The following is a 111,525-nucleotide window of genomic DNA, read 5'->3' as shown; positions in this document are numbered from 1 at the left end:
GCCAGAGGCTCATGGCGGCTATAGCGGTACGGGCTTGGGCTTGGGTTAGTTGGGGTATGCCGGATCGGTCCAGGTCCACCGGGGTCGCTCGCGCCTTGCCGGCCGTGGTATGAGTGGGTGGGCGCTGGCACCAGGAAAAAAAAGTAGTCAGTTGATGACAACTGACATAACACAGCTCTGGTTTCAGCTCCAAAGCTACTCCATCTGCTAGTTCAGGGCTGGCTGGCACACAGCTCAGTGCCCATTTTGGCACAGCTGAAGCCTCTAGCTTGCAATTTTCACAAGCTGCTCCTCAGCTTTGTCCCAGGCAAAGCTGCTGCTCAGCCTTGGCCCAGGCCCAGCTGCCCCTCAGTCTTGGCACAGGACAAGCCACTGCTCAGCCTTTGCCTGAGCAAGAACGGGTGTTGATAGACACACACCCGTCCCCCGGAGGCAAGCCCTCGCCCACGCCCTTTGAAAAGGGCGTGTGGGACCGCACACCCTTGATAAAGGGCGAAAGGGCATGCACACCCCTGTATGGGCGTGCGAGGGCGTGCACGCCCCCACATGGGCGTTCACGGGCGTGCACCATGGCTCGTCGGGAGCTCCTCGGCGGGCAGATGCAAGTATACCTGCTCGCCGAGAGCCCCTCGGCGGGCAGTTACAGATACCACCTCGCCGAGAGCCTCTCGGAGAGCAGGTATACATGCACCTGCTCGCCGAGAGCCTTGCCTGCTCGCCGAGAAGGATAAATCTCGGCGAGCAGGTATACAAACACCTACCCGCCGAGCCTGCTCACCGAGAGCCCCTCGGCGGGCAGGTGCATGTATACCTGCTCGCGCAGAGAAATCCTCGGCGAGCAGGCATACAGATCCCACCTCGCCGAGAGCCTCTCGGCGAGCAGGTATACATACACCTGCCCACCGAGCCTGCTCACCGAGAGCCCCTCGGCGGGCAGGTGCATTTATACCTGCTCGCCGAGAGAAATCCTCGGCGAGCAGGCATACATATCCCACCTCGCCAAGAGCCTCTCGGCGAGCAGGTATACTTGCACCTGCCCGCGGAGAGGCTCTTGGTGAGCAGGCTCGGCGGGCAGGTGCATGTATACCTGCTCGCCGAGAGAAATCCTCGGCGAGCAGGCATACACCTCTCGGCGAGCAGGCATACATATCCCCGCTCGCCGGGAGCCTTGCCTGCTCGCCGAGAAGGATAACTCTCGGCGAGCAGGTATACAAACACCTGCCCGCCGAGCCTGCTCGCCAAGAGCCCCTCGGCGGGCAGGTTCAAGTATACCTTCTCGCCAAGAGCCCCTCGGCGGGCAGGTTCAACTATACCTGCTCGCCGAGAGGCTCTTGGCGAGGTGGGATATGTATGCCTGCTCGCCGAGGATTTCTCTTGGCGAGCAGGTATAAATGCACCTGCCCGCCGAGGGGCTCTTGGTGAGCAGGCTTGGTGGGCAGGTATATGTATACCTGCTCGCCGAGAGGCTCTCGGCGAGGTGGGATCTGTATGCCTGCTCGCCGAGGATTTCTCTCGGCGAGCAGGTATAGATGCACCTGCCCGCCGAGGGGCTCTCCGTGAGCAGGCTCGGCGGGCAGGTGTTTGTATACCTGCTCGCCGAGAGTTATTGTGAGCTCACGCCCCGCGACCTCACCAAAGGAGTCACGAGGATGTCACCAAATCACCTCGAACCGAGTTCTTAGACCCCGTCGACCCGCGCCCTCCTAGTCCAGCAGGGAAGTACTGACACTTCCCCTGGACTAGGTGAGCATTTCCTCTTCTTCATCTTTAAAATTGTAAATAGCAGGGAAGTACTGACACTTCCCCTGGACTAGTTGAAATGCATCCCTAGTTAGGTTCCAGAAGTGTTTCCCTCCAAAGGTTTGACCTTGTACCGTGCCCCGTTGAGACCTCCCAAGACGCTCAGATCAGTGAAGCTCGGTCACGAGCTTACACTTTTTTTTTCTTGAACCTGACTTCGACGGCATCGCAAGATGACCGCACCCTCGCCCCTCGCCAACGCACCCTCGCCCCTCGCCCACGCACCCTCGCCCCTCGTCCTCGCACCATCACACACTGGTATCTCATCGCAATCCAATCAATCCCGACCCCCGGCCCGCGTGATCTTAACGATGAAGTTAAGGGAATCCCTCGTCCGGATTCTAATTGACACGGGATCAGAAATCAATTTAATTTCTCGGGAGGCCGCAGACGCCTCGAATCTACCCTCATTACCGCTCGCAACGCCAACACGGGTCCACCTAGCAATGAAAACACCCCTTTCCACACCTCTATTATTGAAAGAATACGTCGTTGGCGATCTAACGACCCAGGACGCCCTGGTCGAATTCCGCTCAGTCTCATTTCGGATCGGCCCGGTGTTAGGATCCTACGACGCTATCCTGGGAACACCGTTCCTATTTCACTTCGACCTCATAGTTTCTATTCGCGGATCATCACTGATACACGAACCATTGGGTATCAAGATTCATGGAAACGCGCCCCGAACGTCAGAGAATAGCTACGTGACCGCGGCAGTGGAGGAACCCGACCGCGAGTCTTCAGAACGCCGGGTTCTCCTCGAGTTCAAAGACCTTTTTCCCCTAGACATTCCGGCGGTCTCGGACGAAACGGAAGAGGCGGGACAATTCCCGGAAAATTTCTTCCCAACACAGATCCAGTCTGAAGCGTCAAGAACCCGACACAAAATCATTCTGACTGACCCAAACGCAGTAGTGAACGAAAAACAGTACCCGTATCCCAAGAAACACCTCGCGGCGTGGCAGACATTGCTCAAACAGCACCTCGAAGCCGGACGAATACAACGCTCAACCAGCCAGTACGCCTCGCCAAGCATGATCATTCCAAAAAAGGACCCTACAGCTCTGCCTAGGTGGGTGTGCGATTATAGACGGCTTAACAGTTTCACGGTTTGTGATCGCTCACCGTTACCCAATGTAGACGAGCTGGTCCGCATGGTCGCCGGGGGAACAATCTTTTCCATTCTCGACCAAACCAATGCCTTCTTTCAAACGCGAATGCGAGAGGAGGACATCCCTCTGACAGCGGTGAAGACACCTTGGGGGTTAATGGAGTGGGTCGTGATGCCAATGGGACTGACGAACGCACCAGCGACACACCAAGCCCGGTTAGAAGAGGCACTGGGCGATCTTATAAACAACGTCTGCGTTGTCTATCTGGACGACATCGTAGTCTTCTCGAACTCGCATCAAGAGCACGAACAACATGTGCGATCGGTCCTCGAACGCCTCAGGCAGGCGCACCTGTATTGTAGCCCCAAGAAGACCCAGCTCTTCCGAGGAAGGATCAAATTCTTGGGACACTGGATCTCGAAAGAAGGCATCCGTCCGGACAATGACAAGGTCGAAGCTATCCAGAAATGGCCGTCTCCACATTCCGCAAAGGGTGTGAAACGTTTCTTGGGGACAGTCCAATGGATGAAGAAGTTCATTTGGGGCCTCGAAAAGTACGTCGGCACGCTCACCCCTCTAACAAGCTCAAAAATCGACAAAGAGTCCTTCAATTGGGGGGAGGCTGAAGAGAAAGCCTTTCAAAACATCAAACGCATCATGACAAACCTACCCGCCCTGAAGAACGTCGATTTCGACTCAGAACATCCACTCTGGTTATTCACGGACGCAAGTGGTTCCGGCCTCGGAGCAGCGCTATTCCAAGGCGCCGAATGGAAACTGGCCTCGCCTATAGCTTACGAATCCCGACAAATGACATCGGCCGAGCAAAACTACCCGGTCCATGAGCAAGAATTGCTTGCGGTCGTACACGCACTGCAAAAGTGGAAAATGCTACTTCTGGGAATGAAAGTCAACGTCATGACCGACCATCACTCGCTAACACACCTTCCCCGACAACGTAATCTCAGCCGCCGACAAGCTCGATGGACCGAATTTCTGGCGGACTTTGACCTAAACTTCAATTACATAAAAGGCGAAGATAACACTGTAGCGGACGCCCTATCAAGGAAAGATCAGGCCGACGTCAAGGAAGGACCTTCGTCAGCGGAAGTGGCGCGCGTAGCAGCATTGACAGAGGGAGGAACCGCCCTCTCGGCAGACCTGCGCGCCAAAATCATCGAAGGCTATGACACCGACAAGTTCTGCGTGGATGCACGCAATGCCCTGCCGCTTCGAGACGACTGCGTGGACGTGGATGGACTGCTCTTCCTGGAAGGTCGTTTGATAATTCCCTCGATAGGGAATGTACGACAAATGTTGATCAAAGAAGCCCACGACCGCCTTGGTCACTTGGGTCACCAGAAAACGCTGGATGAATTACGCTCCGATTTTTTCTGGCCCCGACTATCAAAAGACGTACTAGAGTTCACCTCCTCGTGCGAAGTATGCCAACGCACGAAAGCACCAACTACAGCACCGACAGGAAAAATGCTGACCCCACCGATTCCCAGAAAACCACTATCCGACCTCGCCATCGACTTCGTAGGCCCGCTGAAACAATCCAGCCATTACGATATGATCCTGACGGTCACCTGCCGCCTGTCAGGATTCACGAAAATCATCCCCTGTCTACAAACGGACTCAGCGGAGAAAGTAGCCTCCCGGTTCTTCAGTGGTTGGACTGCCACCTTCGGTGCCCCGCGTTCGATCATTAGTGACCGCGACAAGTCTTGGACATCCAAGTTCTGGAAGGCTCTGATGGCAAGGATGAACATTAACTTCCACATGACCTCATCTTTCCACCCGCAGGCGGACGGTCGAAGCGAACGCACAAACAAAACGGTCGGACAAATCCTACGCTCGACAACAATCAAAAAACACAGCAAGTGGTTAGAAGCCATACCTGCGGTTGAGTTCGCAATAAACAGCGCGACGAATGGGGCAACGGGTATGAGCCCATTCGCACTCGTCTTCGGACGACGACCACGTCTTTTTCCGTCCTTACCGCCAGACGACAACCCAATCCCCGCTCTAGACAACTGGCTGAAATTGCGCGAGAGCAGCTGGGCCGACGCCCAAGACGCCCTGTGGGTTAGCCGTATCAGACAGGCAACACACCACAATAAAAGACGCAAAGACCGCGAGCCACTCGTACAAGGATGTAAGGCGTGGCTCAACTCGGCCGACTGGCGCGACAGACACCAACCGGGAACGGACAAGCTGAAGCCGCGGTTCGAGGGACCATACCGTATAATTAATGTTTCCAACCATGGCCAAAACATCGAATTACAGCTGCCACCGGGCGATCGACGACACCCGGTCTTCCACATCTCAAAAGTCAAAGAATTTGTCGAACGCCAACCTTCACCTCCGTCACCGCTTGAAACCCCGCCAAAGAATCCCACGACCACCTCAGCCAGTCCCGACAACGAACCACCTCTCCCGCCTACCAGTCCACTACCCACCCTGTTGAGCCCCTCCACCAGTCTTATAGGAGGGGAGGATGTGAGCTCACGCCCCGCGACCTCACCAAAGGAGTCACGAGGATGTCACCAAATCACCTCGAACCGAGTTCTTAGACCCCGTCGACCCGCGCCCTCCTAGTCCAGCAGGGAAGTACTGACACTTCCCCTGGACTAGGTGAGCATTTCCTCTTCTTCATCTTTAAAATTGTAAATAGCAGGGAAGTACTGACACTTCCCCTGGACTAGTTGAAATGCATCCCTAGTTAGGTTCCAGAAGTGTTTCCCTCCAAAGGTTTGACCTTGTACCGTGCCCCGTTGAGACCTCCCAAGACGCTCAGATCAGTGAAGCTCGGTCACGAGCTTACAGTTATCCTTGTCGGCGAGCAGGGATACATACACCATACCCGCCGAGGGGCTCTCGGCGAGCAGGTATATGTACTTGCGCCTGCCCACCGAGGGGCTCTCGGCGAGCAGGCACGGTGCACGCTTGTGCACGCCTATGTGGGGGCGTGCACGCCCTTGATAAAGGGTGCGCGGTCCCACACGCCCTGTTCGAAGGGCGTGGTCGTGGGCGTGCCCCCGGAGGACAGGTGTGCATTTATCAATGCCCGTTCTTGCTCAGGCAAAGGCTGAGCAGTGGCTTGTCCTGTGCCAAGACTGGAGGCAGCTGTGCCTGGGACAAAGCTGAGGATCAGCTCGTGAAAATTGCACTAGAGGCTGGATAGCCAGCTGGAGCAGGTGTCATGTCAGTTGTCATCTAGTGACTACTGATTTTTCCTGGTGTGGGGGAGTACCATTCAGTGTTATACCCCGAGCAAAGAGGAAAATGTAGCTGTAGCTTACTGGTGGGATTCATTGGGGGCCCGGCCGCCAAGGAGTGTTGGTATGATGCGCCTGAGGCCGCCCCGGGGCCTGCGGTCTGACCGGTAGTGTGATTGTTAGCTGGGTGGCCTTGGATTCCCCCTTGGCTTGCCATCATAGGCAATGGCAATCCACCTGGGGCCCCGTGGTGTGTGCTAGACTGAAGCGGTGCACAAGCGGCGAGAGCCGGTTGGTGTTCATCATGTAACAAGTCCCACCCATCTCCACCTGGCATTGGCCAGTTACCGCTAGCGTCGGGGCGAGGATATTTACCGGGAGCATTAGCGTCGGGGCGAGGATAGTTACCGGCGGCATTAGCGTTGGTGCGAGGATAGTTACCGGCGGCATTAGCGTTGGGGCGAGGATAGTTACCGGCAGCGTTGGGCCGAGGATTGTCTACTTGCGGGTGTTCCATAGGTCTCGGCTGGGGTCTGGGGATGGATCACGACGGAGGGGAGTGTCTGGGGGAGTCAAGGATCAGGGGCGAGGTATACATCTCCAATGCGGTCGGGGGAAGGAAACTTGGGGGACTTACTCGGAGACACCGTTATCGACCAGGACGGTCAACGTGGCAGGAGGTTCTAGCGGGGTCGAGCCAGTTTGTATTGGCGGTGGAGGTGCAGGTATCGGCTGGGGTCTGGGGATGGATCACGACGGAGGGGAGTGTCTGGGGGAGTCGAGGGGACTTGGTGGATCAGGAGCGAGGGATACATCTCCGATGCGGTCGGGGGAACTCGGATACTGCGGTATGCGCAGCGCTAAGGCTCCCCTCCACTCCGGTGTGGGCAGTTTTCCCCCCTTTATTTAAGGACTGTGTTTGAGTGCCAATAGACACATATCCCACCACTTTGTTATTCTTTCTTTTATCATCCTTACACTTTATTATCTTGAAATAACCAGAGGGATACTTATAAAAAATCACATCTAAAAATTACCATCCCTCACAACACAACACATAAAAAGTTTTTTCTTCCTCAACCGGGTTAATTTTAGGGGCCATGTCTGCAGAAATACCTGGTAAGGATCTGTGCTCTGCTCTTTGGATTTGGCTGATGCTGATTTGGATGCTGCCATTTAGGGTTTGAAAAACTGGCTCCAAGGAATGGACAAGTGAGATATAGGTGTCTTGTATGTGGGGTTAGGCCTTGTCTTCCCAAAAGTATTGCTGCCCACGTAAAATCTAGGACCCATGTGAACAAATTGGCACAAATGCAAGCACTACTGAATCAGCCACCACCTGCGCCTGGTCCTCAACCTCAAGGACGAGATGATGTTGAAATGGAAGATGGCACCTATGTTGGCCCATTACCTTTGGAGGAACCCAGGCCACTCCCAATGAACATTGATGATATGCGACCTGACGAATTTGGTCACGACTCTGATGATTCTTCATCCGATGATGACTCTGAACACAGTCTGGACCTTCATGATTTCTTTCAAGATCAGGAAGATATCATTCAATCCCACTTACAAAATTTGGGGCTGACCCCAACAACATATTCTGCTCCCAATACTTACAAGGTGGATATTAATTGTCCCTGGTACCCATTCCCCAACAAGGAGGTATGTTCTATCTTTTCCATGCTGAAGATGCCTTCATCTGCTGATCAACAATTTATTTTATCACAATTCACCACAGTACCTGGTTGGAACCCTGATGCTTGGACACTTGCACACAATAATGTCCAGCCAGATCTATGATAAGATCCGGTGTAAGACTCAAAAGTGTTCCTGAGAACCTTTTGCTGAATGGAGAAGGGGATGATGGAGGTGCAAACTCTGCCCTTCTATACTATCAGATAACAAGACCCACCAAGGTAAGCTTGGCAAGTTTTAATGAAGTGATAGGGTTGGTTGGTTCAAGATGAGCTTGTTGATGACACTGAATAAATTGTTGTTATTGTTAATGTAAGGGTTGTTATGTAGGTTGTTTAAGTATATATATAAGGCTGAACTGTAAATGTTGGGGTGACTGTGATTGGTGAGTAATGAACTGAGGAGCTGACAACTGGGGAGGAGGGAGCTCCTTATATAGACAAAAGTGGAGCCCCAGAGGGCTTGTGGGTTAGGGTTTTGACTAATCTAGACAACAGTGTGAGGGATTTTAGCTGGTGGGAGTAGATACAAATGATGTCATAATGTGTCAGGGGTACATAAATGATGTCATAAGAATGCAGTAGGGCCACATGAAGGCTGCGTAAAGTGACAGTAGACTGCATGAGTTGACAGGTGGATGCAGGGGGTGCATAAATGAAGTCTGAGGCTGCAGAGTCAGTGTGTGATGACATCATAATATGGAAATAGAAGAGTACTTGATAATATGTAATGACTGCAGTCTGATGGGGAGATGTATGTTTGTATCCTGTGATTTGTATAAGCATAATGCTGTGATCCTTGAATTGAGGCTGGTGACAGGCTGGTGACTGGGTATGTTGAACGTGTGATGGGTGTCCAGTGTCCAAAGAAGTGTAGGTTCCAATCCAGCGGGGTTCAGGTGATGCTTTCAGTGGTGACTAGGGGTAAAATTGGCCGTAGAATCCATTTCTGAGGTCTGTTTGATGGTATCTTGAGGCGTATTGTGAGTAAATATATGTATGCGAAAAAACTTTTGATTTTTCACTTTTCCGTCTACCACATCCTCCCCCAACTTATTGTCTGTCCCCAGACAATTCCACCGGAAAAGTGCCGTATCTTGAATTCTGGAAGCTTGAGGCTTGAGTTTTTTACTGGGTGACATGAAGAATCCTTGGGAATTTGGCCGTTGGATGTCTTCTGGGTACTGTGTCAGAGAGGCTGGGTGGGGTGAATTTTGGTCAAAAATTCAACTTTTGTCGTTTTTCTGACTTTTCTTGAAGAGAAATTTTTGAGGTGTCTGGGAGTTGAAGTGCCGCGCGCAGTCCGCAGTCCGCAGTTGCGCAGTTGCGCAATGGTGCTGCTTGTGCTATGGTGGCGGCCGCAGCTGCTGCTCCAGCGCCTCAGGGTGCGCGCTGTCGAGGCCGCGGGCCTCAAGTGTCGAGTAGTGATCGGGGACTCGTCCCCGTTCTTGATGGTTGACTGATCGGGCTTTGGGCCCGGGTACTTAGTGTTGGTCATACCCGTCCAATAGCTATCCCGACCCCGCATTCGGGTCTCGAGTGTGTATGTGTGTCGGTCGTACCCCCTTCGGGGGTATGGCTTATTCAGGAGTTCAAGGCGTATGGGTTTGGGGTTCAAGACCCATACACAACTTCGCCGACCTTCCGATTCCCTCGGATACATCACCGCCGCCGTCGAGTTCTCGCACCATCCAAGCCTGCAGCTAGACTGAACCCTTCTAGTGAGCAGGGTTCATTTTCGAAGTAAGTGCGTTCGTGTTCTTCCTCGACAGCTGAGTGGCCGTTACGTTGGCTGATGCAGCCGTCAGATTTATTACCAGCCCCACTCGCACCACCAAATCTGACAGGTCTTCGGGGTTTCTGATTGGGCTGCCTTCGCCGGCAAGGTTGGTTTCCAGCCGGCGATCTCATAGCGGCCGGCCCTAAGACGGTAAGACTAATTGCCGCATTCTTTCCGCTTCCTACAACAGCCGGCTTCTCAAGACCTGGCCGTGGGTTCGAGTACGTATCGTTCCGGAGGGAGAGATGGCCCCGCACGCCGTCCGGCTCGACTCTATCTGGGGTTCCTATTCGGTCGAGTCGAACGATCCAACCTCTAGTTACCAATGGTCTGTGGCCTCCGTTCAGAGCCCGCGCATGGGGCAAAAGGACTACGGGTCCTTAAGTCCCTATGAGTCCTCACAGAATCCGAGGTGAGTATAAAAAAGGTTCCCCTCGCCTCCTCCCACCTCACTCCTCCCCAGTACTACTTTTCTAGGCTTATTACTTTCGTCTGCTACCATGTCCAACAGACCCTACTATCGTACCTACTTTTCCCCGTCCCCTTACCCGTTACGAGCCCGCGGGGCCTCTGCTAGCGCTTCAACTCGAGTGCGTCCATTTTGTTCCTCATACCAGTAGCTTGCCGTCCTGTCGCACTGCTGACCCGTGTTGGTTGTTCTGCTACTAGCCAGGTTCCTCTGTACACAACCCTATCCTTATCATGGACGGGCCTATGTACAGAGGCGGGGTGATTCGTCCTTCATGGTTCCAATGGTCCCGCCAGCGTTTGGAAGCGTTCAACCGCCCCAATCGACCTCGAACCCGAGTCAATCGCTCAGCTGATGGCCCGGCTTCTCCGGATCATCGGCCTTTTGTCGTTGCCGGATCGGCGATGGCCCAAGTGGCTTCGGTGAGTTGTATATCTGGACCGCTGTAAGCTATCCGATCCGATACTGACTCCATTCTTTGGTTACTTCAGATTATCGCATCCAGTGATCGTCCGGATTCCCCGTCCGAACTCCGGACCCCGTCGCCCTCCCCGTCGCGGGTTCCCCCCGGGTTGGTGGGCCTCCACCCCCGCTTTCAGGGTGCGGATGCAGCCAGTCCCGGCCAGGCGTCTCCAGTATACCAACCTCGCCTCCCGGGTGAGAGATCACATCCCAACTCGCCCGTTTATCGACCCGCTTCCGACGAAGCCGACAATCCAGTGAGTCAATCTTTCTCTTCCCTTTTTTCCATGCGAGTTCCTGACCACCGATCTTCGCCACACAGTTCTTAGTATCCAACCGAGTTGTCATAGGCGACGAGTGGCTGGTACCGGCTGCTCCTCGTCCCAGCAACCTCACTTCGCCGGCTATCAGCTGTCGAAACTCGATCGCAGATTCGTCCGAGTACGGGTCTCATTCCTCGGCCGAGTATGGGGATCGTTCCCAGGGTTCGGGTGCGTCAGGCTCATCTCAATCCGGGGAAGCTACTGCCGAGACCGATCGCGCCGATGATGGGATGGACCTCCTTATTGAGTGGTCGGGTGGTGTACGTCCTTCTCCTTACTCTATCACCTGCTTCTTACCCGGCCGCTCATTACTTTCTGCACCTCCTGAACAGGTCCCTCCACCCCCTGAGTGGGATGATACGTGGACCACCTTACCCGACTGGCTTAACCAGCCCGCGCCTACTGGTAACGAGCCCAACGGTCATCAACCCATCGAGGTTGATGCCGTTGATCCTGAAGGTGGTGCCGATGCCGATGGTGATGCCGATGGTGTCACCGAGACTGATCTGGCGGACGACGTCAGCATGAGTAGCATTTCTTGTGCTTCCACCCCCTCCATCATTGGTCAACCCCCGATCGAGGATTACCCCTTCTTAAGCGACCTCCAAGTCCAAGCTCTCCTGGAGCCCCATCGTCCCTTAGCTATCGAGCATCGTGCTCGTTTCGCAATCGACTCCGAGGCCTATACTAGGCTCTATCACACTTTTGCTCGAGCCTTTGTACCCTACTGCCAGCAGATTCCCAACGAGGTCGTCAACGGTCGAATCCAGCGAGTTCACATCTTCCAGGTCGTATCCGAAGAATTTCGATCTACCATGCGTCAAGCTGGCTACGATGACTAGTTCCTTCGTGAGTTTCCTCCTCTTTTTACACCTGCTTACACCCACAATACTGATCCTCTGGCTTGTTTCTTTCCTAGTTTTTTGTTGTTACTAATCTTTTGTCCAGAGTACCCGGGGTAAAACGTATCCTTCTCAAAAAAAATCGATAGATAATCCTAAAAAACTCAAAAAAAAAAAAAATTGTAAAACCCCCAGAACCCTAAGGATAAAGATGATTAGTTATTTTTATTTTATTGTTGTCTTTTGTTCTTTTCATTTTTGAAATTAATCCATCCCAGACCCCCCTCCCCCAACTTAAACAGGTTGTCCCCAACCTTCCCTGTAAGCATACCACTGAGAGAGAAAGAGAGAGAAAAAAGATAAGAGAAATGGAGAAGAAGGAACAGTATAGAAGCTGTGTGAGGTTTTTTTTTTTTTTTTTTTTTTTGTTGTTGTTATATGTTGAGTTTTTGCTTTGGTTTGAAAAGATGGTCCTGATATCCACTGAACTGACAATTGAAATTATTTAAAGAGTGACTTTGTCAGGAGCAGGTCTTTTTTCCTCCCCCAACTTAAACAACAACCCTGGTAGGTGTGATCCAGCTCAGTCAGAGCCATCTGATGATCCACCATCCGAACTGTTGCCAGATACTTCCTCCATTTCGTCGTCTGCAGGCTCCGGCTGAGATGGATCCTCATCCTCCTGAATGTCTGCTAGTTCACGTCCTCAAGGGTAAAACCGTTTGATATGTGAAGCTGCATAAGCCCTCTTGAGTTCAGTCCCATCCAATTCTTCCAAGATATAGGAACCCTTGGGTAGTTGTTGCTTGATCCGAAAAGGTCCGTTCCATCGATTTGCAAACAACTTTCCCCACTGATCCTCCAGGCTTTTGTTGTAGACCAAAACTAGTTCTCCTGGATCTAACGGCTTCCGAAGTCTTGCTGCCATTCGTCGATCCCAGTATCGAACAGATGAATTTCTGACCTTCATCAACTTTTCGTGAGCTATCCCTAGAATTTCTTCTCGACGTTCCAGTTGCATAGTCCTTGCCTCCAAGAGTTGTTCCGTGGTGCTGACTTCAGTCCAATCAATCCCCAGATAAGTGTCCATTTCCAAGTCAACCGGGAGAACCGCTTTCTGGCCGAACACCAGCTCGTAAGGTGAATATCCCGTTGTGCGTTTTGTCGAAATTCTGTCAGCAAAGAGTACTAAAGGCAGATATTCCCTCCATTTTCCACCAGATTCGCCACACATCTTGATTAGGGTGTCTTTAATGGGTCGGTGTCCTCTTTCAATCATACCATTGGCTTCAGGATAATAAGGTGTAGGAGGCCTAAATACTGCTCCAATCTTTTCGACTGCTTTGATGAATTCATTCTTGAATTCCGGTCCATTGTCTGCCGTCACCGCTTTGATTACGCCATATCGATAGACCCATTCTTCAAGGAGAAATTTTCCAATAGTTGCGGCTGTCAGTTTCACCAGAGGAGCTGCTTCAACCCATCCAGACAAATCATCCCGTGCTACTAGCAAGTACTTGTACCGTCCAGCTTTGATATGACAGACGTCCAAAGCTACTCGTCCGAATAAGCTACTCTCTCCTGTGGGGTGCCGTATTTCTCGTGGAACTAATGGGTCCCTCTTTTGACAAGGTTCGCAGCTATGTACCCATAATTTGACTTTTTTCTTCAAACTTGGCCACCAAAATCGGCAGACTAATTGCTGGTATGTTTCCTCAAGTCCCCGGTGTCCTAGATCTTCGTGAACCATTCGTAATAACTTGCTCTGGTAGGATATCTTGGAGATCACTAGTTGTGGCATGGGTGAATGTCTTCTCATGAGTCGTCCATTCTGGATAAAATAGTTAACCGATTTTCGTTTAAGTTTCTGAAAGTCCTCCAGATCCATAGAACAAGGTCTCTGCAGTGTTTGTAGATAATATTTGAGGTCTGTCCAGAAACCAGAAGTCTCCCACTCCAATAGTTCCGTTGAGGCTGAAATTATGTTATACCATGAGCAGGCTTTGATTAGGGGTTCTTCCTCGTCAAAGTCTTCCGTATCATTGTAGAATTCTTCCTCTTCGTCGCTTATTGGACGTCTGGACAAGGCGTCTGGCATCGTGAACGTTTTCCCTGGCTTATGCACCATTTCGAACGAAAAAAGTTGGATGAATGCTACCCATCTTGTCATGGGGGCATTTGGAAGTGAAGGTGAGTTGATCATTTGAATTAGGGACTGCGCGTCCACTTGGAGTTCGAAATGTTGACCCCATAAGAGCGTTTGTAGTTTTTTCAGGATTCGTGCCACCCCACAGAGTTCCAGTTTAGGCTGTGAATATTTCGATTTGACTGGCGAAAACACAATTGATTCGTACAATACTGGTCGATTTAATCCGGTTTCAAGCTCCTGTTGTGAGAGTACTGCACCGGCCGCAATGAAACTGGAGTCCACTGCTAAAACAATAAGCCCTGCGTCTTTTGAATAATCAAGGTTCTTCAGGGTGATATCTTCTCCAATTATCTCTTTTAGCTGATTGAAGGCATCGTCACAGCTTTTGTCCCAGAGCCATTCTACGTCCTTTCGTGTCAGCCTTCGGAGTGGAGCAGCTATTTCAGACAGATTCCTGACGAAAATCCTGACATAAGTTACGATTCCCATGAAGCCTCGAAGTTCCGTGACGTTATTGGGAGTTGGCCATGTCGTTATCTTATTCTTCTTCTGATCTGAAACCCTTCGTCCTTCTTTGCAGACCACATGACCCACAATATCCAAAGCAGGTACGCAGCATGCAAATTTCTTTCCTGAGATAGTGAGTCCCGCCTCTTCAATTCGGAATAAGATTCTTTCCAGCGTTTGAGCGTATTCCCAGATAAAACGTTGAATTCCGGGATTCTCTTCTAAAACTTCATCATTGTATGTGGAACTTGGCCCTTTGATACCGCCATCGTCAATAAATACGCCTACGTGGTCGGGTATCTCATCCTGGAGAATCCACATCATTTGTGCTTGATAGACTGCTACTGAATTGGTTGCGCCCTGCGGAAGTCTGGTGAGTTGAAATCTTCCTAACGGAGTATCAAAGGTGGTGAGAGGTCTTGATTCCGGGGCCAATTCCCTTTTGTCATATCCACCCATAATATCACCTAATCCATAACAGGCTCGTCCGGCAAAGGATTCCACAAACTCTTCTGTTGCTGGTGGTAGCCCTGCGTCTTTGATGGTGACTTTATTCATTTCTTGTAAGTCGTGAACTATCCTTAACTTCCCGTCATGTTTGAGTACACAAAAAACCGGACTAGAGTAACTTGACGTTGATTGCTCGTAGAGTTTATTCCGTACCCGTTCCCGTACTTGCTCCACGTATTCGTCTTTGATTGCTGCTGGGATTGGAATCGGTTTCTTCTGCCATGGTACATGATCAATTACCGGTATGACATATGGTAAACCATATGAATGTTTCAAGAGTCCTCTTTCCTCCGGCGTGAAGGCCACAGCTTTTTCTCAAATCACGATTAAATGCTTGAACAATTTTAATTCCTCCTCCCACAGCCATCCGTCGGGTCCAAAGTTTACTACCTTCAAGCGTTCTTCCGTAATCCTAGCGGTAGGCTTAAAGTCTGGTGGATGAGGCGTAAGAGGTGTTTGGTAGGGATCTCGTGATAGCGGTGGTCTTTGAAGAGGTGGATTCAGCGCTTTTGGAATTGGTTGATTGATTGGTCTGATTTTCTTTGCTACAGGTTTATACTTTGTCATGCACCACAAGCTTCCGTCCCTCCAACTCTGGCACAATCCATCTTGAAACCTTGATCCCAAACCTTTAGTAAGTAAGGATCCAAGAAGCTGTTGTGAGTTGCTGTCCGGTTTCGGTATTCTAGTGGTGTTGACTGAAGGAGTTAATCCAAAAATGCCGGGTTTTTCCGAAGGCACTGTTTCTGGAACTGGTAGTGAGTCTTTTCTAATGTTACAGATTTTCAATAGCGTAAAGAAAATGATAAGAATATTCTCTATGAGTGATAGGATTTTAGAAAAAAATATTTTTGTCTGTTTTGATGTTTGTTGAAAGTTTTTTAGGAGAAATGATTTAGGCCAGTCGAGAGAACCCGGCGTCCGAGATATAACCTGCTTGACTAGCTGAAGCAAATTACTCCCTAGCTGGATGCCGGTAGTTATAAAAAATGCTGATTCGGCTTCTTCTTAAACATTCGATGTTCTTTGTTATCGCTAGGTTCTGATGCTGGGACTGATTTCATACTATTGGTACTGAGATCCTTTCGATTATCCCATCCTCGTCCTTGTCCGGTTCGAGCCAATGGTACCGAAATTCGCCGACCCTTGTTTCCTTGAAACGTGAGAGTCTCCCCTGTTTCGTGGTATTCTAAAGTGCAATCGTAATCAAATAGAAAAGGTCGCCCTAAAATACAATCTTGAGCCTTTGGTGATATAAAGAGGTGAGCGGGTCCGGAAAATCGGCCGATCTGTATTGGGCAGTTCTCGACTACGCCGGTAATGTTGCATCTGGCTCCACCAACACCTTGCATGGGTATGTTCACTATCACAGATTCTAGCTCCAAGTCCTCCGCTACTGATCGGGGTATGACGTTGACCATAGAACCGGAATCCACCATAAAGTCGACTTTTTCTCCCCCAACTTGCGCGGTTACGTATCCCAGGGCACAACTGTAGTAGCATGGATCTGAAGGTCCTTCTTCCTCTGGTAAGGTGGTCATTGGTGCAGCTACTTTGGCCGCTTCAGTTGCGATGTAGGTGGTGGAGGTATTCTTGCCTGACAGACGTCCCTGTAATTTTGCTATGATCTGTTCTGTGTATGAAGGCAATATCGTAGTGAGTTGTGCAAACGTTGTGGGAATCTTGACATTGTCCAAGTCCTGTAGTAGGGCTTCCTCTGGTGAGTCTCTTTTCAGGATTGTCGGTACTTGTTCCCGGCTCCAGACTTTCTCAGGCGCCTTTTTTGGAGTTTCTTTTGGTGATCTGTCCACTTCTTCTTCACAATCAATATCCATGGCATCTTTTTCTGGTTCCTGGATCCTAACTTCGCGTCGGCCTTTTTGAGCTTCTGACCTAGTGACAGGATGAGATCTCATGAAGTTTTCCGCGCCTAAGGTAGGAGGGCTCCAATGGATGGTTTGTACTGAGGCTTTCATGAAGGCCGTGTTCCCATTTTCAGTTTGCTGTGAGTCCGCCAATTTCTTGATGGCTTCTTGCATTCGAGGTTCGACTGATGCTCCTGCAACCACTGATCGTATTGGTCTCGAAGGTACCCACGGTATTTGCTGGCCGTCAGGTAAATACCATTCTTTACCAATTCGCTTCACCAAGCCTTGTTTCATGTCTTTTGCTGCTTCTGGGCATTGATAGGTAGGGTGTCCTTCTCTCTTGCAATAAAAGCAGTTCTGGGCTTCATATAGCGGGGTTGACGGCCGAGCATTTCCGCGGTTGAATTCTTGTTTTTCGGATGGTCCTTGCCGATTATAGCCGGTGGGTGCTCCATTCTTGATCTGTTGTTTAAGCGTGGCAAGCTCCTGCTGTACTTCTTGTAGTTTCTGTTCTACCTCCTTATTGCTTGGGCTTTCCTTTAGCATCTGCTCTCGTCGCTTTCCGTCGCCTTTCTTAAGATCCAAATCCTTCTGCATGATGCGCGTGGATTCGGAGAAACTGGAGAAATTTGTGTAACCTTCGTCAACTTGTACCTCTGTTTCCGCGGCCTCTGTTAAGTCTTCCCATTTTGGTGCCTTGTTACTTCCATCCTTGGCCTTTGGAAGCTGATTTTTATTGATGAGTGTGCGTTTAATGCTTCGTTGGCTTTCTGTCGAGAAGGCACTTAAGAATAGTAAACCGGCGTCATTGTCTTTGTTGATATGTTCGTTCTTTACTAGATACTTGAGGATCGGGGTGAATTTTGCAAGGTACGCTTTATAATCCCGATAGCTTGAAATTCCTTCTTTAGCTTGCTGCTTAGCTACTTTGATAAGGTCGTCCACAGTATACATGATCGTATTATCGAGGTCACCCCAGGCTTTGACCATTGCCGCTCGAAGCTTCTTCCAATCATAATCATCGTACCCATCCATTTCCTCAAGCTGGCACTTTAACTCTTCTGTTCGTATGAATTGTGGTATCTGGATTGCTTTCTCGCGATCCGACGCTCCGTGACCATATGCCGCTCGCTCGAATCGTTGCAGGAACTTCATAAACTGGCTACCCTCGTAGAAAAGCCCAGGTTCTTTGATGATGACTGGCTTTGATTGGGGTATTGGTTGGGGGTAATAATACATAGGTTGCGGATTTTGCATTGGTATTTGTTGTTGTTGAAATTGAGGCTGAAACATATATTCTTGCTGATTTTCTGTATTGTGGATTCCGTACCCAGAAGGTCGTTGTCGTGGAGTTGTTTGTCTTGGGGGTATATTTTTGGGTTGTGGAGTTTCATCAGTGTCTGATAAGTCCTCTTCAGTCTGCTCTCTGAATTGATTCTCTGGTCCCTTTCCCTTGTCTTTCCTAGGTGGTGGAGGTGGATTTGTAGATTCCGAATTCCAATTCAGTCCCGAAGTTCCTGTCAATGTTCTGTTTCTAAACGGGGTGGAGGGAGCAAATCCGCTCTCCATATCTGGTAGACTGAACGGTAAACTCATGCCGGTTCGTGTTGATTCCTGGTTTTGTAATATGAATATCCGCTGCTACCTGTTACTGTGCTCTGAAAAAGAAACAATAATATCTGGTCTCTGGTCTCTTTACCAGGGCAAATTGGGGGTTTTCTTTTAATAATTGATATAAATAACTTTACCGTTCTGAGATTGTTCTTCAAACAGTCTCTGCCTATCCAAATTCTTCAGGTCTTACACTTGCCCTTCTTAAGGTTTTATAAACAGCTGTTTTCTTCAAACGATTCCGGAGTTCTCTTCTAACAGGATCCTAGTTATCCAAATTCTTCAGGTCTTACTCTTGCCCTTCTTGAGGTTTTATAACTGGCTGCTTCCTTCGAGATACTCTTTTCAGTTCGGATGGTTAAGTTTTCTTTTCAGAGGTTCGTAATCGGTCCTTTGGATGTTCCTAAAAGTCGACTAGTCGTTCAACAGAATAACTGAATATGCCGTTGAGTTTGATAGATTTGTTGATGAATTTGATTCCTTTTTCCGCTCGAAGTTGAGATCCGTAGACGATGTATTTCTGGTTATATGGTTGAAATTGATTATCCGTTGTCGATCAAACAAGATTATCCTATCACATTGGGGACTCCCTTGTAAGACTCAAAAGTGTTCCTGAGAACCTTTTGCTGAATGGAGAAGGGGATGATGGAGGTGCAAACTCTGCCCTTCTATACTATCAGATAACAAGACCCACCAAGGTAAGCTTGGCAAGTTTTAATGAAGTGATAGGGTTGGTTGGTTCAAGATGAGCTTGTTGATGACACTGAATAAATTGTTGTTATTGTTAATGTAAGGGTTGTTATGTAGGTTGTTTAAGTATATATATAAGGCTGAACTGTAAATGTTGGGGTGACTGTGATTGGTGAGTAATGAACTGAGGAGCTGACAACTGGGGAGGAGGGAGCTCCTTATATAGACAAAAGTGGAGCCCCAGAGGGCTTGTGGGTTAGGGTTTTGACTAATCTAGACAACAGTGTGAGGGATTTTAGCTGGTGGGAGTAGATACAAATGATGTCATAATGTGTCAGGGGTACATAAATGATGTCATAAGAATGCAGTAGGGCCACATGAAGGCTGCGTAAAGTGACAGTAGACTGCATGAGTTGACAGGTGGATGCAGGGGGTGCATAAATGAAGTCTGAGGCTGCAGAGTCAGTGTGTGATGACATCATAATATGGAAATAGAAGAGTACTTGATAATATGTAATGACTGCAGTCTGATGGGGAGATGTATGTTTGTATCCTGTGATTTGTATAAGCATAATGCTGTGATCCTTGAATTGAGGCTGGTGACAGGCTGGTGACTGGGTATGTTGAACGTGTGATGGGTGTCCAGTGTCCAAAGAAGTGTAGGTTCCAATCCAGCGGGGTTCAGGTGATGCTTTCAGTGGTGACTAGGGGTAAAATTGGCCGTAGAATCCATTTCTGAGGTCTGTTTGATGGTATCTTGAGGCGTATTGTGAGTAAATATATGTATGCGAAAAAACTTTTGATTTTTCACTTTTCCGTCTACCACACCGGTCCATATTATTATTGTGCAACATGGACCTTCCCCACTGGGACACCATCAGAAGGGCCCGGACCCGCATAAGTGACAACATCTTGAAATATGAAATCAAGCAAAACATCTCTGTATTCCAAAACAAGACTTACATGATCAGCTTGAAAGATCTCATAGCAGGGGTAATACAGATATTTCACTTGGGGTGTAACATGTTAATGAGGAAGCTGATTAATTCCATATGTTTAATCCACCAGGAACTGGCCAATCCTCTTGTTTCCAAACACATGGAGTTTTACCCCCATGACCCAAAGGGTAAAAACATCTACGCACTGTGTCAAAGTATCAAATGGAGAGAGGAGCTTCCCCGGGAGTGCCGAGTGCAAATGGTTGAAGTTCATGACAAGCATTATTATATATATGAGCCAGTCACAGTGTCCCAATCACTTGGACCTGATATAATAATGATTCCAGTATATTTTTACAAATACAAGGATATACTATACTCCAAATGCATCAGGCCTAAATATCGCAATGTTGTGGAAATCCACAACAATATAAGGATCAATGTCACACAGATGTTGGTTCCAGGGCACCTGCCGTATACCCACCACCTTCTTGAGGAAATCCCAGTATCACACTTCCGCCTGAAATATGATCAAATATTCACATCTGTAGGCGGACTGTTGATAGCAAAATGCAATCACTGCATATATGGCAAGGAGTTTTCATTAACACTCACTAAATAATGGTGATCACTAAATAATGGTGATTTCAAACTGACTTTCCTACCTATTCATTCAGAATGTATTCCTGGTGGTGGCACAAGGAAGATTCCAGTTCCAAATCCTTGGCGGGAAGAAGCAAATGGGAAGATAATACGTCATGTACCTATCACCTTGTATGCAGATGACACGTCAGGTAACAAGTCCAAGCGATGGAATAAGCACAACTCATTTTGCTTTACCCTCAGTGGCCTGCCCCCAAGCCTCTCAAACATGGAGTACAATTGCCATTTTATATGCACATCTAATCGGGCAGGCCCTCTGGAGCTTGCTGAACCCATAGTTCAAGAGTTGAAGTAAGTTAACCTATCACCTTTATGACAAAATTCTGTAATGATTGACCAGATAAAATTGCAGTGAATTGGCCACAGCAGGTAGTATTGCTTATGATTCAAGTGTTAAGAAAGAAGTCATGGTCATGACTGTTATGCTTGAATTTGTTGGAGATTCACCCATGGCTGCTGAAGTTACCAATACACCAAACCCAGGAACCTCCAACAACCCCTGTCGCATGTGCGGACTGCAATGCCCTCAAGGGGAGGAAAGATGCACAATGGAATACCTCAGACAATTTTTTGGCCACCCTCATATGCCACCCCCACGCACATGGCATGAAACAATAGACAATACATATGACTTATGGGAAACCTCCCAATCGGGCACCCAAAAGGAATTTGAAAGAAAGCATCAAGCATATGGAATCAGGGACCGCATCAATTTTGCATTAATTGACCTGAAACGCTCTGATTATGAAGAAAGGTTGAGAATAGTCAAAATGCAGGCAGATACCCCCAAAAGGATGATTAACCCCTTTGCTCATTTGATAGCATTTGATGGTTGCAAGGATACTCCAATAGAAATACTACATGTTATACTTCTTGGGGTTGTCAAATACCTTTGGAAAGATTTCATGGGTCAACTGAAAGAATCTGATCACCCAGAACTGGAAGCACGCTGGCGCGCATTCAATACAGAAGGAATGAATGGTCCTCCAATACAGCCGCAATATATGATTCAGCATTACAAAAGCCTCATAGGGAAAGAATTCAGACTGATCCTTCAGGCCACCCCATTTGTGTTATTCCCCATGATGAATGAGCAACAGCAGGAAATCTGGACTTCACTGTGCCAAATTGCAAGTATGGCATTTCAGACTCACATAAACGATATGGACGAATTCATTTGGGAAATGGAAAATTGAATACATCTATTCTTATATCACGTGTGTATCATGAATGGCAGGTGGGCAAACAAACCAAAATTTCATCATATCTTGCATCTTCCCAAATCAATACGCAGATATGGCCCAGCAAGCTTGTTTGCTACTGAAAAATTTGAGAGTTTCAATGGGGTGATAAGGAACGCCTCCATTCATTCCAACCGCCAAAGCCCAAGCAGGGATATAGCCACCTGCTTCAACAACTTCAACATCATAAGGTTGTTGTTATCAGGAGCCATACTATATGATCATGAACACCTTAGATATTTTCAAGCATCCAGGGAAGTACAAGCACTTTTTGATAATAATGTGTTTATCCAAAAAGCCATGGGATACAATTCAAATTGGTTTGGATCCGGCCAACTCAAACCAACCATTCATGGTCACAGGGGGGCACGCAAAGCAGGGGAACTTGTCCCAGTGCCTCTGTTGAGGAATTTCCCCACACTTCTCATCACAAAGGTTCAAGCTGTCAAATTGGATGATAAGGAAGTCATCCGCGATGGTACTTTTGTCTTGGTGAATCCCATTTGTCTCAATTCTGCAAGTTTTTGTGCTAACCAAACATTTCGTGGATGGAGATAACAGACCCAAGACCGTATGTTTCCCAATGGTATGATTGGATGTGTGGATTCCATATGGGAAGTGGGAAATAATCAGTTCTATGCAAAAATACAGAGATGCACCAAATCAGGTACTCAGCCAGAGAATCAGATGGCAATTCTGGTTAAGGAGTTAAGTTTTTATTATGAGCCTGCACAGGTGAGCCATCAATGGAAATTAAGACTTGGAAAATGCTAATCATATTAATCATGAACTCTGATTATATTATTCATTGACTGATTCAATCCATGTTATTTAATCTAGCGCATCATATGCACCATCAATGTTCAGCATAACTGCTTTGCAGCGGATTGCCCAGTCAGGACCAAATTCATGCCTCTAACTGGACGCCAAGAAGGAGGAACCCACGTGAACTATATAGAGCACAATCCCATGAACAGCTACCTGCTCAATGCAGTGTCACATCATGCACCATATTTACACCGTCTGCATTCAAACCTGTTTGTTTGTCCCATACCTGAAGATGCGATGACATTAGCTCTGGAGGAAGGGTTGCATATGTGGCAAAGGGAGGGCAACTGAAAGTATTTCCTCCCCATATAACATGTTTCATTCATTGTGTAGTGAAGATTCATAAACACCATTACTATTTGGGCTCTTATGTGATAAGTTGATGAGCATTATATGCCAGTCAGATTATCAATATTATTAATTGGTGTTTGTTTACTTGTGTCTTGTTGTGCATTCTGTGTCTTGTTGTGCATTCTATGCAATCAGTTTTCATTCATCAAATCATTTTTTCATTCATCAAATCATTTAGATAGTATAGGTGTTTAACAGAAATCTGAGTAGAAACTTGTTTGATATTGTCTGATGAAAATATTTTGGGAGAGTTATAATCAGACCAATTGTGGGTGAAATTGCTTCTTATAGCTTATAAAACAGACCCATTGTGAGAAGTTTTGGTTATATGTATCATGTATTTGCATGGCAGGAATTGAGACAGATAGACTGATAGACTGATAGACAAGGGCAGCACATTCACTTGAGAGAGATAGAGAGAGCAGCATTCAAGCAAGAAATAGGAATAGACTGATCACATTACAGTAGACTGAAGACAAGACATATCACGAGATTGGGAGTCAATTGGCATAGCATCGGGGAGGAGGACTGGACCCGCAAGGCAAGGACTTGGAGCTTTGGCCTGTTTGGTGCCGCCGCGCAATCGCTACAGCTGTTGTCGGTCGTCATCTGGGATCTCCTCTAAGATAAATCCGGCCATTCTGTGGCGACACTAAGAATAGCGGATATTGTCAGCAGGGATGAAGGGAGGCAGCAGGAGAGGGACTTACTAGTAAGGACATTACTGCGTTGGGTTGGAGAGTAATCGACGCTGGGTCCATCTCTAGCAAAAGGTATGTCCTACGCCCTGCGTAAACGTCCATGGACTTGTACTTGAAGACGGAAAAGCACGAGATCGGTTGCATCGCAATATTGACAGGCTGAGGGACCGGACCTTGCGTAAACCCGTAGTTCCAAGTGAGGAGTCCCCTGAAATCGGTGTAAACCGCCAGTATGTCGAGCGAGTATCTGTTGGTGGCCTGGCAGCGAATGGCTTTCATGACGCGCGCCTTGAACTCTGGGAATTCCATGGCCTGCATGTCCTGGCCGCTTATGTGGACGGGGGTGAGATGGCGCTCCATCTCGATGCTTCTGTAGGAGTGATGATCCTCATCATTGTATCGGACCTTGGCAAAGAGCTTGTAGTTGATGAATAACGTGATGCCGGAGGTGGTGGTTGGAGCCACGTAATGAAGTTCGCGGAGGTTGCAAGCAGTGGCCACGTCAAACGGCGCCTCATCGTTGCGGTGCATCGGGCCTTGTCGCGGTTCCTGGGAAACTCCGTAGTCTGAAGGGGATGGGGCGGGGGAGGACATCGCGATGGGCGGAATGGGGAACAAGGGGATGCGATGGTTGGAGGAGACTTGAGAGCTTGATATCCGAAAAAACCTTTGCACTTGGTTGTGCAAACGTTTTATTAACTTATTGTTTTGTCAAAACCGGTCCTAAACGTTTACATAGCTCAAAATTGTTTCAAGAAATGTTAAATTCGACCGTAAACGTTTACATTGCTCAAAAACGTTACATTAAACGTTGCATGCGCGGTAAACGTTTTCGCCAACCAACTGAGGGCCATGCAAACGTTTTCTCGAACGGAATTGGTCTGGCGAACCATTTTCAAACGTTTGTGATCAGTAGGCATGCACAAACGTTCATGTCAACCAGTTTGGTTGTGTGAAACGTTGCAGAGTGGTTGAAAACGCCTGAAACGTTTTGTCGAACCGTTTCAAAACCTCAAACGTTTCTGGGAACCATTGGGCAACCAGAAACGTTATGAGTGACCATGTTTCAACTGGAAACGTTTCCGGGAACCACTTTACAACCGGAAACGTTCCCAGGGACCGTTTCAAAACCTGAAACGTTTGGGAACGGTAGCAAGATACTTTTCTTGCAGCCGTGGTGTATACTGCTTGTTTTTCCTTGACTCTTGGGATCTGCCTGATCGGCGTTCCGACTCACCGCCAGCAAGCCTTGAAGAAAACGCCAAATTTATCTTTGTTCACATGAAAACGCATCAACGCACTGTTACCAAAGACTCAATACATCTTTCTGACCGAAGGCGAGGCTTCATTTTCTATTTTTCTCAATTCTTTCCGTCTTTCAACACACAATAGCCGCCGTCGGCCAGCAGTGATCACAAGCCACTTGATCCTTGTATGGGCCTACGTCCTTTCTCACACCAAGATTCTGTCAGAAGTATCTGCCCAGTTTCCTGCTGATGACCTCAACACTGGCACTTAGGTGCAGCCTGCCCCATTGTAAACTAACTGGGACGATTAAGCAAATGCTGATTGCTAGACGCAATTATTGATTCATTCAGGGATGAATTTACCAGGCCCCCAAATCTTTCGCGAAATACCACTTTTCCGTATCGCTCATGGGTAGTGTATGGGCATTTAACACAAGTGTTACTCCTTGGTCACCCAATCAACTTGACTGCTACTTGATATTCATTGAAACTGTTGCGTCACTACCAGTACCGATGTCGGTGATAATGAACATGCTTCGATTAAACTTTACGTGAAGTCAAGCCAAGTAAACACCATTTCTCCATAAAGCACGCCAAGGCTACCGAGATGCCATGCAAAGCTCATCGCAAACTTACAGAAAGCGGTGCTCATATAGCTCATTTCGTGCCCTCGCTGAAATCCATCATACGGAGGTGAGATTTATGGTAATGGTGCGACTGGTTCACTGCCTGACAGCCGGGAAGCAGGTTGTTAATTCCGGCCGAACAGGCCGTTCCGCGAAGCCTATCCTCACAGAGGTAATGCTAATAGCAGCCAAAACTTACCCTGTTTTCTCCATCAGCTAAAAATTGCACATTTTTTTTCTGAACAGACCCTCTTGAAGTTAAGTCTTGGCATTGGCACATCCTTGATCGATCTTCGGCATTAGTTTTCTACTTGACATCCTGTTGCACCAGCCGGCAAAACATTTCCTCGCCTCGTGGTTGATTTCCCCACATTAGTATCCTTGTGCGACCCGCTTGCCAGCAATCTCGTCCCCGATCCGATTCCCCTTTTTTCAGTCCGCCTGCTTGTTCCTCCGTTGAGTACAGGAGTATTTGCGCAGTCGTAGTGAGTCAGTGTCTGGTTTCCGAGCAGTGTTATTATCAGACCTTTTGTGTTCTTGCCTTCACAAATGTTTCAATATGGCTGCGAGTGCCAAGCACTCTAGTGGTCAATGTCTGCTGACACGGTGGGCAATCTTCTTTGAACAGTCCAAGCGTCTCTTCTTCGAATAAGCTCTTGAGTCGTCTGCATGGCTGCGGCTCCAACTTCCAGCTTCGCAACTTCTATGTCTCCCAAACCATCTCGCACTGTCCAAGCCCTGGTCAATGAGGAGGTGATCAGGGCTTCTCCTCCGGTGCGATTATACCCATCACAGCATAGAGTCAGCATGACTCGGTACGCCACCTCCACCGACCCGCGTGGCTACATTCCTGTGTTCGAATATCCTTTAAAGTAATACCTTCCTTATTTATCTTTGATGTGACAAATTTCATGCCAAGCTGAAATGTTTCTGTTGACAGCGGCCAGTACATCATGATTGACTGTGAGACCGGTATGTTTGACCAACCTCCCTGGTGGTTTTGTTATAGACGTAGGCTGATTTTAAATGATCTCAGGCATGGTGCACTTCACTGGGATATGGAAAGCACTTGGTCACAACAAAGCGGATGTTGTGAAGTTGGTTGAGTCCGACCCCACCATTGCGCCTTATCTACGCAAGGTTAGAGGGGGCTATCTAAAAATACAAGGAACATGGTATGTACTTCACCCTTTTGCCTGGAGGACCTGGCGCAAATGCTGAAATTTTTCGCTTCGTTGCCGCAGGCTTCCCTTTGACACTGCTAAAACCTTGGCGCAGAGAGTAGCTTGGCAGGTTCGCTATGATCTGGTCCCGCTATTCGGTCCCGAGTTTCCTGATGTGCGTGCTCAGAGCTGCTTCTGAATCTTGGTAGGTTTATACCAATCTCCTATTGTGGAATAGACCTGCCTTGGACCTGAAGAGCCTGGATTCGGACAACTGCTGTTATCAGCTCCAAAGCCAAGAGGGCGCCGGGGTGCAAAGAAAACTCCAACTGCCTCATTAGTTGCCCGCGAGAGAACTACATCACCTCAAGATAATGGTAGTCAAAGCAGGTCGGATGGATACCCCTCGCAGGATTCTCTAGGGAAGCGCTTCCCTGATCGACTTGAAGCCACCGGGCCGATGAATGGCTATGTTCCAATGCTATCCGAAGCGAGGTATTCGCCGTACACTCGAGCACCAGTTCATCGAATCACCCAGCTGGACCCTTTGCCTAATTTGATCCAACCAAATCAAAGCTGTTCTCATCCAACGACAGATCCGACGTACTATAGCCCGGCTCACTATCATCACTGGAGCCTAAGAGCATCAATGATTCCTGCTTATGGTACCGGACCTTACGGCCAACAACAACCCACCGGGTCAACAGGATCGGGGATGGAAAATGTGGCTACGCTTCCCCCGATGCGTCACTATTTATCGCATCCGGCTGAGAACAATTTCTTCGAGACGTATCGGGGACCTGACTCTTTTGAAGCCTTGAGCAATAAATGGTTGGCTCCTGAGCTTGTGCCGGTCGCTCAGCACGAATGATCCAGCATATTGCCAATCAACTAAACAATTGTAAACTAATCAGATAATGAATCAAATGAAAAAAAGTAAAAAGCTATGTGAAAGAAAACACAAACATAAGGGAGAGAAAAGACTGAGGTTAAAGATGAAGCGACTTAGTACATAGTAAGAAAAATTGTGCAACTGTTTGAATCTCAGGCCCTACCGGGAATAAGAACTAAGGAAGAGAAAATAGACAGAAAACTCTTCTGACATAAATATATAGTGGCATAATTCACCGAGAGAAAAAGGCAATTGAAGTTGAGGCAGTAGAGCATCACACTCTGACCAACATATTCATTGAAAACTAAGAGATTGTCATAGAAGAATACCAGGAGAAAATTGAGATTCAAAGAAACCTCTCACCATTTGTTAGTTCTAACGATAAGTCTTCACCGTCGGCGCACTTACCGATACCATGAGCCCGTCAGCCAAGACTAGGCGACGTCACAAATAGGATGTAAATGGGCCGGGCTGACCCAAGAGACCTTTGGGCTTCTGTTGCACCAATTAGGCTTTCAGAACAGAGCAAAGTACCAGAAAAGCCTTAGGTGACCAAATTATTGCTCTTTCTAAGAAGCCCGCTTGATAGAAGTGCCAAAACCTTCACCAGGATCATGTTGGGTTGACCCACTTACATCCTGATGTCACAACCCCTAGCCAAAAGCAGCTAGGACAGTCTCCTTCTTGGCATCACACAGCGCAAAAGGAATCGGGATATGTAACCTCCTACATAGATTCAAATGTTTTGAAAAAATGTCATTATTTCCCCTGGCCTGAAAAGGCATCTCCATGAGTCTGGTACTCAGGCACCTACTCCTTTTGCTTTTTCTGAGGCCTTCCTCCAACAGTGGGAAGTTGCATTATGGTATTTTCCTTAAGCAAATATGATGGTGACATTAGATCTCAGTGCCATGTTTCTGTGGATTTCATGAACTTGGATAATATTTTTATAAGCTGGTTGGTATGGTTTGAGCATCCACAAATCACAAAATCATGAAATCTTGTTTTCAAGGAATCTAAATGTGTACTCAATCTGATTATGTATGCAAAGGTGAACGCTGCCGCTGCAAAAAGCGCAGCGCAGCGAGGTTTGGGTGCGCTGCGCAAGGCTTTAACCCCAAAGCCGCTGCACTTCAGCAGTTCAGCTAATGGATTGGTGGGGAGTTTTCTCAAAAATATAGCGCACCAATTCAGTTCTAAATTAAAGTGAAATTCCTACAAAATAGCAGTAGCGCAGCGTGTGAGCGCTACAAAAGCGGCTGCATGGTGTGATATTGGTGCTATATTATCGAAGGCTACGACTGGTTTTGCATTGGGAGGAGGGGATACTAATTACAAAATAGACAACATGTGATAATCAAAATTCTTGCTGTCTGAGTTGACTGCAACGTGATTTTTGCGCTATTGTATAGCACAGTAGCGTGTTTTCCGCCATTAAGAGCATCCACATTGGTTGTGGATTAAGGGGGGGATGAGCTTAACTATGTAATCCTCCTTGGCAACTGCATTGGGGGGGATTTAATCGGACTAAACTCCTCCCGGGAGCACCATTTGGAGTAAGCGGGAGTAAATTTACTCCTTGCTAATCCTGAGATGTCTTCTATTATTTCACTGCGGAAAAGCTGTTAGCGGGAAATCCCGCTACATGTGCTAATTGACAGCAGAAATTACTGTGCTAGTTAGAGCATCCGCATTGGTGCGGGTGTAACTTGAGGAGTAACAGATCCGCTTACTCCCGGATTAGCGCTAATCCCGGCCGGCAACCACATTGGTGTGGGATACAGTCAAACCCTTGAAACCGCATACCCCTTGGTGGACTGCATTTGCCATGTGGTTTGGCAGGTTATGTGGTTACAAGGGTTAGCTACAGGCCAAAATGAGAATTTGATGGACCCAAATGAGTATGTGGTTTGGGAGGTTATGCCCTTATACAAGTATGCGGTTTCACAGGTTTGACTGTAATCCTCCTTGGCAACTGCATTGGGGGGGATTTAATCGGACTAAACTCCTCCCAGGAGCACCATTTGGAGTAAGCTGGAGTAAATTTACTCCTTGCTAATCCTGGGAGTAAGCGGGAGTAAATTTACTCCTTGCTAATCCTGGGAGTAAGCGCTGCATGCATATTCACATGCATGCAGACACTCCTCCCCACCCAAAAGTATGCACCAAACACAGCTTACATAAGCTGTAGGTGCATACAACATACTCACACAGCTTTTTACAGTCAAACCTGTGAAACCGCATACTTGTATAAGGGCATAACCTCCCAAACCACATACTCATTTGGGTCCACCAAAATCTCATTTTGGCCTGTAGCTAACCCTTGTAACCACATAACCTGCCAAACCACATGGCAAATGCAGTCCACCAAGGGGTATGCGGTTTCAAGGGTTTGACTGTATCCCACACCAATGCGGTTGCCGGCCGGGATTAGCGCTAATCCGGGAGTAAGCGGATCTGTTACTCCTCAAGTTACACCCGCACCAATGCGGATGCTCTAACTAGCACAGTAATTTCTGTCAATTAGCACATGTAGCGGGATTTCCCGCTAACAGCTTTTCCGCTGTGAAATAATAGAAGACAGCACTTTTTTTGCTAAAATGTAGTAGCTTGAGCGCAAACCCGCTGCGCTGGCGCTTATGGGGCCGTAGGAAAAACAGGGGTGTGCTACTTTGAGGTTTGTCTGCTGGATTATTTGGTTCCAAACACATGAAAATTCCGGCATTATCATTGGTTTGAAACCAAAGGACATTCAGAGCTGGCTGAGCCAGATGCGTTGCTGGTTGAGCTGGTTGAGCTGGCTGTGAGAGCATCTCCAACGGTCCGGGGGGCAGTTGGCCTGCGTTCCCCGGCCCGCGAGCACATGTCACAGCAGTCGCGGCTCAGCTCCAATTATGGACTGGCAGTTCAAGCTGCAATCCAACAGACGGATCTCACTCCTCCAGCACCACCCACCACCCTTGTTCCGGTCATCAATGGGAGTATAGCATACTCCCCTCGATGACCAGAACGTTCTGGTCATCGGGAGGCATGTACATCAATGACCAGAACGTTCTGGTCATTGGGACGCATGTATCTCAATGAGCGGAGCAAACAACAGAAAAACTCCTCTTGATGACCCAAGCGGACCAGTCATCGAGAGAGGTCATGATATTTTATACTCCTCTCGATGACCGGAGAGAACCGTCCATTCATCGAGCGGAGTTGTTTACTCCTCTCGATGACCGGAGAGAACTGTCCAGTCATCAAGCGGAGTTGTTTACTCCTCTCAATGACTGAAGAAGACCACGCATGTATCTCGATGAACGGAGCAAAACCGGTCATCAAGAGGAGGAAACAATCCTCTTGATGACCCAAGCGGACCAGTCATCGAGGGGAGTCATCTTACATTGTAATCTTCTCGATGACAGGAACGGGCCCGGTCATCAAGGATGTACAAGTGGTTACTCCTCTCGATGAACGGAGAGAGCTGGTCATCAAGGTAATTGTTTACTCCTCTCCATGACTGGCCGAGAGAACCAGTAATCGAGAGGAGTACATATTCAATCCTCTCAGTGACCGGCACAGACCCAGTTATCGAGGGGACTCTTGACTTAATCCAATGCAGACATGTTTTTTTCTGTCTTGGCGATGTGGTGAGCCTAATCAAAACCTTATTACATCACTCAGACACTCACCAGGAAGGAATCACCGCCAAACGCCCTCTAGAAATCACTCTGGTACCTGTAATCCACGCCCACAGACACTTCATAATAGCCTAGAATCATCTCTACAAGGCGCCTCAACTTCTCAGTATTCACTTTCATGGATGGCCCTCCACAATGGGTAATAAAATATGTACAAAATCAGGTCAAAGTGGGAGAAAGTCCACCATCAAACAGAGCCAGACTATTAGGAAGGACCCTGAGTGTTCACTAGAATTAACTCCTCTATATTCCAGCAAGGCGTAACTCTTTCTCAGATGCATGGCGGCTGATGCGCCATGGTTATTGTTTTCCTCTTATGTCATCCCAAGCCATGTAGTAGATGCCTTGTTGGTTTGTTGCCTTGTCACCTTGTTGGAGGCTTTTTGTACCCTGTTCCCATCTTTCTCTTCGTCTCAGAACCACCTGTTGTCCCCTCACTATAAATGTAGAGCCTTTTGGCCCATTCTGTTTGTCCCCCATCAGATTGTCACTTTGCATCCCTGGTCACAGAATAAGAATTACATAGCCTATTTTACCACATATTTTACAGTATATTTTCCCCCTTGATTTCGTCTAGAAAGCACTATTCTCAATACTTCATCAGCCACACTTTTCTTTAAGAGTCCATACTCTTATTCTTGTCCCATATTACTCTCCCAACCTGAGAGGCAGCTTTTCACGCACTCATCCCTCTCTAAGCTCTATTCCCCCAAAGAGTAGTTCCACAAGTGGTGTCCCAACAGTGGCCTGAAGATCTTTAGATTTATAGTCTCGTCATTTCTAGGCTAAATAAATACATTAGTTAAAAATTACTCTAAAAATTCTATTGATCTTAGTAGAAAAATTACTCTTACTCTTAGTTTAAAATCTTTTCAAACAAAATTCCGACCTAGAATTCTTCTGAAATACCTTTAAACTCGACGCACCCAAGTCTTTCTACCTTAAATAACTATATCATCAACTTAGTAGACTCTAGAAACTTAACCGTAGAAATACCGCAAGAAATGCCTAACGCCGGCAGACGAAGCTCTTTCTCCGGACCGTACCCTAGGTTCCATTTATCTAATATGGAAATTCCGCCGTTTGGAGGAAATACTAGACAAGCAAATGTTGGATTAGCGCCTGCGCCGATGGACGTTGGATCGTCGGTTCCGCCGGGGAACGCTGGATCGTCAGTTACGCCGAGGAACGTCGGAGCTATGCCAATAGTGAATAGCGGGCTTACATTTTCATCAAATCAAGCGCCCTCAGTGCCATTTAATCCTGGACCAATGAGAAATACTAGCCCTTCGACCACAGGAAGCGCAGCGTTGGATCCACTCCTAGGAAATAACTTTTTAAACAGTCAATACCGCCCTGCGCCGCAATACGTAAACCAGACTCGCCAATCAGGCGCAGCAGCTCAAATTACGCCACATTTCTTACAAACTAGCATTCAGCTCCCCGCCTATAACCCAGAACCATTTGGAAGGAAACCAGTTAAAATCAAAGCTGGCGCCAAAGGACTTATCTTTGATGGTACAAACATGGACATTGGAGATTTTATTAAGCGCCTGGAATATGCGGCTAGATTGGATGGCGCCCAAGGATCTGATATTGCTCTACAAATTATATTCTTCTTGGAAGGGGAATCTTTAATCAAAGAAGTACAGGAAATGGCAGAGCGGGAAAGACACGACTGGGAAAAACTCAAGCTTAAATTAGTTCAACGTTGGGGAAAAATGCTTCCGCTTCTGCAGTACACAAGGAATGATTTGGACAAACTTATTTCAACCACGATGGCGAAGGGAATCAAAACCCAGAAGGAGTTCCAGGATTTCAGTATCCAGCTAGAAAACTTAGTAGCCTACTTAGTACGCTGTCGACACATGGTTAGCGCGGAAGAAATCAGGCACTCGGTTCTAAATTGCTTATCTTTTCCTATCCGGATCGCCGTAAACCGGGAACTCATAAGAGATAACCACATGGAAATGGCCTTGGATGGATCTCACATTCTTCCGCCGTATAACACTATCTTGGACTATATTAATAGAGAACTTAGGACTATGGCTATTTTAAACGACGAAAACATTCAGAAAGAAATTCAAACAATTCAGCCACCGGCGCAGAAAGCTCAACCAAAAGATAATGCTATGGATCAACTTACTAAAAGCCTCTCTAGCTGGAATGTACAAAAGCAGCCGTCTCCATTTGTGTCGTCAAGTCACGTTCCTTATAAACCCGCCCAACTAGACCGGTCCCCATCTAGCTATAAATGTAATTACTGTCACATGATTGGACATACCATCCACAGGTGCAATCAAGTTAACTTGGACGAAATCAACGGATTAGTAAAGAAGGAAGGAACCAATGTTATTTTACCAGACGGAACTCAAATACCTTATGATAGAACCAGGCCTTTTAAAACCGTAGTTGACACTTATCACCAAAGCAGAGCACAAACAGCGGGAGTTATCAATCTACCGCCAGGAACGCATACGGGAAAAAAGGAAGATAGCGCACCAGAATTCCAGACCTCTTTTGGAAAGCTTGAGGAGGTTGAATATGCGGAGGAAGACACTTTTGACTGCGACATTGGAAAGAGAACCAGAAGTGGTGCAGAATATCCTGAAGGGTCAGACAATTCGAAAGCAAAAAAAGTCAGAAACACAAAAGAAGAGCTCATGGACGTCGACGACGAGAGGATCTTGGAGATTGCTCGACAGGATGATTATGACCCAGTTCCTCTTCCTGCATCTTCAAGAAAAGAAAACCCCGCACCGAAGAAGGTTAAAATCCTCACGCCTCAGGACTCTACCAGCGCGCCAACAAAGGAGAAACCTGCCCGCAAAACCTATGTGGAAAGACCATTAGCTACACAGTTCCCCGACACGGAAGAGAAGTTGGTCTCACAAATGTTAAATGAGAAAATTCAACTCACCATTGGAGAAGTTTTTGCCATATCTAACGGCGCCGTGGATGCATTCAAAAAGAAGATTAGTCCTAAAAGAGTTCCTATAGATCAACCTAAGACAACCAACGCTGTCGACGTCAACTCTGAAGACGAAGAGGAGGAAGCGCAAGATAGCGGTCCAGCGCATTACGCTTGCCCCTTAGGATATGTTGCTGTCACCATTAATGGGAAGCAAATTCAGGCGCTCTTAGACAACGGTTCTCAAGTTAATCTTTTACCTAGGGATCTAGCGGGGAAAATGGGGCTTATAATTACTCAAAAACCTATGAAACTGCGCGGTATTGGCGGACACAAGAGTGACATTCTGGGAATTGCGGAAAATGTACCGGTTAAAGTAGGAAATATTACGAAAGAAGTGCATTTCTGGGTCTCTTCTGCGGCGGTACAGCCTATACTAGGAAAACCATGGTTGATAGACGTCTCAGCTACTATTCAATTCAAGGACAGCGGTGTGGAATCCCTCTCAATAAATAAAAATGGTCAGACTTACCTGGTTCCAATTTTAAACCCATCAAACCAAAAATACGAGACCACTTTTCCTGTCAATTCTGCCACAACTTCGAGTCATTTTTTAGCTTCTGGCACCTTCCAGAAGTAGGTGATTGGAAGGTGCCCAAATATAGTGTAGAAGAAAAGTTAGTGTTTGCGGCAAAATATAAATCAACGTCAAAAAAAATCAAGCCAGTAAATCAGTTCATGCCGCAGAACATAAACTCACCCTTATGTAGTCCTCCTTTATCTAGAGATCCTTATGTAACACCTTTAACTCCTCACCCGCCTAATTTTACCCCTACTTGGAAAATCACAGAAGACCGCCTTAAAGTCATTAATTTCGGTCCACCCGGGTGGCTCAAACCTGAAGAACTTAAATTATTCAAACATATCATCGTAATGCGGCAGGGAGGACTTGCTTTTCGGGAGGAAGAGAGAGGACTTCTCAAACACACTTACGGGAAACCTTACATCATTCCCGTCATCGCCCACGAACCTTGGCAGCAGCGACCTATTCCAATTCCTGCCGCAATTAAAGATCAATTCATAGAGTTAGTACGGGAGCGCATCCGAACAGGTCTTTATGAGCAGTCTTATTCCTCTTACTCTAGCCCGGTCTTTTGCGTCAAAAAACAAGATGGAAGGCTCAGGATTGTCCACGACTTACAAAAACTCAATAAAGTAACAATTAAGGACTCTGGAATACCGCCTTCACCGGAAGAATTAATTGAATCTTTTACCGGGAGAGCTTGCTACGGTCTGGGAGATATAATGGGAGGCTACGATGAAAGAGAGTTATCATTAGAATCTAGGCCATTAACCACCTTTGAAACTCCTCTGGGACGATTTCAGCTTACCAGATTACCACAAGGAGCAACCAATTCTGTCGCCGTATACCAGGCGCAAATGATGTGGATTCTACAAGACAAAATTCCTCAAAATGTTGGTATATTCATTGATGATGGTGGTATAAAAGGTCCTGTTTCAGATTACAATCAAAAAACTTTGGCAGAAAACCCTGGCATCAGGAAATTTATCTGGGAGTACGCCGTCACTCTGGAGCGGATCTTGTTTAGAATAGAGGAAGCTGGACTCACAATTTCGGGAAAGAAATTTGCATGCTGCGTCCCCGCGTTGGATCTTGTAGGTCATGTTGTGTGCAAGGAGGGCAGAAGAATTTCGAAAAAACAGCTAAATAAAATTGAAACATGGCCGGTACCGAAAAATGCAACGGAAGTTCGAGGTTTTCTAGGAGTCTGCGTCTATGACAGGATGTTTATTAAGGGACTTTCAGAGCTTGCCGCACCGCTTAGAAAATTAACCAGAAAAGACGCGGAATGGAACTGGAAAAAGGAGTGCCAGGATGCGTTTGATCTTTTGAAACAGATAGTAGGTCATGATATAACTCTAAAGAAATTGGACTACTCTGAAGGAGCGGGAAAAATAAAATTAGCGGTGGATTCTAGCTACATCGCGGCAGGAGCAGTACTCACTCAAGAAGATAACCAGAAAGACAGGCCAGTCTTATACGAATCCGTGGTTTTTTCGCCGGTGGAATCCAGATATTCTCAATCAAAACTGGAGCTCTGTGGCGTCGCAAAAATCCTAAAAAAATTACAAACTCAGCTTTGGGGCCAGCAATTCGACCTCTTAGTGGACGCTAAAAGCCTTATAGAAATGATTAACTCACCTGATCTTCCAAATGCTCCCATGACTCGTTGGGTGGCTTTTATTCAATTATTCTCTTATAATTTGGTTCACGTCCCTGGGAAAACTTTCACTATGCCCGACGGATTATCTAGAAGACCGCCAGACGATGATGAAGGAGAGCAGCCCAGTTTTGACGAAGATGAGAAATGGATTAAGCCTCATCCCGGTTTTGGCGTCAAAGAAGTTAACACTTTAAATTTGGGGGTGGAGCGCGGTCAATTTCAGCAAGAAGGAATTTGGGGCAAGCTTCAAGAATATTTGCTCACTCTAAATAGGCCAACAGATACCTCTGACGCGGATTGGAAAGTAATAAAGCATAAATCTGCCGGCTTCATGGTCTCTGACGGCAAACTTAAAAAGAGAAATAAACCTTTCCCGCAACTAGTTATCAGCAATCCAAAATACCAGGAACACATTCTGGAGGCGCTTCACGAACAACTTGGCCATAGAGGAGTGGAAGAAACTTACAAACGGACTAAGCTTAGGTTTTGGTGGCCGCACATGAAAAGAAAAGTCAAGAGTTGGGTCCAGTCCTGCAACGCCTGTCAGAAGAGGAGCCCCTTGAAACCTTTGGAACATAAGCACGCAACAGGGAAATCTACCATTTTTGGGCGCGTCAGTATGGATACAGTACATATTAAAGCGGGAAAGTGGAAATATCTAGTGATTGCAAGAGATGATCTCTCCGGATGGGTTGAAGCTGTGGGATTGGAAACTCTTAAAGCTAAAAAGATTGCGCAGTGGTTTACGGACGAATGGATTTTCAGATATGGTGCACCTCACACAGTTGTAGTCGACGGCGGGGCGGAATTTGGGAAGGAACTTCAGGATTGCTTAAAGCAGAAAGGATCCATTGTAAAAGTCACTACGCCATATTATCCGGAAGCAAACGGGATGGTAGAAAGAGGTCATCAGCCCATTAAAGATACCTTGGTTAAACTGGCTGGGACGGACGGAAAGAAATGGCGCAGCTACTTACCTCTTGTCCTTTTTGCGGATAGAGTTTCTACGAAGAGAACCACTGGTTATACGCCTTATGAACTCATGTTTGGCCAACCGGCGGTTTTACCAATTGACCTCGAACTGGAAACTTTCTTAGGGACTGATTGGGAGTCAGTAAAATCAACCACAGACCTTCTCCTTGCCAGAGTTCGCCAACTGGAGAGGAGAGAATCAATTTTGCAAGAAGCCTACAAGAACATGAAGGACTCCAGGGAAAATTCTGTCAAATATTGGAATCAAAAGAAACCAGACAGAGGACCGCTTACGCCGGGATCCCTAGTTCTTGTGTACAATAAATCCCTAGAAAGTCAGTGGGGAAAGCTCTTTGAAAACCGCTGGAATGGGCCGTACCGCATAAAATCACAAGAAAAAAGTGGCTCATATACTTTAGAAGAACTTGACGGTCAAGAACTCAAGCGCAGGTATGCGGCGCCGCATGTGAAGCTGTTCCATTCAAGAAAACTCTGATTTTATTCTGGCTTCGTTGCTTTTTTGGGAAAGATTAAATTTTCTATGGCTATTCACATTTCAGACAGTTAGATCTATAAGGGCTTTCAAGACTTAAAAAAAAAAAAAAAAAAGAAAAAAAAAAAAAGAAAAAGAAGTGGGGGACTGGTGTTGCCGATAGGAAGCATAAATTAGTAAAATAAAGGAGTAAATTTCAGTGAAAAATAAAAAATTAGGGGCTTACTTAGTAGGCCATTTGAATCTCAAAGCTACCATTTATCAGCGCCTCAAGTTCGCGCTCAACATGGCGGAATTCCAGGACCACCGGACGACTGCCGCGGGCACGGCCATTTCGACGAGCTCTTCTAGTCGGTTGATTGTGTTGGAATTGTGTTCTGGCGACAAGGAGGCGGAGGCGTTGCCGAAAAACATGAAGTTGCGGGAGTTCAACAACCCGAGTGACATAGGAAGCTGCTACATGTACTCCAGCGATGAAATCTTCGTCGTCGGAGTGGATTAAGATAGGATAATTTTGTGAACCAAGGGGATAATTATTTACTAAAGATAAGGGAGTATTGGTTTCGCCGTAACCGCTGCGCGCGTTTGTTCGGGAGTTTGGATCCCAGGCACCATCAATAGGCGATTCAGGAATAAAAGACATGGTCAACAGGAGAAAGAGGCGAAGTGGTTGTGTTGGCTTAGCAAGGAATGATAGTAATGAGGAGTTAGTGGATTGGATTTTGCCATCATTTCAATCCCCTTTATATAGCTTTGGGTGCTCTCCTTTGGCTCGGAAGAATCCGAGGACTACAAACTTTCGTCTAGTTGGGAACAAGATCATCGGCTTAGATCTCTGCGACCACGCCGGACTACAAGCTTTCGTCTAGCCAGTAACATGACCTTCGGCCCATCTCTGCGACTAAGAGGACTTCGAGCTTTCGGCTAGCCCGTTACAAAATCTTTGGCCTACACCTCTGCGACCACGACACGCGGCGATACAAATAAAAAAAGAAAGCAAGTTTTTTTTGGCCTAGGCAGGTTCGAAACCAAATCAACAAACACAACTTGAATAATGTAAACTAAAAAAAAAGAGAACTCATGCGACAACAGGTCGCGCCATGCCCAGTCCGGCCAGTTACTTATCTAACAACATGGCACGATAATTTGTGTTGTGCTTGCTGTTTGAGGGGTTTGACCGACCGACGCACAAACCAGTTTCTTTCCCCCCATCTCGCAAGAGCTTTCTTATCACGACAAACTCACGTCTAGCCAACCTGTTCGGATAAACATTTTCGTGATCAACTCAATACAACCCCTTCAAAATGAGTGACCATTTTAAAGTCCCTGCAAATCAGTCAGCAGAATACTCCTTAGCACATTTTTGGCCCATCTACCTCTTTAATATCGCGCCAGGAACATCCGCCGCAGACATCACGGAAGCTTTGAAAGAGCACGGACCTATCAGAGAATCTTTTACGCCACACGTCGGATCTGGGATGGAGTTATTTGCGCTGGTTGTGTTCACAAGTCGGGAGGGGGCTAATAAAGCTATTGGAGCTCTTGATGGCGCGAAAGCCGACGGATTGCTATTGGAAGCGCAAGCAACGACGAAGGAGGAGCGCCGAGATCTGGAACTTCTAGCGCGGATGACATAAACAGCCCTGGAGACGAAACTAAGGATAGCTACGCCGCAAGGATCACACCAATTTGGGGGTGGTTTCTCCACCCATTTCCACTAAAAATTCTTGTTACATTTTTCCTTTAGTTCTTCATCTAGCTATACCTTTTCATCGTCACATTATTTCCTGGAAGATTACTATAAAATCAAACAAGAAAAACAGCATAAAATTCACTAAAGAAATATAAATCAACCAAATCCTATTTCTGTCTCACTTGTTCATATCTTTTCTATTCTTCAAACTCAACTCAATTCTTTTTACGCTAGAAGGAAAATCAAACATACAAAAAAATCTGCCCAAAAAACAACTTGCCACGTCACAGTCTTCTTTTGCCTTGCCCTATTTTCTTTCTCCTCTCTTTGTCACACCTCACTCAAGGTTGGATGATGGGGACATCATCTAATTTGGGGGTGGATGTGGTGAGCCTAATCAAAACCTTATTACATCACTCAGACACTCACCAGGAAGGAATCACCGCCAAACGCCCTCTAGAAATCACTCTGGTACCTGTAATCCACGCCCACAGACACTTCATAATAGCCTAGAATCATCTCTACAAGGCGCCTCAACTTCTCAGTATTCACTTTCATGGATGGCCCTCCACAATGGGTAATAAAATATGTACAAAATCAGGTCAAAGTGGGAGAAAGTCCACCATCAAACAGAGCCAGACTATTAGGAAGGACCCTGAGTGTTCACTAGAATTAACTCCTCTATATTCCAGCAAGGCGTAACTCTTTCTCAGATGCATGGCGGCTGATGCGCCATGGTTATTGTTTTCCTCTTATGTCATCCCAAGCCATGTAGTAGATGCCTTGTTGGTTTGTTGCCTTGTCACCTTGTTGGAGGCTTTTTGTACCCTGTTCCCATCTTTCTCTTCGTCTCAGAACCACCTGTTGTCCCCTCACTATAAATGTAGAGCCTTTTGGCCCATTCTGTTTGTCCCCCATCAGATTGTCACTTTGCATCCCTGGTCACAGAATAAGAATTACATAGCCTATTTTACCACATATTTTACAGTATATTTTCCCCCTTGATTTCGTCTAGAAAGCACTATTCTCAATACTTCATCAGCCACACTTTTCTTTAAGAGTCCATACTCTTATTCTTGTCCCATATTACTCTCCCAACCTGAGAGGCAGCTTTTCACGCACTCATCCCTCTCTAAGCTCTATTCCCCCAAAGAGTAGTTCCACAGCGAGCTTCGAGTAGGAGTTGGGGTGTGTTGTGGACCATCTTTGCTGATGAAGTCGAGCGGATGGAGGTGTGTCTTGACCCGCAGAAGTCAGCAGGTGATCGCGGGTTTGACTGCCCCCGGCAGTGTTCCCAGGGTCGTTCTGCGGGTCCGTTAGCACGCAAGAAAGGAACCCGGGCGGCCAAAGTTCGCCCCCAAATGCCCAGTTGCGGCTCCGTTAGAGATGCTCTGAGCTGGGTGAGTGGGGTATGCAATAATGGAAAAACCAGTTTCTGACTTTTTTTTTGTATCTGATGTAAGATGGATCTCCAAATCAACCACCTGCCTGCCAAGTCCAAACATAAATAATTATAATTTTCTCCTCTTACATCATGACTCGATCCTTTATCAACCAGTTGTTTTTTGCCCTTCTTGCGTGGCTCGAGACGCCACCTTCGTATAAAAGCTTTCATTTCTTGTGAAGGCAATGTGCCAGGTAGTGATCCCCAGTTCTGCTCTGTTGACCATCATAAATATTTCTCATCTCTCTCTCAATCCCAACCGCCTCTCTCCTACACAATCAAACTAATAAATAAACAATTAGACAGAATGCCTACTAACCTTTAATGAGCAATTCCTTGGCTTGCTGAATCTCACTCCAGTCAGGTCCAATGCCCATTGGCACATCTCCCTCAACCTCCCCCCAGCTTTGCCCATCGCTATTGCCTAATTTGGACACACTGTCTACCCCAAGCAGACTGGCTCCCAAATGTGCCCACCCAAAAATCATATTCTTTAGCATCTCATGAAAAAAAGAAGAAAAAAAAACAAAAAACAAAAAAACAAAAAACAAAAAACAAAAAACAAAAAACAAAAAACAAAAAACAAAAAACAAAAAACAAAAAACAAAAAACAAAAAACAAAAAACAAAAAACAAAAAACAAAAAACAAAAAATAGAAAACATTCACCTCGAGTCAACTGCCTGCTTTTCACCCTCCACTTGTTCAGAGTGGCCTCGAGCCAAAGCTGATTCCTCATTGTGGCTCGAAAAATTGGATGATTCACTCATGCAGATCTTCAAGCCCATCATTGTCATCCCATTCTTTTTCTTCTGAGAGCTCATTCCATGGGTGCCTGTCAAAGTCAGAGGTTCATCCACCACACTGAATTCGCCGCTGCCTCGAGCATCTGGAGTATCCTTGCTGTGACTTGGTGGTGGTCGTTGCATTGATTTTTCTGGTGCCCCTAGTCTCATTGGTGGATTATCCTCGTGTTGGCTCGAGAAGCAAGATGATTCTGTCATGCAGACTTTCAATCTGTTTCTGCCGCCAAGATTCATACCAGAAGGCAGCAAATCTGCTGTTGCCAGAGTTGGTGGTTGCTGATTGATTAGAGAGTGTGAAGAATCTTCAGGCTTGCTGGTGCTGCTGCTACAATTTCTCTCTTCACCCACCATTGCAGCAGGTCCATCCTTGTCATGGCTGCTCGAAAAAGTTGATGATTCTGTCATGCAGACCTTCAATCTGTTCCTCCCAAGATTCATTTGAGTACAAGCCACATCTCCTCCAGTCAGAGTTGGTGGTGGTGGTTGCTGCATTGGAGTCTTTGAAGGTTCAGACTTGCTGCCACCACCGTTTCCTTCTTGCTGCCTTGTCGCATCCTCGTGATGGCTCGAAAACGTCGTCGATTCACTCATGCAGACCTTCAATCCTTTTACTACTGTTCCGCTCTTCTTCTGAAAGCTCGAGCCAGGTAATGTTGGACTGGGTGGCCTCGAGGCTGTCGTTTGCTGACTCGAGAGGAATGATGATTGCTCAGAGTTGATCTTAATAAATCCATTGAGTGGCCTTGATGTTGTTGTCCATTTGGCACTTGCCTCCTGCAACTTAATCCAATCACGCCTTGATTGCTCCATCATCCTTTCATGCTCGCTTTCATCCAGAGAAGACTTTTTTTTTGCTGTCGCTACCTTCTTGCTTCGTTTTCCCACTCGAGCTTGCATCCGCAATTTGGATTTCGCATCCATCCGACCAGAAGAGTTAACCCTGACTTCCATTCGATCCAAAGAAGAATTAATAATCACATCTTTGGCCAACCATTCCCTTGACTGCCGTTTCTCAATTGACCCCAAGTCCTCCACCTCTGTACATATGTATGTATATGTAATGATTTTAGTTTCACCCTAGTGTTTTTTGTGTACAAGAAAAAGAGCGACAAACTCACCTTCCACGTAAGCTTTCTGCATTGGTGGAGTAGGCACAATCCCTCGAGCCACGCTACCTATGCCAGCCGCGCTGTCCAATCCCAACCCTGATGCTAAGTCACAATACAATCAGTTTCAAATCTCCCCCCATGTTGTACATACCATCTTCTTGTTCCTCTTCATCTTCATTCTCTTCTAACAGGATATCACCTTTGGGCCCCCAAGTGTTTTTCCTGACTTGGCGGCCTCCAGCCATGCCTGGCAGCCGTGGTCCTGGTGGATGCTGGCCCCAACCCAAGGATGAACTATCTTTGGTTGATGCTTGACCCCATTGCTTCTTCGAACCCTCCTCCACCCCAGTCGCAGATCCACCACTCCTCGAGCTTGTCACCCAGGCGGGAAGTTGACTTTCGGTCATAAAGTTGACTCCTCCTCCTCCTCCTCCTCCTCCTTGCCCATCGTCATCCTCATTGGTTGCTTCTGCAGTACACCTTCCATCAACATCCCCATATTGCCCACACTCCTCCTCCATATTTGCAAGCCGCTGTCGTCCCTCTTCTGATTGTTTCATCACATCAATCATGAGCTTTACCGATGCCGACGTTGATAATCCTGACTTTGCCAGAGGACATGCCCCAGCCCGGTTATTGCATCGCAAGCGCATTCGGTTCACCCCACCTGATCCTATCATACATCCCAAAGGCCATCGCGAGTTTTTGGCTTTCGTCACTCCATCCCAGCCTTCCTTCACTGAGCACTGTGGACAGGGAAACTGGATATCCTTATTTGCAACCCAAAACGCATGCTCATTCCCAACAAACTCTTCCAATTCACCCTCTTCAACTGGTTCTCCACGCACTACAAAAAATAAAATAAAAAACACCACAATAATTATCAGTTCCCTCCCTCCCACCATAAACAACCAGCACACTAACTTATTCTCTCCCACCAAGGGTTTGACACATTCCATGCAGTCGGTCGACATTTCGCCCCACTGTTCCATCCAAATGCATTTCCCACATCCACAATCACCCGCTTGGCAAAAGCAGTCGCCTTTCGTCGTCCATGTTGCTTTGGCACTTGCACCTTAAGTTATGGTATTCAAAATTGCATAAGCAATTTTTTACATAAAATCATAATGGCATACCCGAAATTTTTCTTATGAATCCCACGAATTCCCCTGTGCTCCATTTCATAAAATCATAACACAACAGCCAGCCGGGAAGAGCCAGGCCGCATCACACTCAACATGTTGGGGCAACCACCACCATCAAGCCAAGCATCTCCTTCGCCAGGCTTGCAGTCTCAAGTTCAGTTTCTGGGCACACCTTCGAATGGTGCCTTACAGTTCTCCCCTGGCTTTAACCTACCTGTGCTCTTGTAAGTGGCACTGATCCATTCCCCATGTGTCTGCCGGTGCAGAAAACTGACCTTTGGAACAGTCCAATGCAGCCCGGAACGGCCACTCCGTCCTCTTTTGTATCGGTTCTTCCCAGCCAAAATACGAACCAACCATCACCCCAACCAAACCAACCACCTGCCGCGAATCAAAACGACACCGAAGATGGCGAGTCTTCCATATCACTCCGCCAAAGAGGTCGGAAGCGCGGAGGCACATCTAAAGCTCCTCGAGGTTCAACTGCTGCGCCCAGGGGGACATCAAACCCACGTGCTCGAGGCTCAACTGCTGCGCCGAGTGGGACACCAAACCCACGCGCTAGAAAACCTCCGAGGTCATGGACAAGGACGCGGAATGCTGACGGGAAGTCCGAGATGGACTTGATTGTTGATTGGCTTACGGTTGAAGCTAACTACAGCTCCTGGCGTAACAATAGCATCAGCAAGAGACAAGTCTGCGAGCTCATCTGTGATTACTTACAGGCCCATGGGTTCCCAGAGAGGCGTCCATGGAAAGGTGTCAATCAGCAGGTTGGTCAACCTTTATTTTTCCTCCCATTCAACAAACATCACTGACTCTTCTGTTCTTTCCGTGTTGTCCCTAGATCACTCAAGTTGAAACTAAGTTTCGCGAGGCGCAGCGATGGAAAGAACAGACAGGCCAGGGGATCATGGATTGAGCCAGAGAAAAAGCGAGTGCGTGTGCTGATGATCCTGACGCACCAAACTATCTTGATGATGCTAGAAACGAAACAGAACGTGTGTTATTCTTAAATTGTTCTGTTTTTCAACTGGCCAAGGCTAATTGAGTGATCCAGTTGAGATCATGAACACATGCACTTATTTTTTTCAACTCAAACCGGTCATGGCCGGTTGCCCTTCTGCGGGCTATGTGGTGACTGAAGAAACGAGAGAAGGCGAACCTGTGGACAACAGGTCTGTTCGATCGGAAGACATTGCGGAGAGGCCCGAGGAGCATCCAACAACACCGTCACACTGGTCCGAATCTGAGCGCGGCAATCCAGAATCCGATGACAACCATCCAGAATCCAGTGATGACTTGCTCCCGCCCGTTCTGAACCTAGAGTCATCTCAAAGCCATGTTGAGCAGTCATCTCGGCCTAGTCGGCCATCATCTCAGTCCTTGCCAAGTCAATCTACTCAGCCATTGACTCAACAGCCTACTCGGGAAACAGCCAGTTCGGCGGCTCAGAATCAATGCTCTCGTGCTTCCTCACATGCGTACAGTCTCGGAAACAAATCAGATAAATCCTCGTCGGCACGAAAACGCAAAACATACGCTGAGCAAATCGCTGGTGAATTCCTTCCGTCCAAGCAAGATTTGGCTGCTGATCGAGCGGCAAACAATGAAGTGAATCAGCGGATGGCTCGGTCAGACCAACAAATGTCCGAGGCCGCTGCGGCAATCGTTTCGACCCTTGTCAACAGGAACGCCCCACCATCGGTTTCTGATCCAGAACTCTTGCAGCTTGAACGTCGTGAGAAAAAGCTGAACATTGAGATGCGCGAAATTGAGGTAGCAAACGCAAAGGCTGAGGCCGATCAAAAAAAAACAACTGTGGCTGCCTTTCAGCGGGCTCGGATGGTGCAGGACTTCTTGAAGTCCGGGCTATCTTATGAACAAGCAAAGGAAGCAACTAACAAACTTCTCGGACCTCAAACTTAAAATGAGGATTAGATGCCTCAACACACAACTCTCAAATCTACTACAGTAGCTTTTGTTCACACCAAAAAAGCGTTTCATTGTCTTATCGATCATTTTTTTTCTCAATGAATCTCCGCACAGTGGCTTGTTGGGTTATTTTATTTAAACAAAGGTTTGAGATAACTCGACAAAAATTTCATGTATTTCTTTGTTTGCAGAACAAATCAAAAAGCTGATCTCTGCGAGATGTGTCTTCGAAGTCAAAGCAATCCTCCTCGGGCTCAGGTGCCTCCACTTCCGGCTCCGAATCGGAAGCTGGTGCACCGTGATGGGCAGACAACACCTGCCAATCACAGTTGTGTGAGAGTAAAAAGTTGTGCAAGATCACACAAACCTTGAGCCATCGGTTTAATTGCCTTGCCGATCGGACATCGCATAACCTTTGCCGGAGTAATTTGAGAGACTGGAATCTGTTCTTCAGCATCCCGATGCAGTGTTCAACTTCGACACGTTGGTGACTCAATTCATAGTTGAAGGCTTGTTTGTTTGCCGGTAATAGTTGCCCAGGTGACCGTTTGAACGCAGGAATAAGAGTTTGTGAAGCTGTGTAACCTGAATCGGCCAACAAGTACTGCCCCGGAGAAAAGTACTTGTTTGGTTGGATGAAGAGCTACAAGGTGCCTCAGTGATTCAGGTAATGGAGAACACACTGCCTTCACGCGGGTAACATACCTGGGAATTTTTGTAGACCCGCTGGTCATGTGCACTACCACACCAGCCATGCAGCGCATATATTATCCTTCGTTCCCGGGTACAGACAATCATCGAGTTCATCCCGTAGATGCTCTTTCGCATCCAAAAGTCTTCCTTGTGGACGGTTGGCGCAAATGCCAAGGGAAAGATTGTCCCATCGATCAAGCCAACAGCATCGTCAAAGAAATCGTGGATCGTTTCTGTACAATATGCTGCTCGATCTGCGGCAGATGGCCATCTGACGTATTTTTCCTCGAGGTCGGCAATCGCACGCAGACATCTGTTTGTATAATTTTCTATACTACCTTCTAGAAACATGAACAAATTTCATGTTAGTTTGCATGCAATCATCAGTGGAGTAAAATCAAACACACCAGATATGTTGAATACCTCTCTCAGAATATGTGGTGATCCACCATTACCGTTGATTCCCAAATGAGCTAGTGCAACAAGCAATTGCCACTCAGTTGGTGCTTGGTGGTGATTCGAGTCGTTCATGAACACCGGGTGGTCTTTTATTTTGTTCAACAACGCATAAAAACTGTCCTGAGTCATCCTAGCCTAGAACAAAACAATATTGGTTAATCTGAGAATAAGAATAAGTCTGCAATACACGCAAAAAACTCACCCATCTGAGAAAGACAGCATCAGTATTATTTGAGAAAACCTCAAAAGTTCGTGAAATTGTTGAGATTTGGGGACGAGGAGCTCTGGGTGCCAAGTAGCGGCGGTTGCATACCGTAGTAATCAGCTGGAGGATTCCCTCTGCCTGTGCGTGTGTTGTTCGAGCCTCCCACAAGCGATGTTGAAATCTTAAGAGCTGATATCTCGACCTGGATCGGGAACGGAGGAGCAAGATGACCGCCAGAGAAAGAAGGAGATCTTGATCAGGAGCTTCAACCTTTTCAAGTAGTGCCACGATGATGATACAAAACAAAGGGAAGCGTCGGCCGGTTATGATGGTTCGGTAATTCTGATCGCTGATTTGTAGTCTTGCAAAGCAGGTGATCAGGAGGAACTGAAGGTCCCGGATCAATGATTTTCGTTCCGTCTGTTGTGGCATGGCTGTTGGCTGGTTAGATGAGTTGGAATTTTTGGTCTGTTGGCTGGTTAGATGAGTAGGTTTTTTTGGTTTGGTTTGTATGTGTGATGAGATATGTGTGAGATGGGGTCGGGGGATGGTTAAAGGTGGTTCTCACTATTGCCTGAGCGACATAAAATCATATATTTATGACTCCCTGCCAAAATCGGGGGTTATGCCATTATGATTTTATGTAAATATTTTATGTATTCAATTTTGAATACCATAAGTGCTGCCTGCATCATATACCGCAAATGTTTAATGTAACGCACTCGTTTGATTTGCCAAAATCGGAGCGCTAGGTTCTGCAAGCTCGCATTTGTATTTGTTTGCATCTGATATTCCGCCACCTTTAAAATTCCTTGTTCGTGCACCACTCGGAATGCTTCAAACAACGTCGGGATTTGAATGGAAACCTCAAGCCAAAATCCTCCCAAGTAGCCTCCAGGCATGCCCTTGACTCGAGCCAGGTGCTTTTCAAACGTTTTCAATCGTCGATGATACGTTTGGCAGAGATTCACATTGCTGACTGGTGACTTTCCACAGATTGACTTGAGTATATGCACTAGTCAAGGGTACACTTTGATTTGCACATCATAGATTTTTCCAGAGTCTTCAATCGTCGTTTCAAACTCGACTGATCCAAATCCCCTTCCAATCCCTAGCAGCATCGGATAGTGGTTATTGTACGACTTGACCGGTTTGGCTAGAAATATCATCTCGTCCCGGTAAGTATATCCGATGTCAAAGCTGTTTGTGCAGTCCAATGTTTTTGGCGTTGACTCGGCCCCAACATCTTGCGTAATCAGGAATGCAGGCGTCTTGGTCCCATACGAATTCAGCCGCACCATTGGACACCCAATCTGGTCAAGGCAGCGCTGGAATAGACACATTGAAACCGTCTGGTGGCCCTCAATCAAGCATTGTTTGTATCCTGATTCTTGAATCACATAGCCGAACTCGACTATCAAAATATCTAGTAATGCTTGCTTGTACTCTGGCGGAATTCTCATGTAAACAATTCCTTGCCCAACGTAGACCCAGTCTTGATACATATCATGTTCACGCAGGGTCGGAGCATGACTACACAACGAGATTGGCAACGCCGGGGAGAAGTAATTCAACAGCTGGCATGGTTCAAGTGTGATTCGCCATGCATCCATGTCCAAGTCACCTATCCCCAATTCCTTCTGGTCATTCGGAAGCGACGGCAGTGGATCCGGAACAGGCCATATTCCATCAAGATCTGGAAGTTCATCATCATAATCATCAAAGTCTGAGTTGATCAGGCATCCGCCAGAAACATCACTCCAAGTCGAGCTAGCATTAGACTCGTCTTCAGTTGCAATATCCGCAACCAACGGTTTTTCGGGTGGGCAGTAACTACTTGAGCCATCTCCAATTTCCTCCTCGCTATCAGACGTCACAAAAGCCGGTCAATACACGGCGGGGGTGCTTCCTGGCCCGCGCGTTTGTGGAGACAACGGGATCACCGGCTCCGTGAAATCCACGTGGATTTCACTGCTCCCCCCGTCGTCTCCACCCGCCTGGGATTTCCACGTCATTCCAATGGGGAAAATGACGAGGATTCCACGGCTGCCCCTGGGATCCCGGTGAAAAATTGTCCCCGTGAGTTCCTCGTCGTTCTCAACGATGAGGAACCCACGGATGCCCTTGCATTGCCGGTGTTAGGGTTGTTTCGGTGATATCGGCCTTGGCTTGTGTGCGTTTTGAGGACACGGCTCCCAAGGGAAGAGACTTCGGAGTTTTTAGCGTTTTGAAGTCTGAGACCAAGACTCGAGTGGCGATCACAACGGCCTCCCTGGGGAATACACTTCGCTCTGCCTTTCACGCACACACCGCCGCCCTCTTAGACCCGCCCCTGCTCAGCGACCTCCAGCCCATCATCCTCCCCTCCCCCGACACCCTCCAGCTCGCTCTGCTACCTCCAGGCCCTCCTTGCCGCCCAGCCCCCAAAGACCAAAGCCGCCCAGTCAAAGATCGCCATCTCCCCCTCCCTCACCGACCGGACCACCGGCCTTGGATCCTTCTCCTCCCAGCCCACCGGGAACGCCTCCAACCACGACTACCGCATCTCCGACTCCGCCGCCGGCCTGCGCACCCAATACCTCATCACCAACCTCGCCCCCGCCACCAACTACTCCGCCTGGCTATTCCTATAAAGGCTCGGAAACTGCACGATACAGTCCGGCGGTGGGTCAGCTCTCACGTGTCGGTCCCGGGTCTCAAATCTCGGTGTTACATTGCTAAGTGAGCTGACTAACCTGCACGATACAGTCCGGCGGTGGGTCAGCTCTCACGTGTCGGTCCCGGGTCTCAAATCTCGGTGAGGAAAGAGAGAGGATCCCGGGCACGTGAGAACCGGTACTGTAGGTGCGCGTTGGTGACAGTTAAGGTTGGTACCTGTCACCGACTAGGTTAGGAACTATGTACATATGGGGAAGTACATAGAAGGTGAAACCTAGTTTTCACATAAGTGTATACCTAACTCTAACAATTCCAGCCCGGCCCGGTGGTCGACAACGTGCCCACCGGGAGACTGTGGCCGTACATCTCCTTCCGGACCAAGTCCAGTCAGTCTCTGTTCCCCCTTACGCCCAAAACATCCACACTCATCCGATCTTCCGCACACAGCTAAGAACTGTAGACTACTCCACGACCTGCCCTTCTGTCCCTCGGTCGCCTACGCCGTCCCGGCCAGCCCGAGCCTGTCGACGAGCGCGGTGGTGGCCCAATACAACCGCAGCGTCAGCGGCCATCTGGCCAACTTCTGCACGGTGGTCTCCACCTACCCGTGCAACAACGACACCAGCGGCCGGTACTCCTTTGTCACGGGCTGCGGGGACTGTTTGCGGGCGTACACGGACTGGGCCTGTGCGGTCGCCCTCCCGCGCTGCGTCGACCCTCCTGCCGCGTCCCCGGAGGCCCCAGGGACCCCCACACAGGTAGTGTTCGCCAGACCCGACCCCGCCCATCGCTACGCGTCTGCCGAGCAGAACTGGCTCTCGAAGGTCTGCCTCCAACAGGCGCCCCAGCTCGTCGGCTGGGCGCGGATCAAAGACTACGTCGACCACAAGATGGCTCGCATGGCTGAGAGCATCTCCAACGGACTCGCTAAAGCGTGACTCGCGACCCCAATTTAGCGAGTCGGGCGAGTTTTTGGGGTCCAACGGACTCGCTATACGACTCGCCAAATGCCTCCCGAGTCGCCTCAACTCGCCACAGCCCTCCACTTGTGGCGAGTCTGCACCAACCCGACACTCGGCCCTCTTGGGCCGCACCTCGCACCCCACGCATGCTACACCAAACGCTACATCACCTACCGGCCCATCCTCACATCAGGTCATTGGTAGGATGACCGGTCGTTGATACCCACATATGACTGGTCATCGATAAGATGACCGGTCATGGGTATCAATGACCGGTCATCCTATCGATGACCGGGCATCAATAGTCATTGATACCCATGACCGGTCATTGATACCCATGACTGGTCATCGATCCCATGACCGGTCATCGAGGCCGATGGCCGGGCATCAACATAAATGAGCGGACATCAAGACCGATGACCGGCATCAATATAATGACCGGTCATCCTATCGATGACCGGGATCGATGCATGGCCGGTCATCGATAGGAGGACCGGGCGTTTGACTCCGAGGATCGAAAGGATGACCAGGAGCTGGTCATCTACTTGTGTGGCTTGACGGGCAAGGTGTGGTCTTGCCGACGACGAGTTGGTCCAGCCTCTTGTCGGGTCTCGATTTCTGGCGAGTCCGCTGTGGACCGAGCCTGGGATACCCCGTTACATGTGGTCCAGGGCCGTGACCCAGGGTCTGCGCGATCCAGGGACCGCTGGAGATGCTCTGAGCTCGACGCCGATTGGCCCGCGGCGCTCGTCCGCTACTGGAACGTGCTGCGGCGAAGGATCCTCTCGGGCGCTGGAGATGCGGACGATGATGAGCTCTATCTTACCAAATTCAGAGCGCTGTATCCAGTAAGACTCGTCTTCCTCCTACTGCAACCCTCCCCTCTGACGAAGAAGTGCAGGCGATGCTGCGTGGCAGAGCCCAGGAGGCCCCGGGTGATGAAGATGAAGATGGTGCCGCAGATGGCTTCTAATTATCTTATTTTCATGTTTTCTTTTTTTTTCCTTTTTATGTTGTTTGTTTTCTTATCTTTCCTCGTCCAGTTCTCCTCCATGTCCCCCATGCAATGCAGTGCGTGGTACCCAGGCGGTACCACATTCTGCTGCAGATATAACCCGCGGATTTGATCCGCTCCGCGCAAGGCTAACTGAGCCACCGCACCCCCCAAAGGTGAATGCGACGGACCGGTGAGCCACGTGGAGACCACCGCTCAAGGTGTCGCTGCCTCGTGGGCTCGACCAACCCGTCGTGATTACGGGTTTTCCTCGGTGGAATCGCCGTCGGTGGTGTGGTGGGGCCGGCGTGGACCCGACCATCCCGTCGGTGCCACGAGAAATCCACGGGGAATCCACGGAGAGCCAAAAGCCCACGTGGATTCCTCGCCGTGCCCAGTTGGTGGAGTCCCCGTGAACGTGTGGACCAACAGCCGCTGGTCCGACCTCGCGCGCGGCCACCACGTGGAGTCCTTGTGGAAACCGCGTGATTTCCCCGTGGACGGACTCCCCGGGTGTAGGGTCAATGATCAAAGAAAATTGTCATTCTTTGCTAGTGAAGTTTAGTTTAGTTCATATGTAATTTACTAAAATAAACATATTTTTTACATCTGTAAAAACCAATCAATCATCAAACAAAAAGGTAGAGAAAAAGAGAAGAGAAAGAGAAAGAGAAGATTACAAAAAAAAATCAAAAGATAATGAAAAGGATCAAGAAAAAATTGACAGTTGTAAATGATAGATGAGAATAAATTAAGCCAAAAAAATAAATGAAACTGAACATGAAAAAAGTCTTGATGGGGGAGATGGATGGATGGATGATGCTCCAGTACTAAACAAGACAAGGGCAAAGGAGAAATAGGTAAAGAGAAAAACTGTTTTAAATTCTTCATCCTTTCACTACACAAGTCACACATATACATGCCACACGTAAATCGATAAACAAACACAGGCACAAAAAATAGATAGCAAAGAAGAGAAAGGTCAATGTAGATAAGGAAACAGTAGAAAATAAATGAAAAACATGAAGAAGGGCAGAGTCGATAAGTTAAAGGAAACAAACCCATTAAGAACATTTCTTGTCTGAATGAAGAAAATGACAAATGAAATGAATGGCTCTGGAGAGTAGCTCGGAAGGGTCCTTCCCGGCCGAGGATGATCAGCGTTTTTGGATGTTGTTTACGAAGCTGATCCGGATCCAGAAGATGACCGAGAATGACGTCGGGCATGTGAGGCGTTCTGAGCGACCGCGTCGGCTAAGTCTTCCATTTCCGGATCGGCTGTCAACAAGAAAACGTTGAATGTAAATATTGTGTAATTAACACTTATGGACTTTTGCGGTTGGATCAACAGAAATCAGTGAATGGTGTGGAATAAGTCTCTTACCTTGTCCTTCCATCGCTTCTCTGTTAGACAAATGTAATACTACCAGTCAGTGCAAGAAAGAAAGTACATCGAAAAAACGAAGGGAGAGAATTCTACTTACTTGATCATACTGATCGTGTTTTCCAAGCTCCTGCGACGAGTTGAAGGACTGGTCATGGTGGTACCCAAGCTGCCTCTCCTAGCATGACCGCGCTTGAATTTCGGACTTCCACCGGGAGTCGTAGGAGAAAAGCCGAGGCCTTCGCCAATGGGTGTCCCACTAGCCGAGCCAATCGTTGGCCGGTCGGGTGTGCCCGGCAATGCCGGACTGGTAGGCACGGATGAGGTGCCAGAGGCGTAGTCACCGAAGGGTAATCGACCATCACCCGAACCAGCCAACGAGTTCAGCGTGCCCGATCGTGATCGCGATCGATTTGTGTCTCCTGCATCGGCGGCACCAGGACTCCTCGACTCGGCAAACTCCTCGAAACCTTCTACATCTGCCGCATCGATTAACTCTGGAGGTAAATGCTCGTTCTCGATATCCGATTTACGGGCTTGGTCGAAGCCAGCCTTGAGGATGTTTTCTTTGATTCCATCCGCACCATTCGCCAAAGCTCCGTATGGTAACTTCGCTTGCGCAGTAGTCGATTTCAATTCGGATACAGCTTCGGCTTCCTCTCGTAAGACTGCAAACACCCTCGACATCTTCCCTACCGCCATGATCTTGTTCTTGATCGCTTGTCTCCGCTCTGCCGAAGCAGCTGCCGATGGCGAATCTGGATCCGATTCAACTTCCTCTGAAGCCAGCGGCAGTTCTTCTTCTTCTTCGTCCAACTCTTCCTTAGTGCAAATCCCGAGAATCGCAATTAACATATCGGTAACTGGAAAAAAGCCGCTGTCAGTAAATGAATGTCTTTCCGACTTCCCCAAAACATGTAAGCACGTTTAAACTTACTTTTTTCACCTACAAATGGAAGACTCCAAGTGAACACATCCATGAAGTTGGGTAGCCAGTAGGGATGGGGGGTACAGTTGAACTGTCGAATGTTCATCACGTTATTCTCGTACTTCAAAACGGCTGCTTTATTATTATAAACGTCCAAATAGTTCGGGGCTGAAAATATAGTCATAACTGATGGAAAGCCAGTAGTCTTCGTCTTTTTATACATGCGGTATCTGTGGAATATTCGCATATAATTTGGTTCACGAGGTTGGCTTTCAATTGGATATAAAAGAAAGGCACGTACCCAGCGTCTTGAGCTTCATGTGCGCGGATGATGGACAAAAGTCCGTTCCTCTCCAGAAAAGCACAGGCAGCTTGATAACTGGGCAATGAGGAATCGGATGATGGACATTTTTCTAGTGATGAGCACTTCCGAGAAGCTTACTTGACGAGTTTCTTGACTACAGTGAACAGAAGGGGAACACACCTGAAAAAGAATGAGCAACCTCTCACGTGGTTGTGCACAAAACCTTCAGCGGCTTTTTCGCTCCCAAAATCTTCTAATGGGTCAGCCCAAAGAATATCGCACATCAGGCCATGGGTGGGGGGTTCCCGGAAACGATTGACCTAACCAAAATATAGCGAGTGGGGTTTGGAAGAGTGAGTTTGAAAAGATGCAAAGCGAAAGTTCAAAGTGTCATACACTTACACCTTTGAGATCATCCAAAGTTTGCAGCTCTGGGCTAAGCCCACCGTGGATGCAGAGGAACTGCTTATTCATGACTGCGGCGAGAGGCAGAGAACAGAAGCTCTCCATGCAAGCATCATAAACCCGTTCGGAGTACTTGTGCTTGCACTCGAGTTTGAAGGTGAAGTAATCGGTCAAATGTCGACATTCGTGATTACCGCGCAGTAGGAATAGGGTATCTGGGTACCAAATCTTTAGAGCCCAGAGATACAGAACACACTGGTGGAGGGAGAAGCGTCGAAGATCAGTCAAGTAAGCTTGCGACGGATTTGGATGAGATGGGCAAGGAAATGAGATAGAGAGAACCGACTTCGATTGAGAAATAGCCCCGATCGACATAATCACCCAGAAATAGATACCGCGTTTCGGCCGGGTTACCACCGACTTCGAAAAGTTTCATCAAATCAAACTGAAGACGGACCCCCATGCCCAGTCGATTCCAGCGATCAGACGAGGAAACAAGGTCAGGATGATTGAGCAAGGTACAGAGTGTGGGGATGGAGGGGCAGATCAACTGACGTATTGACCGTGGATATCACCGCAGACGGTGATCGGGGCTTCGACTTCTAGTAAATTGGGTTCAGTTTTCAAGACTTCAGACGCCTTATTTAAGATGAACAGAGCCTGGTCTTCGGTCAATCGACCTTCACGATAGAAATGATTCTTCAAGAATGCAACGTCACTAAGATCCAATCCAAGATTTCAAGCAAAGCTCAGCAAGACCGGAGAAAGGGGTATATATATGAGAAGAAGAGGATTAAGAAAGCAGAGACTGACGGTTTGGAAGGGTCGACGGTACTGAAGAATTCGGCATCGGTTGGTTTGAGAAATGCGGGGGCTTGAACCTCCTTGACGACTCTTTCCTGGGTGCTTACGATCACACCATCATCGAGTGTGTGGAGGGTGAAGTCGATCTCAGGCAAGGTGAGTCTGTCCCTGATAGATTTGAGACCAGCTTGCTGTTGCTTGAGCTTGGCGGCGAGTGTGTTGGCCGACTCGCTCGATTCGGGTAGGCCGGTCGACATACTCTCGATCGCTGGAGATGGAGAAGAGGTTCAGTTGGTAGGGCTTCGTTTGCTCTATCCTGTTAGCTGTGTTTTTCTAGTAGGAGACGCTCAGATATCTTGCAGAGATATCAGTTGGGGAGAGGTGCTGCTGGCGATGTGGTGGTGGTGGTGAGTGCGGAGTGCAGTGAGCTGGGATTGGAGTGGGTCCAAAACCATTCGATAAGCGATAAAACCATGTCAGAAACTGGAAACTGGCCAGAGTCAGGTCAGAAACCAGCCAAAACCAAGCCAAAACCACAGACAACCTCAGGTGAAAATCGCTTGAAATAGAAATAATCATCGGCTTGTCAAAAGGCTGGACTGTTAAGTGCAACAGGGAAGGAGTGCTGATGAGTGTGGCTGGACCTGAGACCCAAGCACACCTGGGATCGATGATGTCACTCCAGTAACCCTCACGGAACTCGGGGGTTCTCAACCCAAAGGAAGGAAGAAGAATATCATTGATAGTGGTGCATGTTTCAATTCTGACAGGCAATCGGTGGAGGACTTCCCGTCACCATTTACGGGCCTCTAAATTCCCGGCCTCAAAGCCATCAGTTAACCCGCGCCTCAAAACAACAACCAGCTTATGTAGAAAAGTTGCAAAACTTTAATCAAACACATCAGAAGTTTTTTATGAACAATTTTTTTAAATAATGATCAGTATCACTTGCTGCTGTGCATTTTACCAAATTTTTTAAATTATGTTTGTAAAGGCCTTAAATTTAGCTCCAAAGTTCAGTAAAACTCAATTGTGAACCCCCCTGTTCCCTAAAACTAAATTGTAGCTGATGCCCACTAACTTGTGGGTCTATTATAAAGATGGCACGTGGGTGCAATGGGTACTATTGCTCTGGCAGGTACCCTCTCCACATGTGAAGTACGGGTATCTGGATTTCATGCCAGTGATACCCAGTAAACACACGTAATGGAGCAGGTATCACAAAGTATATCATTAGGACGGTTCACGTAGGGCCAAAATCAGCAAGACCAAAATAAAGTTTATCCCACGGTCCCAGCCAATTTGGCTGGGAAGGCTTGCTGATTTATAACATCAGCAGGGTTAAAAAATCCCTACGTGAACCATCCTATTATATCCTCAATATACCCCTTTGACCCTACCATCTCACCACACCGTCAACCCAAGAAATATTGTCAAGAAATTAGAATCATACCCTACCATCTCACCACACCGTCAACCCAAGAAATCTTGTCAAGAAATTAGAATCATCACCAAATATGGTTTCTATGCCAAATGCCTACCAAGCAACAAGTATCTCTTCTGTATCTGATGCGGCTGCTGCTACTGATACCATTGAAGTGGACAAGGAGAATCCTGGAGAAAGTATAACCACTCTGTCTGCCAGTGGAGGGCCTGCCAGTGCCACTACCAATCAGTTAGTATGTCTTATCTTGATTGTTTTTTGGTCGATTTATTTTTACTATTTCTTTCTTTCTTCCGCAGTCTGAAAATAGTTACAGGCCAAGCACAACAAATTGCCAGGATTGCTTTCAGTACCAGTCATGTGTCATACAAAACACCTCAGATATCCAATCAACTTGATAAGAATGGATGGAGGATGATAGCTTATCCTTGCAAATCATAGGTTCATTGTTATCTTTATTATCACTTTTTTGAATCATTTTGCTAATAGTCTAAATTTGTTTTATGATCCTTTTATATGTGACAAGAAAATCAATTGACCAATTAGTGACACATCCTGTAGTAATCTCCTTAAACACACTGCAAGCTGTTTCAAGAAGAAGAATGATAAGGACCGTGCTCGGACCTTGGATTGCTTGGAGTAACAAGCACTGGTGACATTGACCCAAGCAAGGTGAGTACTGAATTTTATATTATTTGTTTATGTTATGAAGCTGATTAGAATTCATGCAACATTTTGTGAGGAACAGGTAACAACAGTGAAGCAATACAATACAGGATCAGTATTGGCCAATACTACATATAGGATTGTTTTTTTGATACATCAGAATTCAATACCATGTATTGTATTGAAAAAAAGATACAATACAGTGGTATTGTATCCAAGTTTATTAAAGACACAGATTTGCCTAATCCTGAAAAAAATTTTCAAGGGTTCCCCCTACAACATGCAAAAATTGAGAAAAAAAATCATGGGTTTTCCCAAAAAACAAAAGGAGAAAACAAACACCATAACCACTCCATAACTAAAAATACAAAAACTTTTATGTACCACCAACAACTCAAATAGCCTTCCAACATCAGCAAAAGTGTTGTGCCACAGGCTCAGCCCCCAGCCCGCGTCAAGCGCACGGTTCAAAAGGACTGGACATGAAGGCCCCCGGCCCGCAGAAAAGGCTGGGACCAGTGGGGGGCCCACTCTTTGCCCTTCAAACTGTGAATGTGCACCAGCAGAAGGGTTGAGGGAGTTGGATAGCTGGAATTGCAGCATCCCCAAACTCCCTGGGGGACCTGAAAACACCCACCACCTCTACTTAAGCAATTGGCCACCCACCTACACCCACGCCCAAAAATCTTAAAACTCAATACTCAACCTGCAACACCCAACCACCCCCTAGCAAAGCTTGTCCTGACAACCCACCCTGAGCCCAAGCGCGCCAAAACGCACGCCCCTGGCGGATGTTATGTAGTACAATTTGACTACTCCGACTCTCAATTCAGAACCTACGCACACACAAATTGAGCTTGACACTCAATACCGCCCTAACCCCACACCTGCCACGCCCACAAAGCAACATATCCTCTTTTGGTTGCGCCGACCCAGTTGCCTTGGCGCCAACCCCATGGTAGTGGTACCCCTTCGTCCAAACCTCCCCAAATACCAATCAAGACATGACCATATCAGGTGTCGCGCACCAGCACCATCCACGCAAAACATCATGTCCGACCGTTGTGGTTGCCCTGTAACCGACTCAACCAACTCAGCCTGATCTTGACCCACCTGTGTCAGGTTGTGGTTCTGCTACTCTTGGCTTTATCATACCTGCTGGTGTCACTCATTCATGACCTGTCATTTACAGGTCTTACCCTCAATTAGGGATCTTCATGTGACACCAGTGGATGTTCATTCACCCACCTGCAGCCATTCATATCCAAGTGTCCTTAGTACAGTGGTTAGTACACTTGACATGGATATAAGAGACATGGGTTCAACTCCCATAGGACACATAATATTTTATGGAGTTTCACAACCTCAACCTCACCGCCTAATTGCCTCACAATAGAATTAAGCTTTACTGCATCTTCAAATATAATTTGATGCACAGATTTTTCTCTTAAGCCTTGGAGGAAGCTGTCCTGGAGCGGCTGCGGGTAAAGCATGGTGTATCTGGTGAATGTAGGTTGGTCGAGTGAGATTACGCTTACCGCCTGTGATGTCGTTGACTTTGAAAAATGCTAATTTGGAGGAGGCAAATTCAATTCTGGTTTATAGCAAATGATTATTTATTGTCAAATTTCTGATAAGCATTGCCACACAATTTTTCTGGGCTCATGTGAGGTGTTTGGCTAGGCATCTGAGAATCTAGAAAGTTGTTGTATCATCCACCTCAACCTGGCTGGCTGCAGGATAGGTAAATTATTGTCACACAATCTTGCTGGGCTCATCTGAGATGTCTGGTTAGTAAAATGCAACTCTATCAGTTTGTTGGGTCATCAACCCCAGTTTGGTTGATTGCGAACACAAATCAAAAGTCAAACCTGACTGGCTGTAGAATAGGCGAGGTGGTAACGCGATAAAAGTGTTAGGTTTGACTAACATCATGTAGCGTCTGCAAGTTTGCCTTAAACAAGCACTCGCCACCAGTTTAAATTAATGTATGACAAGATATCGAGTGAACGCCCTCACAACCCTTAAATTGTAAGACTAAGATTCTGTAACCCCTCCCCTCGGAGGTGTCACAAGCAGGATCACAGGATCCCAAAGGATCCCCTACTTAACCCAGTCACGCCCCCGCCCCTCCTGGCTTGGTAGAGATCGCCTTCCCATCTCTCCTGAGCCAGGTAAGCTCTCATCTCGATTTCCCCTTTTTCCTTCCTTTTCCTCATATCAGTGTATATAGTCTGACCAGAGAGATCGCCTTCCCATCTCTCCCGAGCCAGTAATTCACCCCACTGCGGTTCTAGAAACCGTTCGAGGCCTTGCCTCTGTGTCCCTGAGCCCCAGACCAGTGAAGAGCCCTTGTCCCCTGACGCGGGCTCTTACAGATTCTTGAAGGAGAGACAACCAGACTCCTCCTTCAACTAGCCCCTACTCTCTTTTTGAGGAGGAATCCTTAACAATTCCAAACCCTGTTCTAGGGAGAGGAGCAAAGAGAGAAAAGGAAAAACTAGCTCCCCTCAACCTTTACCGGGATGACTTGAGTGCTACAGGAGTAGCACCTGGGTCAGCCCAAGTGGGAAATAATCCCAAGGAAGAAAAGGAACCTGATGACTACCCAGGCGGTATGCAACCGCCTGCGCCACAAAGGAATGCCCAGCACAGCAGAATGGATTTCACATTCTGTAAAATTCTAAACAAATTTCCAACACAATTATTGGTATAGCTACTGTGCCACACTCTTTATTTAACGCAAATGACTTATCCAAACAAGTTTATTATTGGATCAAGTCCCGATCCAATCAGTCGTCAAGATGAGATTTTATTCACCGGTGATTTCATGGCTATTGCAAAGGTAAGCTGGTATTAATGTGAAGACAAGAATTAACACTAACATATTGTTATATATTCAGCCAAGAATATAACTCAATGTGGAAACTCACATGGAGGAGATATTTGCAAGAAATCTATGTTATATGTGTGCAAGAGGTGGGGTTTACATTGTTGACCTGCGTGCACATTTGTCAATGACCCCAAAGATGAAGGCGCATACAATTAGCAGGAAGGCTATTTGTTACAATGGTTGGACAACACCAAACTTGATCTGTGATGATAGCCGGTTTGCGGGTTGACAAGCAAGAGCATCACAACCCTGTTGGGACCATACATTCAGCCTCAATGTATCAGTCAAGATGGGAGGGTGGCAGGTTACTTTGTGACATAACTCTGTCTCATGAGTCATCTGCAAGTGGAGTTGTAATGCATCCTAGCTGTGTTTTTCTAACTTTTTTTTGGGTTTCCAACACATCAGGGTTTGCTCACTCAATATTAATTGAAGATGCCACTTGTATTATACTTTCAAGAGATATTTTTCACACTGGATGCTGCACTTGTTTTGCCAGGGAGCTTGATGGCATCAGCTTGGTGACTAAATTATCATTAATGTAAGCTTGCCTTTGCTTAAACTGTGACAATTTTTTACTGACACCAATTTTCAGGTTACCAATGGTAGGGTCCAAGGGCCATTGCTTTAATAATAGCGCATTTTTTATCTTCCTTGGTGTTTATCAGGTGTTTGAATGTTTTATGTTTGGCTCATGCATGCCTTCTAACAGATTGATCTGTGGGTTTGATCAAATCACTGAGCCCCGTTTTTTGTGTGGGCCATGCAAACACTATCAATGGTTGCGGAGGCAGGAACATGGCTGGGGGGTGTCTGAGGTATTACTTCCACTTAGTCTGAAGATTGGTGGATGTAGCAGTGCTGTGGTTCTTAATATTTGGATAAATGTTTTGAATACTGGAGCAGACAGGATCCAACTGCTTTCAAGATTTATATCTGTTCAGAATTCAAAATCTTACTTGGTTATCAAAGTGAAGTGAACATATAGGGTGTTCAAAGTTGACTTGCATAAAATCATAACACCATAAAATCATAAAATTCTAAACAGAAATAAATATTCACCACCCAAACACTCAAATTACAGCAACATTTCTAGAATGGTACATATGAAATCATCACTTGAAAGTTTTATGATTTTATGATTTTACTAGAGGCCAACGCAGCTACGCCGCTGCAGGGTGTAAGCCCCCACCCCCCGCAAGCCCATTCCTTGCTGTTGGAACTTGGATTGTACCCCCCCTTTTAAAGTGGTCTCTGGCATGGAAAATCCCACTGTGAAAAAATGAGAGCAAACCTCATTTTTTGACAGCTTGTGACACCCACAATCATGATCTGGCAGAGGTCTCCCATTGACACTCATGCAGCACAATCTCCTTTGGCCAGCCATCCGGCTCCTTTGCCCTGGATTTACCCCTCATGTCTCCCAACTGCATATCCCCACAGGATAAGCGGCCACTGTGTCTCCACTATTTGCAACTACTCAATATTTTTTTTTCATGTCACCAGTGTAAAGTTGTTTACCAAATTTATCATTTTGTTCTGTTTTCAGAACCTGTTTGACAGCGTCAAGGGGAATTCCCTTCAGCACATCTGCTTCCAAGGCTGAAAAGACTGAAATTTGAGTACTAAGCCCTCATTTGTCAAATAGAGTCTACAATTAATTTAACAACAACCCCACCCATAAAGAAATGCACACACACCAACCATGTATTTCAATCTTAGTATCTACTTGCCAATCACCATGTCATTTTTTATTCAATTTACATCAAGTTCACACAACAGGAATGTGTACTTATTTCAGGGTTGAATCCAGTTACAAAGTGTCCATGTTTTATCCCTCTATTTCTATTTCTCTCTCCCTGCATAGTTGAATCAGGCATGGTTGACTTACCCAAATGCTGAACAACCCACCTATGTTTGCCACCATTCCTCCACAGGCAAATACACTCTCTTTTCTAATGTGTGGCTTGCTATTTTCTGCCATCCAAGCCGCCAAGCTTGGCATGATACCATAGGCTCCAGGGATCAAGAAAAACAAGGAAGTATAGCTCAGTTTATTGTAGCTTGACTCATGAAAGATCAAGGACCCAATTATTGCAAGGGCTTCACTGATCCTCCCAGCCAGGACCTGGCCAGTACAATAGTCCAAGGATGTAAATAAAATCTAAAATAAAGTGCAGGACTGTAGTTTTGTTGATGATGAAGAAACAGCTTAGGCTAAGTTGAGCTTGTACAAAAAAGTGAACTTAATTTCAAAGAGTTTGACACTGCAAGAAAAACTCTAGAAACTGCTTGCAGTTGAGATGCAGCAAGCTTGAATCAAGCCTCAGCTCAAGCTGGAGTCAAGCACCCAAATTCCATGCTGGTGCACCTTCAGTGTGTACCTTGTTCAGCATCTCAATACTTAACATGCTGTAGAGCTCATGCAGTAGGCTGAGACAAATGTCCAACCTTGCAAATGAGCATTGCCCTGAGTACCCTTTTATTTTCTTTTATAAAACACTCCATGGGCCATTGAATCCAGCCAGAATAACATAAAAAGGGTATGTACACATGAAAGGGATATGTACATATGAAAGGAATATGTACATATGAAAGGGGAATGTGAGAAGGTGTATTAACACATAGAAGGGATATGTACACATGATGAAAGGGGTATGTATGCATGAAAGGGGTATGTATGCATGAAAGGGGTATGTGCAATAAGGGGTATTTGCACATGAAAGGGATATGTAACCATCAAAGGGGTATGTAAATCTGAATTATGAAAGGGTTGAAAAGGATGTAAGGGGACATGTAAACATGAAAGGGTCGTGAAAGCATGATGAAAGGGGTATATACACATTGTGAAAGGGATACATGCACATGAAAGGGATACACGCACATGAAAGGAGTATGTGCACATAAAGGGGTATGTACACATTATGAAAGGGGTCAATACATACAAAAGGGATATATGCACATGAAAGAGATATGTGCACATGAAAGGGGAATTTTCACATGAAAGGGGGATTTGCACAGGTATCAACTCAGTATTTTGGAGTCTGTACTCAGTTTTTTGTACCTTAGACTCCCTCTTGCATAAATTATGCAATGTGCATGGAAATTGAATCAACCAGTGCTTGATTCTTGCATGAGGCACAGCTTGCCTTGAGCTCTTGCATCTCAACTGCAAGCAGTTTCTAGAGTTTTTCTTGCAGTGTGAATAACTGTCAAGAGCTGAGTGGCTCTAGGAGAGTAACTGAACTATCAATGACACACCAAAATTCAGTTACAGATCAGATTAAGCCAACAGAGAAGCACCTTGAGAAGCTGAATTTCATTACAACTGCGCGGATTCCAATGAACTTCAGTAGAGGAAGGGTCATCACCAGAGCTCAAGAACATTATGAAAAACAAATGCTGTTGGGTTGCGTCTTGAGCTTTGGCCACCCTTGGCTGCCCTCACCAATCCCCTTTGTGGCTTCCTTGGGGTTCTAAAACAAACATTCTCCGGTGATCAGCAGAAATAAAATCACCCCCAATGCCCGTATATATCAATCTCTTTTCCGCAGTTTGGGATGCCTTTGAGGACCTCTGGAGCAACAAAGCTTTTATATTCAAGAAGAAATTATATGTTGTCAACAATTATCCAGAAAGATGTGCCTACTAAAAAAAACCTGGGAATTGATGCTCACTCTAATGTACCCAAAAACATCTCGAACTTGCTGCCCTCTCTGACGTAGGCAGCGCTTCCAAAATCAATCAGTTGGGCATTACCATGCCGGTGGCAGATGATATTCTTGTCTTTAAGATCCTGATATTCAGTAGGTCGTTCCGTCAGTACGGGTGTCAACAAGTTCAGTGGGTTGGGAGGGAGGTTAGCGGTGTCAATTGGCCAGCCGGCGTAGGTGGACATGTCTGGCTGAATCCTGCCAGAGAGGGGGGTTGAGAGATCGTCTTGGCGGTCCTGTGTGGCCGTCAAGGGAGTTGGGGAGTTTGAGGCATCGGTTCGGCGGTCCTGTGTGGCCGTCGAGGAAGGGGGAGAGGTCCGGGGTCTCGGATATCGGTCCTGCGGTCCTACGTGGCCGTCGTGGGGTCTGGAATCATAAGTTCTTGGTTCAGCGGTCGTCTAGTCGAGCAGGTTAATGAGGATTGGTCCTCGGCGGAGGTGTGGGTCAGGTAGTCCGTCTAGAGCAAGGGACAAGCATCTGGGGGGTCATTCAAGGTGATCGTTCGTCTCCGATTGGTCAGAAGGAGGGACGGCGGCGTCTGAAATAATCCAAAGGCTCGAAGGACACTTTGAGGGTTGTGTTTGGGTCACCGCTGCCTTGAATGAGTCCGTCGTCTGTTTTGTCTGAGTAGCTGGTCGAGGCTGCTGAGCTGGACTGTCTGTTTTCAATGACAGGGGTAGGAGTGGCTGGCTGGGGGAAAAACGGAGGCAAGGCCGGCCAGGTCGTGTTGATCATTCAGCTGACAGGACCTTCGTCCAATCAACCAACCGTCCGTACATTCAAGAGACCAAGAAATCCTCGGACCTTCACCGTATGGGATCCAAAAGGGGCCGGTGTTTGATCGTCAAGTCAAGTCCAAGCAAGAGGAGGAAAAGGGGCTCCGATGGGAAGACGGTAACTGTTTTTCCGGTCGAGTTCAGAAAAGGAGAGGCGCTGTTTGGGTTGACTCCTTGAGACAGAAGGGAGGCGAGCAAGCGCGATCAAAGAAGGTCGAGAGGAGAGAAGAAAAATCCAGAGGGGTCAAGGCTGGGTTGAACCAATGAAGGCAAGCCTCTGGTTGGTTTTGGTCTAGAAAAAAAAACCTCTCCTTTGCACAAAGCTGAATAAGGTCAGTCCGGTTAGGGATTGTTTCGACAGGCGTACTATTGCCTTTGGAGTCTCTGGCTTTCATGTACTGTGTGGTCAATGTCTTGATTGGGCCCGGACCGAATACTTTGTGGGGCTTCGGCAAGGATTCATTGTTTGATGATGTACTTGATCACCAGCGGCGAGCCGACTGGCTGTCCGTCTGCGCAATTCTCCTGGGCATGTTTGACGATCCCGTAAGCACCAGAGCCAGCGGAGGAGTGGATGAAGAATGAGTCCAAGTTGCGATATTTGGTGAATGAGCCATGGGTGGGGTGATGACAGGTGAGGCAGGCGGTGTCTTGTGGTGAGAAACAAACCTGGCGTAAATGGAGGTATAGCTGAGTTGGTTGCCGCAGTGCTTGGAAGGTGCTGGGCAAGTACGGTGACGGTAGCAGTGGCTACTGGTAACAAACAAGGCATTGGCAACTTGTGGTACGGTGTGCGGTGATGAGTGCTTGTTGCAAACTCACCGGAGTGCTTATTTAAAGGAGAGCAACTTGCATAGGTATGTACACCACGGGTGCACTAAAAGTTTCCGAGGTGGTCTTGAGAACCAAAATGGTTGGATAGTGGTTTTTGGGACCAAATTGGTCTGAATTTGGTTTGGGAACCCAATTGGTTACCAAATTGGTTCCCAAAACCATTTTGTGAGAGAATGACCACCGTCCTCTAAGAGATTTGGTTTTCAGAACCAATCTCACAACTTTTTCCCAAATGTTGTGGGATTGGTTCTGAAAACCAAAATGGTTGGTGTAAAGGATATCAAAACCAAAAATGTCGGCAGAGCGGTTCCCAGAACCAAATGGAAGTTCCCAGAAATATTTCTTGGAACTGTCCTGACATGGGCAGGCAGTTCTGAAAACTCAATCGTGGTAGGCCAAGGACTGCGGGCTGCGCAGCCATTTATACCATTTGATATATTGTATTTGAAATATGTATCCACCCAGTTGCTTTCTCCGACCGGGGGCTTGAAAATATTACCCCAGTTGCCTCCATCTCAAACACTCAAAGAACTTTGTCCCTCTTTGTTTTAAGACCCCTTCTCTCTTGGCTTCTGTCGTCATTAGATTGGGTAATCTTTTGCGCGCCTATCAGACAACAAAGTACGCCCGTCTCTCTCTCTATCTATCTTTTGCATCACGAAGATCTGACCAGGCTGTGGATCTTGTCTATGATATTCTCTGATATTCACTGGTTCTCGTGGTTGGTACTGTTGCACGCAAGCAAGAACCGGTTCTCCTGGTCGGTAAGTGACTGTTGCACGCAAGCACACATTGACCGGACGAGAGAACACTCCCAGCGCCCAAAGCTGACACCCCGCCTCATCCCCCCTCCCAAAAAAAAAATCTCGATGTCCCTGATTGATGTCCTAGATACATTTGTACATAACGCTTGGTGGTTGGGCGAAATTCCGACTAGCGGTGATGTGGATTGTTGAGCAGATCGCAAGCCTCAACCTGGACTCAAAGGTGCAGATCTTTGAGCCCATTATCCGGTTCCTGGGTGGGCTGCTGAGCGGTCATCTGTTCGCAAAAGACCCCGACAACCTCTGGGGATTTCGGATTGATGGCACGACAATCAGTTGCTTGTGTTGGCTAAAGACCTTGCTGATTAAAAACAAACAAACAAACGCAAGCTGGTGGACAAGGTACCACTATGGATGACATAGAGAGCTAGTTTTTCTATGTGATACTGTCTCGATCCTGTCTGCTGTTTACCGTGCTCTTAAGTGTTCCATCTGCGGCTTCCACAACATTGAGACTGCATTATTACCTTCTACTCGTTATAAACCATTGCACCCAGTAAAAGAGGCAATCCAACAATCTGCCTTTTTTGAAACCATTCTGCCAACAAAAAAGGTTTCAGTAAACGCCCAAACCAAAGTTGATTACAGAAATATTCTCTCTAACCAATGAGGGTTGGAGGAATATTTCTAGCTACCAAAATGGTTCTTGAAACCATTTGGCCAACCCATTAGCACTGTTCACGTAAGAAATCTATGACCATGTGAGAGATACACATCAGCATACTTTCCCAGCCAAACTGGCTGGCACAATGGGATAAACTTTATTTCAATCTTGCTGATGTTTAGCTTACGTGAACAGTGCTATTCTGGTTATCCAAACCAATCGGCCGACCAAAACGGTTCTTAGAACCATTTGGCCAATGATTTCTGGTTATCCAAACCAATTGGCCCGCCGAACTCGTCATCCAAACAGATTGGCCGACCAAAATGGTTCTGAGAACCATTTTGCCAACAATTTCTGGTTATCCAAACCAATTGGCACACCAAAATTGTTATCAAAACCATTTGGCCAACCGATTGTGGATATCCAAACAGATTTGGCAACCAAAACGGTTTTTGACACTAATGGCCGGACCAAATTGGTTTGGAAAACCATTAGAAGTGGTTGGCAGAATATTTCTCCGACCAAGAGGGTTTTTGAGATATTTTCAGGACCGCCTGAGGCAGTTCCAAGAATATTTCAAAAATATCTGAAACCGGTTAGTCCGACTCGTTCCTCAGGACGTCCAACACGTAGTGTATTGGAAATATTTTGAAAACCATTGAAATTGGTTTTCAAAATATTTTTTTGCACCCGTGGTGTACCCCCAGGGGATCCGGTTTCGTCCTACCCCCTCCCTGGGAGCCCACTAATCACTTGATTAGGGCCTTTCTGGACTACTCTAACAACCGGCCCACTTTTGCTCGTTGCTTCGGCACAGCTGGAGGGTCATCCATAGGGCCTTTGTGCCTTTGGGGATTTCACCATGTACTGTAATATTTGTAGGCTGTTTTTGCCATTTTGTGAGAAAAAAACACCCCAAAACTTAGATCCAAAGGTCTAGGATTTTGTGGATTTAAGAAAGTGGGATGTATTAAAAATTTTATGATTTCAACTTTGAACACCTTAATAGCTGTGGATCAATTCATTGTTGGTTAACTTCCTCCTGATTCAGGCTTTCTTCACAAGAATCCCTTGCACTCTTCAGGCAGGGTTAATTTCCTAATTTTGGAAAAAATAAACCAGTGGTGTATTTGTGGCACTGTGAGCTAAGATGGGCTGCCAGAAATTTCCTTAAGAGTGCAGCGGCGAAGCCGCCTTGGCCTCTAGTCTAAAAAAAACAACACCGTTTCTGGGCAATTGGCGCTCAATCCAATAGGGGGGTTCACAATTGAAATTTACAAAACTTTGGGACATATTTTAAGGTGTTTATGAACATTTTTTAAAAAAATTGATAAGTTGCAACAATTGAACTTTATCACCTGCTACTGTGCATTTTCCCAAAATTTCAAAATCTTGTTCATAAAAGCCTTAAATTTGCCTCCAAAGTTTAGTAAAATTCAATCGTGAACCCCCCTAGTTTATTGTATCAGAATGTATTGGCAATACAATACCATGGATTGTATTGGTTTGGTGACTTGATCCAATACCAATACAGTTTATTGGACTCAAAAAAAATAGCAATACCAGCAAATACCAATACATGTACCCTACCGTTTCACCGTTGCAGGTAACACAATAATGTGTGATCTGGTGTGTAGAGGCTGCACAACCATTCTCTGCATTGGAATAAAAAAGCCTCCAGAGCATCTTGCGCGCAACTGTCCTCAAGAACTTATCCAATTGACACATGTTCTAAAAAGCAATTCATTTCCTTTACACCACAGTAAATGAATTTTTCAGGTTGGATTTGAAGGTGAGGAGGGTTCACTTCTGTTTCTATCTCTTCGTTCCCTTTGATTGCCCTCATTTATTTAATTGGGATTTTTTTCTGGTCATCAGAACCACATAGGTGCATTGTATATATCTTAGGTTGGAAGCATGGCAATAACCCAACGGGTTTGAAATTCTTGGTATATTAATCTACAGGCTTAACAAGCAGGCCAGTGGGAATTATCAGCTTGAATCTATGCCACTTGATTTCATCAAGTTATCCCACAGCCACACAGGCAAATACTTGGCTGAAACAGTGCAGATGTTTGTTGAAATATTTGGTGTCTCAAGCGAGGTAGATTGTTTTGCTTTTATCTGATTGTACTCATCTAATTATATCTTTTGGGTTGGCCAGATTTATGAAATTGTGCCAGATAATGATTCAAATAATGATGTTATGGTAAACTGTGTGAGAATTAAAGGCTGGTAAGTCAGTAGAAATGTCTGCTAACCGCCCTCTTCAAGAATATATGTGTCCAAGCTGTGTGATTATTGGTGACTTGGCTCCGCACTGCTACTTTCCGCTAGCCTTCAGCGCTCCTCTCTGAGCCTGATCTATAGCGTAACAATCCGCAAGTGAATAAAGCTCTGCACTCCGCAAGCACAGAATCCGCAAGTAAATCCGTAAGTAAAGATAAGGTCACGTATAACTCTCCTAATACTCTAGTACCTCCGTAAGTGTAAGTACAATGATGAGTAATCCGTAAGATGATAGGATAGTAGGATAAGGGAAAGAGAAAAGGAACCGTGAGCCTTCCCCCGTCCTTCCCTCCACGCACTTCACCGTTCCCACCCAATCCCGCATATCCAACACTTTCCCGCACTAGTCCTTCAGCTCCGCCCACTTTCCGCACGTCGTTGTCCCAGACTCCGCTTATCTCCAACGTCCTCTGTCTAGCCCCCGCCAGTCAGTCTCTCACCAGGGCCTCCGCCCCGGTTCCACCCGCTTCAGCTGACGTGGCTCACCTGCTGATGCGCCGCTGCTACCAGTCCATGTGTGTAGTCCGCCGCAGTCCAGCCCTGTCTTTCGGCTCCGGTCCAAATACCCAATCCAAAATCCGCAATCTGCAATCCGTGTATTCCATCCGCGCGCGAATTTCCGTAAGCTTTCTTAACATGCTTTTCTGACATCATCCTCAGTGATTATGTCACTGGAAGGCACTCTTCCTGAGCCGCTCTGTGCATTCCTGCCTGTGCTATCTCCAAGTGGACATTCTACCACCCATGCCTATATAAATCACCACAACGGGTTGAAAAATCTGAAGTGGCCCCACTTCAAAGGACAATCTCAATGGATACACTGCTTTACCCACATACTCAATCTGATTGCAAAAGCAATCCTTTGACCTTTTGGAACACAAAGACTAAATGGAAAAGACACTGGAAAGCAGTCCTAATTGACTGATTAATCTGATGCTGACTCAAAACCCAATGATTGCAAATAGCAGATTGCATTTTAAGGATTCAACTTTGCCTTGATTAAGCATCCTTCTCATGAGTTGATTGATTTAATTTCTTTAGGTACACCAAGAACTGCAAGAAAAAGTCAAGCGACTACAAGCAGTTGACATCCAAGAACTCCAAGCCAACTTTTTGTATTACACAAGCCTTTTTCAAGGCTTACGGTTGACCAGGCTTCAATGCACAGTGACTGTGCAGAAAAGGCATATGTGTGTTTGGGTGGAGCTAAAACAGCAGTTCCACAGCAGTAACCCACATGTCAACTGCTAGCAATTGCTTGACTTTTTCTTGCAGTGAAGGATGCAGAAGATCATAGCAAATCCAAAGATGAAAATTGCAAAGAGGGGATTACAAAAGGCACTGAAATTGAAGAATTGGAATCTGATAAAATTCAAGATGTAAGTGACAAAGATGAAAACATTGACCAATACACATCATGAAGTTACCGAAAAACTCTTGCAAAGGTGAGCTGAATAAGTTCATTTTTTCATGTTACTCTTGGATAATAAGTCCCCTGATGCATCGTTTATCCTTTAGTTTGGTGCAATTTCTCATAGGCTGAAAAAATCACCAAACTCAACAGCAGTGTTTATTGACTTCAAAGAAGAAAAGTGTGATAAACACATAATATTGAACAAGATTTCTGTACACAACGGAACTTAACTCTAATTCAACTCAACAGCATCATCAGGTTTCACTCACTGATACAAGTTTGGATATGTGTGTAGGGGTAGTATATGTTGGTGCACCTCAAACCTGTGGATATAGCTCAATGGTAGAGCAACCCAGCATGTATTGGGGAGATGCGGGTTCGATTCCCCCTGTCTGCACTATTCCTTTTACTTGCTCTACAATGTGGCTTTATTATTCTGCATCAAATTGGCCCAAAAATGATGGTTTCTTTCTTAGTATTGAATGGCAGAAGGATAAAAAATATGAATTTGCTTGGAAATATCAAATCAACAAGAGAAAAATTGAATTAGCTATTGATTTGGCTGCAGTACTGCAGCCGTTTTTTGAAATAAAGGTTCAGGTTTCAGTTGAAGTATCACCTTGGTTATTGCATGTGGTGGTCTTCATTGATCAAATAAAAAATCCTCTCTCAACAATCATATGTAGCTAAAATATCTTAACCTCCCGTCCTGAGGAATGCATTTTGTGGCGGGTTGAAGCTTACTAACAAATAAACCAACTGCTCACCCCTTTACAGAGTGGCTATGAGTAATTTTCCATTTCTTATCTTCCTTTTTTTTTCTGTATCATGTTTCTTTGTTAAACTGAATTGCAACCATCTTGATGTCCAACAGCAAAGTCCTCCAACCCTTGTTCCAGAATGAATACTTCAAGATCGCTGGGATAAAGAATATATACAATTTCCCTCACACACAAGATGTGGATCAATCACTATAAGCCCAAAACAATACCAACAGCTTCCAAACCTACTGATCCCAAAGCAAAAGTAAGTTTTCTTAATGTTTCAAAAAAGTATTTCCAGTTGCATATTCATCTAACATAATTATTTTGACATCCATGTACATGAGAGCCCATGCTGCGGGGCCCACACTAAACCTAATAGCAGTAGCCAAGTGAGTAAAGGCAGCAATTCTAGTATAGTGTCTTAGCTTCAAGCTAAGTTTGCTATTTCAAATCCTGCCCAAGTAAATCACTTTCTGTTCTGCAAAATGCATTGTTAATTTTCACAGTATGCTGGCAATATGACAGCAGCTGTCCCAAATGGCCATGTAAGATAATCAAAGCCTGGTAATAAACCCAATCAGGTTCATAAAAAGTCTTTGGGCTTATTACCCCGCAGCTTTTTCCTGCATATGATGCTGGGTCCTGCCAAACAGGGCCTAAAAATTTCTTGAGGAAATGACTTGCAGACTTTGATGGAACATATCTTTCAACTCAAATCATACTGAACGGTGGATGGCTTCCTGTTGAGATCTGAGGTCCTTCCAGAAGTGATCTGGAGCCCATATGCTAGATTTCCCTGCAAAAATCTAGACTTCTTGGGTCTATATCCACAGCTGCAGGGCCCCACATGTGATGGGAATTCATCCAGTTACTTTGAAGGTTCAAATTGCAATGCACAGTGACTTTTAACATTGTACATGTACAGTAATACTAAATGTGCTAAAAAAATACTTTGGAATAATTTGCAGTTGTGAAACAATTAATGTTGGAGTAAACTACTGATACCTAGTACTACTGCCAGTTACCAGAGATTATTTTGCAGTTTATTTGTGCAAATAAATCTATATTTTTCTAGCTGTAGACTTTAGTTCTAAAACTGAGAATATTTGAGGGCCAGTTTTATTGATAAATTATCTTTTTCTAGTTGAGAAGGATGAAGGTGGCAATGGTTTGAAAAACTAATGTTGATAATCAATCTCTCTACTATGCCGGAGTCTCATAACCAGCAAAATATGAGAACAGGAGCACGACTGAAGCAAAAATAGCAAAATAACCAGTGAATCTGCGAGAACCAGCGTCAATACGTTGTGCGACGTCCGAAGACAGTAAAGAAAATGATTTATAGCACCATGGACAAGTAAGTTTAGTTAGAAACCACCATCGAAGGCAGTCACGGTGGTAGCATGCCATGCAATGGGGGCAGCTGGAAATCAAGTGCCATTCCGATTTCCCCTTAGGATTCTTGCGGGGCTCCAGAAATATTTCCTGACAAATTGCACATCCAGCGTCTGATTCAAGTATCCTGACACCTTCATCTTCAGAAGGCTGCCCGAACGTTTCGGATTCGCTTGGCTGACTGGTCTTGGCATCCTTGAAAACTTGATCATGTGGATGTGTTTCCGTAGCTCCACATTTTTGAACGCTTCTTTCATTCCCCAAGGGTTCATCAGTCGGACTGGTTGCAAGCTTGCGATTGATTGAATCGTTTAGTTCGCGGCCACTTGGAGAGAACAGATTATTTTCAAGGAGTCGCGCCGCTTCACCGGTCTTCATATACAAGGATTTCGCACCGAGCGTGGTCTGTATATTGGTGAACTTCTTGGGCATGTAGCCAGCTCGAGTCGGGTGATTCTGATTGATATGGGGCAAGGGACTTCTTCCGGGCATTCCTAGTTCGGCCGTTTGCCAACACCCCATATTGGAATCCGCCAAGAGTTCGGCCGGCTTGGCGAATCTGACCGGCGCGGCAATCTACCAGTGGTAGAGTTATGACACAGTCAGCCTGGTCCACCGAGGACTCACTCGAGACAAGAGAAATGAATATGACTCAACTATTGCAAGCATTACTAAAAGAAACATGGTTGGACTTTGAAGAAAGAAGAGCAAAGGTATAGTCTGGACGTAAGATGACAAGGGCTTAATGATAAATTATTATACAATTAACGATAATCTTGATTCAATTTGTGGTACGAATGGGTGGTATAAAAGCTCTTGAGCATCTCTAAAACAGCACACATAAATATGGTAGCTGCGATATGTTGTGACGCAGTTTCACTCGGCTGCAGTGCGGCTTGGCCAGCGGGAGGAGTGGACATTAACATCAGTCTTAGGCCACACCTATCACCATGCCCCCAGTCCGTGCTCCTCACAATCCCTAGAATTGAGTTGAAATTTATGGGTGAATTGAAAATTGCTATTGCCCATCAGAACTAAATATATACAGATGTACAGTTTATTTATTTTGCCCTTGGAACGAGAACAAGACAACCTAAATGTGTTTTCCTTGAAACTAAACTGGGAAAACTTTCCGCCTGATCTGTAACCGACCAAGATGCAGACGCAGTGACCGATGATACACTCTCAGTCTCCTTGTGGATGCTTACAGCAGACTTCCGGGTAGCTGGCCGCGGTTATTTTGCTGTCTGGTATTCCGGGCAAGGGCACCTTTACGGGCTCATAACCCACACGAGTATTCTAGGTGTGGCCCGGAGAGGTCCGGAGGATGCGGCTGGCTGAGCCGCAGCCGAGTAACACACGTGACCTACGTCACAACAGAATATATGAAGAAGCTCAAATCTACCGACAAATGGATGACTTCCCGTTGGCATTTAGAGAGCTCTGGATGCCCCTCTAAATCCTAAATTAAGACACCTACCAAAAACCCAAACAGCGCACATGAAAGCAATGAACTATAGGCTTAGGAAAATATTTTCTGTTTTACTGAAAATGAAGAGTTTGGATGTGTCAATTGAGATCTGGGAGGCTCCCAGACTCATCGGGAAGTCATCCAACTATTACCTTGATTGATTACCAGCAAAGAAATACTGTTTTTCCCCAACCTTTGATCCGCAATCTGTTTTCCCATTTCACTTATTTTTTGTTTTCACTACTTGACAATTTTATCCTCCAAGCTTGAAGTCCAAGGGAAGGTCCTCTCCAGCCACGGTGCTCACGCTTGCATTTGATTGTGTTTGGCCAATTCAAATCTGATCTTTGGATCTGTGTCACAGTAATCCGCGCCTCCCCCCCCCCTCTCCCCCGGACCTCTTAGCGGAGTCAAACCTTCTTTCAATCAGGTCAGACTTCAGCAGCAACACAGCTTTGCAGCATCCAGTCTTCTAATCAACCTCATCGTCGGCCTATTACTGTCTGTCCCTCTGCAGTGTGAGGTGTTTTTGACGGCGCCCCGCAGCTGCTGTGTGGGCTCCTTTGGTCAAATCACACAAAAAAAATGCAAAGTTTGGTGGACAGACATGGGATATTCAAAATCAATACATTTGGGTTTGAGTTGGCATATTTGCTTGCTAGGGATGCAAGAATACCAACTGCAATGGAGTCTGAGATGCTCTGAAGCAATAAATGGAGGACTTCCCGTGGAGATCTACAGACCCTGCAGATCCAGATCTGCAGCCCTTGGGACAGCATTTACCCGCAAAAATTAAGGTTTTCTGGCTGCAGATCTGACTCTGCAGGGGGCTGCAGATTGACGGGAAGTCCTCCATTGGACTTGGGTTATCAGAGGGACTAGTTAAAGTCTAACTTGACACAAGTCCTCCCTGGTGGGAGGCTCGCTGTGGCTGGCCGCAAAGCGGCCCCTCCCGCAGGGAGGGACTTGTGCACAAAGTCAAAAATTTGGCTGAGAAAGAAATCATGAATGGCTGGAGGAAAAACAATTAGCATCACCCAGCATCCCCCTCAGCTCCTGTGGACCTATCCCAGAGCCAAAATATACTTCAGAACCTCAGCTTTCAAATGGTGCTGGTCTCATCTCCTCAATCCCAACCGTTTTCCTTATACTACACGGCCGGCGCTGTTTGACGCCCAAAGTACGGCAGTTTTGCTGTCCTTGCGCTTGAGTTTGACCCCGCGGGGGATGACAATGTGAGTACGGGGCGCATGTTTTCCGCAAACAACCCAGCATGCAGACAGCTTATCACCTAGTGTCATTACGGTCCAACTGCTGGCCATCCAGCGGAACATTGACTGGTTTGGACATCACATTGGGTGCTCTGACACTATCTAGACAGCCAACAGTAACCTATAACTCTGTCAGATGACCAACATTGTGCGGTCATGGGAGTGGTACACAGGCACACGGTAGGCAATCCAGTGGTTTGACCAAGCCTCGCCCATTGTGCAAACCTCTCAAGATACAGAGCCAGGGTGTAGTCCGTTACTCAAAGGCTTTTGAACGGCTGATGAGACACACTCTTGATTGCTTACAATTGCTTACTTGGCTGAGGCTTTTCATTATTTTTAGCTGGGGACTTATTTATTTAAATACAAGCTATTTGAGGATCAAATCAATGGTAGATAGTCAATAGAGAAACAAATGGAGATTGTCTGATGGGACAGAACAGATGAGCTGGACTCAATATACAAGTTGTTCAGCCTTGAAACAAGGATTGAAAGCCTGTTGAGGTGTCACATGTGTTTCCTTTGTTTTCTTTGTTTTTCAGTATGCTTTCCACCCTGTCATCTTTTCTTTCTCATGTCACAGTCTGTGACACTCTATCTTGTATGTGGACTAGGTCAGCGGGCCAGGCGCAGAAACTTCCTTCTTCATCCTTTCCGCGTACTGTCCCTCCTGGCCTAGGTTAGTCTCTCTGTTTCTCTCTTTCCTTTCTTTCTCTTTTCTTCTCTCATTGTGCAATGAACTCATCCTTTCCGCGTACTGTCCCTCCTGGCCTAGTTCATTGCAACAAAGCCCTTATCAGGCTTGGGAGGGGAGCAAGAACAATCAAGAAGTGATCGATAATAAAGAATGTATGAGGTGGAGGGGGAGGGGATTAGAGCAAGGCACAATTGAGGGGAGAGGATGAGAGCGAGATGAGATGGAGGGAAAGGCGAGGGTATGAGAGGGGGATCAGATGGAGGCCAGAGTTTGGAGGCGAGATCATTGATGGGAGACCAAGAGGGACAGGGAGGGAGGAGAGGCGAAGGACTTTATATTTTATATATTCTAAAACAGATGACGTCACATCTGCTACACTCACGGGTATAAGATGCCTCAGGCAAATGGGAACTGGGTGGAACAGTCCCGTCGCGGTCAGTCTTGGGACTGATGAATCCGGCTCCAAATCTTGGTGAGCAAAAGAGACTGGAGCCGGGCGTGGGTCCGACCAGGTTATGTAGTCTAAACCTAACCGGTTGGTGATGACTAAGCACCGGTTAGGTTTAGCTTCTAAGTACATGATTTCTTGGCACTACTGATTCTACCGGAGGACTCTAACAACGGGCATGGTTGCCAAAGTCACCGAGCTGGACATGAGGTCTGCAATGAGGCACTCTGACTGCAACAGAGATGACTGGACTTTATTGGTTCCAAGGACCCCTTCAACTGACTGGTGGCCTTGGCAGTAAGCACACCATACTCCCATCTCTTACAAAGCTGTGCCACCAACCAAGGCCGTCAAATAGGCAGAATGACACTGACCCCTCAACCTTGCCGGTTGGTGTGCTGTGGTTTCCAGTCAGAGAGTCGTTTTTCAGGCCTGGCCGGCTTGTTGACCCAATGCAAGTTCGCAGATCATGCCTGCCGTGTAATCTTTTAAAAATACAAAAACACAAAGTAATGTAAACCAAGGAATTACAACCATCATGCCTTGTGGATATTGGATTCACAAGCCTGTAGATATCTGCAGATCCTACACCTGTAGCCACCCAATTGTTGCAGATAGGACATTCAATTGTGCATATTATCAGAAAATCCAAAATTGGATCTTCAGAGCAATGGAATATCCTTCAGGATTCCTTTGACCTTCAAAACAGGTTCCTTCAATCAGTTTTGGAGTTTATGCCTCAAAAACTTGGGTGAGGGTGCACATAAGTACTGCTGAGAGAACTGTCTACTCATATTTCTCTGTACATGTGTTGTTGATTTTTAAATTATGTTTTTGTGTTTTTAGGGTTGAAAATCCTTCCCTTGTCTGCCAGCTTTCAGACATTATGCATAAGCCGCTTCTACACCCGGGGAGTCCCTCCACGTGGGGCCCACCGCGAATCCACGTGGATCCCACGGTGAAGGGGTGCGCGAGGTCGGACCAGCGGCATCTGGTCCACACGCCCTCGTGGGCATCACCAAGCACATCACGAGGGCACCTCGTGATGGCCCCGAGGATTCCACGGATACTTACAGATGTGTACCCGTGGAATCCACGTGGCCACGTAGGCGGGGCTGAAAAATTTAGCGGGAGGAGCCCGTTAAAAATTATTGCCAGTGGGACCCGAACTCACACCAAGCGCAGGGAGCCTGAGTGAGGGGGAGTGCTACACAGCACAGCCATTTCACACTCCTGCATCACGCTTCTTTACACGATATGAACCCCCCAAACAATGGTTTGCGATCCACCAGGGGGGAAAGTGTTGCACTCTCTAGAGAGTGCCAGGCCGTAATTTTGTATGTTGTGTTGTCTGATGTGAGTTCAATGTTCAATTTACCTCTGTGTTCAATTTCTTCTCAATACAATTGTAACTGTAGTTCAAGTCTTTGTGAAATGATGTGTAACTCAATGCCAACACACAAACATCTCTCTGCTTAAGTTTTGTGTTTGTTTCATCATGATTAAAATTGCAGAAGTGAGATTTATTGCACACAAACTTTTCAAAGAATGTACCTATATTTTGCTCAAATAAATTCTTAGCCAAGTGCCAGGGAATATTCTGATTTGCAGAATGTTTCATTCAAAACCCACATAAAATCACATTATGGAACATACTTGTAAGAAATAGCAAATTCAGAGGATCTGCCAACTGGCGGATGAATTGTTGTGGCATATTTCTGACATGCCAATTACCCTATAAAATTGGCTGGAAAGCGGTTTGACATAAGATTTCTATTCTTCAACTATTAAAACATGTCAAAGCTAAGAAAACCTGTGTAACATGCAGTTGAACTCTCAGCAATATGAAATGTGAAAATACCGGATTCAGATTTCCCTACTATATTTACCAAGCTGTGATCAACCATAATTTTATGAGTTTTCAGTGTCAATAGCTGTTCATTTTGGAATATGCACCTTGCCTAGTAAATGACCACAAATTGTACACTTTTGTAAATTTAACTACAAATAACTGAAAAATGCAGTGTAGAATCCTCATGAAGGCTGCTCAAGGGAAAGGGGGTAGAGTAGTGGATAATCAAAGGTGCACCAATTTTCCCTTGCTTCTGAAACCAGCTGGAGAAATAATTCAACAGCTGGTCTGAGAACTCCAAATTGAAGAGTCAATTCTTAAATCCCCACGCAAATCACAATATGGGTAGCACCATTTTTCTTGTAGACTGATCATCTTACATCTTTTCCCCCACCATTTGCCATTAATTTTCTTTTATGTGTAGAATTAGTTCATCACAGGTCCCTTTGTTTCCATGTGTATGGTGCAACAACATGGTGTGTATTTCTCTCATAAAATGGTGCTAAATTATCACTGGCTGTTATTTAAAGACTTCTGCACTGTGTGCTTTCTGTATCCAGACCACTTAAAATCATTGGCCATGGCCCAGCCGCAGTGGCACAAATATGTGAGGAAAAGTGTCAAAAAAATTGTGTCTGGGGGTTTGAAGGTTTTCAAAAGTGAACTATGGACGCATGGGGAAACACAGATTGGCTTAGAATCTCCCTGTTTCCCCGGGGAGGGTTGATTTTCTTATGTAATGTCCACCCTTATATTCGGGCAAACATTGGGGTGGACATGGTTAAAATATCACACTTTTCCCTGGACTTGATGGACAGTGGGGTTTGTCCATTGCGCTGGGAGGTACCTTCTCATTGGCCACCACAAGCTGGCCATCCATATGGGCTTTTCTGAGCTCTGTGGACAGCTTATACTGACTCACAAGCTCGGAAAGGCCAGCGCGATGACCAGTATGTCCTTGTCATCGCGAGAGGGCTCCCCCGACTCGGGGACCCCTTTATTTTGTCCACCCTATTGTTTGGCCGTACGATAGGGTGGACAAGTGTGGAAATCAATCCACTGCCTCCCCAAAGCCAAATCCGATGACCAGTACCTACTGGTCATCACATGAATGCCCTATCCCGAGGACCAGCCCATACTGGTCATTGAGGCAGCCTTCCCAAGCTCCCAAGGCAGCATATACTGGCCATCCAGCTCGCAAAAGCCCAGCCGGATGGCCAGAATCTACTGTGTATTGATCTGGGAGTTCCCCAGCACAATTGATAGTAATTACTGGTTTTTAACAATCATAAAAGCCCTCCTGGATGAATTTAATGTAATTTTCATTTAGCTTGGCGGCTCACAGCCCACTAAACTTTAATCTAGTGGTTACCATCTTGAATCAATGGCCGGTATACACCATTTATTGATATGAGAATCCCTTAACTCAATGGCCATACACAACAGCCATTGAGTTGAGGATTTCTCCCCTCAAATGCTGGTATAAATGGTCATCAATTGGAGGATGTATGCACTTCATGGCCAATACACAGGATCATGGAGTGGAGAAACCCCCCACCTGATGGCCATCTAAAACAGTCATCACATGGAGGGTTTCTCCACTTGATGGCCATGTAACCCAGTAATCAATTGGAGTTTTTCTTGAATTCATGGCCAGGTCACCTGTCATTGGAGAATCCGTGTGTGTACTTGCTGTTAAGTGGAGAAAGCCATTATTTGATTTTGATTCACCAAATCCAACAAGATGTGATACAGATAAGATCAGTATGAGTTGAGTATGAACACACAGCCAACACACAACTCATTTACACATGGGGAAATGGTTCATATCTGGCAGACTTCTAGACAGAAATTACGGCCTGGCACTCTCTAGAGAGTGCAACACTTTCTTCCCTGGTGATCGGGTTTGCAATAGGTTTTTTTCTTAAGTTTTTTTTTTTGAGTTTTTTTTTCCTCTCTTCAAAATCGAGTTTTGTCGGACTTTCAAAACCTCAGGACCAGCCTGAGGTGGTCTTGGCTGGAAGTATAAAAAAAAAAAAATGCCGTGGAACCGACGTGAGCAACGAGCTGACGTGGTCTCCACGCGTGCCAGGAAGGCACATCGTGGAACCGACGGGGAAAAGTGTGAAGCCCATTGGTTCCACGTGGAAAAATCCTGTTTTGTGGAACCGACGAGCTTACCGAGGGGTTACCGAGCCGATCCTCGTCAGCTCCACGGATTACCCTCCTCGCGTTGGTTCCACAAACGGGCGGGGCAGGAAGTACCCCCGCCGTGTACGGAGAGCCCTCCGGGCGGGGTCCCCCGGACCCTCCGTTTGAGAGGCTTAGTTAAGCTAGGGTTAAAGTCAATTGTTTGATCTTCCACATGCATAATCTATTGTATTTTGCTTATTGGTTGGACACCAAGAGTGAATTTGTGATGCTATAGTTCTGGGGTTGGTGGGCACAGCCCCAGTTTAATCTCCCCCCATTCTGCCATACACATCCCGGTGGCAACAGCCTTCCTTGCTGTCCGTGCCACAGCGAAAATGATTGTGATGATCTTTATTTCACAATGTGAAAAAATTAGCACGGTTCACATAGGCAATTTTTAACCTTGCTGATTTTATAAATCAGCAAGCCTTCCCAGCCAAATTGGCTGGGACCGTGGGATAAACTTTATTTCGGTCTTGCTGATTTCGGCCCTACGTGAACCGTCCTATTGTGATTGTGGAATGCCATGATTTGTGCACAGCAACAGACCATCTGTCCAAGCATTTTACAAAACACAATATGCATAAACGTAATATGCACTCGTAAACTCTATTCCAAAATCGGATTCTCCACAGCCAGGCGTGTCACACCGACACGCTAGAACACGCTCCCCCAATTTTTCAATCCCAAAAATTTGTCTTTGTTACACATCCTACTACAAAGTCGAATCCGAGCCGCCAACATGCCTGGCTATCGAGTCGAGGTGAGTCAGATTCGAACAATACATCTGACCATGATCTACAATATCAAGTTAATCATTCAGCCTTCTTTCTAACGTTATCTTACTATTGGCCAACACAAAAGTATGCCAGCAGTGGCAGAGCGAAATGTAATGGGAGAAAACCGTGCTTTGGTATGTTCCATCCTTGATGAAGCGTAGTGCCAGAGGAACGCGTTTCCCTTGTGTCGCTTCCGGACGACGCTTAACGAGGCGCGTCGCTTCTGTATAGGCACTGCGATACCCAAAGGTCAACTGAGGTTTGGCACTTGGGTGACTCTCCACGAGAATGGATCGTTTAAATGGAGACATTGGGGCTGCTTGACTTCATCGGTGAGTTCTTCAAACCAAAACTGGATCCCTTTACGTATCGCTGTAACCTTTCATCACGACTGTTGACCACGGTTTTTACCTGAATTTCCACTGGCGTCGCAGGTTTTGAAAAACGTCTCGAACGAGTTAGAAGACAAGATCGAAGAGCTGGATGGTTTCGAGGACCTTCAACCAACTGATCAAGAGAAGATCAAGAAAGCTTTTCAAGACGGTCACGGCAAGTCCATCAATTTCGTAGCTCATTGGGGCTGCTTGACTTCATCGGTGAGTTCTTCAAACCAAAACTGGATCCCTTTACGTATCGCTGTAACCTTTCATCACGACTGTTGACCACGGTTTTTACCTGAATTTCCACTGGCGTCGCAGGTTTTGAAAAACGTCTCGAACGAGTTAGAAGACAAGATCGAAGAGCTGGATGGTTTCGAGGACCTTCAACCAACTGATCAAGAGAAGATCAAGAAAGCTTTTCAAGACGGTCACGGCAAGTCCATCAATTTCGTAGCTATCCTCTTATGTCTTCCACATACATATTTAGATCTTGACTCGATTTGACTCCATTATCATTTGGATGTAAATTTAATTAATTACGGATCGGTCAACCACGTCGACTCAAACGTTGTAGTCGACTCGAACGATCTTCCGCCCACAGCAGTCCCAGAAAAGGCTGAGAATCCTGCAGAAGAAGAGGGTAAAAAAGAGGTCAAAAAACGCAAGAGAGCGCCCAAGTTCGTCCGTGTTTTCTATGAACTTAAACACAGCCGGTCCTCATTTTCTGTGGATTTTTGATAGGAAGCAAAAGCCTAGCGCCCAAACTAACTCGGAAAATCAAGATGAAAATGATCACCAGGAACCTGACGCGGAAAAGAAAGCCACCAAAAGAAGTTGAGTAGCAAACAATTCTCTTTTCTCCTCTCCCATAGCAATTTTAGTTCTTTTTTCCCCCATAACTTGGCAACACAACCAATTTCTCTCGTGCAACGAAAATGAGAAAGGCGTGTCACTGATGTAGTCGACGATTACAAATTTGTTGATTCCACTTAGGAAAAAGCCAACCTCGCAAAAAACAATTGACAGGCGAAACAGTGATTGAAGAGTGACGAGAAGCGTCAACGAAGATCGAACTTGCCCAGTTTATCCAACCTGAATCATGAACATATCATCCGCTTAGTAAGACCAAGCTTATACCATCTTAGCACTAGATCGTATCCCCGCCTATTGATTTATCTTGTTGTGCCGATTATCCCTTGTTTTCATCGTTTTTTTTTTCTCTTCAGCTATGCCTAATCACATCAAGTCAAATTCTTGGCCAGGTCTTACCAACAGATGTTTAAACAACTTCAACGACATACAAATAAAGATAATCAGCAATCCAGATTTCCAAGTTGTTACTGCGATGAATCCGGATCCAGGTGGATTCCATACCAAATCCGACTGAACTTTGAGACTTAGTCCTGGACCTGTGACAACGGTCCCCCCAAGGCTTTTCCCTTCATAAAGATAACCTGGTACGTAGCAGGCTGTGTACCTGTTGTAAAAAGCGCACAATCAGGCTAGTTGAACACGCACCAGATTGACACTCTCACGGCTCAAAGACAACAGCTTAGATGCTACAGAACGGAAGGATGTATCCATAGGCCGTTCTTTCCTTAAAATACATATAAAAATGATTCATATGCGTATATAAATGCTTATATTATCATACATCATACCAACTCAAAGACACAAATCTATATACACCATCTATGACTCTTTACCAATAGGTATTTCCTTTCTGTATTCGATCTAGCCAAAAGCGGAGAAAAGCGGAGCAAAGCAAATCCGACAGTCAACTTTAATACACAAACATAATCAGATGGCAGAAAGAGAAGGAAAGACCGACCTTTTCAACTTTGACTTCTCCATCAACCAGTCTGTAAACATATGTAACCACCACCGAGCCCTGAATATCAAGGAGGGCGAAGCTAGGGATCGGGCCTGGGGGATATAACGAATCAGGATCTTCCACTGGTTTCTGGTCTTGCGAGGACTGATCCTCGAGCTGGGCGTTCCGATTGCTTTCATCGAGTTCACTCGAATGATGGTCCTGTTGACCGTTTGTATTTGCGGGCGATTTGTTCTGATCTGTACTGTTCTGGTTGAGCGATCGAGACGACTGAGTTGGGGAGGTTGTTGAACCATTAGGGCTTTTGCTTGGGTTGATCGGAGTGCTTGTTGAATGTTGAGGCGACTTTAATGAGGAGGAGTTTGTTGATGAACTTTTATGTGGTGGAGAAATCGGCCAAGTTGGCGTGAATGCTCCGGTAGCACTACCTGGGTTGATGAAAAATTTCGATTCGAATTCGAATGCTTCAAATCTGTCATCAAATGAAGACAGTAGTTTTCATCAACCGCAGTATGAGTTCCGCTTTATATATATAACGAGTATGAGGTCGGTTGATCTCCTGATGACTTACCGATGAGTTGCACCGGTGACCAAGACGTCAACATTCAGTTTACGAGCTGCAGCTGCTAGTGATTCCGTATCTCCAAGCGGGACGATTTGGTGGCCATGAATGACTCCTATCTTTAGGGAGCCATGTTGGAGGGTTAAAGAGGGTGGAAGATTGGGTGTCTATCTTGAGCAAATGCATTGGTATTCGATTCGATCATGAAAACGAGGAGAGAGAAGATGAGAAGCAGAATGGTGTGAGTTATGAGATCGAAAGAACACTTGGCCAAGTGTAATCAAGTGAAGTGAGATGAGGACGGATGAATTTTTACCTCGTCAAAATCGCCCCGAACACCCCTGACGTCATTAGAAATCGACCTAAGATATTCCCAAGTCTCGCGGTCACAGACGTTGCCCGTGCAAACGATTTGGCCAATTTTTCCAGGGACGAGCAGTTTCTTGAATTTGTTGGGCAGGTCATGCGTTCTGATCGGAATATGTAGATCGCCTATGGTCAACAGCAGTACTGGATCACCAAGGAATAGGTTTGGATGCTTATTAGTCCCCATGCGCTCGAAGCTGAGTTAGAGGTGCTGGCTCACCCATGACGCCTGGATGATATCTTCGGATTATCGTTCTCCTTGAGCTTGCGTCTTTTTCTGTTTCGGGGCGATCGACTGAAGGCCTGTTGGGAGCTTTTGTGTTTGTTTGGGCGTAGGCCGCCGCAAGGCTGGCCCAGTCGGCCCAGCTGTCATGTCCGTGTCCCGGATCAGCACTCTGTGAACCCTGCCTGTTCGGAGCGCGCCGCCGACTGCGCATCTACCCAGCTTGCGTGGACGCGTCGGTCGCCGCCAGCCAAACATCTCCTGCCAAATAAACAGCAGATGGCAGCAACAAACAGCATCAACGACACCATCACCACCTTCTCCCAAGATGACCGGCTGGACAAACTCCCACCCCTCGGCGAGCAGTACGCGATCGATGATCTACTCACCGAGCACTTCGGATTCGCACCCAAGGTATTCACTGGCAAGTCAATATATCTCAGCTCAAGGAAGAAACAAACTCACTAAGTTTCTTTCTTGCCTACCAACGAAAATACAGGCCATATCTTCAATATAATCAACGAAGCTATTTATGATACAGTAGTAGAAGTAGAGAAAGCGGTCATCGAATCATACTTCCCAGGTACGGCCGAAGGTCAATCCAACGGAACCCAACCACCGCCAGCATCCAGCACTGGATACCCCAGCAAGGATGACATAGCCAAATCATTAAACCAACTCGAAACTCTATTGTGTTCATCGATCGATAATCAGTTTGATTTGCTGGAAATTTGGCTACATCGAAATGTCTTCAATTTTCCAAGCATGCGCGAAGAAATGATGAAGCACTTCAGATTCAAGCATATGAACTTATGGGATCAGTTTTATAATCAACCTCAATCTCCTCCGGCGGATGGACACCCCACTTCGACCGCTCAAGCAATCACGCCCGATTGGGAAAAACTTAAGAATGAAGAGGAAGAACGTTGGAGTAAACTCGAGAAATTCAAATCGAATTATAATCAAGTTGAGTTAAAAAAAGAACTAATCAATTCAAACCTTCCCTTCTTTGTCAATCTTTCCTAAGGAAGGCTTCTAATGAGTTCGGTAGCTAAAGCTTGATTGGGATACTTGTATCAGTCGAAAGACGATTACCATTCGCTATTGGCTGTTTCGAGTGTGCTCGATAGGAAGCTAGCCGGACTCAAATCAGTCTCGAGTCAATTGAACCAAATCAGCTCAGAGACGACGACGATATATGATCCAGAGACCAACAAACCGGTAGACCTGTCGAGTCAATCCTCGACCCTCTTGGAGCGCTATCAAGAGCTTCTCAAGCTTGACCGAACCCGCCACGAACTCCAACAGGCGGTCAATTTCGAGCCTCCAGTCGACCACTCTAACAACCCAATGACCGGCGATGAATCGAGTGAAGAACAGGACGTCAACTTGCCCATCAATCAAATGGCAAAACACTCCAGGGCTATCAACCAACTTGTCAAGGCCAAAACCGATGACTTTCTGGCTGAGTTGGCTGACAAGGGTTCATTCGAGGTCGAGAAAGATGAAGGTCTTGTTGAAGTCTTGAATGTAGTCTCGGGCAAAGGAAAAACTCCTGCTCCGGATACTGTAAGTCTGACACATCCATGCCCCTCTCTTATCATCTTGCCCCTCTTCTGAATTAAATGCCTCTCCTGGATTCTGATACGCGCTTCTTGTCCACTCCTTTCATTTCATTTCTTCAAGCCTTTACATCAAGACAGACTATAGTACATTCAGGAAGTCATTTGACTTTTTTTTTGGGGGGGGGGGGGGGGTCGTTCAGTTTGTATCAATAAACTTCTTGACATCGCATTATTTATATATATTTGTAATGGATTATCAATATTCACCATAGGTATACCAGATTAGGGCCAGCTGGAGGACACTGATCTATGCTATTTTACGAGGTGAAGTGAATGGCCGTAGCTTGATTTCTTTCCTTTACCCTCATCAATTCTCCGCCGTTCTCTATCTCACGACCTATCAAAATTGAACAAACTAACTCATATTTCGACTGTGTATGTACAAAATGGAATCGAAAGGTACTTTTGTCTTTTTTATTTAAACGTGTGGACCAAGTTAAGAGAGATAAATGGCAACTATGTACATACACGTGTCGTGTTGGGCGGGAGTTGTTATGAAATCATGCAAGCCACCTGCAGCAGACGAATCACGGTTAACAATCCGAGGCGATAGGCATTTCTGTAAGGAGATCGACTCACACTTTGTAGAAGGAGGGACATTGAGCTCAATAAACTGCCAGAGGTACAGAGTGCGAACGTGGTGTTTCCCGCCTGTATGCTGTTCCCAGATGACACCTCGTCACTTGATTGGACATCCCAGTGAATGCGCTCATGTGACTCGAACTTACTCGATACCACTTTTAACTTTTACCCCCAATAGTAAACCAAAGAATATGTTGCAAGCCAAAGACGTTGCCATGAGTGTACAACTAACACTCAAGAAATCTGAAAAATCAAATGTTCAAGTCAGGAGGACGATTGTGCCTTGATCAAATATGAACTCAAGAATGCTGACAATAATTTCTTCTTAGCTGAGAGGCGAGCGCCGGATTGAGTACTTTCCTCGGTTCATCCGGTAGAGGGATTGACGAAACATGCCTTTTAACTTGTGTAATGTCCTCAATAGCTGATCCAATCGACTCATTTTGCTTCTCGATTTCCTTTTCAATTTTTACCATCACCGGCGCCTTGCCACTGGCAACCATCAATGTGTTGTGCAAAATTTTCCATATAGCCGCCATGGTAATACAGTAAAACTGTCTTGTTGGAACGAAAAGAATTTCAGGAGGAAGAGAGCAAGAGATCAATTCCCGAAGAGGATTAACTAAAGGCACCCGAGGAGCCTTTATATCGATAGCATTGCGAAATGGCTTCTGAAAAACGAGGGCGCACACTTAACATGAGCATTGACATGATGGCCCAACTGAACGCAATCGATTGGTAACATTGAATGAGGTGTCGTGTTGTTTGAAATAAATTTTCAAGAGGCTTAGACAACAGTTCGATAGTTCTTGGCTCGAGTTGTTGAACTGGCGTCCACATGGAGTCCAGCTCCGCGAGTGTGCTTTTCAATATTGTAAGGTTGGCTGATAAGTTATGAGTTTGCATTATTAGAACTACTCCCAGGACGCAGAAGAATAAAACCAGTAAAATTGGTAGCCCGATGCAGAGCCAGTTCATAACGAGGGGACCCCAAACGGAATTCTTTTTGCTGGTTGGGTTGATTTCGTATCTCTGAGGGCAAAGTAAACTATTTTCACAACCGTCAGAAACCTCAGGAGACCTTGCAAGATTTTGATTGATATATGGAGGTGCTTTGCTCCTTTGGATCGAGCGCAAAAAATAAGTCATTTTACTCACACTAGATAGAGGGCACTCCAAGAGGCAAACCAGAAGCCCATGATCCCTGTCGACATGAATCAAAAGTATCTCAGTAAATCAGAATCGTGAGCTTGGCATGGCTGAAAGCTAGGTACCTACCCGGTAAGTGACTCAGCGTGAACCAAAAGGCGGCGGTACCGTAGTTTGAATAAGAGATGGCAGAAGTTTTGGTGACACGGTACAGGAAGGCATAATAAATCTCTAAACAAATGCACCCTACAAGCTGACATAATTGTAACAACTGGTTGCCGTTCGGTTCATAGTATGGACGTCGTTGAGTGGCGAAGACGTGCCGCTGTCGCCAAAACCAGCATTTTGCTCTCTCGCCATCGTGTTTGCGAAGTAATTTCCAAGTCAGGGCGATGGCGGCTTGAAGTGCCAGAAGCATATGGATCACCAAGTTGACCACAACCAACTTCCAGTAATGTGGTGCAGTCAACGCTAAGTCTAAAGCACTGATAGCATTCGAAAGGAAGGTGAAGGGGTTTAAAATCGGCGAGATTGTTCTCATGAGATTCAACAAATCAGACGAAGTGACAGAACCCATCATCAGGGGCATTTTCAACGAGAAGCTGATCGAGTGACTCAACCTATACGACGACAGGGGAACCGAAGTGGAGAAATCTAAACGGACATCATCAACCCAGTGGACTTATTAATAGCCTTGATGGCCAAGTCTTGCCTCCACAGGATTCAGAACCTTCGAGGAAATCCGTGCAGATACAACCTCCTGTCCTCATTGCCATTATTCTTTTTCGATAATGTAAAAATGAAGCAACTTCGGGCGAACAAAGCGTAAATGACTTGCGTGAAGAAAAGTAACCGGCTCAAGGATTCTAGGAGATTTTTAATATTGTGTTACAGCGAACGGATGCAGCCTCCTTCAGTGGGACTCTTTTTCGTCAACCATCTTTTCTGGGATAATTTTCTGTCTGTTCTCATTGTGGATACTTTTTTTCTGTCTCTTTGACGTGAGTTTTTTTCCTTCTCTTCTAGACTCATGCACGTCTTGACTGCCAATCACCGAGCTAGGTTTTTTCATTACTTCTCCGTTGTCTCCGTATTTTCAGGCGCTCTGTGTATCATTTAATTTTGGATATTTTGTGCTCGACGGCATTTTAGGATTTTAAACGTTGTCGCCGGCTGTTAGATGTGACTGTTCAGGTAAAGTCACTCAGCTTCTGCTGGCTCGGGCTCACAAACTTACTCCCCAAGATACATAATCATCCGGGGTCTACAGCTGATCTTTAGACATCGTCTTCGCTATTTAGGTGTTGAATGATGAAAAATCTGCACCATTCAAATGGTCATTGTGGATTCCCACTTGATAACAATCATGTTGGTGAATCATAATGTCACGATTGTCAGTCAATCCAAATGTGTTTGAAACTTATGTATAAAACTCCTTTTAATTTTGTATAATCAAACGAAAAAATGCCGAGAATTCCAATGCAATCTGATCATTCAAATCTTATTATTCAACTTATTTCGAAACAACACTGAAAACATAGCAAGATCAAAAGCTTCTTGAGAGGAAAGCTACCTCAGGTGCCTGGTCCTATTCACGCGCTCCCTCGAGAGCCGGACTTGATAGGCATTTGCGTCACTGGGGAATAAGCGATCGAGAAAAAAAACGAGATAGCCTGCCTTTGGCATTTTCTCAGTGGGAAGATGACAAAAGATGAAGAGTATAGAGCTGTTGAGGTGCAAGAAAACAGGCGGAAATGCCTGGCGAGTGAAAAAGTGGTTTCCGAGTACGGGAATCGAACCCGTCTCCTCCGCGCCCCTCACAGTGAAAGGCGGATATACTAGCCGATATACTAACTCGGATTTGCTTGTAGGATTTCCCCAGTCACAAGTCTATATCCATGCTGTTTCCCTTTCATCGCTCTGAGTCCGATCATGACATGAAACGATAGCCTCTGCGCTGATTACGTAATTCCTGCCCCATCCTCTTTCGCCCGTCCTGCGCTCTCCGATCTCGGTCCCTTCCGTTCCGGCCAGCAAGCAACTGACTACCGACCACACCCTTACCAAAACAGCACTCACTAAATCTTGATATATCTTCTGCAATGGCCATCAAATCAATCTTTGCCCGTCAGATCTTTGACTCCCGAGGAAACCCCACAGTTGGTTAGTCACTCCCCCCATTTTGTTGATAATATCTGGAGAGGTGTAAAATTTTAACAGCTATGGTTCACTTCACCCCCCTTGTCCAACAGAGGTTGATCTCACCACCGAAAAAGGTAAGCGCTGAATTTTTATGATTTCCCTGCGAGAATTATCCAGATGGTGAACTAATCCACCATCTCAATCACAGGTGTTTTCCGTGCCGGTGTTCCCTCAGGGGCTTCAACTGGTGTTCATGAGGCCGTCGAGCTTAGAGACGGCGATAAATCTCAATACCTAGGAAAAGGTGCGTGGCCCGGATTTCGTTCATAACAATCCAGTCAGTGCCAAATGCTGACCTTCTGATTTGTTGTGCTGTCCTCGTTCCAGGTGTCTCCAAGGCCGTCGATCATGTCAACAACGTTATTGCTCCCAAGTTGATTAGCTCCGGTCTAGCAGTAACCGACCAAAAGGCTGTTGATGACTTCCTCATCAAGCTCGACGGCACTGCCAACAAGGGTAAGCTTGGAGCCAACGCCATTCTTGGCGTTAGTATGGCCATTGCCAAGGCTGGTGCAGCCGAAAAGGTAAGCCCGCAATATGGCATTGACCTCCGGTGTGGCTTCATAGATCTGACCTCAAATTATGGGGTTTAACAGGGAGTCCCTCTATACGCTCACATCGCCCAATTGGCTGGTACCAAGACACCATATGTTCTCCCCCTTCCCTGCATGAACGTCATCAACGGTGGATCCCACGCCGGAAACGCTTTGGCCTTCCAAGAGTTCATGATCCTCCCCACGGGTGCCACCTCATTCCAACATGCCATGAAGATTGGGACAGAGACTTACCATGCTCTAAAAAGCGTCATCAAGACCAAGTACGGAATCGATGCCACGAATGTTGGTGACGAGGGTGGCTTTGCTCCTAATGTGCAAGGCGCAGAAGAATCGCTGGAAATCTTGACCGAAGCAATCAAGAAAGCTGGTTACGAAGGCCAGGTCAAGATTGCACTTGATGTTGGTGAGTGCAATCCTACCGAGTTGCGTGCCTGCTGGACAGATTTTGATGAAAACTCTTTCTACTGATTTCAATCATATATCTACACAGCGTCATCGGAATTTTACAAGGATGGAAAATACGATCTCGACTTCAAGAACCCCAAGTCTGACCCATCCAAATGGTTGACGGGTGTCGAGCTTTCTGAACTTTACATCAAAATGTAAGATTTAAGACTACAATAACCAAATGTCTTTCAGCCACTGAAGTCCTTGTTTTTCCTATTAGGATCAAGAAGTACGGTATTATCTCGATTGAAGACCCCTTTGACCAAGATGATTGGGAGGCTTGGCAACATTTCACAAAGAATGCCGGCATTCAGATTGTCGGCGATGACTTGACTGTCACCAACCCTCTTCGCATCAAGACGTAAGCCTGCGATTCTGATGAATTATGCTTCAGCTTTGAACTCAAGTACATTTTTTCCCTTCTAGTGCTATCGACAAGAAGGCTTGCAACGGTCTATTGCTAAAGGTCAACCAGATTGGTACGATTACCGAGTCGATCGAAGCAGCACGTCTTGCTCAGTCCGATGGATGGGGTGTTATGGTCTCCCACAGGTCAGTGATGCAGTTGCTATTTAAACCAATGCGACTAGGTTTTTCTGCTCTGGGCTCCGAGTCTGTACTTTCCTGGACCCCCTGCCAGCCATGCCTCTGGTCAATGTGCCACCTTTCCTCTGGTAGACTTCATCTTGAAGCAGCGAGTTTTGCCGAGCTCAGGGAACCGCAAGGCAGCAATACAGACTGCCTCGTTAACCGAATGACTAGACATACTGAGACATTTGACTCCGTTTTTTAAGATCCGGAGAGACTGAAGATACCACCATCGCCGACATCACCGTCGGTCTCGGCGTTGGTCAGATCAAAACTGGCGCACGTAAGTAACAGAACTCAAGCACTTTAAATTTATAAGCTGGATGGAAGCCAACATTTCTTTTCCCCGATGCCACTTCGGTTATTTTTAGCTGCCCGGTCGGAGCGAGTCGCCAAATACAATGCCTTGCTTCGTATCTCTGATGAGATCACACAGGCAGGCCAGTCCGTGGTCTACGCCGCTGACAAAGGATTGAGCGTTGGAACGACTGCCCCCGCCCTTCTCAAGCAGTAGTGGGTCACGGAAGTGTAACAATTTTTACTTGTTATCAATACCGTTGCTGTTAGCGCTTGCTCGATACGCTGCCACCGTTGTTTTATAAAAAAAAATCCATATATCATGATAATGGAGAAAATTGAGAATTAAATTTTCATGCCATTACGATTCTAATCAAAAGACTTGGTTTTCGCTATTCGTAGCGAAAACAATGTAGAAAAAAAGAATTACTTTTTCGTCTTCTCCCGAGCCTGCCAAAGCTTTCCCCGCCTCAAATCCATATGGAGACACCTTCACGTACCTGAAGGTTATAACTTAACACAAGTCCCGCCGTTCCAGGGGGCAAGTGGCTAGGCCTAAAACCCCCGGGCAGCGCGGGCGCCCTCATACTTGTGAATTATCCCCACTTTTTGGCTGTATCTAGGGATGGCAATTGGGCGGACCCGAGCCGGGCCGCAAGATTAGTGGGCGGGTCGGGCCGGGTCATTTTTCCTGAAATGGCTGCCCGACCCGAGCCTGTTGGTCGCCCGTGGGCCGCCGACGGGCCCCAGCCAGAAATGATATAATAAAATAAATCTTGTATTTTGGTCAGGGGAAGGGTTGATGCAGTGGTTTCTACACCATATGCATCACAGTAATATACAAAGGAAATATAGGGAGTTCAGTTACTTTGCCGCGCCCGCAACTTGCTTTGCAGCCAGCTTCCTGGCCTTGATCCAGTCTTGAGTGCAGATTAATGCCTCAACTGATTCCTTGTTCAGGCGCATTCAATAGTTGTCAAGGACCCGCCCACCTGTAGAGAATGCCGATTCAGAAGCAACCGAGGTAGTTGGGATCATGAGAATTGTCCTTGCAACCTGAGAGAGTGACGGAAACCAGGCGGCATTTGATTTCCACCAGTTGAGCAGATTGAACTCCAACTCCTTCGAATCAGGTAGGATGTGGTTTCTCTCTTTGAGGTACAGGTCTAACTTGGCCATGGGAGCGTTGGGCTGAGAAGAATATTCCATTGTGCCAGCCATGTATTCATGGAAGGCTGAGAGGTCTTGATCAATGGTCTTCTTCTTCTGTGAGGTATCTTGTTGACTGCTGGAGGGGTTGTTGGCGGGTGATGGTGCTGGAACGTACAGATTCCACAGCGCCAAAAATAGAGACTTAACTTGGCTGATGAACTTGTTCACATCTTTGTTGCCAGCCGAGTTCTGCTCCAGGTTGTAGCAAAGGTAGCGCATCTTGTAGCGCGGGTTGAGGACCAGTCTGATGGCAAGTACCATCTTCGCCGGCTCCCAGTATTTCTTGAACTTCTGCTTCATTGGTTCAACCATACTACTCAGAGTCGGGTTTGCCAAGGACTTGTTGAGTTGGGCTTCAATAGCTGACATGACACGATATCCATAGTTGATCATTGGATATTGTGTACCACTCAATAATACAGTTGCTGGATGGAGGAAGGAGAGATCTGATCAGCCTACTGAGGAACTTAGGAAGCAACAAGCAGAGAGACATCACACCTTGGTAAAATGGTTCAAGAAACTGCTCCATGAGCACCAGTTCCTCCCATTGAAGCTTGGTCGGACAGTCCTCAAATTTTTCATTGATTATGGCGAGTTCCTGGAAGGCTAACCTGCATGGTAAGGAAGCCTTGATCATGAGGTAAGTCAAGTTCCATCAAGTTGGGACATCCTTACAAGGATGCTTCTTCTTTATTTCAATGCTGACTGCCGTGAGAGACTTGTCAAAGGTGTCCATGCGAGAAGGAGAGCCGTGAATTAAATGGACTGTGTCACGTAGTCGATTGACAGCATCACCGGCAATCTTGAGGCCATCTTTGACAACCAAGTTAATGATGTGAGCAAGGCAGCACATGTGGAAGTGGGCCAAGGTCGCCGCGCCAGGGGTAACACTACAATCATCAACAAATTGTTTGAGTCGTACCATTGCCGCAGTGTTTGCTAACGCATTGTTGACAGTAACAAAAGCAACCTTGTTGACGAGCTTCTAGTCTTGTAAAACTTGGCTGAGGCGGTCGGCAATTGCTTGGGCAGAGTGTGGCGGTGGGAGAGGTCAAAAGCTGATGATTTGTTTGTTTAATCCCCATTGCAAGTCAATATGGTGTAGAGTCACGGCCATATAGCCCGTGAGATCAGATGCGGTCCACAAGTCGGTTGTCAGCGCAACATGGTGAACATCCTTGGCAAGCTTTGACATCAAGGCTTTCTTCTGGTCTGTGAAAATTTTCACACAATTGTTTTGGACTGTCTTGCGTCCAGGCATCTGGAACTGAGGCTGCGATTCCCTCATGAAGTCAATGAAACCTTCATGTTTGGCCATCGCAAATGGATACTTGTGGAGAATAATCATTTCAGCAAGTCGTGCTTGTGATCAATCTTGGTTGTAAATCCACACACCGCGGGTGGCCTGAGTCGATGAGGTTGAGGGAAAATTCAAGCGGCCTTGCTTGGGATGGATCAATCCACCCTTCTCGGTTATGCATTGGTTTGAATGTTGCCAAAGGTGTTTTTTTCCTGCAGAGGAGCCGCCAGTTAAATTCGCTTGGCAGTAATTACACTCAGCCTTCTCTTTGCCATTGGATTCTACAGCAACCAACATTCAAACATTCAAACAAAATAAAAAACTGAAGGCTATTGGGAATTAAGAAATACATAATCACTCACCAAAGATCTTGGTGAGATGATCCCAAACCCCGCTGGTAAGTTTGTGCCGCTTGGTTGAATTATTGTCTTGGGATTCGCTAGGCGCTGGAGTCTGAGGCTTGGGTGTTTCATCATTTCTTTCCAGGTTAGTACTAGGAGGAACCTTGATGTCGTCCTTGTTCTGAGAGGTTTGCCGCGCCATATTTGGAGTCTCCGTAGTTGTCAGTGGTCGCACAAAGTCAGATATCCGGCCAATTGGACTGACTTGCTAGTATATATGATGTCTGCTCCGGGGGATCCCGGTGGGCGGGGATACGGGGGGCACCCGTTGGGCTACATGGACACGCCCAATTTCTGCTGCGGGTCTGGCGGGCCGGGTCAACTTTTGAAAATTCCCCAAAATGCCGGCCCATGCCCGGCCCAAACCCGGCCGGGTTTGGGCCGCCCATTGGCGGGCCCGCCTGATTGCCATCCCTAGCTGTATCAGTTCAACACATTTGGCTGGGAGCTTTTTTTAATTCCCTCTCATTTCTACCTCATTGCACCCTTCCTCTCACCCCAGAGGAACATGATAGAACTGAATATTCTCTTTAAAATGGTGCTGGTTTCATGGCTTCAATGTCAATAACCAACTGGCAAAAAAAAATTGAAATATGAAATTTTTGAAGAAGACACCTGAGGGGATAAACATGCTTGTAGATCCATGAGATTCACAATGAAAGCTGGATCTTCAAGAAAGAAATCTGAATATATTTATGTATTTCCCAGGAGTACTGCTTCAAGCATGCATTGCCCACCACTCCAGGTTCAAGAAATGCAACTAAATAACTAGCTGACATCTTAATACCAACAGTGTCACCATCAATCAGAGATAACAAATCTGAGAATAGAAATATCAATCTAAGGCCCTTGGGTTCATATTTTGTTGTTTGAGATACAGCAATTCCAAAAAACAATGGCAAAGGGGTCATGGATCTTCCATCCAGGGATTTTACTTGCCCAGCCAAAATTTGCTGTTAAAGTTGACGCAGTTTGATGCTACTGTCAAACTTTGACTGTGAAGCAGCAACCCATGATTGATACAGAATGCTCTTCTGCCCCTCCCATTTTTGCCTCTGTCCTCCTATCAACTTCAATCCACGTGGATCATGAAAGCCACCCGGGCTGAAAGTGAAATCATTGGTTTGATATGATTTCCAGGTTCCTTTTTCCACCAAACCTGGATCCCTGGTGTCTATTTGGTTATGGGTGGGCAGTTCAGATATTGGACTGCTGGGATTTTTGGCATTAGGTTTGTGAAAATCCAACTTAGATGTCATCAGACCTTAAATTTAGCAGCAAGGTTTGACTGGGTGAAGAAAATCCATCCATGGAAGATCCATGACCCCTTCACCATTCTTTTTTGGAATTGCTGTAAATCCATTTTAAATGGGTTTACTTTGCGCATGGAGGGAAACTTGTTGCACACGGGAATTTCTGTTCACTCAACATCACGTGACGTCGGGCCCCCCTCCGTGCGCTGTGGTGGCCCCTCTTGTGGCCAGCTAGCCAGGAGCATCACCGCCGCCAGCTACATCAAGATCAAGACTCCACTCACTCCTCAGGATCCTCAAGACCTTCAAGAATTCACCCTCCCCTCACCTCTCTTCTGCTTTCACCCCTCTCCTCAAGATCTTTCCCCCCCCTCTTTCTTTTCCCCCTCTTTCTTTTCCCTCTTTCTACCTTTCCATCTCCTCTCCTTCCCATTTCCCAGTCATCTTCAGTTTCTTGGTCCTAACACAGCATCTGTTGTGGGTTTATTCCTCTGTTCTTTATTTCTTCTTCTTTTTTCTTTCTTTTTCTGTTTGTCTTGTTTCGTCCTGAGTACTCTGCTGGTTCTCTTCTTTTTTTCTCTTTTTCTTTTCCTCTGGTTCATTTATTTCTTCCTGTCTCCTCTCATTGTGTTCATCCCTTCTTCTGTGTCTCTTTGTCTTTTCTTTGTTTCTCTGTTCCTTTCTGCTGTTTTGTGTATGCGCGCGCGGAGGAGATGATGAAATCTATGTGACATGTGGCTCTCCCGGAGTCCAAGTTCGCCGAACTTGGATGATGGGGGGGGGCATGGCATTCTGATCCCCAGAATACGGACCATTAAGAGTATATAGATCAGATCTTCAGAGTTCAAACCTTTGGGCTCCGCCCGCCGATCATGCTTCATCAAGAGTCTCAGATTCCTTCCTTTCTTCCTTAAGATCACAATCCCCGACTCCCTCAAAACAAACAACCGCCGCCGCGGATCCCAAACCCCGGCGAACCTCTCAAAACCACCAAAACCCAACAGCTATCACAGATCCCCCCCCCATTTTCAGCGCTCATCCTCACAGACCATCCACCTCAGAGGGCAGCCTAAACAGCAACCTTCCCCTCAAGCGACTGCGACCGCCAAGTACGGACAGGAGTCCCTCAGCGCGCCACCAGCTCCCCTCAAAAAACTATCCGCACACGGGGGTGCCGTGCGGTGACAGGTGGCCGGGGTGAAGCACTCCGGCTATACGGAGGAAACAAAACCCTTGATGACCAGCACAGACCGGTCATCAAGAGACTACATCCCTCTTGATGACCGGAATAGACTGGTCATCAGGAGGCTACAATCCTCTTGATGACCGGTACAGACCTGTCATCAAGAGGCTACATCCCTCTTGATGACCGGAATAGACCGGTCATTGGGAGTTTACATCCCTCCCAATGACCAGCACTGACCGGTCATCAAGAGGGTATATCACATCTCTCTTGATGAACAGCATTCCGGTCATCAAGAGGACACATCCCCCTCGATGACCGGTACAGACCGGTCATCAGGAGGCTACATCCCTCTTGATGACCGGCATAGACCGGTCATCAAGAGGCTGCATCCCTCTTGATGACCGGAATAGACCGGTCATTGGGAGGTTACATCCCTCCCAATGGATGACCGGAATAGACCGGTCACCAAGAGGACACATCCCCCTCAATGACCGGTCTATGCCAGTCATCAAGAGGGATGTGTTCTCTTGATGACCGGAATGCCAGTCATTGAGAGAGATGTGTTCTCTCGATGACCGGAATGCCGGTCATTGAGAGAGATGTATCCTCTTGGTGACCGGTCTACTCCGGTCATCGGGAGGAATGTAACCTCCTGATGACCGGTCTATTCAGGTCATTGAGAGGGATGTAGCCTCTTGATGACTGGTCTATGCCAGTCATCAAGAGGGATGTAGCCTCCTGATGACCGGTCTATGCCGGTCATCCAGAGGGATGTAGCCTCCCAATGACTGGTCTATTCCGGTCATCGAGAGGGATGCAGCCTCCCGATGACCTGTCTGTACCAATCATTGAGAGGGATGTAGCCTCCCAATGACTGGTCATCAAGGGGGATGCGGTCATTGAGAGAGATGTGATATACCCTCTCAACGGCTGGTCTGTGCCGGTCATTGGGAGGGATGTAACCTCCTGATGACCGGTCTATTCCGGTCATTGAGAGGGATGTAGCCTCCCGATGACCAGTCTATTCCGGTCATTGAGAGGGATGTAGTCTCTCAATGACCGGTCTGTGCCGGTCATCAAGGGTTTTGTTTGCTCCGGATGGCCGGAGTGCTTCACCCCGGCCACCTGTCACCGCACGGCACCCCCATGTGCAAATAGTTTTTTGAGGGGAGCTGGTGGTGCGCACGGAGGGGGGCCCGACGTCACGTGACGTTGAGTCAACGGAAATTCCCGTGCGCGAAGTAAACCCAATTTTAAATTGGTTGAGTGCATCTCAGTTAAACTGGGCTGACTTCAACCCAGTCAAATATGCTGGCAGTGTGGTGATTCTGGGCTGAGAGATATCACATCTTTGATTGTCATTTTGTGTCAAGGTCTCTGTAATGTAGGATGCTGGCTTCTTGTAATCCACCTCTACATTTAAACTTGAATTTGTCAGAAGGTTGGCTATCTCCTGCCACCTTTTGGTACCTTTCACTCATTCACAAACCCAAAATGTAAGGAATGTAGTCAAGAAAATACATGATGGCTTGAACAGCAGCCGCTGAATCACTGTTTGTTGTTCTGGCTCCCCCGGGATTTGGAGTGAACAAGCAAAAATGCATGCTCCCACCAGCATCTTGCAGTGTTTCAACTGTCTTGGATCCGTCAGAGTGGGATGCCTGTCAGGTTTATTCTTCAAGGGGAGCATATAGATTTACATTAAAAAGGCTGTTTAGGTGACGGATCCATAGAAAAATTTGTGGGAAGGGATGATTTTGGCCATTGCTCTCACCATTGGAGCTTGCTTGGCACTTGCATGCAAGTGCCATCACGAAATAGTTTTTAAGAACCCTGTTAGATATATCCTGGAATATTAACCACAAAAAATGCTCAAGTCATGATGAATTTGTGTTGAGATGATGCTCAATTGAGCTTAAGGCATGTTAGAATGGGTTTGGAGTCAACTTGAAAACAGCTCCAACTTGACTCTATGTATTATTGGAACTATTTTAGAACACACTAGAGGCCAAGGCGGCTTCGCCGCTGCACTCCCAGGTCCCAGTATCTGAGCTTTATGGAATACATGTGGTACTCCTGGAGTACTCTCTGGCTTGTCTATTTATTATCATGCCACAATTATACTCCTAGCCTAAGTCTGAAAATTGAAATCCTCTTCCTCAGGATATACATACATACTTTGGAAAGAGATTAATTTATTGTAGACCTTGATCTGATCAGAGTACTGTTTTCAAAGTTTTATTTAATCCACAAGGAGGTTGAATATATTTCTATGATTGAGAATCCAAAGTTTTCTCAGGCTGGTCTTTAGGCTGTACAGTTGCGTGCAGCATTCCTCTGTACAAAGGTTTTGGCTGGTCCCAAATGTTGGCACCCAAAACCTAAAAAAATACAGTTTTTTCAAGTATTTTTGGGTGGCTGGGACATGGTATGGTGTCCTAGCTATGGTTTTAGTTTGACCAGACACTCCTGGAAACACTGCATGACAGTTTCTGCCCTTATGTGTTGGTTTAGTGCCCAACCAGAAGGCATAAGTATGGATTTAGCAGCCCGTACATATGTACTTATGCCCGTATTTGGGAAGTGGGTCCAAAATATGGGCTGTGAACCAGAAAAAAAAATTGGCTGGACCAAATTGGTTGCCACTTTAGATTTGGAATCTACACACTCTGTAGACTCCAAAAACATACTCTGTTAGATTGCTGGAACCCCAACTAACGGTGGGTAGTTACGTTACGTTACGTTATTCACGTAATTTGGGTAGCGTAACTACCCTCGCTACCCGCAGCTGCCTGTTACGTTATTTGTAACAAGGTCTTTGCAGGCCTTGCACATAACGTAACGGGCTCTTTTTTCTGGTCGTTACTGCGCGTTATCCACTAGATAACGTGTAGCCGGCCCCAATTGGCCGTTAGCAGGCGTTATCTGGCGCTCCGCAGGCGCCAGTAACGTAAATAACATCAATATTTTTCTGTCATGTTGCAGTGGTACTGTAACGCACTGCCGTTACAAATAACGGTAACAATAACGGCTGAGAAATCGTTACGTTACCATTGTGTTACCGTTATTGGCAACGTAACTACCCACCATTGCCCCAACCCAGTCAGGGCTTCAAGTTTTGCAAGTAGCTCTGTAAAGTAGAATGCCGCACACAACTGTAGATGTACCTTTGAATTGATGTCAAATTAATATTCTCTAAATCAAAAGTAGGATGAGCCTAAATGTACTCCAAACTTGTACTAATTCTTGGCTTTGGGGGGGGGGTGGGTTAGGAAGGTGGCACTCCAAAAAATCTGGAGGTATTTTACTCTTAACTACATTTTGTTGGAGCGCATGCCTGATGCATTCCACCCTGATTTTGGCTTTGCACTCCAGTGTGCAAATATGAACTGGAGTGGCCACAGTAGTTATCAAGCAGGGCACACCCCACTTTATGACCAGCTAATGTGCAACTCTTCTCAATGAGCAGCACAGACCAGTCATTGAGAGGTGTGAGACCCCTCAATGGCTGGTACATATCAGTCTTTGGGAGGTGTGAGACACCTCAATGGCCGGTCCCACTGGTCATTGGGAGGTGAGAGAACCTTTGATGGCCGGTCAGACCGGTCATTGGGAGGTGAGAGATCAATGGTCGGCACCTACCGGTCATTGAGGTGTACTGTACTGCGGAGTCCCTTCGATGACCGGTACCAACCGGCCATCGAGACCTATGAGACCCCTCAATGGCCGGTCCGACCGGTCATCAAGAGGTGTGAGACCCTTGATGGCCGGTCCAACCGGTCATCGAGAGGTATAAGACCCCTTGATGGCCGGTAGGTACCGGTCATCAAGATGTATAAGACCCCTCGATGACCGGTACCAACCGGCCATTGGGAGGTATAAGACCCCTTGATGACCGGTACTGACCGGCCATCAAGAGGTGTGAGACCCCTCAATGGCTGGTCCGACCGCTCATCGGGAGGTGAGGGACCCCTTGATGGCCGGCACCAATTGGTCAGTGAGGTGTAGTGTACTGCAGAGTCCACTCAATGACCGGTACCGACTGGCCATTGAGAGGTATGAAACCCCTCGACGGCCGGTCCGACAAGTCATCAAGAGGCATGAGACCCCTCAATGGCTGGTCCAACCAGTCATCAAGGGGTAATGTACTGCGGAGTCCCCTCAATGACCGGTACCGACCGGCCATCGAGATGTATGAATCTCCTTGATGCCGGGCTGTTCCGGTCATCAAGAGGTGTTACCTCCCTCAATGACCGCACAGACCGGTCATCAAGAGCTATGACTCCCCTCGATGACCAGCAAAGACCAGTCATTGGAGAGGAGGAGTGAATCCGCTCGATGCCGGTCTGTACCGGTCATCGAGAGGTGTGAGTCATAAGTGATTGACACGAAGACCCGTGACAATTGGTCTGGTGGATAAAGGTCGTGGGGAAGTCACGCGGGAACAGGCGCTGAGCATTGATGGCTCACATTGTTTTGACTGGGCAGTGAGAGTTGTGGCTAGGCTGGTTTGGTTGAAGATAAGGGTTTATTGGGTTCGGCTGATGAGGTAGTGTGGACCAGGGCTAGTTCAGGCTAAGAATGACGAGGGGAGGGGGCTGAGTGGCGGGATTTGTCGGGATGAAGTAGATGTATTGAGTGCTTCCAAGGTAAATGGAGGGCTGAGACGATGGCTTGATGGATGGACAGGTGGTATAAGTGTTGCCATGTAGTTTGCAAGGGCCTGGAAACGCGAATATAGATATCTACGCCTCGCGCAAGGTGATGGAGACGCGGAGACGAATATCTACGCCCAGCGCGTGGGTATGGAGACCTAGTGGAGCGCATATCGAGGTAAGGATTTGATAAGGCCAGGCAATTTTAGAAATGAGAGGGGCGGGAAAGATTACATACAGCCTTAGTTGCGGTGATGTCGTCAGGCTTTGCGGCGAGGCTCGAAAATTTGCAAGGGTTGGGGCTGTTGATTATTCCAGGTGGATGCAAATTTTGGTTTGGCTGAGGAGTGGCGAGAGCATATATAGGTGACAGACCTTGCATGAGGTTGGAACCCCAGCCAAGTGGTTCACTCGGCTCACCCCCCTCCGCTGTTGCACTTGCACAGTTTGAGGGGTTTATATATTTGGTGGCCCCCCTTTGCATAATGCCTTAACTGCGCGCGCTGGGGGTCATCCGTGTTTTGTCTTTTAAACCTGCTAGGCAGGAAGGGACAATTCACAATTTTTTTATTTAATTTGTGTTAAGTTGTATTTAGGATATTGATTGTCAATCTTGTAAAAATTGTTAGCAGTCCTTTTTTTTTGGTATGCCAAAAAATAGGGGGAACCCTTGATCCTGATTTCTATGTTTTGCTGTCTTTAATAAACTTGGATTTGAAAATTCCTTGCAAAGCAATATCAAATAATTGGTGGAAACAAGGTATTTTCCACGGGAATGACATATTTCAATTTATCATGTGCTTATCATAAATTGCAAGAAGCTTAATATATGTTAGTGTGTCACAAAAATATGCACATGTACATTTGTGTGACACATTCTCCAGTTGCTGAATTTTTTTGCAACAAATTTAAAGTTAAGGGACAAGTCCAGGGGAAAAAACCTTGGATTAACCAGGAGTTGGGTATGACTTCAGAAAATCTCCCTGAAATTATTTTTGGACATATTGCTTAAAATTACATAAAATTTGTGAAGAGCCCATCTAAGCCCTTGGTCCTGCATGCGCACTCAGCTTGGCATCACTTGGCTCAGTGATTAAAAATGTGACACACTAGCATGCATGTGTAAATTTATGTTACATATTCTTCAGCTGCTGAAGTTTATCCCAAGGGAGTTTGATTTCTGGGACAAGTCCAGGGGAGCCTCAGGTTAAACGTGGTTTGTGATAGAGATTGTCAATTTGCACCCGCTGCAGGTACCCACTATCCGCTGGCGGGTACCCGTCAGCGGGTGCGGATGTCTGAGGTTCCAGTAAAAAGCCGGCGGGTACCTGGGTATTACACATCCGCACCCGCTCACATACATACAGTTGAGATGCAATGCAGCCAGGTTTACCATTTGTCACAAGTCTTACAATGTTAGGGTTGTACAAGTGCTGCGGTTCACAAGGGCTGTGGTTTCAGTAAAACCCTAACATTGTAAGACTCAAAAGTGGTTGTGAAACCCTTTTGCTGAATGGAGAAGGGGATGATGGAGGTGCAAACTCTGCCCTTCTATACTATCAGATAACAAGACCCACCAAGCTAAGCTTGACAAGTTTTAATCTAGTGATAGGTCTGGTCTAGTTCCAGATGAAGTTGTTTGATGACAGGTATGTGAAAGATGAGAGAGTTTATGAGGAGTGGAAAGGTTGAAATTTGACTTGATGTTTCTGGTGGGATTGAACACAGGTCCTTAAGAGGGTGATATACAGATTTGAGAAGAGTGCCTAGGCTGAGAAGGGTATATATCTCAGTTGGGAGTTGAACCAGGAACTAGGTAACTTGTGACAGGTATGTGATATGTCAACCAAGAGATATGAGAGTGAGCTCAGTGGTTATTGCCGATAAGAGGGATGATATGGTATGTTATAAAAGTGTAAGGATGATGATAATGGCTAATGGGTGATATCTGTATAACTGGTGGGTACTGAACTGCGGGAAATATGTTAAGATTTCAGCTCAACAAGAAGAGGCACCGCAGGGGGAGGGAATATCTGGGGTAACTGATGGGAACAAGGAGCAGGAAATGAGATGAGATCAACTGGCTCAGACTCAATAATTTTTATTTCATGTCCAAGGAGCGGACTTTAACCAAACAACTAGAGAGCCCCCCAGCAAGATCCAAAGGGGGGCCTAAAAACAATAACAGGGGACAGGACAGGTGACAGGGAACACAAGACAGGGCATGGCCACTTGGCCATACAAATCAGAACAGGTGACAGGAACAGGGGACAGGAACAGGGGACAGGAACAGGAGACAGGAACAGGGGACAGGAACAGGGTACTGAACAGTTAACTGAACAGTTGACAACAGGACATGACAGGATTTGACCACTTGGTCGGACAGGTCACAGGAAACAGGGGCCACTTGGCCAGACAGATAATGTGAGCAGAAGATGAAGTCAGAATTCTGATGAAAAACAACTGGGGGAGAGAGCTCCTTATACAGACAAATGTGAGGGATTTTAGCTATGAGGGGGACCCTGGATGAGGGATTTTAGCTGGTGGGCTGTGTACAAGTGGTGTCAGAAGATACTAAATACAGGTAAAAAGTGGGGTGAGAAATGAAGAATGATGTCATACTAATGCAAGGAGTGCATAAAAAAAGCAGAGAAATTTCAAATACAGGGGTACCTCATGCAACGGGTGCATGAGTGGTGTCAGACTGGGGAAGGTGACTTGAGGGGTGTGACAGGTTAATGACTGAGGCTGGCCGTGTCCATGAGGGTCCAAGAGGGTGTAACTTCCAATCCAGCGGGGTTCCGGTGATGCTTCCAGTGGTGAATAGGGGTAAAATTGGCCGTGGAATCCATTTCTGAGGTCTATTTGGTGGTATCTTGAGGCCTAGGGCGAGTAAATATATGTATGAGAAAAACTTTTGATTTTTAACTTTTCTGTCTACCACAACATACAGGACAGCTTCCCCTCCGCCATCAGCCATCCACCATTGATACCAGCTGGCATGCTCCAACAAAGCAAACAATACCTCAATCACGTAAGAGACTGCGACAACAGTCGGGACCCAAAGAAAACTCCAATGGCAACAGCCACACAGAATCAAATGATGAAAACAAAGATGGAAACTCAACCAGCACCCCCAGTGCCACACCTGGCGTGGGAAAATCTAGTGATGACATGCGTCTCAGTAATCAGTTTAGCTTGGTTTTTCAGAAGCTCACCTCATTTATAACTTGTTCTGTGCATGTAGAACATGTGAAAAAACTTGCGCAGAATCAGGTCAGTTCAGCCTATGATTTTTACAAGATACCTGAGCTTTCCAGTCAACTGGATAAGCTTGGCTGTCCTATGATTGCATGGCAGTTGTAGGACTCCAGGGATGGATGGGTAATCAAAGTTCCTTTGAGGGGGAAATGAATTTTATGATGGGTTGAAAGGCTATTACAATTTACGGGTGGTTTGAAAGACCTGCCCCTCTAATAGTACTATGCAAATAACCAAGAGTCTTGTAATCAATATTTAAGAAAAATGTGGCAGATTCCAAGATAGCTCTTACTTTTATATAGTAATCTCTATCAGACCTAAATATCTAATTCAAAGCGTTTTCAGACCGGTTATAACTATGGATAACGTGGTTGTTATGATAAGTTCTTCTACTGCTGTTGATGTTATAATTTGTACTACTACTACTACTAATATGCTAATAAGGAGAATGGGTTGTTGGTGGGTTGTTTGGTTGTTGTTTGGTTGTTGGTTGGTTGGTTGTTGATTGTGGGTTCTACTAACTAATACTCTACTGACTGACTGACTCTACACTACTCAAGACTACTACTGATAAACTACCATATGTGACCAGACCTCTATAGGTTGATGGGGGAAAAAAAATTATGGTGGGGAGAAGAGCTCCTTTTATATTGAAGAGCAAGGGATTTAAGCTCCAGGGAAACATGTGTGAGGGAATTTAGCTGCAGGGGATCTCAGTTGCACAGCATATGTACACCTGTACTGCACAGCCACACAAACAATGAGGGAATCATGCTGCAGTGACACTCTTTGTACACCTTATCTGCCTGCATATATTGCACTGCCTGATGTCATGTATTGCTATGTACCCAAGCCACCTTCCATATCCTTGAGAATGTGTTGCTATGTAACCAAGCCACCTTCCATGCACTCTGCACCCAACTAGAATACTCCTCCTTCCCAGGATATGGGGGTCAAAGCCTCTCTCTTGTCCTCCTTCCTTCCTCCTCCCTTGTCCTTGTATCCACATTGTGTATTCTTCCGTCCAATCTTCTGTGGCTACCAAAGGGTGTATGTATATAAATGTTGTAACTGTTGTGTAAGATTATCTCTTGTAATGTTTTCCACCTGTATGTAACTTTACTATCAGTACAATACCTTTGCATATGTCCTTTTTGGCATTGCAAAAGGAACAGCACACCACACCGTGTAAGATGTAAGTTTCCCTGTATTTCTTTTGGGTAATTTAAAGAAGAAAGCAAAGAAATCTAGCCTAAACCTCTCTGCTCTCACTAGATGTGGTAAAAAGATCAATTGACCGGTGTACTCTTGAAACTCCATGTATCTTTGCCTTTCCATCACCTGTCACTCATTCTTTTCCCTCCAGTTGAATATCCATGTTTCACCTTCTGTCCCACAACTCGGCCCCAAAAGTTGTAATAGCATTTAACTCAGCTACATAGATAGAAACAAAAGCATAAGTGGATTTGCTCTTAAACTCGAACAAGTAGGTGGATTTGCTTTTAAACTTGATTAAGTAGCTATTGGTGTTACTTCCAACCATCCTTAGTTTTACTTACATTAAACAATCTCACATAGAGATGGACAATTGGTACCTGCTGGGGGGTACCCCACACCACTTGGCAGGTACCACTCACACCTGTTGCGCACCTTCCCTGTGCTTCTGGGTACAGTGCAAGGTAAAAGCTTTTGGCAGGAAAATGGTGTGGTAACCGGGTACCTCCCAGAGGTACAGCCCACCCAGCCATGTTCCCTGTGACATCAGGTTAACAAGTTGGGTTGTGCAGTGCATAGTTGATGTCTTGGAACTGATCAGATCCAGCAACTGCACTGCGGCAAGTCACAACCAATGCCCTTGCGGCCCCTTTCACACCTCTGAGATCCTTGTTGACCACAAATAAGATTGGAATCAATTCCAGGTACCCAAGTGCATCCTATCTATAATTTGGCCCACTTGGGCATGCTCCATTTTGCCCTCAGTCTGTGCAGGGAGTCCTCAACTGTCCACAAAATCATCAAGTAAGCCCTGGTTTACTACCCAAGCTAAAGGCTGATAATCACTGGCCAATTTCTTAACAAGGGTTTGTGGCACTACTAGGTGTGCTCTTTAGCACCCAGAACAAGAATTTGCTGTGTCAGACGGCCACCGGCCAGTCCACCCTGCTTGCCCACCCACCCATTATATTCAAAGAGAGAAATACAAAAAATAGTCCAGGGGGTACCTGTGTTACCTGCCAAAAGTACTGCTGGTACCCGCCAGGTGGTGCCAGGTGCAGTTTGAGGCACTTAATTTTGCAAAAAAAAACAAGCAGGTATGTACCTGGGTGCCAAAAGGTGCCCAAGTCTCAAATTTCATTCTCTAATCTCACAGACAAATCCACAAGACCAACAATTTGAACTACTGGAGGACTTCCAGCAGGTTTTGAAATCTGGCTATTTTCTATTTTTTAGCATAGAAACCAATTTTTCTCCCCTTTAAAAATTAATTTAGCTAGTCTTCTAAGCCAAAGGGAGTTCTTCCACTCTCCAAGATGCAAATGCAGAAACAAATGCTAACACATCTTATCAGTCAAATATCCATCTACACCAATCATGGCAAGCCTTATCAGTAGTGATGGACCCAGATATGACAGCAATTTCTTCTAATTCCCATTTCAAGCTGACCCAATTGGGGGTTCACTATAGGATAAAAATAAAATGTTCGAGTCAATTTTAAGGTTTTTATCATAAAATCTTTAAAAATATAGCAATATGTACAGGATTGGGTGACCCCTAGAGATCAGAGCAACTCCTTCATTTTTTTAAAAAATGATTCATAAAGGCCTTCAAATTGGCTCTAAAGTTTGATTTTTATCCTATTGTGAAACCCCCTAATGAAAATGGTCAAAACAACCGTTATCAGAGGCACTGCTGTCTAGGAAGAGACCCACGGAACAGTCCTCAACTTGGCAAGTTTATGATTTTATGTAAAAAAATCTTATGCAATTTTGAACACCATAATTGTCCAATTCAGCCCATTCCACTCCTCCGCATCCAAAAAATAAAGCCAAAATAGATCAGGACTCAGAACAGCCCAAGGGAACAGTAATCACCTAAGCTTTGGGTTGGCTTTCTCAGGCTTCCTTCAACCATGCCCCGCTGCCTCAAAAGTGTTAGATTTCTGCACCATCCCAAAGGGGGCATGTCTTTTTCTTTTATGGTACTCCATTTCTTTCTCTCTCCTTTGTCTGGAATCTGCATCTCTCAAAATTCCCAAACTTAATTAAGTCCTGAAGGTGGAGGCACTTTGCACCTCCACTGGAGGGACTTACATGGTATTGGTGATTTAGGACTGAGACACCATGGGAGTTTTGAAAGAATTCAGGAAACTAAGAGTTTATTGCTTAATCAGGATCTTTACATGGTATTTTTGTGTAGAAACAAGAGCAAGAAAAGTAATTGGGAATTACCTAAGAGCAGGTGGTAGGCCGCTCTCTACTGAGAATAATAAGAATGAAAAATATAAGATGTGCCGGTTTTGACTTGTGTTGAGTCAGAGCAATCTGGGAAGCAGCGCAGCGCGTTAGCTTTTGAGGCTCTTCATTCCTCTGGGTGAGAATCTCCTGTGTTCTTACGCTCTTTGCCTTTTTGGCCCTTAAGATCCTTGCGGTTCTCCGCTAGCAAAACAGCGGAGGTTTTGTGCGGCTTTTTCTGTTAGAAGAGTAAGCGCGCTCCTCATCAACCTTTTTTTTTCTTTTGCTTAGCTCGGACAACGTTACTCACTGACTTTCTTCCCTTCTGTTTGAGAGGGTTTTTCATGAGTTTCTAAGTCTTGATGAATTTTGGATTCAGCATTTAGCCTAGTCTGATTAGTCTTGAGTTTAAACATCAGCTACTCACCTCCGGTGTTAGCTGATTGCTCTTAATGACTGGGGGCCGGGATTTTCCACAAGCCTGAGTTTGCTGGTTGTTGGAGTTGAATCTGCAAAACATCAAATTGATGTGTCAGCTTTGCAACCCCGCGGAACCAGTTTTGGACTGCGGAGATGGTTTGCTTTGCTTACCATTTTCAGCAGCTAGTGTAGATCCCGGCCGCTTTCCCAATTTATGGGAATGCGGCCGTTCACCTAGGCGTGTAATACAAGTTTTCTCAGCACTTGCGTGCAAGTGCCATCTCTGAACTTGGTCATAGATTTTGTTGGATCTCATTTAGATGCCGGTTTGAAGGCAACATTAATGTCTGCGACAAAATATCCTGAAATGAGCTGGAACAATACTTGATGTATTGTGTACTGTATGTGTAAAATTTATGCCATACCTATGCTAAAAACAAGGTCAATTTAATGATAAGGTTTAATTTATCCTCAATCTTTGCCAAAGTTCCTCATGTTTCAAAGATCATGATTTTTGACCTCTTTTTGAACCCATACCCTGTTGGTTTCTCAGAAACTATCTTTATATTTATTTTCAGGGAACACACCAAAAAGCTGCCAGTTTTTCTTAAATTGTTTCTATTATAAATGGTTGAAACTCATGATGGAGTGGAGTGAGACTCTGAGAGGTCTGATCTTGCTATGGTACTATGGTTTTACTTTGGCTTCCATTGGCTGAGGGGCCAACTGTCACACAAACTTGTCATGTGTGCGGGCTTGTGTGACACACTGTTCAACAAACAACCACAGCACGCCACACTGAGTGCCCCTGCAATACCAGGGGCTTTGGAGAATCCTTTAAAACTTTATCTGATTTTCAGTCATCTGTACACAAATCCCTTTGAGGAGATTTTCTGAAGTCATTCACAAACTAGAGATTGTCAATTTGCACTCAGGTACCTGTTTGGATATGGGTACCTGCAAGGGTGCAACAAATGCAATACATGTATTGTATAGGCATATACATTTTATTGTATTTATTTTTGAATACAAAATGTCTTGGCGTATTTGTATTGCATTGGTCACCCAATGCAATACAATACATTTCAAAAAAAATGTATTGACCGTGCCAATCCACAAAATATTACATTTGGGGAGGGCAATACATTATGCAAAAAATACATTGTATTGCATTGGATAAAAAATACAATACAAATACAATTTATATGCTATACAAAACAATACAATACATGTCATATACAAATACATGTATAGTATTTGTTGCACTGTTGGTACCTGCAGCGTTTTTTGCCCCAAATGTGTCACCCGCACCCGCGGA

At 46.3% G+C, this 111,525-nt stretch overlaps 12 protein-coding genes across 12 annotated transcripts; 5 read left to right on the top strand and 7 right to left on the bottom strand.

Moving 5' to 3' along the window:
- Positions 1-26,308: 26,308 nt before the first annotated feature.
- Positions 26,309-27,673, top strand: PtA15_8A546 (uncharacterized protein; the record flags this gene model as incomplete). The annotated part of the gene is made up of 5 exons (XM_053171986.1): positions 26,309-26,511; positions 26,580-26,611; positions 26,676-26,814; positions 26,884-26,977; positions 27,041-27,673. The coding sequence occupies 5 exons, from the start codon at positions 26,309-26,311 to the stop codon at positions 27,671-27,673; spliced, it is 1,101 nt and encodes a 366-aa protein (XP_053023195.1).
- Positions 27,674-41,802: 14,129 nt separating this feature from the next.
- PtA15_8A545 (uncharacterized protein) lies at positions 41,803-42,894 on the bottom strand (the record flags this gene model as incomplete). Its single annotated transcript, XM_053171985.1, has 1 exon — positions 41,803-42,894. One exon carries the CDS (start codon positions 42,892-42,894, stop codon positions 41,803-41,805), a length of 1,092 nt encoding a protein of 363 aa, XP_053023194.1.
- A 6,124-nt stretch (positions 42,895-49,018) lies between these two features.
- On the top strand, positions 49,019-52,082 carry PtA15_8A543 (uncharacterized protein; the record flags this gene model as incomplete). The annotated part of the gene is made up of 5 exons (XM_053171984.1): positions 49,019-49,213; positions 49,814-50,104; positions 50,464-50,533; positions 50,595-51,025; positions 51,945-52,082. 5 exons carry the CDS (start codon positions 49,019-49,021, stop codon positions 52,080-52,082), a joined length of 1,125 nt encoding a protein of 374 aa, XP_053023193.1.
- Positions 52,083-53,280: 1,198 nt separating this feature from the next.
- Positions 53,281-56,185, bottom strand: PtA15_8A542 (uncharacterized protein; the record flags this gene model as incomplete). The annotated part of the gene is made up of 10 exons (XM_053171983.1): positions 53,281-53,381; positions 53,488-53,526; positions 53,637-54,350; positions 54,425-54,645; positions 54,717-54,794; positions 54,900-55,039; positions 55,122-55,379; positions 55,471-55,569; positions 55,680-55,842; positions 55,938-56,185. 10 exons carry the CDS (start codon positions 56,183-56,185, stop codon positions 53,281-53,283), a joined length of 2,061 nt encoding a protein of 686 aa, XP_053023192.1.
- Positions 56,186-64,445: 8,260 nt separating this feature from the next.
- PtA15_8A541 (uncharacterized protein) lies at positions 64,446-64,829 on the bottom strand (the record flags this gene model as incomplete). The annotated part of the gene is made up of 2 exons (XM_053171982.1): positions 64,446-64,521; positions 64,609-64,829. The coding sequence occupies 2 exons, from the start codon at positions 64,827-64,829 to the stop codon at positions 64,446-64,448; spliced, it is 297 nt and encodes a 98-aa protein (XP_053023191.1).
- An 8,687-nt stretch (positions 64,830-73,516) lies between these two features.
- Positions 73,517-74,228, bottom strand: PtA15_8A540 (uncharacterized protein; the record flags this gene model as incomplete). Its single annotated transcript, XM_053171981.1, has 3 exons — positions 73,517-73,572; positions 73,640-74,120; positions 74,202-74,228. The coding sequence occupies 3 exons, from the start codon at positions 74,226-74,228 to the stop codon at positions 73,517-73,519; spliced, it is 564 nt and encodes a 187-aa protein (XP_053023190.1).
- A 7,990-nt stretch (positions 74,229-82,218) lies between these two features.
- On the top strand, positions 82,219-83,684 carry PtA15_8A539 (uncharacterized protein; the record flags this gene model as incomplete). The annotated part of the gene is made up of 7 exons (XM_053171979.1): positions 82,219-82,239; positions 82,341-82,389; positions 82,487-82,587; positions 82,954-83,068; positions 83,210-83,312; positions 83,377-83,468; positions 83,629-83,684. 7 exons carry the CDS (start codon positions 82,219-82,221, stop codon positions 83,682-83,684), a joined length of 537 nt encoding a protein of 178 aa, XP_053023189.1.
- Positions 83,685-84,327: 643 nt separating this feature from the next.
- On the bottom strand, positions 84,328-85,834 carry PtA15_8A538 (uncharacterized protein; the record flags this gene model as incomplete). The annotated part of the gene is made up of 5 exons (XM_053171978.1): positions 84,328-84,369; positions 84,467-84,941; positions 85,041-85,198; positions 85,348-85,541; positions 85,618-85,834. 5 exons carry the CDS (start codon positions 85,832-85,834, stop codon positions 84,328-84,330), a joined length of 1,086 nt encoding a protein of 361 aa, XP_053023188.1.
- Positions 85,835-85,899: 65 nt separating this feature from the next.
- PtA15_8A537 (uncharacterized protein) lies at positions 85,900-87,330 on the top strand (the record flags this gene model as incomplete). Its single annotated transcript, XM_053171977.1, has 4 exons — positions 85,900-86,044; positions 86,120-86,586; positions 86,701-87,189; positions 87,307-87,330. 4 exons carry the CDS (start codon positions 85,900-85,902, stop codon positions 87,328-87,330), a joined length of 1,125 nt encoding a protein of 374 aa, XP_053023187.1.
- A 407-nt stretch (positions 87,331-87,737) lies between these two features.
- Positions 87,738-89,553, bottom strand: PtA15_8A536 (uncharacterized protein; the record flags this gene model as incomplete). The annotated part of the gene is made up of 7 exons (XM_053171976.1): positions 87,738-87,758; positions 87,825-87,903; positions 87,974-88,070; positions 88,141-88,381; positions 88,518-88,875; positions 88,986-89,031; positions 89,106-89,553. 7 exons carry the CDS (start codon positions 89,551-89,553, stop codon positions 87,738-87,740), a joined length of 1,290 nt encoding a protein of 429 aa, XP_053023186.1.
- Positions 89,554-91,078: 1,525 nt separating this feature from the next.
- Positions 91,079-93,284, top strand: PtA15_8A535 (uncharacterized protein; the record flags this gene model as incomplete). The annotated part of the gene is made up of 10 exons (XM_053171975.1): positions 91,079-91,139; positions 91,229-91,252; positions 91,327-91,422; positions 91,506-91,702; positions 91,775-92,138; positions 92,226-92,337; positions 92,403-92,543; positions 92,609-92,734; positions 92,977-93,053; positions 93,142-93,284. 10 exons carry the CDS (start codon positions 91,079-91,081, stop codon positions 93,282-93,284), a joined length of 1,341 nt encoding a protein of 446 aa, XP_053023185.1.
- Positions 93,285-102,984: 9,700 nt separating this feature from the next.
- On the bottom strand, positions 102,985-103,246 carry PtA15_8A534 (uncharacterized protein; the record flags this gene model as incomplete). The annotated part of the gene is made up of 2 exons (XM_053171974.1): positions 102,985-103,142; positions 103,210-103,246. 2 exons carry the CDS (start codon positions 103,244-103,246, stop codon positions 102,985-102,987), a joined length of 195 nt encoding a protein of 64 aa, XP_053023184.1.
- Positions 103,247-111,525: the final 8,279 nt, after the last annotated feature.

Source organism: Puccinia triticina, chromosome 8A, assembly GCF_026914185.1.
Source record: "Puccinia triticina chromosome 8A, complete sequence".
NCBI classification, from domain to species: domain Eukaryota; kingdom Fungi; phylum Basidiomycota; class Pucciniomycetes; order Pucciniales; family Pucciniaceae; genus Puccinia; species Puccinia triticina.
Note: the sequence above shows the minus strand (reverse complement) of the source record. Positions and strands in the feature narration are given on the sequence as shown.